General features: G+C 30.1%; 14 protein-coding genes and 1 pseudogene across 27 annotated transcripts in view; 9 read left to right on the top strand and 6 right to left on the bottom strand.

The window, feature by feature from the left end:
• Window positions 1–6,597: 6,597 nt before the first annotated feature.
• On the top strand, window positions 6,598–8,152 carry LOC113873415 (annotated as a pseudogene).
• An 11,403-nt stretch (window positions 8,153–19,555) lies between these two features.
• On the top strand, window positions 19,556–19,957 carry LOC113871715 (zinc finger BED domain-containing protein DAYSLEEPER-like). The gene has a single exon (XM_027508812.1). The coding sequence runs from the start codon at window positions 19,556–19,558 to the stop codon at window positions 19,955–19,957; it is 402 nt and encodes a 133-aa protein (XP_027364613.1).
• An 8,071-nt stretch (window positions 19,958–28,028) lies between these two features.
• On the top strand, window positions 28,029–42,747 carry LOC113871180 (TNF receptor-associated factor homolog 1a-like). The gene is made up of 13 exons (XM_027508084.1): window positions 28,029–28,145; window positions 28,861–29,084; window positions 29,753–29,864; window positions 30,970–31,058; window positions 31,171–31,239; window positions 31,338–31,470; window positions 32,972–33,130; window positions 33,624–33,972; window positions 36,521–36,633; window positions 38,473–38,617; window positions 39,018–39,490; window positions 39,585–39,789; window positions 40,885–42,747. The coding sequence occupies exons 2-13, from the start codon at window positions 28,907–28,909 to the stop codon at window positions 42,298–42,300; spliced, it is 3,441 nt and encodes a 1,146-aa protein (XP_027363885.1). The 5' UTR covers window positions 28,029–28,145; window positions 28,861–28,906; the 3' UTR covers window positions 42,301–42,747.
• Window positions 42,748–52,662: 9,915 nt separating this feature from the next.
• LOC113871716 (protein PIN-LIKES 3-like) lies at window positions 52,663–57,350 on the top strand. The gene is made up of 10 exons (XM_027508813.1): window positions 52,663–52,797; window positions 53,986–54,065; window positions 54,164–54,288; window positions 54,453–54,574; window positions 54,679–54,927; window positions 55,318–55,410; window positions 55,886–55,986; window positions 56,234–56,286; window positions 56,386–56,571; window positions 57,226–57,350. The coding sequence occupies exons 1-10, from the start codon at window positions 52,663–52,665 to the stop codon at window positions 57,348–57,350; spliced, it is 1,269 nt and encodes a 422-aa protein (XP_027364614.1).
• An 881-nt stretch (window positions 57,351–58,231) lies between these two features.
• On the bottom strand, window positions 58,232–61,929 carry LOC113871717 (protein unc-13 homolog). Its single transcript, XM_027508815.1, has 5 exons — window positions 61,378–61,929; window positions 60,149–61,030; window positions 59,611–60,066; window positions 59,307–59,493; window positions 58,232–59,217 (listed from the first exon to the last, which is right to left on the bottom strand). Exons 1-5 carry the CDS (start codon window positions 61,927–61,929, stop codon window positions 58,232–58,234), a joined length of 3,063 nt encoding a protein of 1,020 aa, XP_027364616.1.
• A 4,737-nt stretch (window positions 61,930–66,666) lies between these two features.
• On the top strand, window positions 66,667–70,247 carry LOC113873388 (cellulose synthase-like protein G2). Its single transcript, XM_027511486.1, has 8 exons — window positions 66,667–67,272; window positions 67,368–67,472; window positions 67,753–67,875; window positions 68,429–68,641; window positions 68,743–68,842; window positions 68,948–69,117; window positions 69,212–69,559; window positions 69,677–70,247. The coding sequence occupies exons 1-8, from the start codon at window positions 66,667–66,669 to the stop codon at window positions 70,232–70,234; spliced, it is 2,223 nt and encodes a 740-aa protein (XP_027367287.1). The 3' UTR covers window positions 70,235–70,247.
• An 8,610-nt stretch (window positions 70,248–78,857) lies between these two features.
• On the top strand, window positions 78,858–89,105 carry LOC113870721 (tuberculostearic acid methyltransferase UfaA1-like). Of its 6 annotated transcripts, none has more exons than XM_027507150.1 (24): window positions 78,861–79,224; window positions 81,843–82,060; window positions 82,192–82,297; window positions 82,393–82,494; window positions 82,598–82,657; window positions 82,802–82,852; window positions 83,033–83,199; window positions 83,416–83,539; window positions 83,643–83,823; window positions 84,019–84,047; window positions 84,221–84,369; window positions 85,080–85,182; window positions 85,340–85,435; window positions 85,521–85,573; window positions 85,657–85,780; window positions 86,390–86,452; window positions 86,553–86,612; window positions 86,694–86,855; window positions 87,056–87,129; window positions 87,210–87,303; window positions 87,494–87,630; window positions 87,717–87,797; window positions 87,891–87,996; window positions 88,715–89,079. In XM_027507150.1, exons 1-24 carry the CDS (start codon window positions 79,051–79,053, stop codon window positions 88,769–88,771), a joined length of 2,571 nt encoding a protein of 856 aa, XP_027362951.1. In that variant the 5' UTR covers window positions 78,861–79,050; the 3' UTR covers window positions 88,772–89,079. The 6 variants fall into 6 exon arrangements, 5 of the variants coding, with proteins under 5 accessions (XP_027362951.1, XP_027362950.1, XP_027362953.1 ...); XM_027507149.1 differs by having other exon boundaries at window positions 78,862–79,224; window positions 82,802–82,880; window positions 83,052–83,199; window positions 88,715–89,105; XM_027507152.1 differs by having other exon boundaries at window positions 78,864–79,224; window positions 82,802–82,880; window positions 83,052–83,199; window positions 83,466–83,539; window positions 88,715–89,076.
• Window positions 89,106–91,557: 2,452 nt separating this feature from the next.
• Window positions 91,558–95,508, bottom strand: LOC113872623 (heterogeneous nuclear ribonucleoprotein 1-like). Of its 3 annotated transcripts, none has more exons than XR_003505898.1 (3): window positions 95,078–95,499; window positions 92,608–93,977; window positions 91,558–92,107 (listed from the first exon to the last, which is right to left on the bottom strand). XR_003505898.1 is itself a non-coding variant. In XM_027510320.1 (3 exons), the coding sequence occupies exons 1-3, from the start codon at window positions 95,297–95,299 to the stop codon at window positions 92,760–92,762; spliced, it is 1,341 nt and encodes a 446-aa protein (XP_027366121.1). In that variant the 5' UTR covers window positions 95,300–95,499; the 3' UTR covers window positions 91,769–92,759. The 3 variants fall into 3 exon arrangements, 2 of the variants coding, with proteins under 2 accessions (XP_027366121.1, XP_027366119.1); XM_027510320.1 differs by having other exon boundaries at window positions 91,769–92,839; window positions 92,939–93,977; XM_027510318.1 differs by lacking the exon at window positions 91,558–92,107 and having other exon boundaries at window positions 92,382–93,977; window positions 95,078–95,508.
• Window positions 95,509–100,560: 5,052 nt separating this feature from the next.
• Window positions 100,561–101,678, top strand: LOC113871718. The gene is made up of 3 exons (XM_027508816.1): window positions 100,561–100,644; window positions 100,781–100,845; window positions 100,925–101,678. Exons 1-3 carry the CDS (start codon window positions 100,561–100,563, stop codon window positions 101,676–101,678), a joined length of 903 nt encoding a protein of 300 aa, XP_027364617.1.
• A 520-nt stretch (window positions 101,679–102,198) lies between these two features.
• Window positions 102,199–104,563, bottom strand: LOC113873030. The gene is made up of 2 exons (XM_027510981.1): window positions 103,783–104,563; window positions 102,199–102,684 (listed from the first exon to the last, which is right to left on the bottom strand). Exons 1-2 carry the CDS (start codon window positions 104,019–104,021, stop codon window positions 102,633–102,635), a joined length of 291 nt encoding a protein of 96 aa, XP_027366782.1. The 5' UTR covers window positions 104,022–104,563; the 3' UTR covers window positions 102,199–102,632.
• A 13,392-nt stretch (window positions 104,564–117,955) lies between these two features.
• On the top strand, window positions 117,956–120,593 carry LOC113871719 (peroxygenase-like). The gene is made up of 6 exons (XM_027508817.1): window positions 117,956–118,073; window positions 118,552–118,701; window positions 118,815–118,900; window positions 119,887–119,981; window positions 120,080–120,205; window positions 120,440–120,593. The coding sequence occupies exons 1-6, from the start codon at window positions 117,956–117,958 to the stop codon at window positions 120,591–120,593; spliced, it is 729 nt and encodes a 242-aa protein (XP_027364618.1).
• Window positions 120,594–121,833: 1,240 nt separating this feature from the next.
• On the top strand, window positions 121,834–122,729 carry LOC113873312 (uncharacterized protein At5g64816). The gene is made up of 2 exons (XM_027511375.1): window positions 121,834–121,890; window positions 122,102–122,729. Exon 2 carries the CDS (start codon window positions 122,134–122,136, stop codon window positions 122,509–122,511), a length of 378 nt encoding a protein of 125 aa, XP_027367176.1. The 5' UTR covers window positions 121,834–121,890; window positions 122,102–122,133; the 3' UTR covers window positions 122,512–122,729.
• Window positions 122,730–124,339: 1,610 nt separating this feature from the next.
• On the bottom strand, window positions 124,340–125,443 carry LOC113873529 (acid phosphatase 1-like). Its single transcript, XM_027511684.1, has 3 exons — window positions 125,064–125,443; window positions 124,711–124,920; window positions 124,340–124,517 (listed from the first exon to the last, which is right to left on the bottom strand). The coding sequence occupies exons 1-3, from the start codon at window positions 125,441–125,443 to the stop codon at window positions 124,340–124,342; spliced, it is 768 nt and encodes a 255-aa protein (XP_027367485.1).
• A 2,364-nt stretch (window positions 125,444–127,807) lies between these two features.
• Window positions 127,808–133,107, bottom strand: LOC113872090. 7 transcript variants are annotated; one of them, XM_027509350.1, is made up of 4 exons: window positions 132,380–132,924; window positions 129,968–131,763; window positions 129,259–129,434; window positions 127,808–128,248 (listed from the first exon to the last, which is right to left on the bottom strand). In XM_027509350.1, exons 2-3 carry the CDS (start codon window positions 131,669–131,671, stop codon window positions 129,261–129,263), a joined length of 1,878 nt encoding a protein of 625 aa, XP_027365151.1. In that variant the 5' UTR covers window positions 131,672–131,763; window positions 132,380–132,924; the 3' UTR covers window positions 127,808–128,248; window positions 129,259–129,260. The 7 variants fall into 7 exon arrangements, with proteins under 7 accessions (XP_027365151.1, XP_027365150.1, XP_027365149.1 ...); XM_027509349.1 differs by lacking the exon at window positions 127,808–128,248 and having other exon boundaries at window positions 128,556–129,434; window positions 132,380–132,561; window positions 132,829–132,931; XM_027509348.1 differs by lacking the exon at window positions 127,808–128,248 and having other exon boundaries at window positions 128,556–129,434; window positions 132,380–132,561; window positions 132,766–132,924.
• A 9,698-nt stretch (window positions 133,108–142,805) lies between these two features.
• LOC113871720 (two-component response regulator-like PRR73) overlaps window positions 142,806–144,179 on the bottom strand; it is a 12,863-nt gene continuing 11,489 nt past the window's right edge. Inside the window, exons 4-6 of the mRNA XM_027508818.1 lie at window positions 143,450–143,635; window positions 143,228–143,353; window positions 142,806–142,913 (exon numbers count right to left, since the gene is read on the bottom strand). Coding sequence (XP_027364619.1) covers window positions 142,806–142,913; window positions 143,228–143,353; window positions 143,450–143,635 — 420 coding nt within the window. The remainder of the gene's footprint in view (window positions 142,914–143,227; window positions 143,354–143,449; window positions 143,636–144,179) is intronic.

A 144,179-nucleotide genomic window follows, 5' to 3' on the forward strand; every position in this document is an offset into this window, starting at 1 on the left:
TTAATTCTAATACAAATAAAACTTCAAGCTTCATAGTAATTTTGTTAAACTAAAATTATTGTTTTTACTCAAAGATTCTTATAATTTAAACTTAAAAAGAATGGTCACTTGCATCACGTAACTGCATATTATATAAGTGAAGAGTAATACATTTTGATTTATGGATGGTGCAGCCCTTATAAAGAATCTGGGATGTGTGGTTGTGGGGAGGACAGCGAGAAGAATCCACAATTTCCCATAAACAACATCGCTATAAAGCATAAATATGTTTCTAACAATATACTTAGCTGATAGAATCGTATGACATTCTTCATTTCAATTCCTAAAGTCTAAAGATTCGTCTATATAGTACACTTGAATCGTATTTATCTCACTATTGCCAATCTAATTAACAAGAACAAAAAAAAGACATTTTATTCACGTGCTTAATTGTGTGTGTGGATGCAGATATAGATGGTTTGTAATTTGCATAAAGTATACATGCTTTTGAATTAGTCACTAAACGAAATCAGGCGCTAGTGTTAAAAAAAAAAGTTTAGCACTATAATACAAATAGGTCTATATATATATATATATATATGAATAGATCCATTGACATCAATATAAGTTTAAAAAATTTACACTAAATTTTAATTATATAAATTAATAATTTAATGATTAAAAATTTATTTCTTTCTATGCATTTGTACTTTATTATTTTAATCAAATAACAAATAACTTTTAAACAGTTAAATTCTTGATTTGTATAATTCAATGAATTTTAACCCATATATATATAAAATGAATGGTTTTATTCTATCATCTTCGCTGCACGAAAAGATTATTGTTCAAGATTAATATGTTTTTACTTAAATTTTTAAGTTTATAGTTTAAGTGTTTAACCCTCATAAAATATGCTTTTATATTACATTTTCAAACTAATTAGTTTTAATATTTTAATGTGTGTGAATTTTCTCAACTCTCTAGATCCACCTTAATTACCTCTCGAGTTAAGTTTTTTTATTAAATAATAATAGAAAAAGTTCCCTTGGGTCTGCATGCCCTTTTTCACTAAAATAGTTTCGGATGAGTGGAGCTTTATTATTCATTTTAATCTCACAGTAAACAATATATATAAACACAAATCATACAGGCATTAGTGAAATTTCGATCAACTAAGCCAGTCCCAATATTAATTATTAAGATTAATCTACCATACCCAAGAGCCGGATCTTATTATTACCTCTATTATATTTTATATTAGTTACCTTATTTATATTATATTTATTAGATAAAAAGTACAAAAAAATAAAAATATAATTGCTAGTGTAAAAAAAAAGAACAAAAGGGTAATTGCCAATGAATTTGTTATATTACAATGTAAATTTTAGTAAAAAGATATTTTTAATCAATATCTAAAAACACTGCCTCTAAACTCTACAGATATAAATGTTAAATAATTAAGAAGAACATTATACAGTACAGAGTATGTACATTAAACATAATCAAATACACATACTCAAAGTTAGACACAAATTATAACAATTTAATGAACTTATAATATAATAAAATAAAAAATTATTATTATTTTTTAACAAAGAATTTAGTCACAAAAAAAAAATTCTTTTAAATTAGTACAAAAAATAATAGCTCGCTAGATCAACGAGGGCCAAAAACATATTAATTTTGAAAATTTTATTATTTTAATTGACTATTTGAGATGACGATAATAAATCAACATTGTGGTATGGTGAATCTCAATTGATAATATGAAAGCGGCTCCAACGTATTCACTGTAGAAAATAAAATAATCAATGATTTGAGAAAAATAAAAATAAAAATTGAGAGATGAAAAAATTATGAAAAAGAGAATAAAACCTACCAAATACAGGTAAAAGGACTAAAAAAAATTACCAAAAAAGGAAAAATAAAAAACTTGACAGAGAGCCCTCAAAAAAGGGAGTTCCATAATTCCACTGATTGGAGAGAAGTGACTCTCCGTTAGGATTTAGAGAAAGTGTATCAATCTTGCTATTTTAACTTGGACTATGGGTTTCTCCTATGATAGGTCTTTAATAATTAGGGGTGAACTTTTGAACTGGTCATTTTTCTTTTCCTTTTAATTTTTCAATGTACAAAAAACTTGCTGACAAATTAAAGAAATAAAAAAGATTACATTATTCAATTTTATCTTATAAAAAATTTCCATTTTGCTTAAAAAAATAGAGACCAAACACGTAATTTTAGAGTGTAATTAAATTTATTATTAATGTTCATGTTTATGTAGAAATTTATAGGGAATAATAGAAGTGTGGAATTATGAATGATATGGCTATTTTGAATTAAATAGTTAATAATTTCCTCTTTGCTTTAAGGCAAGGGCTTCTCCAAAGAGAAGACAAAAGATAGAGACATGCTTTAATGAGATTGGATTAAGTCAAAGTAAATATTATAATACAACGCACCTTGCTCTGTAAACTTTTAATCGGTTCATGTATCGGAATAGCTGGTCATTGACCTTTAAAGCCACCTAGGTAAAGTCTATGACAAACACGGATTATTATTCCTTTATGGACCCAAACTCGTTTATGACAACGTTAATTGTGGCATCAGTGCATTGGTCAAATCATGTAAATTGAACCGAGACTCCAGAGCCATTTACTTCCATTGCCATCCATAATTTTAAGATGAGGTTTTTCAAATTTTATTAAAATTTAATCTTAATTATAAATATATTTATTAATTTATCATAAATTTTCTTCAATAAAGGACTACCGTTCTTGCACTAAAGCAAAGGGAAATTTGATAATTTATTACTTTTACGGGGAACATGCTTCCATTCTATACCTTTTAGTCTCCTCATTCCTTGTATTTTTTTTTTCTATTCAAAACAGCGGCTACGTTCGTGAATCCATCAGCGCATGGCAAACGTTTATTTGATTAATCTATTTTTAATGGAATGAAACATAATACTAATACGAAAAAAGTGGGGTCTCGTTGTCTAAGTGAAGAGATATACACTCATCCTTCAAACAAAACAGTAGAAATAAGAATAAATCAATCTCAAAAGTTATTTAATTTTATTAATAGATCCCATATTTTTAAAATATTTAGTTAAATTCTTGTAATTCTAAAATTTTATAATTAAGTTTGTGTTAGCTACTCATTTTCTCAAACTCATGAGTCATGAATGTTTTTGTTTAAAATTTAGTTCATTTACACTTTGTTTGGAAGTTTGGAAAGGGAGAAAAGAAAATAATTTGAAAGGAGAAAGAGGAAAAGGGAAGAAAAGGAAAAGGAAGTTAAACCTCTCCTTTATTTGAATGTTTAATATTAAGAATGGAGAATTTAATTATATAAATAATTTTAGAATTAATATTTTTATTTTTTAAATTATTTTTTAAAAATTATCACTTAAAAAACTAAAATTTAAAAAAAAAGTGAAAATTTTATTTGTAAAATAGTATGAAAGAGTAAGAGACAAAAAATTTCTCAAAATAAGAGAACTAAAAAAATAAGTTTTTGGAGAATTTTAGAGGGTTTAAAAAAATCCTTAAAACCTTCCCTTCTTAATCAAACAATTTTTAAATAAGATTAAACCTCTTTTAATCTCTTTCCTCCCCTGTCCTCTTCTTTTAAACTTAACTCTTAAACATAGCTTTAAGTTCATCAAGGCTGCTTTATTTTTTGAGCTAATTAAATTTTGTAATCTCAAACATAACTTTAAGATATTTCAAGATGCATATTATTGCATAGTATATTATTTTTTAATTTTTAAGATACATATATAATTTTTTTTATAAAATAGTAGGAGAAAGATACAAGATTCCTCTTCAAGGATGATGTTATAATTCAAAGAAAAATTTGTACATCTTATTAAATATCTCCAATGACTTAAAGAAAACAAGTAGTATTAAAAAATTCTTGTGTTTTTAATATAAAAAATGTATTAATTTCAAATAGAGATGCTCTTTATCAAGCTGAGATGCCAACATTTTTTGTACTTTCACTTAAACGAAAGTTTAAAAAAATACATTAATGGCAAAACGTAGTTACAACAGAGGATCCCAATCACCCTTAATATAAGTTAGAAATAGGACAAAATGAAAACCTAACTTAGAGTTATAGACGGAGGGACAAGTAAACAAAACACAGGAAAAATTCATAATATGAATGAATGTTTATTTTGAAAATGGGGTGATTTGGTGCTTGAATCTAGTGGGTGGCGCCAAGCACTGGGTCATAGTCACAGAAGTGTCCTCCATCTGTGTCTCAGAATTACTTTATATAGGTCAAGGATTGAGGGCCCTCATGCTTTTAGTGTTATCTACCAGTCATTACGCAATACATTGTATTGTGTTTTCAATTGCATGTATGCTTTGAATCCTTTCTCACTCTTTCAAACGCCTTGTCATTCATCTTATTCCTTCTTTCTATTCCTCTTTCCAAAGCTCAATATTCTAATCTTTGACTTATTCTGTAAAGAGTGCCCATTCTTTTTCTAAGAGTAACAGTCTCAATCTAGGAAAGATCATTAAAAGTTTTTTTAGAAAAAGTAAATTTGAAGTTGATGCCCATCATGGGTAAAGATGTGATCATAACAAATTACCACAGGATCAAATGAAAATTTGTGGGCTCTCAATATCATTTCATCATCCATATTCCTTGTTACTTAGTTACTTGATCATGATCACTTGATCATGATCAATAGCTGGTCCAAGTCAACTTCGTTCCTAATTACATTTAATTATGCCCAATCATGATATTGGAAATAAGATGGAATTACTGCACATGCTTTTGAATTTTTCTTAAAATAGGCTATTAATTGTCTCCACTATTTGTTTTTTACTACTAAAAAAGGTAAGGAATTGACATCTGTAATTTTTTATTTCGATCAAATCTTATTTTGAACTATTAATCAAAATATGAAGTTACACGTAAAGATGAATATCAATTTTTAAAATGCTATTTTAGGTAACAGAATCTTTTTAATTTTCAATTTTTCTTATTTTGATTATATTCTCTCTCGTGTTTTTGTTAATACTTTTTTTTTATATATTTTTCTTTATTTTGCAAAAATTTAATGCGCTCTTTATTTTAGTATATTTAATTGCAATAATTTTCACCCTAGTTAGTTTCTTTTGAATTTGGGTTTAGAAAGCTCTGAATCATAATTTGAACATAAAACATATCTTATAACTTTTACTTAAACTACTATTCAAGATTTTTAAACCGAAATCGGAACACACTGTTAATTTATTTGAGCATTATAAAATTAAAATAAGTTACCTTGTGTCACTATATTTTATATAGAGTTTAATTTTAATGTACTTTTAATATAATGTTTTTTACTCTATCAACTAATTGAAATACATAACAAATATGATTTTAATTTAATTGTTAAAAAATTAATAATTATTGATGGGACAATCTATAATTAGATGATAATATATTTTTATGCAATTAAATTTAATAATAATAATAATAATAACAACAACAACAATATGTGGGTGAGCCTAATTTAAGGTTTAACGTGGGAAAAACATCTTATTTAACTACCAAAAAGTTCCAAACTAAGGATAAATCAAAAGAAAATTATGTTTTACTTTTTTTTTTTCCCTCTAAAACAGTTTTGAAATTCTCATTCTGCCCCTTTAACTTTTAATTCAATACCAATTTTCTTAATTTAATATTACAGTATAATGCGGCTAAACAACTTGCTCAATATCAAAGAGAAATTGTAATATACCATAATGAGGTAAGATTTAGCTTAGACTTTATTAAATAAATATTTTAAATTAAAAAATCTTATATAACACTATTCCTTAAGGAAATAAAAAAACAACATCCCATGTGAAGGTACTAAGGCATTTCAATTAATAAATAACTAACGCTTCTTGCATGAATATTCCTCAAATCATCTAACATTATGGCACTAAAATTATATAAAAATTTAAATTAAAGTGACAAAATTGTTTTAATTATAATCTCCACAGAGGACAATATAAAATATGAATGCACAGAAAATAAAGTGAATATATATATATATATATATATATATATATAATATGCTGTGTTACCGTTATTTATTTCAAAAGTGACAAAGGAATGATGAGTATGGGAAGTTTTATAAAATGCAAGATGTAAAGGGGACACATCAAACGCAAATGGAGTATGGGGAAAGTCAATATGCGATGGCCGGGCTTTGCCTTTCTTTGTAAAAGTTTACATATGGTATAAATATCAGTAATTGTTACAAAATTAAAATACAAAATCACCATATACAGTAGAAACTCTTTAAATTAATAATGTCAGGACTGAAGAAATTTATTAATTTAGAGAGTTATTAATTTAAAAGTTTTTAAGTAATTATACTGTACATGCCAAATAAAAAGGCAAATTAATCTATATCTCTTAGAATTACGTTGCAGCAAACATTGGGACTTAATGTACAGTAAATTAGTAACTACACTACATATGCATTGGAAATCAATAATGACTTTTGAAGTACAGTAAATGTAAACAAGAGGAACAAATGTGTTCAATGTATTCTTAAGCAAGTTTTGGCATATACAAATTACATGAATGTGTTAGAGTATTCAAACCATATCTCACAAGATGGCTTCTCATCTAAAAGGTGTTGCAAAATCAACTATGTCAGATCAAATACGTAAGGAGTTGTGTGAGTATAAGAGCGATAATCCTGCAAGCACACAAAAAGACTTGCAGAGATGACTTGAGGAAAAATTTCAGTTGAAAGTTAATCAAGGAACAATATCAAATACACTTAAGCGGTCAGATGACTATCTCTCTGCTAAAATAGAAAAGGGAAGAGCAGAGATCAAAAGACACAAACCAGCAAAATATCCTGACATGGAGAAGGTTGTTTATGAGTGGTTTCTCCAGCATCAAGAACGTGTGAATATCACAGGAGAATTAATTTTGCAGAAGGCAAGAGATACAATGAAACTCGTGTACCCTCATGATGATTCATATTTTAACTTCTCTATAGGATGACTTGGGAAATTCAAGCACCGACATGGCATAAAGTCATTTCGTCATTTTGGCGAGAGTGAGTTTGTTGATATACAAGACATGGAGCAGAAATTGGTATTGATTCGGGAGAAAATTGATCAGTTCCCTATGAAAGATGTTTTCAATATGGATGAAACTGGGTTGTTTTATAGGCTACAAGCTGATCATTCACTGGCAACAAAACAACTTGAAGGAAGAAAACAAGATAAAGAAAGGTTGACGGTAGTTATTTGTTGCAATGAAGAAGGCTCTGAAAAAATCCCTCTATGGATTATTGGGAAATATACAAAGCCTTGTTGCTTCAAGAATGTCAACATGAATAGCTTGAATCGTCAGTATCGAGCTAACAAAAAAGCATGGATGACTAGTGTGCTTTTTGATGAATATGTTCGTTCATTTGACCAAATGATGCATGGTAGAAGAGTTCTACTTGTGGCCAGCACATCCAAGAAATATTGAAGGGCTAAGAAACGTTGAGTTGTTCTTCTTGCCACCCAACATGACATCAAAGATTCAACCTTGCGATGCTGGGATAATAAGAGCTTTCAAGATGCATTACCGTAGAAGGTTTTACCGCAAAATATTGGAAGGTTATGAGGTGGGACAATCTGATCCAGGGAAGATAAATGTCCTTGATGCTATCAATTTGGTAATCACAGCTTGGACGATAGATGTTCGAAAAGAAACAATAACGAATTGCTTCCGACCCTGTAAAATTCGTTCAGATAGTGACGTTGCAAGAAATTTGGATGAATCCACTTTTGATGAAGAAACTCAAGACCTCGAGACTATGATCAATCAATGTGGCTATCGTAATAAGATGGATATCGACAATCTAATGAACTACCCAAGTGAAAATGAAGCATGTTCGGAGGTTCAGAGTTTAGAAGATATTGTGGGTACTATCATTGAGAACAATGCAGAGGATGACGACGAAAATGATACAGTATCTTTGGAGCCTGTTAAGCGAAAGGAAGCACTTATGGCATCGAACACTTTTTACAACTTTATGATACAATACAAAAATACAACATCTGAGCTATTGGATGCAATAAGAAAAGTTAGAGATGAACTCCAAATAGACTTGAACTTTAAAGGAAAACAGACAACTATTGAATCATATTTCAATAGAGTGTAATATTTTTTTTCAGTTTCTATGAATTATTAATTTATGATTTTCTTGGGACCGAAAATTATAAAGGGATCTCCCGAAAAATTATTATCTTATTATTTTATTGAGTTTTTCAATTTTTTATATTGGCCCAAGTCAAGACCGGATAAATTTATTATTTTAGAAAATTTATTAATTTATCGAGTATTAATTTAAAAAGTTTCTACTGTATAACCATTAAAAAAATAACAATGACTAATACAGGTAGCTAGATAGCAAACTATCGAATTTGATTTGTCTATAGAACTTAAAGAAGGACTTATAAGAGTCTATATAGAGATTGTTTGGCCTTAATAAAAAATTTAAAAAGGGTTTTAATAAGTTTTGCAGATCAACTTATCAAACAATTAGTTTGTTTATAGTTTCACAATCAAGTTCAAGAAATTTTGACGTAACAATTTTTGTATTATGGAACCACCAAAACTCACTGAACCCACCATTTGGCGAACCCTAAATTGTGAAAAGAATAATGGAAGTTTTGGAACTGTGAATACGAATGTACAAATATAATTGGCAAAGTGTACAAATTGAAATGAGTGGAGGTGGCAAATGTGTTGCCATTGTAGTCACAATCCACGTGCCTTCATCCATTACCACATGCTGAAGAAGCACACCATGTGTAAGTAATGAAGGGTCTTGCATTGCAACCCATCACTTGTGTCTTCTATGTCACACTACTTTTTTCTTCAACCTCTTGTTGCCTTGTTTTCGCTCTGTAGCCCATTCTAAGGTATAGTGACACGAGTGAAATCAATATCTTTATGCGCTTGTACCATTTATTCTTCTCTTTAATGCAAATATCTAGACCTTGCTGGGGAAAGAAATCGTTTACATCAACACTCGTTTAAGCTTTTTCTATTCTTTGTTCCAAATTGACACACTTTTAAATGGGCCATTTTAATGGTTGATGATGGTGTGATGTGAGATTATAGACCACTTGGGCTATTTTATGTCTAACCTAGTCAGAATCTAACCAATTGGTAGATGTCAAATGCTAAGCCAGCAAATCATCGGGTGGGCTGAACCTAACCTAACCCCATTCATTGATGAGAAAATACCCAGAATTTGAGCAACCAACTCATTGTGAATAATGAATATTGCATCGTTTGATTCTATTAAGATATTTTAATTAATCAATTTTTAACAATAAAAATTTTTTTATTAAAAATGTTTTAAAAAATAATTATTTTAAAACGTGCACTAAATTAGCCTCCACTTATTTATTTGATAATAGAAATTATTTCATTGACTTGTAGCATTATTTAAGATGTTCCTTCTTATAGCACTTAGAAAATAAATTTCTTCACCATTTTATTTCCAAGTAATTAAATATATGCTATTTTATTTACTAATTATAAACTTATTAAATCTTATGTTATCTTTCAATTTTCATTTAATTCTACAACTAATTATATCAAATAATTTTTATTTAACCAGCCAATTTATCAATATTTATTTAAAATCTTTCAAATGAGCTCCAGCTTTTAATTAACTCAACTTTAAGTTAATTTATTTACTAATTTGGTCAAATACCTCTAAATATTGTTCATTACTAATGCAGTTTTCAAATGACCTGCATGTGACACAGCAAAAATGATAAAAATTAAATAAATAAATTATTTTTTAAAATTAAGAATGATAGAAAAATATTATTACTTGAAATTTTTAATAATTAAGAATATAAAAAAATTATTTTAAAATTTTTTTAAAACAACACTTTTTTGTATTTTTTTATGTATCATTTAACATGATAAATTATTACTCTATTATTATATTTTAATATCCTTTAATGATAAAATTAAAATAATTAACAATTATTAAATATTAATTTCAAACCTAAAATTTAATGTCTCTGTTTTTATAGTTTTTGGTTACGAATACAACAGCGTCACTGGTTAATTAGCCCAATACAGTTCAAAAGATCGCGGACCCGCTAAGCCCATCATTTTGTTGTTATCGTGTACCCAAGGAATTGCCGCTTTATGAATATGAAAAATATGTAAGAGTTTCATCAAGAAACTAACCATTTTGGGCCTTCTTTGCCAATCAATTAGCCCAGTTTAAAATTATTGCTGTTATACGCACCATAAGAAAATAAAAACAATAGAAGTCCTGTTATACGACTATAATTAGTCTTACTTCGATGACACATTTTTTTTTCCTTTTGGTTATCTTATTCGTATTATCAATTTCAATAATTATAAATATAACCATAAAAGGTTTTAAAAATGTTAAAATAGCTTTAATAAAAACCTTATTAGCGAGCTATATATGTTATTTTTTATACATATTATTTTTTAGTATATAAGAAAGAACAGGTATACATGTTATCCTATAGTAAATAATATGAAAGACGAAGAAAAATTACACATTTATATTGTAACTCATTGCAAAAAAGTGTGGTAATTAAGATTGGAGATATGAATATTATATTGGAGATGATATTTAAAAAAAATATTATTATTTATAATAATAAAAAATTATAAAAAAATTTATGATTATTCACCAAGATTAAAAAAAAGGTACTTAGATTTAAATTTCAAAAGATGAATGTTGGATTTACAATTTGAGATAAAAAGATTTACTAAAAAATTTTTTTTTTTACTTTTTATTTGTATTATTGCCTCAATTTTATTTTTAAAAAATTAAGCTAATTTTATAATTTATATATATATATATATATATATATATATATATATATATATATATAATTCATGTGTCGGGCTTAAATCTCATATTTGATATTACAACCAAAAAGTTGTGAGAATACCATTTAAAAAGTAAGTATTTGGGAGGTCTTAAAGTTTTCTTTCACAAAAGATTATTTAAAATAAACATGAGAGAAAGAATGAATTAGTGGCCAACGACTTTACAACGACAGGGATGCACTTTTGAAAGAAGCTAATAGCAACATGAGTAACAAAGATTAGGAGGTGCCTAATAATGTTGATGATGGTGGTTTATGGTACTGATTTAGAGAGGGAAAAAAAATGATGGGTAAAGAGAGAAAGATTGGATGAAAACAGAAAGGAGTGGGAAGGGACGAAAAAAGTGAGAGTGTCAATCATATGTCGAGGTTATAAATTTAATTTTAACAATAAACATGACTACAAAGATACAAATTTCTAAGTTCGGTGAATGACAAGAGAGAGAAGAATAGGGATATAAAATGAAGGCAATTTTCTTAACTTAGACGAAGAGTGAAAAAGTAGTTGGTATTTATTTTTATTTTTTTGCATTGTATTCAAATAATTAAAAACTACGATAAATGTTTGTAATGAAATTTCTTGGATGTTCTATATTTTATGGTGGATATACGTATATTTGTGATTCAAAGATAAAAAAATAGTATCCGTTGTATTCATAATTCAAAGATAAAAACAATGATATATCATACATAAGGCGTAGCATAAACTATGATATCAAAGTAAATTACTTGGTTATGAGCTTGTTTTTCCAACATTTGAGATATTTTTCTCTTTGATTGTCACTCTGTTTGCTTGAGTTCCTCCTCCTTGCCGCTTTTCCTTCTTTTTTTATTTTTCAAATTTTCTTTCAATCTTCTACATTTAGTCTCTAGCTTTTTTGTCGTTCCCCCTTGTGATTTTTGTATCGTTAAGTTTCAATACTATTCTCTCTTTTTCTATTTTACCATTCCCTCTTCTTCTTTTTTTATCTTTGTCTTCCTTAATCTTTTTTACTTCTTCCTCTTTTTCTGTTTATCCTTTTTCTCTGTTCCTTGTTCCTCTTTATTTTTTGAGAGAACTCCTTACCAATGAAGACCAAGCATGGTACTTTTATCCATGGTCAAAATCCCAATGCAAGAACACTCTCCCTTTATTAGCATTTTTCTTTTCTTTTTAGCATTTTTCTTTTCTGTGTCATGTAAAAAACTCATAGAGAAAGGAAAAGAGAGTGTGTAGTTTTTTTTACCTAGTCAGCAGCTAAGCTCTGCTGCAAACACTTCCACAAATCAAACCTGAATGAAAGGGTGCATGAGACAAACATACAACAACAAGACACCATTTTATCACATACATATTTTTTACTTTTTTTTAACATTATTTAGTTTTTAAATTTAATTTCTAAAATAAATCTCAAATAAAATTTTAGGTATTCATAGTAAGTTTCTATGGCAAGTTAAGTCCAATTTAGGAGTGATGTTAAAAATTGATAACAATACCTTGACCTTAACTAGAGGCAAGTTTGCTAGGGTTTGTATAGAATTAGATCTTAGAAGAAAGCTAATTTTTTTTTAAGGTCCTAGGTCAAGAGTTTAAAGTAAAATATGAAAGTCTTCATCTTGTATGCTTTTTTTGTGGTAGATACAACCATAAATTAAAACATTGTCTAGAAATTCCTAGAACTTATGCAAATGAGTCAAAAACTAAGTATAATTTGTAATAAAAAATCTATTATGATAAAGAGACTAAAGATGATCAAGAAGGAAGTTACAGGAATAATAAGAAAAAGTAAATGACATTAATAAGCTAGACCAACAGGATCAAAATATTTTTGGCCCTTAGACATTGATGAAAAGACAAAAAAAAAAAAAACTTGAACACAGGGCAAGATTCTCCTCAACAAACAAATAAAACTAAGAAAATTACTCTAAGATCTAGATTTTATGTCTTCTATGTGAAAATTTCTAATAAAGATTTACTTTATAAGAATAAGATTGCTCATTTAAAGAGGAAAAAAATAAAAATTTGAAATAGCTGCATAAAAAAGAGAGCACAATTCATATAAATTCTCAATTGGATTTAAAATTAGAAAATAATAAACAACCAATGAATGAAGTAAAGATAAATAGAAATGGGGTTAAATAAAAGAATTCTAATAAGGTTCAAATGTTTGAATGTGAGTTTACTAACAAGGAGAATGTGAAAAATCTTAAACAAAAATAAGAAAAGAGATAAAGAAGCATTGATAGTAATGAAGAATCTAAGTAAAGATATAGAATTTAAATATAAAAGAGAAATAATTAAGAAAATTATAAGTTTGATTATATTTAAGGACAAGGAAGTAAAATTAGAAAAGAAAAAACATAATAAATATATACTCCTAGATTTAGAAAAATGTATAGATATTGATTAGATAAATATTAAAATAATTAAAAATAAGATATAAATGATGAATGATGTAACTCACTTAGATATTAAGCATTTTGAAAGTGTTATTAAACTTCGGAATTGATAAATGAATTATGTTTTGGAGTTGTAAGGAGTAGGTGAAAAAACCTTTTCTATAATTGTAAATAATTTAATTAGTATATAATTTGAATTTTACAACTTTACTTGAACCTAAAATTAGTAATAAGAAAATTAAAAAAATATGTATAAATAAGATTAAGATAAACAATAATGTTTGAGTTGATGTCATTGACTTTTCTGGTAGTATTTGGTGTTATTAGGATAAATTTAAAATGAAGCTGTCAATTATTTTAGAGTCAACAAATTTTGTTCACTTGTACGTAACTTTCAAAAAGTTTCCTTTTTGGATATTGATTGTCATCTATACTAATCCTAGTAATGTTATAAAACTTGAATTGTAGGAACTAATTGATTTTAGTTCAAATATTAATACTTCTTTATGTGTAGTTGGAGATTTTAACTTTTAAATCTAAAAAAGTTAAAGGTGAAACAATAAATAAGAATGTTATTTTAAACTTTGTTGCTTGTTTAGACTGTTGTGATTTATCTTATTTGAATTTTAAGAGAATTCCTTTCACTGGGAGAAGAAGAAATTAAAAAAAAAAAGATTAATAAAATAGTGGTTATTAATGATTTGAGATCTTTATTTTCTATTTATTTTTTTATCCATATTCTTATTATTGAATCATGCAATTTTATGGCTAAAATTAGATGATTTTTAATTTTCACTAAAAAATTAGACCTTTTAAATTATTAACTCATTAATTGGCTAACACTTTTAGATTTAAAGAACTAAGTAAAACAAAATTGGCTTATAAATAATTATTGATTAAACAATGTGGACAAATTTTGGAAGAATATTTATACTAGGAATTATCTTAACTTTGGTAATATTTTTGCAAAAAAAAAAAGGAGGATTTTTAATAGAATATAAGGAATTCATAAGAAACTCAAATATTCTAATAATCTTTTTTTAACTGAACTTCTTTTGAGGTTTTGGAAGGAATATGAACGAAAAATTAGATTAAGAGGAAGCCTATTGATTTCTTCAAGTTACATCAAAATTGATAAAGTTAGGGGATAGAAATAACATATCTTTTCGTCTACTAGTATAATTTGTAGACACAAGAATAATATTTAAGCCTTAAAGAACAATAAAACTCAATGGTGTCATGACCCTTAAAAATTAGGAGTTTAATTTGCAATCACTTTAAATCAATTTTTTTTCAAGAAATTAAACTAAGTCAAATTTGTTTCTCATTTTCTCTTAACAGAATTGATGAGGTGAATTTAGAGTATATTAATAAGGCAGTCTCTATAGAGGTAAATCTGCCCTACTTAGTATAATTTATATATCTCTTAGTTTGAATGGATTACATGCATTGTTTTTGAAATCCAAATTAAACTTACTTAATCCCACATTTTTAAATTCATAAATTAAGTTTTTGTCAATCCTTTAAATATTAGTGTTGTTAATAAGACTATATTAACCCTTATTCCTAAAGGTCATAAATTAGAAAACATTAGTCAATATTCCCTTTACAATGTTATCTATAAAATTGTTACAAATGTTATAGCTAATAGAATATAATTTTTTCTTCTTACTTTAATTATTGAAAATCAACGTAATTTTGTCTCCAGAACATAAATGATAGATAATGTAATTATTGTTTAAGAGTTAATCTACTTTTTTAGAAATCTAAAAAGTGAAACTCAATTTATGATTCTAAAATTAGATTTTAATAAAGCTTATGATATACATAGTGGAAATTTTATTAAAAAGACATTAGATATGGTTGAGTTTGAAAAATGTTACATAGTCTAATTTTTAAATGCATTTTTTCTTTAAATTAATTGTAATGATAATCTTTTTGGTAACTTTTTATCTTTTAGGAATATTCTTCAATGAAATCCTTTATCTTTTTACATTTTTGTCCTTTACTTAGAAATATTAGCTAATTACATTTAATTTATGATCAGTAATGGTGAGTGACATACTTTTCACTTTGAAAGAGAAGATCTTAAAATTTTTCACATTTTTTATTATCAGTAATAATGAGTGATACACATTAAGTTAATATTATTCAATCTATGTTCCAATATATGAGCTAATAGCTTGCTGAGGTTTAATGAGAGATAATCAAAGCTTTTGTACTGGTTTTATTAAACAATTAGGATCTTATTTGGTTATCTTATTTGGAACTTGCATGGCCCACCTAGAGTCAAGCTTTTCCTATAAAAGTTGTGGCATGGTAGTTTGGTCACAAGAATTGAGCTATCTCATATTCTCATAGAGGGTCTATTGTGAGGAGTATCCGAAATGTTGGAATCTTTGTGAGGAGATAAGTAATGTTTTGAGAGATTGCCCATAAGCTAAAAATTACTTGAAACCTATATATATGAAGACTCTTAGATAGATCTTTTAGCCGTATTATATATGATTGATTATGACTCAACCTTCAATAATACTTCAAGCTTAAAGACAATGTTCATTGGCAGGATATGTTCGTAGTATAGGCTTGGAAAATATGGCTAGACCAAAATGATATGATTTTTAATTAAAAGTATAAAACCTTGTAGTTGCTAAAATGGGATGTGACGAACTTTGTTGCATGCATGAAGAAGAATGATATGTTAGGAAATGTCATCACAAATAAAATTTGTACTGTGTAGGATATTAGATAGATAGCTTCGTGTGGTAATATAACTAAGTTGAATGTAGATGGTTCATCAATGCTAAATTTGAGCCAAGTGACGTGCAAGTATATTTTAAGAGACAATTTTGAGAAACTTATCAAATATTTTATCTTCAACTTAGGTTGTTGTTCGGTATTTCATGTAGAGTTATGAGAAATTTTAGTAAGTCAAAAATTTGCTCACACTATGAGTATTTGGGAGCTATAGGTAGAGTGAATTCTTTGATTGCTTCTAATTTTACTTGCAGTGGTTGTTACATTGTTGTTTTCAAATTATAGAATAGATTCAAAAACTCATTAATTTAGATTGGTCAATTTCTATTACTCATATTTATAGAAAAATTAGATATGCAGATTTTTTAGTTGGTTTGGGTCATTCCTTATCCTTAGGTGATAATGTGTTAGAGGACATTTTCACCAAACTCAAACTTTTAATTTATGAAGATGTAATTAATGTGATTTTATCCCGTTTAGTTTTGAGTGATTAGTCTAATTTTGTGTAATATTTTTTATAATATATATATATATATATATATATATATATATATATAATTTGATTGATGAAAAAATTTAATGATAATTATTAAATATTTAAAATAGACAAAATTAAATAATTACTTAGTAATGATTTATTAGCAATTAAAGAAACTATTACCAGTTGTTTAAAAGCTTTATGATAATTTGATAGTTAAATATGTAGAAAAAATATATTAAGAAAAAAGTTAAAAATATCATTATTTTAAAACTTTTATAGCATTACTTAATGCTAGAGAAGTGTTTAATAATATTATTTTGGTCATATTTATAAAAATTAAAATTTTAATTGATTAAGAATAATAAAAAGTAATTATATGTTATAAATTTATATTTTATATTAAAAGTATTTATAATATTAAAGAATCAAAATAATGTATTATATATAAAATAAATGCAAGTATTTATTTTTAAAAGTAAAAGACAAGTATTTCATTAATAAAAATTTATAATAAATAAGAGTATAAAATAATTTTTTTCCACCTGAGGACCCAGTCCTATTTTCCTTCTCTTAGAGACTCTAACATCTAGAGATTCTCTGCTGTCCCTTCCACTGAGTAGGTTAAGACCTCTCTTTTTAGCATAGAGAATTTTAAATCCCCTGTTCCTGACGGACTTCATGCCCTATTTTTTAAAAATTAATAAAATACCTTATATTCTATTATATTTAATTTTGTGCTTGATCTGTTTCAAAATCTTGATAGAATTGCTGTTGTTAATCATACAGTAATAACCTTTATTCTTAAAGTAAAGAGCCCTGAGGTTATTAAAAATTTTAGGCCAATTTTGTTATGTAATGTCAGTTATAAAATTGTTACAAAACTTCTTGCTAATAGGCTTAGGGGTTCCCTTCCTCATTTAATATCAGCCAACCAGTCTAGTTTTATTCCTAGGAAATAGGGCATTGATAATGTCCTTGTCTTGCAGGAATTAGTCCATTCTTTTCAAAATCTTAAACGTGGATCTAACTATATGATTATTAAGCTTGATCTTGAAAAATCCTATGACAAGTTGAGATAGAATTTTGTCTATGAGACCATTCATAATATATGTCTAAATTCAACTATGGTCAATTTGACCTATCACTATTTATCCTTCTTTTTCATGTTTATTAATTGGAATAATAATCTCTTTACTCCTTTTACTCCCTCTAGAAGCATCTGTTAGGGTGATCCTTTATCACCCTATTTATTCGTTCTTTGTATAGAAAGACTTGCCCATCTCATTAGGGATAAAGTTACTAATGAAGAATGGGCTCCCTTCTCCTTTGGGTCTCAAGGGCCTAAACTTTCTTACTTGTTTTTTGCTGATGATCTTATCCTTATTGCTAAAGCTAATTTCCAAAAGTTAATACTGATAAGTCTTCCCTTTTCTTCTCTAAACACAAATATGTCTCCACCATTAAGGATATTAGTGAATCTTTAGCTATTAAACCTGTTGGGTAGCTTGGTACCTATTTAGGGATTTCTATTCTTCACCAGAAACCTGCTAGATTTCATCTATCCTTTATCTTGGACAAAATCAAGAAAAAGTTGGCCCTTTGAAAAATGAACTCCTTCTCTCTTACTAGTAGAGTTACTCTGGCTTAGGGGTGGCAATTAATCCCCAACTGTGGGGTCCCCGCAGGGACTGCCCCGAATAAGGCTCCAAATGCAGGGAATTTCCCTCCGTGGGGACAAGGATGAAAATTTCCCTGCAACTAGTTTGGGGACGGGGACGGGGACCAGTTCACCCGCCCAGTGGGTTCTCCAAATCCCTGAATATATATGAAAATACTTAAATAACCTTATTAAACATTATACTAATAGGGATAATATAGTAACTTACTTATTTAAAATAAAAACACATATAAAAAATCCTAAGTCTCTTAATGAATTTGTTGCTCGACAGCTGCAACCTTTGCCTCCCAATGTCAAGCTCTACATCTTCATATTCAGGCCACCGTTGTTTGCATTCTCACCATTGTCGTTCGTGTTTGCAATTTGTCCCTTCACTCTCTTCTCATTTCATCGATTTAGGTTTGTTTCTTGTTGTTGTTATTCTGCATTTTCTTATTCCAATGGTACTTTCTTAGTCCTTTTGTTTGGTCCTTTTTTATAATAAGAAAAGAGAGGATATTTATTTATTGAAATAGTACACATACCATGAACATAATTCTAGTATCTTCATAATTTTTAAGTTTAATAAAACATTTAGTCCGTATGTGAATTGCTGATTTTTATTTTGTTCTTGTACAAAAAGTTTTTAAATTGGTTCCAGTGTGTAAAATTTATTTCAATTTAGTGTTCTGCATTTGCAAATGTATTAACAGTTTGACATACTTATATTTAGAGTATAATAGAAACTAATTTGATAGGGACTTGTATGATTAAATTTTTGTTCTGATTCGTATACATGACATTCATTTTTTATTTGATTCTTATTTTGAAAAGAGATTGATTTGTGATTGAAGGTGTAGGATAAAGCAAAAATAGTTATAGATTGAGAGAACTTGCAGTTGTTCTTCATACCTAACACCATTTTTTTTAATGAAATTATCAGTCCAACATGAAGTTTTATCTCAAACCTTGTGCAGTATACTTGACACAATTATATATGTTTTTAACAGGTACTTTAACATGAAAATGAATAGTGGTAACTCATCCTCTAGTAGCATTAGTAATGCTCCACTGGACGTACAACCAATTGTTAACGAAACGCAAGGCACTTAAGTGGAAGATGCACAAGACACTCTAGTGGAAGGTGCATAAGAAGTTGAAAATGAGCCAAAAGAAAGTGGAGCACATTTAGAAAATGAAGATGTTATTGAGAGGACAAGTCCTAATAAAAGAGGACTAACTTTTGAATCTTGGGCACACTTCAAAAGGGAGAAAATAAACGAAAAATGGAAGGCAATATGCAAACATTGTGATAGACAACTTGGCAGTGACACTGAGCAAGGCACAAAGCACTTACATGATCACATTTGAATTTACAAGCTTCCTACTATGAGGGGCCCAAGGCAATCCATATTGAAAACTCTTGAACAATCATCAAGTTCAATTGAAAATAGGGGTCAATCTATTCTAATTGAAAATTACACATTTAATCAAGATGTTACTCGTATAGAACTTGCAAAAATAGTGGTGTTGCATGAATATCCTCTTTCCATTGTTGATCATATTGGTTTCAGAAGATTTTGTCATGCTCTTCAACCTTTGTTTAAAGTTATTACTAGCAATACATTGAAGGCTGATATAATGAAGGTATATGATGCTGAGAGGTCCAAAGTTATGAAATCACTTGACAAAACTACAAGTCACGTTGCAATAACTACTGACATGTGGACAACCACTAATCAAAACAAGGGATATATGTCTGTCATAACTCACTTCATTGACAATGACTAGACTTTACATAATTAGCTTTTGAGGTACATATTTATTAACTTGTTATTCTTATCTAACTATTGAATACTTTATGATTTAACTGTGAAGAACTTGGTTGTAATGTAAATGATAAATGAATATTTGTTAGGTTTACTTATGTTCCTACTCCACACACTACTAAAGTGCTTGCTGATGTTTTGTGTGACTGTATTTTTGAGTGAAATTTAGAAACAAAGTTATCTACATTAACGGTTGATAAATGTAGCACTAATGATGTCATGATTGCCTATATTATTGACAAGTTAGATCATAGTTCCTTTATTTTGGGTGAAAGTCTCTTTCATATGCATTATTGTGCTCACATATTAAATTTGATTGTGAAAGATGGAATGTCAACAATACATGGTTCTATTGAGAAGATTAGGGATAGTGCTTCTTTTTGGACTACAACACCAAAAAGGGAAGAGAAATTTATTGATGCTTGTCGACATAGTGGTGTTTGTTATTCAAAGAAACTAGTAAATAATTGTAGAACTAGATAGAATTTCACGTATTTGATGCTTGTTTCTGCATTGTCATACTATGATGTTTTTAAGCGTTTGAAGCCAAGAGAACCTCAATATAAGTCTTTGCTAAGTCTTGATGAGTGGAAAATGGCAACTGAAATTTGTAATGCCTTAGAAATATTCTATCGTATCACTAAGTTATTTTCAGAAACACAGTTTGCAACCTTCAATGTTTATTTTCCAAATGTATGTGAAATTAGGTTAGCTTTTAAACAGTGGGTTTTCTCTTTTAATACTACACTTCAAGCTATGGCCGAAACTATGATTCTCAAGTTTGAGAAGTATTGAGGCTCTATTAATAGTGTAATGGCAATAGGGGCTGTTTTGGACCCTAAATTTAAAATAAAGTTGTTGAATTATTTTTCTCCTCTTATGTATGGAAGTGAAAGCACCAAAAAATTAGAAAAAGTGAGAACATTATTAGAAGATTTGGTTTCTGAGTAACAAAATAAGGAAAGAAGGCTTAATCACGCAGTTAGTGATATTGTTTGCACTTTAGCTTCCACATTGATGAATTCAGAGAGTAGTTCAAGGAAGAGTGATAGTTTGATTGACTTTTTGCAATATATTCAAGACACTTTTTCTAATGAATTTGTGAAGTCTGAGTTAGATTACTACTTAGAGGAGTTAGTGTTGCTTAACCAGTCAAATGTGGATAAGTTTGACATATTGGATTATTGGAAAAATATTGGAATGAAATATCTAACTTTACAAAGAATTGCTAAGGATTTTTTTTGCTATTCCTATCTCAACTGTTGCCTTAGAGTCTGCTTTTAGTATTGGTAGACAGTTTTTGACTCCACATCGTAGTTCATTGAATGAAGACACGGTTGAAGCAATGATGTGTTTTCAAGATTAGATACGTAGTATGATTGAAGGTAATAAATGATACTTTAACTTTCTATTTTTTTATATACATTAAATTTGATCTAACAAGTATATATCACTAGGTTCTTTGAAATTGAAGATAGAGTGTTGCAAAGTAATGGAAGACAAAGATGTTTCAGATATAGTGGTAATAAAATTTGATAATGTTAATTTATAAATTTTATTTTTTATTAACGTTAAAATTTACTTGGTTTTTGTTTTGTAGGAGAGTGCAACTTGATTGTTTAAAAATTTCACATGTTGATTAGTAATGCAAATCATAGAAGTCAAGGATGTGAAATATCGCGTTGTTATATTATTTTCATGATAGTGTTGTATTTTTCCTTAATGTTACAACTTATTTATTGTATTATTATGTTGTATTTGATGATATGAACAATTTACTTTATTTTATTAATTTTTCTATATTGTGTAACCTAATATTTAAGTGGAAAAAAATTACCTTTAGAAAATAGAAAAGATAACATTCTTTTAAAAAAATGATAATAGTGTGAAATTATAGTTTTAATTTTTTTTATTTTTTTAATATATTTTCAGGGAAATCTGCGAGGATCCATGGGGAAGCAGGGAACAGGGATGGGAAAAAATCTCTCCATAATAGGGATCGGGGACAGGGACAAGGACAGGGAAGAACATGAGGTGCGGGGACAGGGAGCGGGGGAGTATCCCCTGGCCCCACGCCGCGTGGGTGCCACCCTTACTTTGGCCCAAGCTTGTTTGATGAGTATACCTGCCTATGTCATGTAATCCCTGGTAATTCCCTCTTCCATTTGTAATGAGATAAATAGCCTATGTAGGAAGTTCATTTGGGGTTCATTAGGAAAGCGAAAATGTCACCTTATTGGCTGACAGTACATTTGCAAGCTTAAAAATAAGGGTGGCCTAGGTTTCAAAGATTTAAATTTGCTCAATAAGGCCTATATGATGAAATTATGCTGGAGGATGGTCACCTCTCCCTCTGATTTATGGGCTCAAGTTCTTCACCACAAATATAATTTTAGTTCTGGTCAGATATTTGGTGTTAAGAAAGTTTTTAGACAGTTATATTTATGGAAAAATCTAATAAGTATTTGCCTTGAATTTTCTCAAGGTCTAGGCTGGTGTGTTAGGGATGGAATGTTCATTAAATTCTGGACTGATAATTGGGTCCCTCATGTTGATAGATTGCTTGACCATGTTGTTATTCCCAACTTTGAGCTTGAGTTAGAATCTCCTGTTGCTTTATTTGCTGCCCAAGGCGGTTGGAATTGGGCTAAAATCTACTCCCTCCTTCTTGCACATATAGGTAATAAGTACATTACCTTCATTAACCCCCTTCTAGACTTGCTGGGCCTGATTTTGCTTTCTGGATTATTTCCAACAACGAGATTTTTTTCCCTTAAGTTTGCTTACTATATGCTGGATAATGTTAATCTCAACCTCGCCAGTAGGACTGACCTGTTCAAAATTATTTGGAGGTGGAAAGGTCCCCTAAAATTGCTTTTCTTCTTTGGAGATTAGCTTATGGTAGATTATTTACTAACGAGGAGAGATTTCTTAGAGGTATATCCGAGTCGTCTACTTGCCCTAGGTGTAAGGATGGGCCTGAAACTATTATACATGTGTTGAGGGATTATTTTTTTGCTAAGAGGGTTGGGATAGTTTTGTTTTCCCAAATTAGTGGGTCTCCTTTTCCAGCTCGGGGATTTTTAACTGATTGCTATCTAATCTCTCTAATTCTCATTGCTCGCACTTCCATAATTAGTCTATCATTTTTTGTTGTGTTATTTGAAATATTTGGAATGCTAGAAATCTTTTTATTTTTCAGAATTGATTTTCTCAGCCTGATAGTGTTGCTAAAAAATCTTTATACGATGCTGAGTATTTTTCTTTTGATGGCAGGTCCGATTCTACCACTTATTCCAACTTAATTTCTGATTATGGGATGGTTAGATGGACTCCTCCACCTACTGATCAATTTAAACTGAATGTGGATGATGTAGTTTCTAATTGTAATAGGGTGGCTGCCTATGGAGGGTTAATTCAAGACTGTCATGGTAGATTTTGTTTTGGGTTTAGTAGTAGTATGACTTTTTGCTCTCCTCTCTTTGCTGAGCTTTGGAGAATTTATTTTGGAATTCAGATGGTTGTTTCTGTCAAAATTCAAGTAATCTGAATTGAGAGTGATTCTAAGGAAGCGATTGAACTTGTGTTGAATGTCCAGCTTCCTTCTCTCCCTCTATTTTCTTTACTTTGTAATATTAGAAATACTTTGAAATCTATTAGATTTGATAGATTTGCTTATATATATGTAGAGAAGCGAATCAATATGCTGACTTTTTAACTAAATTGGGTCTAGATTCTCTAGCTTCTTATTCCCAGTTTAAGGTTTCCCCTTCTCCTTTTTTGTCTTTCTTGTATTTGGACTCTAGTGCTCAGAGTTGTCTTAGACTTTGTGCTTAAATTGTTTTTTGTTTTAGACTTTTGAGCCCTTCTTTCTAGCCAAAAAAAATAATAATATTTTTTTTAGCTATTTAGAAATAGTCTCTTTTCTTATAATTAGAATTACTGTTTAACACGAGCCATGAGCTAATTCATTAACTTAAAGTTTATTGGTTTGAAACTACCAACAACATAATTTCCCTTCTTAACATGTTTTGGTTAAGGGTGAAATTAGGGATGACAATGGGTAAAATACTCAATGGGCACTCACAAAATTTACTCCACAATGGGTAGGGTATTTACCCGCTATATGGGTACGGGTATGGGTGTGGGTAAAAATTTACAAATTTTAATAGGGATGAGTGCGAGTATGTGTATCTAAGTACTCACTCCGCCCCAGCATAATTGTAGAATAAAGTTCAAGCATATATATATATATATATATATATATATATATATATATATATATATATATATATATATATATATATATATATGCTTGAACTTTATTCTACAATTATGCATTGAATTTTTATATTATTATATTACTTATGTAAAGTTTTATAAGATTAATATAAAAATATATTTAATAATAAAGTAAACCAAAAAAATTATTTTGGTTTATATTTTTAATAGAAAAATTTATTTACTATTTTATATCATTTAATTAGGCTAATACAATTTAATTATTATATAGTTAATATGAGATTGAGTTTTTTTAAAATATTATTTATATATGACACACATAAAATATTTTTCACACAAATATTTTTGTTAATAAAATCATATTGATGTTTAAATCATAAAGTGAATGATAAATAATAAATATATTATAAATATTTTATAAATTTTACAATCACCTACTATTACCGTAACTTATTATTTATTAATAATATTTAAATTTATTTTTTATATTTTATTTTAAAATAATATTTTTCTATGTAATAATTATATTACAAGTACAACTATAATATATTGAATCTAAATAATATTATTCTTACTATTTATTCACGTTCAAAGAAGTTTTTGAAAAGATATAAATATAAAAAAATATTATTAATTTTTATTTGTTAATTTTTTCCAAATAAAAAAGTATAATTTTTTTAATATACACGCATATTTCTTTATTATAAAATTTTGTTGTGACCATTTATCTTTTTTTCAAATTCTTTCTTTTAAAATTTATATACATTATAAATATTTAATTCATTAAAATAATTTTTCAAAAATTTATATTTTTGATAAAATACTTTCGTATAGTATATGAGTTAAAAATATTAGTATTAATATATATATATATATATATATATTAATTATATTATATTATTTTAATAAAATCTATTATTTTTCTTACAATTTCAAATTCAAAAGTTAAAAAAAAATATTTTATGTATGCACTTTCTGTTGTTAATATTGAACTTCTCTACTCTAACTCTATTCTCATTTTCAATGTTTATCTCATTAAAATCTAACAACTATGAAACATTACTTATTAAAGTTAATTGTCAATATCGTCACAAGAGGTCGCTAAGTGATCCCACACGAATGAATAACTATTGTGCAGATCTATTTTATTCTCGCTTTAACATTGCCAATCTATCAAATCTCAAACAAGATAGGGTTATCACTGACAAATAACTTGTGTGTTTAGTTTCGCTTATTGTTTCTAAGAATTTTAGTTTAAAAAATTATTATATTAAGATACATTTATCATTTATGATCTTTGAATATTTATTTTTTATTTATATTTGTACCTTGTTCGGTAACTACATGTTAAATTTTTGTATTATTATGCTACTTATGTGAAATTATATAAACATATTTTTCTTTATAAATATTTTTTCTCAAACAAGCGCAGGTAATGAGTACAAGATGGGTATGTGGGTACTCAGAGGGTACGGGGTACGAGGATTAATATTTATACTCACACGAATATGGGACTGGATACGAGTATTTTTTTAAAGCGCCGGTACGGGGATGGATACTATAGTACCTTACCCATTGTCATCCCTAGATGAAATAATTAGATACCCAGCATAATAAACTCACGTTTTTCTTGAATCTCATTCACGTAATAATTATGACATTCTTATACACTTTTATTTAAGGGAAAGCATATTGTCATATATGGTAACAAGTTCAAGAATCATAAATAAACCAAATAAATCAATTCGTTGACTAAATGATAAATAAAGTTTATGATTGCTACGAGCCACACATTGGTAATCAAGCAAATTAAAAGCAAGTTCATCATCAGCCTCTCATATTAATTCTGTAGCAAAATTCTTTAAATCAAATATAACTTACTGTTATATTGAATTCACTAAAAATATACGTATATCAATATTCATCACATTATTATCTCTTATTCAAAAATACTATTTAAACTTTCTTGTTAACTGTATCATCAACATTTTCTGTCAAATTATTTTTTAATAACACATTCAATGTTATTGACAATTAAGTACCAATTACAAGAGTACATTTGGATTGTTATATCACACACGCCAACTAACATAGCTCAAATATGGTAGGTAGAAAAAAAGAAAAGAAAAAGAAGGTAAAACCTTATTTTTATTGCATGTTTCTTTTTTAATTTCGTTAATATTATTTTTAAGAAGTAGTATTAAGCATAAAAAAGTATGAAGATTTTCTATTTTAGGCTATAATTGGGTGAAAAGAATTACATTTTAAAGAAAATTACTTGACAGAACAAAATTCACTTGTTTGACCCATTTGTCTATATATAGAAATAATAGATTTTAAATTGCGGGTCTCATGCTTTTTTTCCCCTCTTTGGTGAAAAAATTACGTGTAAAGTAAGATTGCAAATTAAAATTTCCTATTCTTATTATTTAAAGAATATAATTAACTTTTATCCCATCTATTTTTCTTTTTAATTTTTCCTCTACTTGCGTAAATAAATAAATATTTTTAAAAAATATTTATTATACTTTTATACATTAGATGCGACAAATACATAAATTCTTAGTAAAATATTTTCATGTTTAAATGCTTACTATTAATTTTAAAAGTTAATAATATATTTTAATAAAAATAATCTTACCTTTATTAAGTAATTAATGATAATGATTTTTTAAAAATATTTATTATATTTGTATATCTTCAGTGTAATAATTTTTAATAAAAAAAATATTATTTGTAAATGTTGAGAATCAAAGTTAATAAAACTGATTTTAATATTACAACTTTTCTCTTCACAGTTTTTTTTTTCTGGAATATGGAAGTCTCACGACTTTAACTATATCGAATGTAAAAAAAATTCTTTAGGACAATTTTTTGTACTCCTAAAACTAAAATTCGATACATTAATATGAAAGTATATTTTTTACCATTTCAATCAATGATGTTTATATTTCTCCATACATAAGAATAAAATAAATAAGACTTCTCTAAAGTGTACTTATATATAGAATAAAAAATATTTATTATAATTTCATTTTAAATATATAAAAATATTAATTTATAAAATATTTAAAAGTGAATAACTTTTTACTTTCTCACTTTAGAGAAAAATAAAATAAAATTCTCCAACAAAGATGTATTTATTTTTACTATAATCCCAAAAACACATTTATTTTTAACTTAAAAGGATTAATAAATAAGAAGAATCCTAACAACACATTTTTAACACATTATTTTTAATATATTTTAATTATTAAGTAAAATTTATTAAAAAATATAAAATTTATGTAATTCTTATTTTTTATTTATTTTATAACATAATTTTAATTATTAATTAAATTTATAAAAATTATATAAATTTTACTCTAGATTTAATATATTTTTATAATTTTTAATAATTATAAAGTATTTCAATTGTAACTTTAAGAGTTGTTTAGGAAAGAAAGTTTTGAAAAGAAGAGGAAGAGATAAATTTATATTTTAAATAAATATATTTAAAATTAATATTTTTTAAAGTAAAAATATAAATTAATATATTGATAATAAATTTGTATTTTAAATAATATATAATTTTTAATTTAAAATTAAAAAAGTATGTCTGCTTCTCCTCTCAAAATTTTCTCCCCTTAATAGATTATATTAAATTGTTAGAAGAGAAGCAAGTGTGGCGGTTAGGGTTACTCTGCGGCGATTATGTTCGAATAAAATGGAAAGAAGGAAACTATAAAATTAAAACAAAAAATAAATCAAAATAAAATTTAATTATATTATTATTAATTTTTTTGGTGTCATGCCTCTCTTCTCTGTTGCTGCTCAACCCCTGTCTTTCTCTCACTTCGACTTTCTCTCTCTAAAATCTCCGGGCTCGGATTGTGCCCTTTTCACAAACCTCTGCTCTTTGATTCCAGGTTCGTCTGCTTCTCATCGATCCACGCCATCGTCTTTTGCTATTTTCCGTTACTCCCTCTTCAATCTTTTCTTCTTCGTTGTTTTTCTCATGCGCTATTTCTTCGATTTTGATCAATGGGGTTTTAGTTTACTTGGTTGCTTCTGGGAATTATTGCCCAATTTCTTCTTATTTCTCGGCGTTGATTGTTTCGGGGAATTTTCGAGGTTTGGGTTAATGCCATATGGCGTCATCGAGCTGGTTCTGCAATTTTGTTGTACTTTTTTTTCTAATTCGGGCTCGTTTTGAATCGTTTTTTTTTAAATATCTGTTTTAGGGTTTATTTGTTTAATTAATGGTTTGGGTTTTTTGGGTTGGGTTTGTGTCTGGTTTTCAATAATATTGGAGAGGAATTGGAATTAGGAAGGTCGCGTGTTGTTAGGTTAATTAGTATCGGTTTGGAGGAAGGGGTGGGTTTTTTTTTCTTGGATTCTCAGTTGGTAGATTATCAATTTTGCAATTTTGAATTTATTATGTTGCCTCCAGTTTTCCTAGACAATACGCCTTGCTTTTGATTATGGTTATCTTCTTGTAGACTTTTTAGATGAAGTTGGAACTTGGAAGTGGATACTCTAAATGGGAATGAATTGTTATTATTGTTTTGGAATGATTTACCGTCTTCTAATGCAATGTGAGGTTTAAGAGCTTATTTTGGCTTTGTTTGTGTTCTTGTCCAGTTGGTGCTGTAAGAATAGTGTTGGTGAAATATTTCTGGATTAGGGAATGGCTGGGATTGTGAGTGAGGAGTCTGGAGTGGGAAAGTCTGTGGAGGGAATTTCAAGTGGGCAGCGTTGTCAGTCTGGTGAAGCATTGGCGGAGTGGCGATCTTCTGAACAGGTGGAGAATGGAATCACGTCTACTTCTCCCCCTTACTGGGACACTGATGACGAAGATGATGGCAGTTAATTCTTTTCCTGTTTTTCCTTTTTATGTTTTTTGTAAATTTATTTTGTTATATTGCATATCTGCGTGTTTTCTGAGTGAGCTTTAGGAATGATAATTACGACTTTTAAAATGCTTGGATTAGATGTTATATTGTATGATAATATTTTTTTTTTCACCTTGATTTTTTAATTGGTATCAATGGTTTTGTGAGATTCATTGATTAGTAAGAACAAGTAAAAAAAAAGGTATTTTTAATCTTCGACTACGCAGGTTTTGTCTTAATGTATATGCCCAGTTTATCATTTAGATATACTATTAGCAGCTTCAATTGTTTCTTCACAAGTTTTCTCGAGAGATTGCTAAATCATCAAAATATTTCTTGGATTAGTTTAGTTTGGCCTTGGGAATGGATGTGATTATATTTCATTATTAGTATTGCAAGAAACCACGTCATAAATAGATAGGTTAAACTTCTGTACCATCTGTTACGGAAATACCTTTTGTAGTCAGTGATGGGGGATTTTGGTAGGAATTTGTTTCTTGCGCCTGGACAGTTGGCTACTTGGCTCAACCTAGCTTCTGATGAATATTGAATCTAGCATGATGGATCCATGGTTAATTGTTAAAGAAATTAATATTTGCATAGAAAATTGTTCTATATCTTTTTTGTTTATCTTTTTACAGGACCAAAACCGTCTGAGTTATATGGAAAATATACATGGAAGATAGAAAAGTTTTCTCAAATTACCAAAAGGGAACTTCGCAGTAGTGCATTTGAGGTTGGCGACTACAAATGGTATGAGTCTTTTGATAAACTTATAGGGATACATGGCTTTTGTTGTGTGTTAGAGCTTAACTATCCTTTATGTTTTGCTTAAATTTTGATTTATACCTCTAAAGCTATATGCATGCAGGAGTTTGTTGCTATGCATTTATCATCTTGAGTCTATCTTGACTGGTTTTATCTTGAATCTTGACAAAATATTGATGTATAGTAATAATTGTAGTTTATCTCTAACACATCCAACACATACATACATGCATAAATGGTGATATTGGAGGATAGAGATTCTCCATAGGAAAATAATCAACCCAGGAAAAGAGAAACCATCAGTGGGGCAAAGCTGTCCATCTGCATATTTCCTAAGGAGCCCTTCTAAATCTTATATTCTTTGAGGTTGATCTCCTAATCTTTTCCCATGTCAGCTGTTGAGACAATGATATATCCTTTAAAATACATGCATCATGATAAATCAAATTCACCAATTAGTGGCATGCGTTTCACAATGTATTAAAAATTGGCCTCTTTACTTCTACCAGAATCACTATTACTAGTAACCAAAATTTGGTCGAAGGACTTAGCACACATCTCTATTTCCAAAAAAGGTGGAACAAAAATATTGACATGTCACTGTCAGTTACAAATAACAAGGTAAAAAGCATGGCAGAATGTACATATCAGGGGAAAGAGCTTCATGTGGCCTGTGAAACAGTGCAAAACTGCAAATAAATTACTTTGCCTTATGTTGGGCTTTGGACTTCCTAAGAGGTTTATTAAAATGACAAGTACATCAGTTCAACAAATGAGTTAAAATTGGAAAAAGGACTTGCTCAATAACCCACTAAAAGGGAATCTTTTTTTTTATGATATGTACATGGAATTTGTGAATATATTATATACTGATTTGTCATACAAGAAAAAGGTTCCTTTTTATTCATCTTGAAAAAGGTGTCTCCTATGTAAGAACTATAAAATGTGTTATGGAATTATATGCCCTTAATTTATTGTTGGTATGTGCAGTCTAATGAATGCATCTGGTTTGTTGAGATAGTGTGCATGCATGACTTGATGGATATTAGTGTTGATTTTTTTTACCTAATTATTGTTTGGTCTGTGGCAGGTATATTTTAATATATCCACAAGGTTGTGATGTTTGCAATCATCTCTCGCTGTTTCTGTGCGTAGCTAATCATGACAAACTTCTTCCAGGTTCAATTCATGATCTTTTTTTAAGATTCTATTAACTATTGTTAGTTTTACTTTCTACAGCTGGTTCCACAGTATTTGACTTACTTTCCCAGTTATTTTTGTGGTCATTCAGGATGGAGTCATTTTGCACAATTTACAATTGCTGTGGTCAATAAAGACCCAAAGAAATCAAAATATTCTGGTTTGTTGGCTAATAGTTGGCTTAATTACATTGCATCGTTTTACAATTTTTCTATCAGCATTATTGAGATTCTTGTGCTTGAGTTTACCCTTTTCCAGATACATTGCATCGATTTTGGAAGAAGGAGCATGACTGGGGATGGAAAAAGTTTATGGAGCTGTCTAAAGTGTATGATGGATTTGTTGACACTTCGGACAATCTGATAATAAAAGCTCAAGTTCAAGTCATAAGGTAATATATACTTAATTTATGTAATTTTGAATATTTTAAATATTCAATCACCATCTAGTTAAGGCTATTGTCCATATAATTTTGCACTTCATTTTATTTACATATCTACAAAGAAACATGAATGCTTGTAAATTGAAAGCCACCAAGAAATAATATTCATATGATGCCTAGCTTAAATTTTGGTGAAGTTTGGTCTTCCATGCCATTGTAACATTTATGGTCATTGCTGTTAATCTTTGATTTCATTTCTGTCAGCCTGTATTTTCCATTATTTTTTGAGCCAAAATTTTAACGAATATTCTCTAGGCCTCTTCATTGTTATTCTTATATTTTTTACAATTTTTTAAACTTTAAGTTTATGCAGCAAGCCTCATGACTACACATGCGTATTGGGGTCTCATTCTATATTCTCTGAATTTCTCTGTTTCCTCAAATATTCTGTCTTCAATAACAGAAGCTGTATTCAGATTAGTAAATTATAAATTGTGTGTGGCTTTCCATGATAAATATAAACCCAATAAGATGATGTCAAAAACAACTTATCTGTATGAATGCAACACACTGGTAAGACTGTGGGCTTTTTTGGCCCCTTTTAATTTTACTACTGTGCACCATATTTGATCACATTCTGAGATGTCCATTTTGAATTTGTAAGCAATTTTAGCTTACACAAGATATAAGTGCATAGCATTCATATTCTGGAAACCATTTGGATTTGGATAAGGTAATATATGCTGCAGCTGCACATTATTGTGCTTAAGTCTTTCATACTTTCCCTATTGGATAAGTAGAAACACATTATTATTAGCAAAGGAGTTCAGATTTAAATTGAATATATTTTGAGGATTTGCAAGTTATTAATGGAGAAAGCTATTCTTATAATTAGTAGATATGTAAAGGCTGATATGATTTTTTTTATTTTTTTTTTGGGTTCGAAATTGTTTAGAAATTAATATTTCTTTGTCTATATAAAGATAAATATGTGAAAATAAATCAATTATCAGTTCAAAATTGTAAAGGCCATAACATATGTATGATACTTTAATATTTGTAAGGATAAGTATTCGTGTTTGTTGGGGCATTTGGGTGGTTTTTCTTTTTAAGTAAGTAGAAGTTTGTTTGGCAGAAATAAGTTCTTTGAAAATGTAATCTCAGTTTTCAGTAAAATATCAGAACTTCTTTTGCAAAAATGCTTTTTTCCCTTGTGAAAACTCTTGCTAACAAAAACACATCCAAATGGGCACATGGAGAAAAGTTTCTACATTGTATTTCCTTTCACAATGAACCTATGTACAAAATTCAGCGATGTTTTCTTTGGTTGTCTGCCATGTTGTAAGGTTATTTTGTCTTCTATTTTTTAAACATACCGACTTTTGTTCTTTTTCCCTTATGAAATTTGTGTGGCTGCCAAATGGGGGTAATCTTGTTAATTTGCTTTTGTTGTTCCTTGGAGTTATTAATTCAGATGTATGACCATAATTTTTTTGTTTCTGATGCGTAGGGAGAAATCAGACAGGCCCTTTCGTTGCCTTGATTGTCAGTATAGGAGAGAACTTGTTAGGGTATATTTGACAAATGTAGAACAAATATGTCGGCGTTTTGTGGAGGAGAGAAGAAGCAAGCTTGGGAAGTTAATAGAGGATAAAGCTAGGTGGTCGAGGTACTTTGTGCTCTCCTTTAAAAGTGTCACTCTTAAAACATAGACACAGATATAATCTCTTATGTCACATGATGTCTGCTGTGATTCTTATCTTGCTCCCAAGTATCACCTAATGAAAGTCAGGATCATTAAATTGTTTCTTTTTTATGCTTCCAGATCAATAATAATACTTTAATACTGGAACCAAAAACATTGAGTTTACTTAATTACCCTTCAATCTGGATAAGTGAAAATATGAATGGCTTATCTGGAACAAAAATACTGAAGAGGGATAAATGCTGTAGTCAAATCTAATAGGTGAATTGTTTGATGTATTATACCCAACATCAGGTAGTCTGCCTAGTAAATGTGATTTGACATTGTCATTTTATTGTACTGTATACTGTTTCCCTGTGCAATGTAATATATTATCATTAATTGCCACTTGTGTCAGACCTTTAAGTTGTGGTGTCTGATTTTATTGGCTGATCAAATGATAATTTGTAACGTGCAGTTTCTTTGCCTTCTGGCGGGAAATTGACCAAACTTCTAGGCGCCGCATGTCTAGGGAGAAGACAGATGTAATTTTGAAAGTAGTTGTAAAACAGTTCTTTATAGAGAAAGAGGTCACTTCTACTTTGGTAATGGATTCCTTTTATAGTGGATTGAAGGCTCTTGAAGGCCAGACTAAGTGCAAGAATGGTAGGGTGAAATTGTTGGATGCTGAAGAAATACCAGCACCAATTGTTCGTGTCGAGAAGGATACGTTTGTGCTGGTGGATGATGTTTTACTGCTACTTGAAAGGGCTGCTATAGAACCACTGCCTCCAAAAGATGAGAAGGGTCCTCAAAACCGTACAAAGGTAAGATGTAGAATAAAAGTAGCTAAAAATCATGTGTTGACACCTGATAACTGCTGATATGGTTGAGCATTGAGCTCTTTGAATTGTGATGGTAAGAGATTTTTTAGAGAAAGAAGCTTGGTAAAAGCAATGTTATCAATAGCTGATGGCGGCTCATGGCGGAAACCAAAAAAACTGCCATAAAGTTATGGCGGCCAACATGGCGGGTTATGGCAAATATAATAAAATATATAAAAAAATACTATAGATTACAGAAAATGATAGAAAATAATTAACTCAAAATATATGTAGCATAACCTACAATCCAAAATATAATTCAATACAAAATATGCAATTATCAACTAACTAACTAACTCTCTGATTAACTAGTTATACCTCTATTTATCTAACCAACTAATGTCTACCTATCAAATTCTTCATTTATGGCCCAAATTATCATTGTCAATCCTTCTAATCCTCCTTTTAAAAAGCATTTTCTCACCATAAATTTTTGCAACAATTACACCACCCATAGACCATAGTAAAAGTGAATTAAGATTTTTTTATGTTTCTTGAGAGTCAAACAGATTCATGCTCATAGGTCCTAGTGGTTGATATTATTTGGATTAAAAGTATTGAGAGAGGAAAATGAGAGAATCAAGACTTTGAATAATATTTTCTTGATTTTGTGATGTAAAATATGGTAATCAAAATCGAAATTCTAAGTAGGATCGGAAAGGGGATGTAAAACAGTATAAATATGAAGATGAGAGAAGCTAAATAAAGCCAGATGCCCACTAAAACAGAGCAAAGATGAAGATGAGAGACGGGAAGAAGGAAAAAGAAAAGTTAGATAATATATTTTAATGAGAATACTATTTTACCCTTTTAAAAAAATTTAAAAGTGTCATTTTAAGGGTAAAAAAGAAAATTCAGTTTATTTTTAAAAGATAAAAAGTCTTTTTTCCCTTAAAAAAGACTAAAAGATAAAGCCGTAAGTTTAGCAGCTTAAATTGACAAGCAAAAACAGCCCCAACCACATAAACACCGAAAGAATCTAGAGAGAGAGCAGCAGCGGCGTAGCATCACACAGCAGCAGGACCGAAATGGAGCTGCAGCTGCAGTCGCTGGAAATAGAGACCTAAATGCACCAAAACAAAAACCCAAGGAGTCCAAAACAAAAAGAGATCTCAGCAGAGAGAGATCTCAAAGAAAGCAGAGAGAGATGTCACAGAGAGAGAGAGAGAGTGAAATCTTGATGGAGGGCAGAGAGAAAAGAGATGAGCACAGAGGAGAGTGAGATTGCAGAAAGAGAGAGTGCGATTGCAAAGAGAGGGAGAGTGAGATCGTAAGGAGAAGAGAGGGAAAAAACCTGGATTTATGGTTGGGTTCTGAACTGGGTCGGGTCGGATCTGGCCCAAAAGTGCAGAAAAACCATATTAAAAAAAAAAAAACGTCATTTCTAACGATTTTTGCCATTGCCGGCCGTTACCGCCATGCTCGTAACGGCCGCCATGGCACCGCCACGTCACGCAATCTTTGTAACGGCCTCTGTCATTTCCGCCATGGCGCCGCCATAACCGACATTTAACAACACTAGGTAAAAGTGAGCAAAAAAGAGTTTTTCTGTTGGATGAAGATAGGAAAAAAAAATAGAAGGCTCTCCTACTGTATTCTGACGTAGGTTAAGAATGATTCTCACTCAATTGCTGCTGCATCGGCCAGTCATCTGAACTAATAATCTAAAGATTTTGTCTATTTCTTATTTCTTGTGGCTTTTAATCCTTTATTTCTGAATGATTATTCATGTATTCATGTGTTTGGAATTTCCTTGAAGTTTAATAAATTGAGGAATAACTATTTTGCAATAATTTTTTTGAAAGAATTTGTCTCATCTTTTGTGAATTTTCTTTATGAAATAGTTTTTGTTTGGATTTTGGCATGGGTCACCACTTTGTCAAATTACTTAGATTGGTAATTTAGTATGAAATAACTTTAATTTAAATAGGATATAATAATAATGGCCTGTTTGTTTAAGCTTAAAAATTGATTAGTTGGTAATGGTTCTTTGTTTTTTTGGAGTTGTTTTTTTAGAAGCTAATATTTTTAACACATGAGAAAGCATTAAAACATTTGTTGAGGTTTTTTCTTTTCTTTTTTTTAACCCAAAAAATTCACATTATTATTATCAATTTTTTACAATATATGTTTTAAATAAAAATTACTTTTTCTTAAAAAAATCGCAAACAAATGGGCCTAAATGATAAAAAGATAATTTGTTGATGTTCAAAATTAGTTGGGATATTTGTTGTCCTACACAGGGAGCTAGGCTATTCAGAGTCAACCCCAGGAAATGCTTTTGTATCAGTGCAAACACAATTTCAGCCCAAAAAAAACCCTAAAACTTATTTATATAATTTGATTTTGGCTGCAGAAAGTGATTTTTCATACCTTTAATCTAATGGAGGTCCAAATATTTATATGCTTGATATTGTTTATTTTACCGTTTGCTGCACCATTATAATTTTGGAATCCTTTGCTAAGAAACCTGTTTGACATATATTTGCAGGATGGAAACTCTGGAGAGGATTTCAATAAAGATTCTATTGAACGTGATGAAAGGCGTCTAACAGAACTGGGTCGTAGGACATTAGAAATATTTGTCCTTGCCCATATATTCAGGTAGTAAATGCAATAAGTTTTGTAATTAATTCCATACTCTTTATGTTCTCTTAGCATAATTGCTTGTATTGATAATTTTGCGTTTTGATCTTCATTTGTACTACCTCCTAAATTAAGTTTTGGAGTGTTTTTTTATTTTTTATCAATTTCTTGGAAATAATTTTTATCAGTCGGTTTTTTGATGTTGTTGACTTGTGGTTTTGATGGTATCTTATTTCTAAGAGATTGTGAATACACAGCTTAGCTCCTATGTGATTTCAGACATCATGCTAAGAGGCTCCCTTGACCTTCTTTCAGATTGCTTGATTTTGTTGTTGTTTCTTTTAGAGTTGTATGTGCTTGATTTTTCATGGTCAAGGAGAAATTAGTGATTAAGAACTTTAAACATTCTTGTTCTAGCAGATGACACTACTATCCAAAGTTTGAGCATGTTGCCTTGTTTTCTGTACTAAATGAAATTTGTGACACTTAATTGAATTACCATGTGATATGACGAGATGATATGTAGCTAGTAGTTGCTTGTTGGGCAGTTGTTTTAGATGATTTTGCAATTAGCTAGCACTAGCAGTCCCATAAGGTTTATCCGTGAGAATGCAGTGCAATAGAATATAATTGTTTACACCAAAATAACAAGTTTTTAGATGACCTGATCTTTGTGTTGCTTTCTTTATGAGTTGTTGTAATAATGTATGATGAGTGCTTAGCTTGGTATCCTGATCTGGAAAAGGGATGCTTGTAGACAGTTGAAACGTGAAATACAGATTCCATTTTGTCCAGATCAAGTGTTACTAAGTATTGGATGCAGGGGACTCTTAGGATCAAACCTTGGATGATAATATGTTTGTAGTATTTTGAAGTTACAAGAGAACTGATAATTTGTATTCATCCCCATTTCCCGCTAGTTTCAGCCGTGAAATTGGAACACATGATCTTGCACAATTCCAAGTCTCATAACTGCATAGCTAATTTGTGCTAGATCTACAGTTGTTTTCTTCATGATTCCTGGCACAGACACACATATAAAAGATGCATACAAAGTCAATATTGCATTGCATAAGCCTACTATTTTGGGTCAGTAGTATCTTGGACCAACCACAATTCGACCAATCTTATGATTTGGCTGTGCTGTCTCACTATGATTCCCCATAAATGTTTTGCATAAGTTGGAATTGTAGATGTGTATCTTATGATCTAAAACTCAATTTGGAAAACCATGAGCAGATAATCTGTGCCTCATGTAGCATTACAAAAACCCATCAATCTATTAGTCAACATACTTTATGCTTGCTAATTTATAGTTGGAAAATCCATTATTGTATTTTCAAAGCAAAACGCATTCTAATTAAAATCTATGGCTATTGGCTAAGATTAATTTTGATACACATCCCAATTAAAACCCATTAGCTATGAGAAAAAATGGTCTAGTTTGGCACTGAAATTCCTAATGATGTTTGCTTCATCACTTTCTTGCTAACATGATAGTATGATTGTATTTTATAATATATCTATCAGACCTAGTTTTGAGTTGCTTTGATTGTCTGTTTTGAAATATTACCTCATCCAGAAGTCATACTCCCCTTGTACCACCAAGCTTGAAATTCCTCTGGTTTGTGATATTGCTATCTGCTGAACTAAAGGAAATTATTGGAAATATGGAAAGCTTGAGAAGTTCCTAATGGTGGGGCTTATATATGTAACCTACCTGGAAGTTAAGAGAGGCATAAATTCTTGTTTGACTACATCTGTACAGTTTTTTTTTTTTTTTTTTTGTACTTTTAGCTGTAGGTATTAGATATGCATCAATTTAGATATCCTAATTATTTAATTTCACGGGTGCAGTAATAAAATTGAGGTTGCCTATCAGGAAGCTGTTGCTCTCAAGAGACAAGAAGAGCTCATCCGTGAAGAAGAGGCTGCATGTGAAAGTGATCAGAAAGCAAAGCGTGGGGTCAATGAGAGGGAAAAGAAGTCAAAGAAAAAACAGGTCTGGAACTTGTTGAAACTGCATTGTCAATGTGTGTAGATATCTGAATGTTGTGCTATGCATTGAATGGCTCTGTTGTTGCATTTTGGATTTTTATTTGATTCCCTGTCACAGATTGAAAAGCAATTCTCTGTTGTCGTTAATATTGTGATTTTTCCACTTGTGCTGAGTGCTGACTGCTGAAAAGCCTGCTAACCCATTTTGCACCCTTTGACTATTTGCTTGAGCATTGCTAGGAATTTGTAAACTGCAATGCTCCCAGGATGTTTTCTCTCAACATTCTACTTTCCTATGCCATGACTGCTATTTTTGAGATTAAATGAGGTGCATGGGGTAAGGAATTGGTGTTTGTGGATTTTCCTTATAATTTTTGACAGATATTCCTTTCTTTTCACTATAGGCTAAACAAAAACGGAACAACCGTAAAGGAAAGGATAAAGGAAGGGAGGAGAGGACCACTGTGTCTGCACATGACAAGAACCAAGACAACGCTGTTATTGAGGAAAAGGATTCTAACGTTGATGAAGCTCAAACTCTGTCTGAAAAGCCTGATGCCATGGAAGATGTTTCGGATGTGTCTGATTCTGTGGATGGAGTTGCTGAAATGCTTCAGCCTGATTCAGATGACAGAGATGCTAATCCAGTTAATTGGGATACTGATGCATCAGAAGTTCATCCTCCAGCTGAAGCTAGTAACAATGGCATAGGTGGTGTTTCATCCATGCAAAATGGAATGTCTGAGAGGAGGAGCGGTTCAGTGGTAGATGATAGTTCTTCAACATGTTCTACTGATTCTTTGCCATCAGTAGTCATGAATGATCCCTACAAGGGAAACTCTCTAGCAAATTATAAACTCCAAAAGTCACCTACCAGGTCAGTATATTGCTTTTCTTTGAGTGTGTGTGTGTGGATGGATATCAATGATATTTCACACGTGCTAATTTGATATGGCCCTTCTTATCTGTAGAGGTAAGAACCGAGGTAAAACATCATGTAATGCTGGTAGTTGGGCAAATGAAATAGATGGTCAGCCATCTGGTTCTGCAGCAGGTTCTGGGGATATTAATGGCGAGTCAGGCTGTGGTAAGGTTGGCGAATCTGAATCTGATGTTGCTGTCTTCTCCTTGCAGGATCTTAAGTGGTCCGTGCAGCAATTTGATAGAATCAGAAAGGTTGTCTCATTTCCACCCTGGTTGGAAATACTTGTCAAATTATCATAAAATCTTCTCTAAACCTTATCTATTCATGACTTTCTTTGATTATAAAATGTCTTGCCTTTTTGTGTATTTTATTCCTCTATTGAGTTTTTAAGTGTTGCCTTCTCATTTTAGATCCTCTAATAATTTTTACCTGTTTCTTTTCATCGTTGAGGAGAAGCAAGAGTACTTTGCTCAATGAGAATAGTTTCAAAAGATATATAAAATCTTAAAGTGTTAGAAATGGAAAGATAACTGGACACCTTGTTTTCCCATATTTATTTTTCAACTGCATAGATGAAGATAATTTCAATTCACATATTTTAGATGAAGTTAGTGATGTTTATATCCTATCTTTTTAACAGAATATTCATGGGAAAGAAATTGTGTATCTTTTTCATCTTGTGTCCATCATGTGGCATGGAAGGAGGGTTTTAATGCTAAATTCTTTTGCTCTTCTGTCATTTGAAGTAGCTACATCTACATAGATCCATTGATGCTAAAATGGATCCATAATCATAGTTTTTCCCATTTCCTTCTCTTTTCATTTCTTAGCCTGCCCATCATATCTTAAGTGAAGATTCATCTCCATGATTAATGTGGAAGCCCTTTACAAAGATGTCTATATCCCTCTGTTTCTTTTCTTCTTAGTTGTTTTTGATCTCGGAATTCTTTGTTTTCTTTTTTCTTCTTTTGCTATTTGCAACAAACTTAAAGCTTAGAAAGCTTAAGCTTGAGGGGGGCTGAGTTAGAATATTGAAGTTATTAATCTTATTGTTAGGTGAAGGCTCAAATGTGGTATTATGTCTAGCAATCCTATTTTTAAGCAAAATAATTTGGGTTTTGTTTCTCTTGAAGGTGGTGAGAGATCAGGTTTGGGGTGGCAGTGAACTTTTTTTAATTTGATGTTTGCTTTTAAAGTTTTCCTTTAGCCTATTTTTACTTGCGTGTTACTGCAATAATTTTATATATACCAATGAATTATTTACACACTCAATTTCACATGGAAGCCTCTATGTCTGCCTTTACAATTTGAGCTTGATGTCAGGCGTTTGCTTTTCTAATTGATAGGAGGAGGGGGTTCTTTCACTTGAAAATAAATTGGGCATTAAAGACCTGGTTGAGATAGAGAGATCTGTTGACAATGAAATCCTACAGAAAGAGAAGGCATCAGCTGTGGCATCCTCGCCAATCAGTCCTCCCAGAAACTTATCCTCTTCTGTTCAAATGAAGTTAGAACATAAGACTAGTGCTACTGTAGATCCTGTTCATATCAGGAAAACATCTTCTAGTGGTTCCCAACTGAATGATAAGGACCCATCTTCACCTTTTACTTCTGCATCACAAGCTACAGCTTTGTCCAAAAATGAGATCCAAAAGACTTCAACTGCAAGATTAACTGAAAGATCTGTGGCTCAAGTGCCTCCAATGTCAAGACCTTCTAGTGCTCCTTTAGTTCCTGGTCCCAGGCCCACTGCACCTGTTGTTTCTATGGTTCAAACGGCTCCCCTACTTGCACGTTCAGTGAGTGCAGCTGGCCGGTTGGGTCCTGATCCCACATCTGCTACTCATAGTTATGTTCCTCAATCCTACAGAAACGTGATCTTGGGGAACCCTGTGGCCCCAACTGCTGCTAGTCTAACTAATTCCAGCACCTCCAGTTCAGGAGTAAACCCATCACCAGGCTATTCTCAGCCATCTTCCTTGGTGTCATCACCAATATTTTTATCCCAGAGCTCTGACAGAATGGACACTAGTGCAAGTCAGTCTGGTGTTCCCTTTAGCGCAATTACACGGGATATTTTAAAGAATGGTCCCCAGTGGATTGAGGGTTCTCAAAGGGAGTCAAGCAGAAGCTTGCACTATGATCAACCCTCTGGGCTGAATAATGTTCAAAAACATGACTTGTACAGGCCAGTACACAGTAGATCAATGGGAAATATGTCAACTGAGTTCCCAGCCTGCACATCGGGGCGTCGGAACCAAGGGTTGTTGGTGGATGAGTTCCCACACCTTGATATCATAAATGACCTGCTTGATGATGAACATGGTAATGGGAAGATGGCCGCCAAGGCAAGTTCAGCATTCCAATCGCTGAATAATGGACCACAGCCCCTAAATCGACAGTTCACTTTTCCTGGAGACTTGGGTGCAAATGATGATTTGGGATCCTCAACCAGTTCTTGCAGGTTTGAGCGATCACAAAGTTTCCAGCATGACCATGGATTTCAAGGAGGGTATAGCTCGTCTGGTGGGCATTTTGATTCACTGAGGGACTGTATTTCGCCTATGAGTAACGTGCCTTACGTCAATGGCCAGGTAGATGGGTTGATTCCAAACAACCAATGGCAAGTGGGTGGTTCCGATCTGTTGTATCTAGGCATGAGAAACGCAGATAATGATAATTATGCATACTATCAAGATTACTCAAACATGGCATGTGGTGTCAAAGGTTATACTGTATTCAGGCCATCAAGTGGTCCTTAGAGGGAAACGATAACGAAGCGTGCCCCCGGATGAGGGGTCACGATAAATGTAATAATATATTTGAGGAAATTGTTGGGTCTTTTTAGATTGGAGTGAGGTTGTAATCTCTCTTGATAAGCAAAACATTTTGTAAAGAGTGTTTTGAGTTATTTGCTTCCAGCTTTTTTAACCCCAATTCATGTCTTGGCCTTCTGGGATTATGGATGAATCGTGAGGTTTGAACACTTGTCCTAATAAACTCAAGCTAGCCATGCATCATCCCCTCAATTTTGATGCATGTGGTAGAATTTGTACCCAACGTTGTATAACCCTGTCAGCTATGGATATTAATGGGGCATTTGCAAATGCTCCGTAGTTCTACTAGAAACTATGAAAAATGTTCTTTAATACATTTTAAATTAGGTGGCTTTTTAAGGCCTCTGTTAACAATGCGGAAGAGTTTGGGATAACATTAAGATTGTCTTATTTGATGTATAATATATTTTTTAAAAACTAAATATTGGCTATAAAATATGAATTAATTAAAAGATTTAAAGATCCATTGACATGAGGAGTAAACTTATGTTAAGTTTGACTAATTTAACTGTTGAATAATTTTATATTATTTTATTATTATGTATATTAAATTTTATATAATTTAAATATTTATAAAATTTAAATATTTGTAATTATGTTATTCAAAATTTAATATTTATTTATGTTTTAAAAATATAATTTGTTAAAATAAAGTAATACGATGATATATTTATTAATTTTTTCTTACATAAAATTTTATAAAGTTAATTTAATTATAAGAGTCTTTAAAGTAATGGTTGAATTGATTAATTTTGTATTTTATGAAAAGTTATAAAATGGTATACTGATTTTAATTAAAATGTATTAATAATATAATTATTTATATTATTATTTAATTACAAATTATCGAATAAACAAGAGTTATTGTTTTTTTTTTAATAATAATTTTAAAGCTATACATAGGATGGTTTTTAATAAGTTGATAGTGTATAAATTTTTATGCTAATAATGTATTAAAATTTAACTCAATATTTTTTAGAATGTTTAATAATTTAAAATTTCATATATATGATCATAAAAATATTTATAAACTATGTATTTTCGGAAAAAAGTTTTAATAACAGCGAGTGTTTTAGACTTATTCTTATACTTTAAAATAAAAAGTTGACCGAACATAGTTTTTAAATCACATAAAATTTTGTAGCTTATTGTTGAAGTCAATGCATCCCTTCTTACACGCAAATGCATACGCACATATCAACTCACTTAGCGGAAAGTATCTAATTTGATATAAAAACATAAATTAGTTGAAAATATTTTCTAAATAATGATTTTTGAATAATAAAATTAGACGAGAAATGTTATTTCTTTTGGTTTTAGTTTATATTTTTTATATGCTTGTACAAAAAGGATAAAAACAATTAACATATAATATCACACATAACATTAATCTTTTAACTTCAAAATAAAAAAAATATTACTCTTAATTCTTAGAGTTAGTTTTAAATATCTATAATTAATATTTTTTTAATTAAAAATGTTTATTATATATATCTATATTTTTAAATAATAATACATTATTTTTAATGAAAACTTATTACTTTTAATTACTTAACTTCAAACCTAACATATTTCTTAAAATAATGATATTATTGAAGTACCCAAGACTGCTGCTGCGGGAGCACTGTATCAAAATTAAAGTAGAGCAATAAAACGGGTCTATTGAAGCAAACACAGAGCATATATGGCACTGTAATATAAACTAAGTACCCTTGTGGCTAAAGAATATTCTCTATTGTTTCGTGTTGATTATGCTTAGGCATTCCCTCCAAATCAAATCCACAACCGTACCCACTACATATGTTTTCATGTGCTTGGCGAATCCAACAGTTAATTAAGTACCATCAACATATGCCGTCTTTTCACGGCCGAATTTTATTGATTCCGAGGGCTAGGATTGTTGCTATTTTTACAAGTTCAGCAATATTCTTAGGGTCGCAAAGTTACAATTTTTCTATAAAAAAATCAATTAAAATCGGGTTTCATTTCAAGCATGTTTTATTCTTGCATATCTACAAACATAATGCTATGTTTTTTTCATACGTGTTTGGTAGCATTACATCATCTTTCCGCCTTGTAGAATTTAGAGGAATTTGCACTATCTTCTATCTGAATTAACTTCCAAGATCGAGAGTCTTTTTGGATTCAAAGTCTCCTGCTAAGTGACTTACACATTTGTTCATCTTTATCATTTTTGCTTCACTATGACAATCCAAGCGCACTTGCATGACTCAATGTAGTCAACATTTCAGGTTCCATGCATTTGAGCACATACACTTTGTTGACGTTCACTTTCTGAGTACCTGTAACTTGAAGAGAATGTAGCTACGCTACTATTGTTCCAACAAATTCAAACTTAGTAACTGATTGAAGCTGTAGCCACTAAAAAGTTTTCTATCATAGGAATTTACTAGTTAAGCTCACTGATGAAATGATATCTCTGCTCTCGGCAAAGCATTAAGTGGTGATTGCGTATTTGTTTATTATCAGTTAACGGATAGTGGTCATGTCGAAAATGATTTTTTTTTTCTTTTTGAAACGAGGGTGGAAAATAATGCAAAATTCCAGGACCTGCAGTAGTAGATCATTCAATTAAGTGCACAACACTCACTAACATTCACCATGCCAGCTAATCTCTTACGTGTACAATTCAATTACAGATTAAGAATTTTATTATTTGAGCTACTCAAAATAAAGATGGTATGTGATATCATATGCCTCTTATTAATTTTTTTTGTTGTTGCATGCACACGTCCTAAAAATACACTCAAAATATAAGATAATTTTGACTTTAGTGGTACATCAAATATTTTTCATTTACATAAATATATTCTCAATTTATCAAAACTTTTCTCTATTGATCATGCAGTTTAATAAGCATTTGCGTAACTAAAAGATTAAAATGTGATAGTGATATTTGAGATTAGATTCTCTTTATGCTACCTGCCCCACTCCCCTATCCAGTTACTCGCAGTTGCACCTTAAATGCCAAATGCAGGATCTGACCAACTTCTATTTCCTTATTGTCATGGAAAAGTGAGTTGCTTGGATATATCTCTTGTAAGTCGTGGAAGCTTTGAGGCGGGTGCATGCTTGCGTGTGCGCTTGAATTTGCATGACAAAATCCCTGTGCCTGTTGAGAATGTTCCCACCAAGTAAACTTCGCTTGGATTCGTTATTCATGGATATTTTATATGGTTATTATAACTGCACAAGCACTTGAAAATTTGAAATCATATACATATTTCTATATAAAAAGTTATATTTTTTAAAATAATAAAATAATAACGAAACACATATTCCACTTTACTTTTTCTTTCCCAAACAGGCAAATTACAAAAATAATACAATGCTTTTTATGTATATAAATACTATCATTTATCCCTGTACATATAGTTATATTTACTAACGATAGCACCAGGAAATTTCTCAAATTTGACCATTTGCTTCCTCGCACTCAAAATGCAGACTCTATCAAGGAGAGCAAGTATAGGAAACTAACCAAACTTGTTCTTTAAGTTATATTATCATTAATTCATGATCCAAATCCTTTCTAATAGCACTATTCAATTAGACTACATCAGTTACGTGGATAAGAAAGTGGAAGAAAGAGATAACCATGGATTAAAACATCAAGTCAAAAACTCTCTACATCATGATTCCAGCATATGACCAATTCATATTTGATTCTTAGTTTTTCTCAAACACTAATAATTAATTAATTAATTAAATACTAGCATATAATCAGCAGTCAAAATTAAATAGTGAATAAAACCTCGAGTTACAAATTAAAATTACTAGACTCATAATTCAAACGGGTACCAATATAAATACCCCCACACCAGTGAGATGTTTCATATCACTTCTCTTGCTTCCTCAAGTTTTCAAAATTCAAACACACACCATGAGGGTTCTCAACGTTATCTTGGCCCTGATTTTGCTTCTTGCTGTAGTTCATGTTCAGCCAAACCTAGCTGCTAGGGTATTGAGCACGAAGAAGCAACTGAACTTTATGTCTCTAGACAAGGGTCCTGTTCCTCCCTCAGGGCCTTCTGGCTGCACCTATGTCCCAGGAAGCGGTGGCACACACTGCCCTGTGAGGGAGATGAATGTTGCAGGAAAAGCTCAGCACCGCAATGATGAAACTTATCCTCGTCTTGTTGTTCCATTTGGTTTTGCAACCAATCAACACTGAAATTCTCTTAAAGCATGCAAGCCTATCTGGTTACAAGAGTACGCTTTGGAGAATGGTAATCAAAGACTATATATACATATATTTTATAGTTTTCTAACAAAAGGATCATTGGTTTATTTATCATTATTATTTTTATTTGTACTTAATTATGGAGTTAATCTTCTGCAGTTTATATTATATGCTTTATTAATTAATGTTGGATAGAGACAAATGTAAGACAACTATACTACAGACTCTTGTTATATTTTTATATGTTGTACTGCTGATATATGGCGTATAAATATTATTTAAAGAATAATCTGATGGAAGTGCATGGATATATATATTTACAAATAGTTTTTTTTTTCATTAATATTTTGTACTATTTGTATAATTTTAATTTATTAAACTTCACCAAATAACTAATATATCGTTTTCTTATGTTTGGGTAATAATGAGAGGTAATTTCTCAATTTCGTAAAACTGAATTTATAAGGTTTTAATTCTGATTTGTAAAAGAGAAGAATGCTATAGCATGGCTCTTGTAAAAAATAAGTTATTACGTTTGGATTCTCTTAGACTGCAATTATCGAAATTTATTAATGGTGCTCAATTATTCTTTGTTAAAGTGGATACCAACTCAGAAGGTGAATTTGTATACTGTTTCACACTTGCGTATTAGAATTAAGTTTGGTCAGAAGAAAAGAAAAACGTGAAATAAAACAAAGATAAACAGCTTAGTATGGCCGACATTATATTTTGCGTGAAGGCGTTTCTTTGGCCGCGGGAATTAGTATACTTCATAGATCCACTTTCAGAAAACAAAAACTATGTATCAGTCAAACTTTTGAATCCATCTCTGAAAGAATTGACAAAGGGCATATTAATTTACGAAAATGTAACAATTCTGAACTCTGATTCTTATAAAAAAATCATAGATATCAATCAAAGTAGTAATGAATAGCCACTACATACATTAGTTAATTCGAATAACTAATTTTAAGCATAACCAAAAAAATGTTTTTTTCTTTAAACATATATCATTTAAAATTTTTTGTATTTGTCATAAAAATTTACTAGTTAAAATTCTAAAATATTTTTTACTATCCAGATACATGTAATTTAGAAATTAAAAATTTCCCAACCCAAGCACAGCGTAGAATAAATGTCTTTCCCGTAAAATTCTCAAAAAAGAATTATTATATACTTTGTTAACATATTTATCATACGGTTTACTAATATCATATTTTAGAATTGATGTTAAATATATTAAAAAAAAATTATTGAAGATAAACTGTTTATTGCATTAAAATATATAATTTTTTTTCTTTCAGGATATCCCTTTTGTTTGTTTAATTTTATCAATAATTGATTATCAATGGAGTTTATACTTATTATAATCAAATTAAGTTTGGTTTTTAAAAATAGAGTATTTATCATTAAGAGAGAATTAAGTTAATTTCGTGTAAAATAAAAAGGAAAAATGGTTCACCAATATATATATATATATATATATATATATATATATATATATATATATATATTTCGAAATTGTAAAAAAAAAAATACATGAAGCAGTGGCTAATGACAGATATTTAAATTATATAATCTTTTTTCTAATTACACTTCTCTCATACAAGATATTAATAAGTGATGTTTCATCTTTAAAGCATGTTCCATGAATGATCGTACTTATATAGACTTTGATTCCTACATTAGAGTTGACTAATTAATATGTGAGGAAAAAAAGTAAGTAAGAGTAATGTGTGGTTATTACAAGTCAATGCATGACACTTTATAAATTCATTGATTAAAATAAAGTAAGCAACCAATAGCATCGTGGGCTTATTTATTTTTTTAATGTTTTTTAAAAAATAAATTCTTAAAATAATGTTTTTTAAAAATAAATTTACTGTCTGAGATCTTTTTTGCCACGTCAAGACCTGTTTCGCATATTGTATGGACGAATTTTTTTTTTTTTTTTAAATGCTATTTCGTCTTAAGCAGAGACGAAACTATCAGAATGCGCCACGTGTCAACATCTGGTGAGTTTCGCCTACTGCAGAGACGAAACTCAATGAATGGTGCCATGTGTCATGGATCAATTTACAAAAGTAGTTAAAAAAAAAGAAAAATTTTATATTTTAATATTTAATTAATATTTATTAAAAATAGAAAATTATAAAATTTAAGAATAAAAAAATTATATAATTCTTAATTAACTTAATTAACAACTACAAATATATTAAAAATATATATTAAAATTACACTATGTATAATGTATGACGCAAAAAAAAAATATCTGCTAATAAAATTATAAATTTATAATGGCAGCATTGGAATTTAATGGAAATGTATTGAAAAAATATATAATATTTAATTAAAATATATTAAAATAAAAAAATCATAATATTTAATTGAAGAATAAATTATTGAAATTTAGATAATTTTTAATTAAATTAATTAATAATTATAAATATATTAAAAAATATAGTGTTAAGAATTTGTTAATCTTAGTTTAAATATCTATAAAAATTATAAAAAATACATATTTATTATATAAATTATTAAGATTTTTAAATATCACACCTAACTTACAAACTAGTTTAAATAAAAAAAATTATAAATTTATAATTTTATTAGCGGGTATTCTTTTTTGCGTCATACAGTATATACAGTGTAATTTTAATATACATTTTTAATATATTTATAGTTGTTAATTAAGTTAATTAAAAATTATATAATTTTTTTATTCTTAAATTTTATAATTTTCTATTTTTAATAAATATTAATTAAATATTAAAATATAAATTTTTTCTTTTTTTTAACCATTTTCGTAAATTGATCCAGATCATGACACATGGCACCATTTATTGAGTTTCGTCTCTGAGTAAGCGAAACACACCAGATGTTGACACATGGCGTAATCTGATAGTTTCGTTTCTGCTAAAGACGAAATAACATTTAAAAATATATATATATTTCGTCGTGGCAAAATAGACTCCAGACAGAGAATTTGTTTTTAAAAAATATTATTTTAAGAATTTATTTTTTAAAAAACATTAAAAAAATAAATAAGCCAGCATCGTGCCCACCTTTTAGTCTGTAGTTACCAATTTTTTGACGTAACATCATCGGATTCCGTTGTTAGCTAAGATGTACATAAGAACTAATCTCCTTAATTAACCATTATATTAGATTAATCCTGTCGTTATCTTTATTTAGTATCCATTGGAATTCCACGTTATTCAACGGACTTTTATAAGTCTACTTTGGTATATTTTATCCACATTCGCCTTATGGCTCATCAGGGTTTTCAAAACAGAGTACCAACTCAGCTATTGCCCTACAATTTAATATATTGGAGAATCGGTCCATCGAAGTTTGATGTAATTAAATTCCCTTTTTCTTTTCACACAACTGCAAGAAAACAGTCTTTGACTTAATTTTGAGACACTTCCTGTTTATTGAGCTCCTTGAGTGATGAGTCTCATGTACACATGCACATTTATATGCATGAGCGCTCATATTTTTCTAACAAAGAAATTCGTAATTTACATGATTTCTTTTATCTAATGTGATCCTCTTAAATAATGGTATTCTTGATAATAGTCTTTCCTTTTTTCTCATACTTGTTATTATCATACTTTTTTTTGTAGTTGATGTAACTCTAAATTTTTAATTTTTTGGGTAAACCAAATGAAATAAATTAAGGTTTAAACTATGGAATGACAAGGTTTATAACTTTATGGACTAATTAAAGTTTCATGAAATCTAATTGAAAAAATAAATCAACTAAATTGCAGTTCACGAATGTGATTGTGTGCCATTTTATCATGTAATTTTTCTGTGAATATTACAGAAAATGAAGGTCTTCATGTTTTGTCTTTTTCTTTTTGACTTTAATACATTTAACGTAAGGGGCATTATATATATTAAAATCGTATACGGGATATCATATTTTGACTGTTCCTCCACAAACAGTAAAAGTTATATCCCATTTTACGGGCCTGCAACTGATATTGGAAAAACAACTCCAATAATTGCCAGAATTAATGCCCTTTTTTTTTCCCCTTAAAATTAGTATTTTATTTAAGTGGAGACAGATTTTCAGCAGTAAAATATATTGATGAGATTGACTTTAATTTGCTAATTGAAATGGACAAGAACTTCGTGTACCTCGTTTTTCTTTCGTTCTTGCTTTTGAAACCTGAGTTTATATGAACATAAAATTAAAATTTTCTTCACAAAAAAATTTCAAATATTCTAATTCGGTTTCAAATTAGTACACAGATCAGAACCGCACAAAATATTGCGACGTCAACTTCTGGACTCGTGTTTGTTGCGTTAATTGCAATTTACGTGTAAATCATAGTAGATAGCATAAACATGCAGGATGAATGTAACATGGGATAGTTACTTTCTTTTTTTCTTCAATGCACACATCAAATGAAAATTATTCATTTATTATTATGAAAACAGTAAATCTTGATTATATAATTCACATTTATGCTTTATTTTTTTACCGTGTGATCTAATTATAAAAACTTACTTTTTTTTCCATGTTGTTGGAGTGTTAAAAGAATTTAATATGCCATATACTAATTGGAATGTGTCTATTGTAATTTATTTTTTATGCTTATCTTATATCTAACTGCTACTTCTCATTATTTACGACCGTTTCTAATTATGTTAAAAGTTGTGGGTTCTTTTATAACTGCTATCTCTCACATCTTTCTTTGAACCTTCACTGATGGTAACTACTGATGATCGCTTTGAGTCTTGTAATTCTTTTGATATCACTCTTTTAAACTTATTATGTCTCTTGTGGACTTAAAAGTATTTTTCCTGTGATTTCCTATTTTTCAAGCAATTTTAAGAGAAATCTAGGAGCTCATATAGTTTTGTGAACTTAGAGTAATTTCTCCCTCAATTTTTGCTTTTCAACTAATTCTAAGAGAAATCTACTAGCTCTTTTAGTTATGTAAATTTAGAATAATTTCTCCCTTAATATTTGCTTTTCGACTAATTCTATAAAAAATCTGAGAGCTCATTCTTGTGAACTTTAGAATAATTTTTTTAACGATTCCTGATTTTTGAATAATTCTAGGTGTTAGAGACTTGAAAATTCCTAAAAAAACTTCTCAAAAAGGCCTTCATTTGTGTGAATTTAGAATATTTTTCTTGTCAATCCTATTTTTTAATCAGTTTTGGATCTTTTCGTATTGTCAAAACTGTTCGAAATATAGCTTTCTTGAAGAGACTTCTGCAATTCTCTAAATCTTCTCGAAGGAACATAGTCTATTTTTTACCATGAAAGTTTAGTAAAGAATTTTATAACTAAAAAAAAATTTCTTACCTCAAACAATATTGTAAAGATAAAAAAAATTATAAATCTAATATATATATATATAGGTGCGTGTTAATTTTACATGATTATGAAAGATATTTATATATTGGTATAATGCAATAGGTTTGTATAATAATCTCAAAATACAAGACATCGACAAAAAAATCGTAAGTTCATGAAAAAAATATACCAAGCTTCGAGAATCCGGTTCTCTTTTTATTGCGTGGTTGATAATTTGTAACTGTTAAAGAAAAATAACCAAAATGCAGAAGATGAAACGTGCGCCTAAATTTGATGGATCACTTTGTCCTTTGTGCTCCAATGAACACTATTTTATAGTGACTAAAGAAATATATGCTTTTGATTTTCCCTTTTCTATAGTATATATTCATCTGATGTCATAGTTCAATTTTAAACAAAGAAAAAGGTTGATAAAAGTTACATAAGTGCAAGCCCCTTTTGTGTTAGTGGGGGTTTCTCCACTCTCTGCCCAATTTGTTAACAATAGGTGCCATAATAGCACTTTCTGCTGCCACTTTGTTTAGAATATTTTTTATAGATATTGTTTACAACTGTGATTTTCAAGTACTACGCAAATTCCTCTTTACAAAAGCATGATGTTTCTTTCACAACATCAATAGTTTGATTCATATAGAACTATAATTGGTATAGACGTTATAATAAGCATATATATTATTTTCAGTTTTATCATAGTGTAAAGAACTAAGACCCTAAGTCTTGTTTGTTGTTGTAAAAAGACACAATGCACTTGTGGAAGCTCTTCATCACTGCATTAATGCCAGTTCTTAAAGTGCTACTTATAACTGCTGCTGGCGCATTTCTTGCACTGCATCGCTTCAATATACTGAGGGAGAGTGCTAGGAAACACTTGAATACAGTAGGTTATATAATGGTCCCCTATCTTCTTTTTTTTTTTTTTCCTTTTTTGTTTAGGACAATCTATCTTTTTCCTTTTTCTTCTGCATACTTAATTGTCAATTTATTCCTTGTATTTCATTACAACTATTCGAAATGTTTTATGATTTGTCAAATTTATGCCTAGTTTTCTCTTTACCTTCCCTCATTAACTCAAGGTAGGAAGAGAATCATGCCGGGGCAAATGTCTCCCCAAAATTTCAATATTCTTATGTTTGATTTAAAGGGAAGAAGACACTAAAAGCATAAACAGTGACCTATAAAAGATAGTGGAGAATATATATAATATAATTCCTGATTTCTCCATCTTTTCTTACTGATACAAAGAGATAAATGATATCTTGTCTTCTGCTATTGTTATAGAAGTTGAATTCAATTTGTCATGAATAATTTTGCATAACATGTTACTCAAAATTTGGGGTTTAAAACATATATTCAATCGAGTGGTATCAGTATCACTGATCACTTCAACTGAATTTAATTGTTGTTAGCTGATTGTCAATACTTGTTAAAAGTAAATAGATAATTCAAAATGACATTGAATTAATTATTAATTAATTGAATTAACCACTCTTACTGTGTTAACCACTTATACTCAGTGATGAAAATGGACTGACATCTGAAAATTATTTTGACTAAAGTGCAAGATTAAATAAGAATACAACATTCCATTGCAATTTTATCTTAGAACCGTCCTACTAATAGATTTGAATGCATTAGACGCTTCTTTGAGATTGGAGCTTCTGAAGTTTTGTAAGTGCAATAAATTATTATATCGCTTGTATAACACTTCCTGCAAATTTAAGGACATTGGTTTCAGGTTAAAAGTTAAAACAGACAAATAATTTTTATCTTATTACCAGATTTAATAGATTTCAATCACGTGCTCAAGGTTGTAGGATTTCCTACGAACCTTATTTCATTCTATTACCAAATTTAGGAGAGAAACATCATTCTTGTTTCGAAGTCAATGTGTGTCAAATGGCACTAATTCCTACTTGCAATATATTACCATGAGTATAATGTCATAAAAGGAATACATATGCTTCTCATAGTTCTTGCTCCAAAAGACCAAAGTGTAATGGGACAGAGGGACACTATTTGGTGACTTTAAACTAACTAAATGACTTTTCTTATTCTTTTTGTTCAGATAGTATATTATGTCTTCACACCGGCTCTTGTTTGCAGCATCCTGACGAAAACCATAACATTTAGGAGCTTGGTTATGGTGTATGTTGTTTTCTTACCACTCTGCTGCATTTTCAATTTTCCCTTTCTTTCTTTCTTTCATTAATTGGTTATCTGAGATGATTTTATGAATTATGAAGGTGGTTCATGCCATTGAATATTCTTCTCACTTTTATCGTTGGCACAGCACTAGGATGGTTATTTTTGAAAATAACTAAGGCAGCTCCTGATATGCAAGGCCTTGTGTTGGGGTGCTGTGCTGCAGGTAGGTCCACTTACAAGTTTAAGTAGTTATTGTAATAAATCAGATCAAGCCAAAGTTCAGTAAATTAATTTTTTTTGGAGATATAAAGCAGCACAAGGGATATCACATACAGTTTTGACACATTAAATTTTATTTTCTCACTATTTAATATTTGATGTTAACAGGAAATCTAGGCAATATGCCTCTTATTATAGTTCCAGCAGTTTGTAAAGAAAGCAATAGTCCTTTTGGAGCTGTGGATGTATGTAATAAAAAAGGGTTGGCATATGCTTCTCTGTCCATGGCAGTAAGATAATTTAACCAAGAACATTGTCTTTAACAAGGCTCTTCTTAAAAAAAACTTGATTGTTCTGAATTAAGATTTTCCATTTCTTAATTTTGATTTACCAGATTGGAAACATCTGCATTTGGACTTTTGTGTACACCCTTATCCGCATATATTCATCCGAAAGCCAGAATTCCAATGTGAACAAAGTTGATGATTCCACATTAAGACCTATGTCAGCAACAGAAACAGATCTTGAAAACCATTCAAAATCTTCAGTTGGACCAGTGGTTAGTGCAGAGAACATCTCAGAGACCAATGATCATGTGGCTCAACTTGAAGTTGAATGTACATTGCCTGGTGGAAGAGATAGGGTTAGTACATTATGCGCAGCTGTATGCATGCATAATAGTCTCCTTTGAACACTTCCACCATGAAGTCTCTAACACAACTTTGTGAATATCATTCCTTTGATCACCGATTATATCAACACAAGATGCTTGTCCTTCAATCTTCTTAAATGCTGAGTTCTTTACTTTTGATCTCAACTGATAAATAAGAATGGTCAATAGCTCAGGCAAGTTTTAATCTACAAAATAGTTTATCTAGTTGGATAAAACAACAAAAATTATAGGATTGGCATGCAATTTGACATGCCATATGGTGCTGACATATAATATAATTTCATTTTGGTACCCTTCTTTCCTTAAGATTGTTTTACAATATCAGGTAGAAGTTCTTACATTTTTCCCGTAATTTTGCAGGTGCCAAAAAAAACACAAATTACGAAACCAATAAAAACATTAGTAGAAAATCTCAATTTGAAGGTTCTACTAGCACCTGCAACAATTGGATCGGTATGTCAAATGTTCTCTTAATTTCTTTGGTCTTCTTTTTGTTCTTCATTGTTCCACCTGTTCAATAATAAAAACTATTTAATTTAGAATTGTTATGTTATACTAATGCAAACTAGGAAAGAATCATCAATCATAAGGCATGCTAGGCACCATTCAATACATATCAACATTTATAAACCAGTTAAATGTTCTGAATAACTCATCACACTTCATGCGTCACATCAGCATTAAAATTTGTAACACTGAAGTTTAAGGGAGGCATCTTAAGTTCATATTGATGTACAATTGTTACACCACGACCAAATTTGGTCACAAGCACACTTATAGAAGGGGAGGAGGTGGGTAAGGAAAGGGAAATTCTTTTTCTAAATTTCACTTAAATTTGGCATTTTTTAAACGATAAAAGGCAAATGTCTATCGAAGTCACCTTATTTAATGACAAGGTTACATCCTTTTTATCTTTTTGCATATGTAGATTCTTGGTCTCATAATTGGTGTAGTTCCTCCATTCCAAACTATGTTTGTTGGCGATAATGCTCCTTTACGTGTGGTTGAAGACTCTGTATCCATGCTGGGGTAAGTTGCTTTGCCTTGATAACCATGGCATAATGTAGATATCGGGTACTTATAAGTTGCTTTATTTGATTGATTAACTAACATTCGAATGATAATATACACTATGGAAGTAAAAATATATGCTGACAAGTAACAACTAACTTTATCACGATCAAATTGCATGCGAGTATATAATCAAGATAATTAATGAATGAATATTATTATTAATAAAACCACATTTTATATTAATATTACAATCATTTTGCAGGGACGCATCCATTCCAGCAATCACTCTGTTAGTAGGAGCAAATCTTCTGAATGGTAATATCTAACATGATCTTTTAATGTTCCTTTTGGGCATCTTTGGGTCAGTAATTTTTAAAATGGTCTATTGACAAATAGTGGGTTAACTTTGATCAGGGTTAAAACGATCAGGAATGAAGATTTCACTTGTTGTAGGGATCATTTTAGTGAGATACATTTTCTTACCAATCGTTGGTGTGGCCATTGTTAAAGGTGCAATCCATTTTGGTATCGTCCCCCAGGATCCATTATACCAGTTCATTTTACTACTTCAATATGCCCTTCCACCAGCAATAAGCATAAGTAAGTTTATTAAGATGATTCTGAGAATTCACTTTTTCATTTAGTATATTACTCTTATATACATGAAAAAGTTTAATATTGATACATCTAAACAAGTTTTACATGTGGATCTCTTAATAAATTTGACTATAGTAAATGTCAACATCATTAAATAAATAACAATGTATTTTTTTTATAAATTTTGTTAACATCAACTCCTTAACCCCTTAGAGTTAAAAATAAACAATTAATAATAGTAAAATTTTATCCAAAAAAAAATATTTATTATATTTTTATAACTTCAATACAATAACCGTATACTTTTTTTATAAAATTTTTTTATTTGTGAATGTTTAAATTCTGTTATAAAAGTTGGGATTAACAAATTTTTTTTTTATTAAGTGTACAACTTTTATATATTACATCAAAATTAAATTATTTCGATAAGCAAATAGCATATTGTTTTTTATGATTAATAATGCACATAATAACTGAAATCTCTGCAGTGGTATGCACATTTTGACGTTGATATAACCCTGCAACTGAAAACTACTTTTTTTAAACAGAACAAGTCTTCATTTCTGTGTACTCTAAAATTTTCACGTTTTATTTCCATCGTAGTTTTAACGTTTTATATTCTATACCATAGTTATATTCACTTTTTGACTCTGTCAGGTACAATTACTCAATTATTTGGAGCTGGTGAAACTGAATGCTCAATTGTTATGCTAGCAACTTATGCCGTTGCCTCAGTCTCTCTTACACTATGGACCACATTTTTCATGTGGCTTGTCCTATAAATTTACTTATTTTCTTTACCGCATGTGATGTCTTATCGTCAAAGAACTACATGTTCTGGACTCTACAAATTATTCTAGTCAAAATAGTCTTAGTGGAAGGTAGAAAAAATTTCTGTTGTAGTAGCAAAGTACTTTCAGTCATCTGTAGTATAATAAATATGTTCAAAAAGTGTTTCTCCTTTTTATCCATGTTCAAATAATGTCCCTAAATAGCGGGTATCTAGGACAACTGTAAACTTTGGTAATTGCTTTTGTAAATATTAACATGCTAGAAAAATAAGCATTGCTCAAGAGTAGATAGCAAAAGAAAAATTATATGAAAAAAAAATGTATACAATATTAAATACGGTGTCAATTGTTTTGATGTTCAAATAATGCAACTGCATAGTAAAATAAAGCATTTTGATCAAATTTTATTTTCATATTTTTGGCATGTTATTTTGATCTTGTTTCTGTATTGCTTTTGACTGGAGATACGAGAGTATTGCCTCATGATGTTTAACTTCCACTTTTTATAAACTTGTTGAATAAAAAGATAATTTTAGTGTTGAGTTCTACTAACCACAGTATAAAAGTTTCTTTCCTTCTTTCTTTCTCTTCCAAAAAAATTTAAAGAATTTTTTTGAATAAAAGTAAAATTCATCACACATTCTGCGGTTTGCAATATACAATGCCTAATGATGAAACATAATTACTTTTTCTTGACTCCCTTTTTTTCTCCATTTTAGAACTTATGTCCTTTCCAATACAAATCTGCTTCCTCCCCATAGTACCATAAATTCTTGTTTGTTAGAAGGTAGAAATTATATGCTGAAAATGCACTGTTAATTTGGATGTCTGACCTTCAACTTTACCAAGAGATGCAACATCTATGCTTTTAGTTATGATCTCCTCTTTGCCAATTGGAATGTTTTCTTTAAGAACAAATTGGCAGTTCGGTCATTTCTATGGCACAACACCCTTAATATTGTGTTAGGATCTGTTCTATTCCATTTTCCTGTAGTAGGAGGCATTGGCAACTTCTGTCCATTACCCATGAGACCAATTGTACTTGACTCACAAGTCATAATGCTGAAATCTTCCATCAATTGTTCAGTACTTTGGCCCATCAATGCAATTACTCCTTCCACCACTGCAGCCTCTCCATCCACCACATTTTCTGCTACCAATCCTTCTATGCTGTTGCTAAAAACTTTCTTCAAATTCTCAAAATCCTCTTGGATGGTTTCATGGTCATACCGATTAAACACTCGAGAGCTTCCACCAGCAAGCAAAACCATAAGGAATGCATCAAAGGAAGCTTTCATAACTTCCTTTAATGCCAATGGCTGAGCTCTATCTGTTAGAACTGTAGTCGTTAGTGAGATAATCTGCTTAAGGGTTCTCAATGCAGGTCTAATATGACCTCTTGATACACCACCAATATAGAGGTTGTCATAAAAGGATGAACTTAAATCAAGGAATATAAGACGATATGCTGCAACTTCTGAGACATGTTGGCATGCTGCTAGAATGGACAAATTCACTATTTCAAAGTATGAAGAAATATTACTTTGAGCCTTGCGATTGTTTGCAAAGCGAAGGCGATTAGACGGAACAATTCTTGGGTTCATAGAGAGTGATTTTTCAAGAGAATGTATTTGTGTAAGGAGATAGTGCAAGGTGTTCAGACGAAAGTAGAGGCGCTGTGTGCCACGACTACTTGATGACCGAGAATTATGACCTTCATGTATTCCATTAAGGTGTTGTGAATGATCTTCAAAACCAGCACTGCATGGAGCGGCTTTCTTCCATAACTTGATGAATTTTGAATCTCGGTTGCATCTTGTCAGTGGGGGAAGTAAGGGAACGTAACTTTGTTTTGAACCTAAAAGATGGTAGAATAAGGTCAGAACACACTTTGCTAGTCTATTGTGCAATTTGTGTACTATTAGTTATATGAATTCACGGTCTTACCACATGCTGCAACAAACTTCACGTAGTCCTGGAAGAGATTTTCCAACCCATCAGCAAGATCTTGAACTAAATCTTCTGTAATTGCTATGGGAACTTGGAAGAATTCTTCCACAGTTGTTTCCACCAATGCCATTAGCTCTGCAGCTGATTGTGCATATGGCTCTGATTTAGACTTTGGATTCCACGTCTGCGATTACCAAAAAAGAAATTAAAAAACATGTTCTATGATAAAAAAAACAAAATCTGTGATAATTTTTATGTCCCTTCACTATGAAGGAACAAGGATCATTAAGCCAAAACTTACTTCAGTTTCTTTTGCCCTCTGCACACACTCTTTGCCTTTGTATAATGATTCATCAATCCATTTTCCTAAAAGACTCAATATGACTGAATCAACATCAAAGGGAACCATCTCTCTGAATAATGTTTTTCCACCATCATCACACTCTGTAGAGTCTTCAACTACCATTTGGACGATTACCTTTTCTAGCTTTCCAGCCCTCTGCATTACCTGAACTGACTCAGCTGTTAGTGAGGTCATTTCACTTATGTATTGCCTCAACACTTGCCCATAGCAGGTGTGTAGCATCATTGCTGCAACTGCACCTGATGTTGAGTGCCATTTCCTTAGTATTGGACTAAAATGATGCCTTTCTTTCATCGCTAACACTTCAATTTCCTGAGCTAGTTGAATAAGAACTTCACTTAATTCTTGCCTTCTTTCATATTCAGCAAGCTTGGCATTCACTGCCTCTAATGCCTACACACACAAAAAATATGATTACAATTTACAAGAATTGACTAGTCTAGAATACTAAAGCAAGAGATTACTATGCTCAAACCTTATCAAATGCATTTTTCATGGAAGAACGGATATATTGTTCAACCCGATCACCGGATGAATCCACTATGGTTATGTCTCCTTTCTCTCCTCTTTCCCCATCAATGATTGTAAGATCTTCACCTAAAATCTTTGAGGTTGTCAACACCACAGGAAGAAGGTTTTCAATTTGGCCAGCATTCCCTCTTTGGAAATAATCATGGTAATTGAGCAATCTCTTCTCTGCCCATCCATGCATTGAGTTCAACATTGATGACAGTATCTTAACGTAAAAAGATTCCTTTTCTCTCTTAGCATCGTTTGCCACCTCATTCAACATGGCATGTGTGGCACAAAGAAGGTCAGGTTCAATCTGGCCAGTGGCTATGTACTGCTGAAACAGAACCCAAGTGAAGCATGCGTTGTGAATTGGCAAGGTGATACCAAATGTTGACCATGTTTTCTTCATAAGCTCAAGTAGCTCATCAACCTCATCTAGCACTAATGTTTCATCCCTGACATCAAAAATGGACTGAAGAAGAGAGGTATAAAGGTGAATGTTGAAGGGAAATCCATCAACCCAGTGGCAAACATCAGTGGGAGTACCATTGTGGCTTCTCCATGACAAGGAAACCACTGAGTTGCAAAGGGTTCTCATGGTATCAGAGTTTTTGCCCGTGTCTATAGGTTTGGAGTTTCCACTACTTATGATGTCCCTAAGGCGCGCAGCAAATGTGTTGCTCTTTTCCAAAGGGATTGATGGGTATAGAAGAAGCCCAGCCTCAAGGACTTTGAGTTGCCTCTTTTGCCACATATGATACTCATGGGAATCACTAAATTCTGAAGGCTTTACGTGGCGTAGCAATTCCAATGGAAGAATGATAGTTTCTGCCCGCCTTCCCATCTAAAATTCAAGAAACAATTAAACATATTTACAACAAAGACATGAAATTTTCATGAGCAATATAAAAATATATAGTTACCACATTCCATGCATTAAAATCTCATATATGGCTAGGCCCAATCTTTGGCTTTTTAACACTTGTTTTCTTCATTTCACGTCAAATCAATAATCTTTTGTTGCATGTAGTATATTTCATATTCATAATTCTCATGTTCTTGATATAAGAATTATTGATCTTTTATATTTCTATAAAAGTCTACTATAAAATATGTCATTTAAGCACACACACAAATGGCAGAAGACTAAAAACGAAAGATGAGTTTAATGTAATAAGATAGAAGACAGACTTGGCCAACGAAGGTCCTCATGAGGGTCTTCCTCAACCTATTATCATCATGCTCCGTCACTCTCATCTGCTGCCGCATAATCTCCGCCGCCGTCATGGGCCGCCGGGGTCTGAACGCCGGGACGGTGTTTGCCAAAGGGCTGCCAGATCCACCCACCGGCGAAGAAGGCGTTGAAGAGCCTCCATTATTCCCCATTCTCCTCGACGGAGATCTCTTGAGCATCTTCAACCCCAAGATCCTCTTCACCCTGCTCGTGGGCTTCGTCACCACCTGGTTCGTCTTCCCTCCCTCGCCACCATTCTCATGGTTCGAATAAAATGTCAGCGCGTGACGTCCACCGAACCCCGGCGACGACCGGCACGAGGTGAAGAATATCTCGTACGCCGTCTCCCTCACGGCGTCGGCTTCTAAGCTCGACAGTTTGCCGAAGGGCCATGAGAGGTCGTCGGTGGCAGCGGCGGCGGCATCGAGGCGGCGTTGGGCGTGGAGGTGTAAGTCCAAGCGGGAGGAGGTGGTTGAAGGGTAGGACTCGCGGCGGCTGTGCTGACCCATGTGGTGGTGGGTCAGGACGGCGGTGACGGTGGATTTGGAGGCGCGTCAGAATATGTCTGGGGGAAGAGAGTGAGGGAAGAGGAAGTGCATTTTGATGGTCTTAAAAGGGAGGTGCGTGTGTTGCATGTTGAGATTATGTTAGTTTTTGTTAGTTATGGACACAGCAGTTTCATGTGAATGATTATGAGTTTGCCAACGTCGTCAACAGCGAAGAAAACGAGGGACAATAGATCCTTCCTTTGCCCTTTTTAGTCCTTCTTTCTCGCCCTGTTAATGCATGGTTCTTTTCACTACACAATATATGCCCCCTTCATATTCTTATTATTTCAGCTTTTTATTACAATATTTGAAATTTTATTCATGTAAAATGAACACAATTTAAATTAATGTTACAAATATTGGCAAGATTTTTCTTCAATTAAAATTAGCTTACTAAGCATTATGTTGTAATTTTTTAGTTTCTTTTTCTCAAATTATGTGTTTGTGTTTTAATTTGTTTGTTTTAGTTTAAGTCTAGATAAATAATATGTTTATTTTCACGTTTTTATGTTCATTATTATTTTTTAAATTATTTTTATCTAAAAATATTATTTTTTATAACTATATCACCAATAGACGTATTTTATATATTCTTTTAAAATTAAAGTGACAAGCATTTTGATCAAATGACTCGGTCAACTTATGATTTTGAGTTTAGGAAGGCGATGAAGTTTCTTTGAGCTCTGACAGGTGGCATTGTCATTTGTATATATATGGCCAACTAATATCGTTAATCTTACTTAAAATAAGATTTATTACTATCTTTCATTGTACAGAGTATTGTTAATTAGTTCTTGACTACACATGCCATAGCAAAAATGACTTGTTTAATGTTGATCAATTTTGATTTTTTATACTTCAAACTTTTGTGTTTACGTTATTTGTTTATGATATCACTCATTATATTTATCATTTTTTTTAAAAAAATTAATATATATATATATCCTGAAGGTATAACAAAATATCAAATAGATTTTACAAATGTGATTAAAAGTGAAAATAGGTCAAGTCTAATATTACCTTAAAGAAAAGTAAAACTTATTTTTTAAGCTTAAAAATTTGAATGACTAAAAGAACGACAGAGGTCATAGATGAGGAAGACCATAAAAGTTTGGCACTTCGATTATATTTCAATGTTACATATAGCTTTCACTTTGGCGAGTGCTTATTTATTTAAAGGCAAATTCCATTGACTCTCCTCCATATATGCTTTGCTTAAAGGTTTTTTCTTTAAAAAAAAATCTTTATGGCTTTTGTTTTTGTCAACAATCTCACGATGGATTTCTTTTCTTTGGTCAAAAGATATTGGGTTAAAGTTAATAAGCCGTCAAAAGACACATAATTATTATAATAGGATAATAATGCAATGTTACAAAATAAATCATAACAAATCATACATTGGATGCCAGTTTAAAGATAAATGACTAGAACAAGATTAAAAAAAATTAACAATCTCTAAACTCCATCCAAATAAAGTTGTTTCTAAAATTGTAAGTTCCTAACTCAAAGTGAATATTTCTCTTCTTTTTTTCTTCTTTCATTGGCCTAATTGCCTCTATCAGTACTTTAGCTCCATTAAAGTTTAAATTAGACTAACAAAGATAAATACAATACTGTCCTTACTACAAGGGAGTAGAAATAATGAGAGGGTAAAAAGGAGTACTACCCAACAAAAATAAATGTTTAAATATAGGAGAAGAAGAGGGGGGGAAAAAAAAAAGCGATAGTAGTTATCGGGAGTATGTAGCTATTGGAGAAGAATATTAAAAAAAAGTAAATAAAAGACTAAAGTAAAAAAAAAAAAAAGTAAAGATGAAAGCAAAATAAATTAGATTTAAATATATTTTTAATTTCTATATTTTAATAAAGTTTTTATTTTAATTTTTTAAATAATTTTTTATCATACTTGTTTACGAATTGTTGTATTTAATATTTTTAACTAACATAATCAACAAAAAGTTAATAGTTGACAATATTTTAATAAACCAGATTAATAATAAAAAGTAAAAACAAAAATCTATGAAAAAGTAAAGATTAAAATAGAAAATATTATTTGAATAAACTGAAACAAAAAAATTATTAAAAAAAACTCACTTACCTACACGAATAGAAAGAGGCTTTTTTATTTAAATAATATATTTTTAAAAATAATTTCTTAAAATAGTATTTTTTTTAAAAAAAATAAATTTCCTGTCTAATACTTATTTTTATCAAGTTAGTAGCAATATAACTCATATAAATAATAGTAATTTTTTATTATTATTTTAATAGACTATCATCCTATCATCGTCACATAATATTTGATATTTGTATTTATTATTATTATTTTAATAGATTATCATTACACAGTATTTAATACTTATATTTTTTATTATTATTTTAAAAAATTATCATTAAAAAATCTAATACTTTTACCGTATAGATATTATATAGGTGCATCAACGACATTTTTATTTGTCTTATTTAATAAAATTACATTTTAAGGGTAACAATGCATAAATAAAAGAGGGGTGAAATTAATTTGAATTTGAAAAAAAGAAATGAATGAGGCATTGAATGATGAGTGTGCTTCATCCTCTTGGTGCAAGAAACCGATCCTTATTCAATATTGCAGACGCATTTGCAAGAAGCTGAAACCCCTCAAACCTATTTCCCTACATTGCAAACAAATCTAACCCTATGCCTATCATATTACAAATACATAGGATGCTTCCATTTACAGGGAATTGAACTGAAGATACTTATTACCAAATTTACAATCTCATGGAGCACGTCGAAATTGAATGCTGAAAAATTATTAAATTTCCATAAATCAAAAACATAATAAGATCCAGACAATGCAATAAAATAGACCAATGAAAATGATGCAGAATCGTAGATCTGACAAAGAATGCAACAACCAAAACATGATAACTGAAGGAAAACACTGTCAGAGAGAGACCATACTCATGTTCAATACAAATCATGCGAGGAATAAATCTAACCTAAAAGCATCATTTTTCTGCTTATATAGGATAGTGAGAGTATCAGACATTTTTAGACGATAGTTTTTTAAAACAATAATAAAAATTATGAGTATCCACTACTCTGCGACACAGTAATAAAATAATAACAAAAAATATAAATATAAGGTATTAAAATAATAATAATAATTTATTATCATTTTATTTTGTCTGTATATATTTAGTTATGACACATTTTTAATATCTAGTGTAGTATCAAATATACTAAAATGATAATCTATTAAAATAATAATAATAATAATTTATTATCATTTATGCATAAGCGATACTACAGTTACTTTGGTTAAAAAAGTATCAAACAAAGAACTAGTTTAAAAAAAAATCTTATTTGAAGAAATTATTTTTAAAAATATATTATTTAAGTAAAAAAAAAAAGTCATAGAAAGATCTCTCCTTTGGAAAAAAAAAAAAAAAAAAAAAAAAAAGGAAAAAGTAAAGATCATGTCTCGCGGTGTTCGTAAGACCAGAGTTGTTCATATAAGCAGTGTTGTGAAGTAGCATAGCAGAAGAGAAATCAGCAATAATTCAAAAGTAATACTGTCTTAAGATATGGTATAAAATCAGATATTCTATATAAATCAAAAAATAATTATATTATATTTGTATAAAATGTTTAAGTAAAAATACTAAAATTATGTGTTATTTTTTGGTCAAGTTTGTTTTAATTGTTTTTTTTATTTAATGTTTTTGTCATGTTTTTTCCTTTTGGTAAATGGTTTTGTTAGTTAGTTGCTTTCTTTTTTTTTTTTCACTTTTGGGCCTTTGGCCCCTAATATAGAAGAAGAAAATAAAATAAAATCAACAAATGACATGTTGACTAGAAAACCATGACGTGACTTAAAAGCAAAAGAAGTAACAAATATCTAGTGACATAAAGCTAGCATTTCCAAATTTTCATGTGGGAGTGCTTGCAAACAACACAACACAACACAACACCAGATTATGAAATCCCAGGATGTCGGCTACAAAAACAGTGCGACGCCTGCAGTTGCAAACGGTGTAACTTTTGAAGCTTCATTTATCCATTTACAAATACGACTTTTAGATTTTACATATCATACTATTCTTAAAAAAAAAAACATCCAAACGAGTGATTTTAACAGTAAAATTACATTAAAAAATTAGAACAAAAAGGTCACACATAAGTTACACTCTCTTTGTTAAACATGCTTAAATTATAACAATTATTGATATAATATCTATATACATTATATAATATTGTTATATTAACCAAGATGTGAGAAATGCGATACATATATGAGAAAGTTTATTAAAATGCACATTTCATTTTAACTCTGTGCGCCATATTTCTGTCTTTTGCTTTATTTTTCTCCATTGGGTGAATCAGTACGCCACACACGACAATGGCCTCAATTATTGCACAATCTTTTTTCTTTGTTTCACTTCTTTTACTCAGTGCACACCAAGAAAGACTTTTCTTTATTAATCAGTCTCACGTATAGTTTATGAGCCCGCCAATGGAAACAAACAACGTTTGATTATTTATATTTTGTCGCTCACGTAAGAATGACATAAAGTACTCCACATTTCTCTTATCTTCTTCAAACGAATGGATTTCAATAAAAACAATCTTAGGCTTTGTAAATTGTCACATTTGAACCAACTTTGAAGAGCAAATATAGCAAACCATTAAACCATACAAGGAGAAAGGAAAATGGAGGAGACTCTTCCTTTAAGTCTCAGCCATGTCCACATGCCTTTGGTTTTCATCAATAGACTACACATGCTTCTCCATTCTTCTGCTTTATGTTTCTTGGTTTATTATAGATTGTGTTTCTTCTTTAAAGATTCACAAACCAGGGGAATCCCATTGTTACCTTGGTTTCTTGTTTTTGCATCTGAGATCATTCTCTCCTTCATTTGGATTCTTGATCAAGCCTTCCGTTGGCACCCCGTTTCAAGAACTGTGTTTCCAGAAAGATTACCAGAGGATCACAAGCTCCCTCTTATTGATGTGTTCATATGCACTGCAGACCCTACTAAGGAACCCACTCTAGATGTGATGAACACTGTGTTATCAGCCATGGCACTGGATTACCCTCCAGAGAAACTGCATGTGTATGTTTCTGATGATGGAGGTTCACATGTCACCTTGAATGCTATGAGGGAGGCTTGTAAGTTTGCAAGGTGGTGGCTTCCCTTCTGCATGAGATACAAAATAGAATGTAGGTGCCCCAAGGCTTATTTTTCTGCTTCAGAAAATGATGATGGTGATTTTGCTGGGAGCATGGAGTTTCTTGCAGATAAGAAAATGATCAAGGTGGATTCTTTGTGAGATGAAGTTAATTTTCTGTGAGATTTTGGATTTTAGGAGCAATACTTAGTTGATTTATATGTGATGTCAATTTTCTGCAGGAAAAATATGAGGCTTTCAAAGAAAACATAAAAAGAGTAACAAAAGAACAGGGCAACTCCGGAGTTACTAGGATAATGGATCAAAATCATCCCCCTATTATAGAGGTATTATGTTATCCATAATATTCTTCTTTGGTCGTAGAACTGATTTGAAGTTCAATGAGCTCATTTAAAGTAAGCTAAAATAACCTTGGGGTAGGCTTGATTTGCTCAATTACCTCTAATTCAAAATTGTATGTAGGGCTTGGTTAGTGCTTGAATCAAACTCTGGCTTGAATTTAACCTTGTAATATTTGTTTTAAATCATAAATATGTCAACTCAACTGGCAATTGATTTGTTGTGATGAGAAACTTCCAATTAACACAACTTATCTGATTGTGGCAGGTGATACAAGAGAATAGCAGCTGTGAAATTGAGCAAGTGAATTTTCCTTCCCTTGTCTATGTTTCCCGTGAGAAAAAACCTTCTCATCCCCACCATTTCAAAGCTGGAGCCCTCAATACTCTCGTATGATTCTCTCTTTCTCTCTATAGTGTTATTTAAGATTTTGGATCATCTCAAGTTGATAAGTAACTTATTATGGTCATATTAGAGAGAGAGAGAGAATTAACAAGGACCCACCTTGAATGGTTGCAGGTCCTACTAATTACATTGATAAAAATTGTCTTTTTACTCTTTTTAAAATGACTTTCATATTACTAGGATCCAAATCTGTTATTAAAGGCTTATTCTATGTGGAAAAATTATGAGATTTTTTGGTCCAATTTAGATAAACTTCTAGATAAGGAGAAAAAAATTAGTATAAAAACCTAGTAAAACTTTTCTCACATGTGAGAAATAACTTATGCTCTTCTATTTTTATAGAAGTTTACTAACGAGGACCCTAACCTGTTGGATCAAAGTGAATGCATTTTCGTAAGTATCAACTAATGGCATTCTCACTCTACATTTAGCAATAGCTGACAAACAAATGTGACACAAATAACTGGAACCATTCTCAATCTGCTTTACAGATTTGCAATCGGCTATTTGATTAGTTAAAAAATTTATATTCTTGCAGTACCGCGTCTCTGCTGTGATAACCAATGCTCCATTTATTCTAGTGCTGGATTGTGACATGTTCTGCAATGACTCAGCTTCAGCACGACAAGCATTGTGTTTCCACCTTGATCCCAAGATATCACCTTCACTTGCTTTTGTTCAATTTCCTCAGAGATATCACAATATAAGCAAGAACGACATATATGACAGTCAGCACAGATCAGCATATAAAGTAAAGGATACCATACAAGATTTCATATTTTGATATAATTGTATAAACCTATATCTCCAAAATGACATTGTATTTAACTATGTTTTTGCCCACAACTTTAGGTTCTATGGCAAGGTATGGATGGGCTTAAGGGACCAGTATTGTCTGGCACAGGCTTCTATATAAGAAGAGAATCGCTATATGGGAAATACAAAATTGAAGGTGTACAGCATCAAGATTTATTTCTTGAACTTCTATACTTTTATGAACATACACTTATAAAGGTACATACTATATACTCATATAGTGTTATGTTTTGAATGTTAGACACTGACCTTGAACTCCAACAATATGTGGGCACTTCCAATGAGTTCATCAAATCCTTGGAACAAAACTGCATTCCAGATTCAGTCACTGTTGGAGATATATTGCCTAAAGAAGAGATTTTGCATTTGGCTTCTTGTAATTATGAAATTGGCACCAAATGGGGTAAAGAGGTATGCAGATTTTATGATCCAAACGATCATTTAAATTAATCTATCAATCATAGACAATGATTTTTTTTTTTCTTTTTGGGGATTATTCTCCCAGGTTGGCTTCCTGTACGGTACTGTATGTGAAGATGTTCAAACTGGATTCATGTTGAATTGCAATGGTTGGAATTCAGTTTTATGTGATCCACCAAAGCCACAGTTTCTAGGAAATAGTACCACTAATTTGAATGATTTACTAATTCAAGGCACCAGATGGTACTCTGGACTGCTTGATATTGGTCTAAGCAGGTTTTGTCCCCTTATATATGGGCCTTTAAGGATGTCTCTACTTCAGAGTCTTTGTTATGCAGAACTCACATATTTCCCTCTCTATTGCCTACCTCTTTGGTGTTTTGCTGTTGTCCCTCAACTTTGTCTAGTAGATGGAATTCCCTTGTACCCCAAGGTAACAACTAAGATTTTGCAACATTGCAACCCCTTGTCTTCATTTTTTCCTTGAACTGATTATATTTGCTTCAAATATCGTAACATAATTCCTTTGTTTTTTCCTTTTGGGTCTCAGGTCTCAGACCCATTTTTCTTCATTTTTCTGTTCATCTTTCTATCTGCTGTCACCAAACACTTAGTTGAAGTCCTCTCAACTGGAGGAACATTCAGAAAATGGATAATTGAGCAAAGGATATGGATGATGACATCAATCACATCCCATCTATATGGATGTATGGATGCTGTAATGAAGAAATTTGGTTTAAAAAAGGCTAGTTTTGTGCCAACCAATAAAGTGGAGGATGATGAACAAACTAAGCTCTACCAAATGGACAAATATGACTTCAGAACATCAAACATGTTTCTTGTGCCAATGGTTGCACTCCTCATTATCAACATATCTTGCTTCATAGGGGGCATCTATAGAGTGTTATCTGTGGGAGATTGGGATAAGATGTTCATACAGCTTTTCCTTCCAGCTTATATCATTGTTGTCAACTATCCAATCATTGAAGGGGTGGTGATAAGGAAAGACATAGGACGCATTTATCCTTCAGCAGCTCTTCTTGTATCATCTAATATCTTGGCCACAATTATCACTGCTACACTTTATTCTCTACTAAGGAAGGTATAAAGGCCCCTTCTACCTGCCCAAAAACACATCCAGTTTTGCTTTTAGTATAGAACAACGTAACAAGCTTTAACAGTATAAACTATTTTAGATGGAAAAAAGGGACTGAGGTGTTTTTTTAACAGTAATAATACTGTTTATCAAAATAATATCATTTAAAAACTAATTACTAAAACAGATAAATTCAAATAAATATTACCGAGCAAAAAGAATAGAAGTCCTGCACCAGAATGTGTCACATGTCATAAGTATGTTACTCTTCTTTATTCTGCTTCTTATATTAAAAATTGATGCATAAAAGATTTTAGTTCTACCTTTTAGTGTTGGAATTTAAAATTTGAATCTTAATTTTTTCTCTCATTTTAAAAAAATTTAAAGATTTAAATTTTAGTTTCCTTTCATATTAATTTAAGTTTAAATTTGAGTTTAAGTTTCCTTCGCACATTAATTAAATTAAAATTTAAAAATTTAGTTTTTTCTCACTTTAACTAAAATCGGAATTCAAAATTTAAATTTTTTTAATCTTTAACTTTGGTCAAAGTGAAAGAGAAACAAAAAAATTAATTTTAAATTCAAAATTCAATCAATGTGAGAAGAAAATTAAAATTCAAAATTTATTTTTAATTTAGTTAAAATAAAAGAAAAAATTAATTTTAAATTAAAATTTGAATCTGTAAAATTAAAATTAAAATTTGAATTTAAATTTTAAAATTTGGTCAAAATGAGAAATAAATAAATATTTTAATTTTAAATCTAAATCTCAACATTAAGAGATAGCACCCAAAATATGACATGTGTTAAGTTTTAAGGTGTCACATCCTGTGTCTATTTCCTTTGAATTCACCTATTTCGATTATTAGTTTTTAAATTATATACTTTAATAAGTAATTTGTAAAAAAATATTACTATGATTAAAAGGGTTACAATACTCCCCTTTCAAAAATCAACAAAGGTATTACGTTATCATATAAAAATTTATAATATGGTCTATTTTTATGTTATAAGTTTAAATCCTTGTTTTTTAACATGAAAACATCTTCTGTTGTTTCTGTTTAGACAAATGACATCGCACACTTTCAAATTTTATTTTATTTTTATTAAAACTCATAAATAATTAATTTCTTTTTCTCTTAGTTGCTTTTAACCTTTTCAACCTTATTACTATCCAATTTTGTCTTTTATAGTAAAAATAGTTTTCTTTCGCTAAACTTAAGTACTATGTTTCATATTTATTTAAATTAATTACACATGCTTTCTCATAATTTTAAATTTTTCTTTTAATTTATAATTTTGATTTTTAAATGTTAAAATATTCGTACAATGTATATAAGATACTTACTATAAAGTTTATTTATTTTCAACAATTACCTTCCATGTTTGTAAGATCTATTTCTGTCTTTAGTTTGAGAGCTGTTTGAATTATTTTATTTAAAAAAACAGATTCAGACATGTATCTACAATGTATAAGAGAATTTTTCTGTGTAAAGACCTAATGTTAATGTCTCGTTGTTTTTTAAGTAAAGATCGAAGCTTAAGAAAGCAAAACAAAAATCCAAGGAACAGGTCCCAACTGTGTGATCCCACAGTGTGTATTTTAATTTTATAGAATTAATTTGGATTAAAATTTAATTTTAAGTATAATGGAGTTAGGAATAAATTTTTTAGCGATTATGAAATAATTTTCTATTTCTTAATGTCTACAATAAAAAAAATTGTAAGTATGTGATGATTTGAAATTATATGATGAATTAAAATCCTTTAATCATTACTTGAAGATCTTCTCATTGGTGAGTGGTATAAAATGCATCCTTTAAGTATATTTTCATTGTGGTGAGTGATGAAATAAATAATTGGTTCAAAAAATAAAGATATATTAAAGGATAGAAAGTGTAAAGAGTAAAAGATAATCGAGTATAATGCAAATAACTATTAATTTTTAAATGAGCAAATTTTATTCGAAATATTTTCAAATTAGAGTTTTTTTTCCTTAATGTCAATAAATTTTTCTTTTACATATACATTTATTTTTATTCGGTATTACTTTAAATTTTTGTATAATTTATTTTAAATTTAATATAGTATAATATTTATTATTGATAATTATGATATTAAATAATTTTAAAAATAATTTAATTTTATTTATAGTAATACTCGTGCAGTATTAAAAATTACCAGTTAAACTAAAATAAATACAGCTATATTACAGGAAAATATTGTATTTAAAATTATTATATAATTTTATTTTATTATTATAATTCTATATTATATTATACATTCAACATTATATTTTTAAATTAATTTTAGAACATTGAGTTTTCAATTGAACAGTATTACAGCTTCTTGAATTAACTTTTCAATTGAAATCAATTTATTGGCAGGGGTATTCACAAGGAATGATTTAGGTTTTATTTGAAAGTTTATTTTAAAGAAGAAAAAATAGTTCAATTTTTTTTAAAAAAATTTAAAATTAAAAGGAAGATTTTAAGAAATTTTTTAAACTTTGTAAAATTATTAAATACTTTATTTATATTTTTGGTTCCTTGGAACCAGGGATTTTTTGAAAAAAAAAAAAGTTTCACTTATAAAATGTATATATCTTATTATATTAAACCCTAATTCTCTCTATCTTTTTTATGCTTTTTTTTTTCTATTATAGTTTCTCTTCTCTTCTCTATCTCTCCATAATTTGAAGCTTGGCCCTCACTCTTCTTAATTTTGTAACTCTTGATTTTTCACGTCATTTCATCTTACGATATTTGTGGTTAAGTATGTTTCTCATTTTTTTTTCTTTACAATTTTGAATATGACTTCACTTTTTGTATTTTGCAATGCCAATGATTTTATTATTATTATTATGCAAAATTTGCATTTAAATATGTTTCTCTTTTTTTTTCTCTATGACATAAATTTGCTGATATGATTGAAATCTCATGATGATGCTATCATCTCTCAAAATTTGCTAATATGTTTTTCTCTATGAAAATTTGAAGCTTGCCCCCCATTTTTTTCAGCTTTCTTGATTCATCTATGGTGATTTCATCTTACAAAATTTGCGTTTAGGTATGTTTCTCATCTTAATTACTTTCTTTCTCTTTATAATTTTGAATTCAAGTTCTCTCTTTCTTAATTTCTAACTCCAATATTTTTTTGTGATTTCATTATATTTAAATATATTTCTCTCTTCTTCTTTTTTTACGATTAAGTTCCCTGATATCATTGAAATCTCACGATCGAGCATTATCCGTTAAATATCTTATGCTTTTGTTCTATACTATTATGGGTGGGATTTTGGTACAGCTGATTATAACTTATAAATACAACAATAAACTAAATTTTATGAAAAAAATTTATATACAAACAAATTAATACTATTTCTAAAAATATTTATTTATATAAATAAATATTTGATATATATTTTTTTAGTTTTTCATCCGACTTAATCCCAATTCAACCTAGATCACGTACCTAAATGTAGTGGATAAGTCTACTACTGAAGATTACTCGAATCTAAGATCTTACTTAAATGATATCGAATCGCTTATCTTTCAGACCAACCTCTATTAACCTCTATTAATTATTTGATAATTTTTTATATTTTATTAATCATTATATTATATTTATAAAATTATTGTAAGAGTAACAAAATATTTGTGAAATTATTTCTTTATTTTATTTTATATAATTTTTTTATAAACTTTAATTTTGTTGTTATAATGTCATAATACTTTTAAATTGTTTTTATTTTTTAGTAATTAATATTATGAGAGTTAATGAAATTATTATTCATTCCTTAATCTCTCACATTGTTAGTTTCTTTATAATATATCCCTCTCTTACTGTGTAGAATAAATCGATGTTTTATCATATTTAAAATATAACCTTATTACTTTACATTTTTTTATAAAATTTTAATTCATGTTTTAATATCTTTTTATTAATTTAACTGAAAATATTTATCCAAAACTGAATATAATCAGCATTGACAGATATTCGTTCTATAATATCATGTAGTCCCAAACAATTTCACCAAAATCGATAATAATATTCTGGTGGAATGACTTTGAAAAGTGTATAAAAAGATGACAAAGGATGTTATTAATTAATTTTATAGAGAAAAAAAAATATGAGTGATAAGAAATATAATAGAAAACCAATCAATATTTGTTATGAAAATGAGAGAATTGATTATATTTATTACTTATTGTGCAAAAATCTTAAATGACAAATAAAATGAGACTTCGGGAGTATTAAACTAATAAAGTCACGAAATTAATTATCTATTAATGGTGATAAATTTACAATACGAAAATAAATCAATATGATATAAAATTCAACAAGCATGACAACTGTCTTTATCATTTTTGTTAAAGAATTAAAAATAAAAATCATTAAATGGACAATAATTCTTTAAATTCTTATCACATTGAATGAAATATTATACATGTAATTAAATAATTTCTATTTGCAATCATGTATCTGATATTGAGATGATCGTTGACAAGACTCAAAACGCAAGTCCACGTCAATGGTTATAATTTGTAAGGTTTGAATTTAATTTGAAATAAAACTTATGATTCAACTAATATACGAAAATTAATTTGCTTGAGTTATATATATATATATATATATATATATATATATATATATATATATATCCTGTGACACAATAACCCAGCAAGGTGCTGGTACTGGAATGCGTGTAAAAGCAAGGGTTTTGGATGCAATTTGCCATTGAAACTACAAAAATTGCTCAAAGAAGCTGGGTGGTTCGAGGTAATTGGCAATGCATTTCAGGTATATTGTTCATCACTTATAAAATTTCACATATTATTTATACTTATTTGGGAATCAAGTGGTTCAAAATCATGCCTATTATCGACCTTAAGGAAATTAGGTATATTAGGGTTTTTTGTTTTGTTTTTAAACTCTCTGAGATTGTAATTCTGATAGAGACATGGTACAGAAGAGGGGAAAAAAATAAGATATAAATAAATAAATAAAAAGATAAGATATTGAAAAGAACTTATTATTAAAAAAATAATAATGACAAGTTTGGTTTCTTAGTTTTGATAGCTTGATATTAGGGATGATAATGGGTAATGTACTCGATAGGCACTCGCAAAATTTATTCACAATGGGTAAGGTATTTACCCGCTATGCGGGTACGGGTATAGATATGGGTAAAAACCCGCAAATTTTAATGAGGATGGGTGCGGGTATGGGTATCTAAGTACTCACCCCGCCCCATATATATATATATATGCTTGAATTTTATTATATAATTATGTATTAAATTTTTCTATTATGATATTACTTATGTGAAGTTATATAAGATTAATATTAAAATATATTTAACAATAAAGTAAACCAAAAAATTTATTTACTATTTTATATCATTTAATTAGGCTAATACAATTTAATTATTACATAGTTAATATGAGATTGACTTTTTTAAAAATATTATTTATATATGACACACATAAAATATTTTCTATACAAATATTTTTGTTAATAAAATCATATTGATGTTAAATCATAAATTGAATGATAAATAATAAATATATTGTAAATATTTTATAAATTTTACAATCACCTACTATTACCGTAAATTTATTATTTATTAATAATATTTAAATTTTATTTTTATATTTTAATTTAAAATAATATTTTTTATGCAACATATGTATTACAAGCACAACTATAATCTATTGAATCTAAATAATATTATTCTTACTATTTATTCACGTTCAAAGAAGTTTTTGAAAAGATATAAATATAAAAAATTATTGTTAATTTTTTCAGATAAAAAAGTATATATTTTTTAATATACACGTATATTTCTTTATTATAAAATTTTATTGTAACTATTTATCTTTTATTTAAATTCTTTCTTTTAAAATTTATATACATTATAAATATTTAATTCATTAAAATAATTTTTCAAAAATTTGTATTTTTCATAAAATACTTTCGTATAGTATATGAGTTAAAAATATTAGTATTAATATATATATATATATATATATATATTATTTTAATTAAATCTATTATTTTTCTTACAATTTTAAATTCAAAAGTTAAAAAAAATATTTTATGTATCCACTTTCTGTTGTTAGTATTTAACTTCTCTACTCTAACTCTATTCTCATTCTCAATGTTTGTCTCATTAAAACTTAACAATTATGAAACGTTATTTATTAGAGTTAGTTGTCAATGTCGTCACAAAAGGTCACTAAGTGATCCCACACAAAGGGACAATCATTGTACATATTTATTTCGTTATCACTCTAACATTACCAATCAATCAAATTTCACACAAGATAGGGTTATCACTAACAAATAACTTATGTATTTAGTTTCGCTTATTGTTTCTAAGAATTTTAGTTTAGAAAATTATTATATTAAGATACATTTAACATTTATGATCTTTGAATATTTATTTTTTATCTATATTTATACTTTGTTCGACAACTACATATTAAATTTTTGTATTATTATGCTATTTATGTGAAGTTATATAAACATATTTTTCTTTATAAATATTTTTTCTCAAACAAGTGCGGGTAATAGGTACAAGATGAGTATGCGGGTATCCAAAGGATACAGGTACGAGGATTAATATTCATATTTACGCGGATATGGGACCAGGTACGAGTATTTTTTTAAAACGCGAGTATGAGAATGTGTACTATAGTACCCTACCTATTGTCATCCTTACTTGATATTAAACTCATAATCTTTTATTGTGCAATCTTTATTTTTTAATCTAGTACTTGTTCAGTTTCAAATTTCAATCCCTAATTTGTAATTGCTCAATTTAGATTCTTCTATTTTCTCATTTATTCTAATTTTTTTTCTAACTTTTAAATGTATAATTTTAGTTTTTTTATTTTATTTTTATCATGTTATTCAAATTTTAACAAAATGGTGAATTGATTGTTAGTTATATTGAAGTGTCCATATTCATTTTGTTATTAAATGTGTTGAATTGTTTAGGTTAATTATGTTGTTGAATTTATGTGTTTAAATTTAAAGATTTTTTTTTTTGAGATAAATTTATTAGAAAGACTAAAAAAAAAAAAGAGAGAGAGAACATTTGAACGTGAAAATAAAAACACAAAATACTGACCCTATATGATACACATTATCATGACAAGATATTTTTAATAAGATCAATCAAATAAATGGAGACATATTAACATAATTAATATGTATTTCATTACTTTATTAAAATTTGGATAATAAGTTAATAGGTGCAACTTTTTTAAATAAGAGAATCAAAATTGCGTATTTGAAAAATATGTAAATATCAAACTAGTAAGACAAAAATCAAACAAGTTCTAAATTAAATGACTAAAATTGCATGACAAAAATTAAAAAATACAATAAAAATAAAATAACTAAAATTATAATTAATCCTAAAAATTTACTATAAAATTATTGTCCCCCTACTCTTTTGCAGCCGGATAGCGATGCAAGCAACGTGTCTAAGAAAATTAGTCAACTTAATTTAATTTTTCTTAAAAGAAAGTTATTAAATAGTTTTTTAAAATTATAAAAGTAGTTCGTTTTAAATTTTTTATCCATTAAATATAAAAAATAATAAAGTATTTAATCATCATAATTTTTAGAAATTATAATAATTACTTATTTTGAAAAAAATTAAGTGTCTCTCGCATTTATTTTTTATAGAGAAATTTGGATATTCACTCGGTACTAACACGTGTACTCTGGCAAATAGCACTTTCCAGCTATACAATGTGAAATGATAATCGATCACTTCGTTAGTAGACAATGAGACCAACTAGAATCGGAAAATGAAAATGACCGCTATACACTTTGCTGGCGTAACACTAATAAGTGATGTAATAAGATTAAAAAAAAAACATGTGAGAGATAAAAATATTATACACATACACATGAATATCATTATTAAAACTAAATATGTTCCAATATAACACTTATCATTATTAAAACTAAAGGATTATATATATTTTTCTCATATTTTAGTTTTTTTAAGTAATTTTCAAGTCTTTAATTTGTGATAAATTTTGTATTTTTAGTCTATCTGATCCATTAAAAAACTGTTATGGGTAAAATTTTTGTTTGATCACGTCTGCATTAGAAATTTAAAATAAAAATTTATTAAAAGATAAAATTAAAATAAAAGCTTCACAATCTAAAAAGCATATTTAAGAATATACGAAACATTACCCAATTCAGCAAATTATGCAACAGGTCTTTTTTTTTCTAGAACACTTTACACCACAGTTTAAGAATACTATTGCATATTTTTGCGTTTTGAAATATGTGCACAAGGTTACATCGGATACTTGTATTTTTTGTTCCCCTTTTTGCAATTTTGTCGGAGACGCAGAAGAAGATAAGAGATGAATGACAATGGATGATGCTGAGCTTTCTATCTGAATTGACAATTATTAATTTATCTTTTCAAGTCTTTTCCAAATTCCAACCCCACATCTGCATTACTATTATTATTTACCGCGTTTTATGTTTGACAGTATTGAAGAATTAGGAAGATGTTGGCTTTTGAAGGATAATGGCAGTTGCTAACTATAGAATAATGTGGACGATTAAGTTAAAAAGGAATATTAAAATTGCATGTAGCTTCAACTTGCCAACATCTCCTCCTTTTGTTTCACTCACTTGTGTGTGGACAGTTGAGTTCCACGTATGTCATTTGAGTAGCCCACATTCTTAAATTGTTTTACATTTTCAGATTGCTACACTTGGATTAAAAAGGCACAATCTTTTTGGTTCCTGTTATATAGTAATTAACTGAATTGTAGAGAGCAAAGATGAGAGTTGCAGTGGTTGGTGCTGGGATTAGTGGGTTGGTTTCTGCTTATGTTTTGGCCAAAGGTGGAGTGAATGTGGTGCTCTATGAGAAGGAGGACTGGTTGGGAGGGCATGCCAAGACTGTGAATGTTGATGGTGTTGATGTGGACCTTGGTTTCATGGTCTTCAACCGAGTAAGCACACCTTTTTCTCTCATTCTTCAGGACTTTGCTTTATTTTTTATGTCAAAACTGAACTTTGCTAGCCTCAAAATCAATGACACATTATCCAAAACAGTAAAGGGCAAGCAAGCTTTTTGGCTGTTCTCAATTTTCATGTAAACTTAGATACTCTCTAGGTTATCCTCCATAGATTGTGTGTGTTATAATAATGCTTTTCAGATTCTCGCCAGTGTTGAGGAGAGAATTATATTCAGATTTTCAAGGATGAACCTAAAAGGGTAACATAAAAATATATATATTTTCGAGAATTTGAAAATAAATCTACCAGGGAGAAATAGTAAAATGACAATTTTATTCATAATTCTATTGACGAATATACATTGCTTTATTTGTACTTATTTTAGTTTCTTCTCTGATCGAGTACTCTAATTTATTTACATGACAAGAAGTCATTGTTCTTCTAATTTCTTACAACTTCATCCATTTAGAAAATTAAATAAAAAGACAACTGTGCTGTCATTGACAATAAATTCACATTGCTTCATAGATAACATATAGCTGGCTGAATAATTTACTTGTTCGTATTTCATTAGTGGTAATATTTGTAGAATAAAAATAAACTTGCATTAGCATAAGCATTAGGGTTGGGTGATGTTTAGCTACACTTGTCACTTATTCCTTCCATTCCATTTGTCCATACAATGTTTACACTGAATTTCAATTTTTTAAAGCTTTTATAATAATGCCTTCCCAAATAACTAATTACTTTTTTGTAATTTAAATTAATAAATGTATCACCTTTTTTGAAGAACTAAATGTTAATTAATTAGAAAGAAGATAAATTTGTATTTTTATCAATAATTATAAAAATATTATCATATTTTTATTTAATTTTGTTTTAAAAATTTTATATGAAATTAAGAAAATCAATATTTAATTATTTTTCTATTTCATATATTTTTATTTAAAATAATAATAAATTAATATGCTTACAATTATTTATAAAAACATTTTTAAAACGTCTATTAAAACTGAATCTCACTATACTATATAGGATAATATTATTCATACAAACTTTGTAAGATAAATTTTACAATTTAAGAGAAAGATAAAATGAGAAAAATAAATATCGAATAAAATAAGTAAAGGAAAAGAATGACAAAAAATAATTATAAAAAATATTCTTCTGTAAAATTGTAAATGTTTTTCAGCTTCAAGAAAGATATGTATAGTCTTATCTTAAAACCTATAAAGAAGCGGGAAAGTGTATCAAAATATATACGCTTTAGTGGGCCCCACCTGTGGTCCTGATGAGTGATTTTTACCTTTTTTTTTTTTTTTTTTTTTGGTTCTGAGACGTTTATTTGTTTAGGTCCCATCAAAGCTCAGCCTCTGAGCCTCTTTGGACTACTTCTGATGACTGTTCCGTAACTGAAAATTGTCTTACAAGGACACCATTTTAAAAAAAGTGGTCAAAGTGCGCCATATATTTATATATAACCCAGATTGGAAAGTTGATTAGAAAGGTGTAAAAATAGTAGGGGGATTTTTAGCTATGGCAATGTTGTACATTGTACAATGTAGAATTCCTCTGGATGAAATTTTTTGGTTGAGAAGGTGATGCTCACAATTTTTAGATTCACAATATATATATTTGGTGATGTTCAAACTTTGTCAAATAAATAAACTGCTTAAACATAATGTAGTCTGGTGTAGGACTATGGGGAGTTGTAAGTTTAAATTCATACATAGTAGCATTGGTCATTGTCATCATAAAGGTAACAACGGTCCACATTAAAGGAAACAGACACACACAAAGCATCAGTATTGATTATGCCCAACGCAATCTCATTGTTATACTTTGAAAATATGATATTGTTAGTCAAATCATGAATTATCAATCACTATATTCAGAGATATTCCACATTCCCGTTTACCTGTATCCTGGTCACAAGGGATGTCTTGTACAGTTGTGAAAATGCTAACTGATTAACTGTCTTCATAAAGATATGCATAATTTAATGTACTATCAATAAAGCATAAAAATTCCGTGTTAGTATATAGCCGATAATTCCACATAGGATCATCAATCTACTGTGCTGTGTGTGCATGGATTATATAAACCAAGAAACTGGTCCATGGAAATTTTACAATATGCTGTACATACTATGTTATGCAGATGTTGAGATGGGTACATACATGACAAGTACATTACATATATAAAAAGACAATATCATCTCATATTATAGAACAGAAATCATCAAAATCATCGTAAATAAAGGATAATAGTTGGATCATTTGTAATTTTGTTAGTTTATATTTTCAGCATTAATTTTTGTAGAAACAATAGAAAGGGTATCAGGTTAATGATATCCCACCAGAATTGGCTAAAAAAATATTCAAAAACAAATAGGATGCAAGCATGTAGTCTGAAAAATATCCAATACAGTATGCAAAATGGCAAGCATTTCACAGTTTCCTTTATTTTTACTGTTATCAGTTAAAATGTTAGGTATTGAATTCATTCATGTATTTGGATATTGATTGATTTTGTATGATGAAATAGTTACAGCAATGTCATTTTGGGGTTTTATATATATATTGACAATGTAATATGAATAATTAAACAGGTCACATATCCCAATATGATGGAATTTTTTGAGAGTCTTGGAGTTGTTATGGAATCATCAGACATGTCATTTTCTGTTAGCCTAGACAATGGCCGGGGCTGCGAATGGGGAAGCAGAAATGGTTTGTCCAGCTTGTTTGCACAGAAAAGGAATGCACTGAATCCTTACTTCTGGCAAATGATTAGGGAAATTATCAAGTTCAAAGATGATGTTAATAGGCCAGTTGTTACCTACTTTTATTGTTAAATGCTTCAAACTGCAAAGTACATAATAGTTTTCTTCCTATTGTCCTGAATAACTGAACCCTGATCAATTAGTTTGCTTTTTCTTTTCCAATTTTGCAATGCAGCTATCTTGATATGCTTGAGAATAACCCAGATATTGACCGCAATGAGCCACTTGGGGAATTCATCAAATCAAGGGGTTACTCAGAATTATTTCAAAAAGCATATCTTGTTAGTTCAATCACATCTTAGACTAGTGTTTTCTGTATTTTCTATATATACCATTTCTATTCTTAGTGTATATTTATAATATTAAATACATGTAGATTCCAATTTGTGGTTCTATCTGGTCCTGCTCTTCTGAAGGAGTTATGAGCTTTTCTGCTTTCTCGGTTCTTTCATTCTGTCGCAATCATCATCTACTTCAGGTACGAGGACAATTGACTCTGAAAGATTTGTATAGGGTATAATCTAGTTCTATTATCTAAATAACTAAAGATTACTTATTGATTCACATGGTCCTGTCTACAGCTCTTTGGCAGACCACAGTGGCTAACTGTAAGATGGCGCTCACAAAATTATGTTAAGAAGGTGCTATTTATTGATTATCATACAAGTCTTAAATATATATCTATGTCACCTGGAGAGTAGTTTCCAGTGTCACTTATACAAAAGATCTTTCAACTTAAGCTATAGGACAAAATTTGACATTAACTACTTTGTTATAAAAATCAGGTCAAAGAAGAGCTAGAGAGTAAAGGTAGTCAAATAATAGCTAATTGTGAGGTTCACTTGGTTTCAACATCTGAAAAAGGTGATTAAGTAATCCAACCGTTGTTACTCTTTCAATTCCTTCCCCTTTAGATAGGGAAGGTGAACTCAATCTGGTTGATTGGCATGGGCATTGCCTTTTTTTCTTAAATATTAATTATAGTTGGATTTAAGTAATGAAATTCTAGTAACAAGACTAGAAAAATTATTGCAGGATGTGTTGTGTACTGCAAAGATGGTTCTCAAGAAATGTATGATGGATGTATAATGGCAATACATGCACCTGATGCCTTGAGACTATTAAGAGATGAAGCAACATATGATGAGCGAAGAATTCTTGGTGCTTTTCAATATGCATACAGGTAAAATCCATTCTAATATTTCTAATTGTTGGATGTGGTTATATTTACATTTGAAGCATTGATCAAATTCATGCATTCCTGGAAGCCACAAGATACATTCATGTCATCACGTATGTTAATGAGTAAAAAATGTTAAGCTGATAAAATCAAGAATCTTTTGTTGTCTATATTCAAATATGTCCAAATGCACAATTATTCTTTGATCTGTATTGGCAGTGATATTTTTCTTCATCGTGACAAAAATTTAATGCCCAAAAACCCAGCAGCATGGAGTGCATGGAATTTTCTTGGAAGTAACAACAACAAAGTTTGTGTGACATACTGGCTCAATATTCTTCAGGTTGGTAAATTTTCATACGCATGCATTGATCATAACTGAACTCTATTATTATAACTAAAGCGAGCAATGGACTAACTTGGTTAATATTTATTCTAATTTGTAGAATATTGAAGCAACAAGTTCACCCTTTCTTATAACTCTCAATCCAGATCGTATACCAGAAAATACCTTGCTGAAGTGGTCAACTGGCCATCCAATCCCATCAGTTGCTGCATTCAAAGCTTCGTTAGAGCTAGACCATATTCAAGGGAAAAGAAGAATCTGGTTTTCAGGGGCCTATCAAGGTACATTCCTGCTTATTGAATTGACAAACAAAATATTAACAACGAAGTCACTACTAGCTTCCACGAACCTGTTTATGCCCACTAAATTATGTATATCTAATCTCCATTATTTTTAGAAACAACCTCTGTTAAGTTGAGGAATTTATATGTGCTTCAAATATACCAGTGATCTAAACATATATTTGTGCTTTTCAGGTTATGGATTTCATGAAGATGGATTAAAGGTAGTTAATGCCAAGTCTATAAATAAAGAGGGAATGTAATTTTCACTGAAAAATAATATTTCTTTTAAGGGTTTCCTTAAACGGAAATATATTTAGGCAATTAATTTTCTTGCAAAATGTTACCAAGTTGTTGAAATGAAGCAAAAAATTTAACTCTAAGCTTGAACTTTCAGGCTGGCATGATTGCAGCTCATGGCATTCTTGGAAGATGCTGTGCCCTTCAAACCAACCCAAAACACATGGTACCTTCTTGGAAGGAACTGGGAGCACGCATTTTTGTGACTAGATTCCTGAGTTGTTTTATCACTACTGGTTGTTTAACGTGAGTTGACTTCTGACAGTTTGTACACTTCCAATAATGGTTCTCCAAACAGAAAAAAGTATCATAAAGCTTAATTTTAGTATTACAAGATATATAATGATGGTATATGTTTAGTGATGAAGAGCTTTGGGATTATATGAGCCTAAATTACTCTTTCAAGTTGGTAATATGATATCCATGCAATAAGTATGCATGTAGAATTGGATTTAAAAAATGAAAATAAATAAATAATTAGAATTCATTTAAATAAAAGATATTTACTTGTAATTTAGAAAATTGGGTAAAGCTTAACTTTTCTTTGCATACTTGATTACAAATTGAACTAGGGTACCAAAGAGTGTTTGTTTCGTTGGTGCATGCCTAATTCTCCTTAAGTTAGGTATTTAAGGAAATAAATTCCTACAGGGAGAGTTAGCTCCATTATACTGTTGATGTTTTGAACTCAAACATAATTGCCTAGAAGATACAAGTGGTCTAGGCCAAAAGTAGGGTGATTCCAAAAGCAATAGATCTACTAGGGTTACCAGTTTTGAAAACAATAATAATCATTTCCTTTGATATCATGCTCTAGATTGATTTTAGTATTTTTATTTTTTTTTCACGGCTTGACAATGACAAGATTAAAAATACATCATATATGTCATCTTCTATGGATTAGACATTAAAAATTTATTTAAATTACTGATACATTTTACCTTGAGGAATTACAGTTTATTGGAAGAAGGAGGAACGATGTTTACCTTTGAGGGAACTGGGAAAAACTACTCTCTGAAGAGTGTTATAAGAGTCCACAATCCCCAATTTTATTGGAAGGTATATATATAGTTTTAAATTTTGCATGAAGTAGGATTATTGATAGATGTCATTCTAGGTGTGGAAGTGACAGAATATGCTTATCTATGTCGATGCAACTCTAGGCTTAAGTGGTTGGCTAGGAACTGAAACCTAATCACTTCTACGTGTTTGGCAGGTGATGACACAGGCTGATTTAGGCCTTGCAGATGCATATATCAACGGGGACTTTTCATTTGTTGATAAAAATGAAGGTCTCTTGAATCTTATTTTGGTAAGGATGCTCATCTTAATCTTATAGAGTTGTCTCTTTGGGTCTTAACACTTTACTTCCATGTACTTCGGTTTTTTTACTGCAGATTCTCATAGCTAATAGAGATTCAAATGCATCCAACTCAAAATTGAAGAATAGGTAAGTTAATATGATGAGTTGAAGCCTATAATTACTATTAATTGTATTTGCATATTAAAATTTTATTTTATTTTTTTCCTTAGAGGTTGGTGGACACCAGTTTTCCTTACAGCTGGTTTGGCATCTGCAAAGTTCTTCATGGAGCATGTTTCAAGGCGAAATACTCTCACACAGGCTCGCAGGAACATCTCTAGGCATTACGACCTGGTATGAAGATCATTAACTACGAAGTTTCCTAGATTCAGTGACTTTCAAGGAACCTGTTGCAGCAAGTACATATTATCCATCAAGATATAGTTGTGTGAGCATATAACTAGTTATGCACAATCACAAAATGTCAAATCAAATATTCTTTAGCAAAAAAGATAGCTAAAAAATTGAATTTTGAATCTGGAGTTTACTCTCAAAATGTGTGTATCTATTGAAGGAATAATGAAGAGACTCAGAATAGGAAATATCTTCCAAGAAATATGTTACATACTGTGGTCATACAAGTTCAGGGTATATCTTCCTATGGTTTTGATCTTTCTTCTGCCTTGATATAACTCGAATAGAGACAAACTCAATGCTTCAGTTACAGTTTATAGACTGTGAATAACGTTTACAGTTTGGTTTACCACAATATGGCAGCCAGAATTATATATTGCTTGACAAAGAATTGTTTTTGGGTTTCATAATTGCTCTCCCTTTTGTGCTAACATTTATTCTTCATGGGACATTTTCTAGTGATCTTCGGTACCTTTTGTTTCCATGATTTTTTTGAGTGCTGACACTAAATGAACAGAAGTTTACAATTTTTCTTTGGTCTGTTTCTAGAGCAATGAACTCTTTGCTATTCTCTTGGATGAAACAATGACATATTCATGTGCAGTGTTCAAGGCAAGATATTCCTGTACATGTAAAAGATATTACTCCTTCAATTTCAGCAGCAGCACTGGTTAACATTCTTCCTTTGTTTATTTGTGAAATAATCTTACAGAATGAAGACGAAGACTTGAAAGATGCACAAAAGAGAAAAATATCTCTTTTGATTGAAAAAGTGAGTGCACCGGATTGTTATTTTATTACTATTTTAACTATCATCTTGCAAAAGGTCTAACATGATTTTTCCTTAATCAAGGCTAGAATAGATAAGAAACATGAAATTCTAGAGATTGGATGTGGATGGGGAAGTTTAGCTATTGAAGTTGTCAAACAAACTGGTTGCAAATACACTGGTGTTACTTTGTCCAAGGAGCAATTGAAACTCGCAGAAGAAAGAGTTAAAGATGCTGGGCTTCAGGTATTAACAAGCTCATTTTTTTAAGATTCGTGAATTTCTTAATATACAATCTGATGGATTTTTTATAAAATTAATAAAAGCTAAATGAAATATATTCACCTTAGAAACTAAACTTGTGTTCTTATAATATGCTTGTACTTCTCATTCTGCATCTGAACCTAAAATATCTTGACTAAATTCATGTTAATTCACTATTCCAGGACCACATCAACTTTCTTCTGTGTGACTATCGCCAATTGCCAAAGACATACAAATACGATAGGATTATATCTTGGTGAGATATCTATCATCTAATTTTTTGGACTCCTGGCAATATTTCCAACATATTTCATAACTGGTTTAAGCATACTTCAGTGAAATGATAGAAGCTGTTGGCCATGAATATATGGAAGAGTTCTTTGGTTGTTGTGAATCAGTTTTGGCAGATGATGGCCTTCTTGTTCTCCAGGTATTTCACAGATTACTAAACTTTTATTTTACCTTAGTTCTATCAAATATCAATATGATTTTTGTGTAATGTTTAGATAATAAAACTATCTAGAGGGCATGCCAGTGTGCAAATGAAATGGTAACTACACAATACATTACTTTTGGTATTTAAATTGTTGCTAACTATTGAAGATGATTATCTTCTATAGTTCATATCAATCCCGGATGAGCGTTACGATGAGTACAGGCGCAGTTCTGATTTTATAAAGGAATATATTTTTCCAGGAGGTTGCCTCCCCTCTCTAAGTAGAATAACATCAGCCATGGCAGCCAAATCCAGACTATGGTACAAGTTATATGTAAATGCTGAGTTTTATCATTGTGCATTCCCATCATTCTTCTCTCTTACTCAAAGGAATATCTTAAATGCAGTGTGGAGCACGTTGAAAACATAGGAATTCATTACTACCAAACGCTCAGATGCTGGAGAAAAAACTTCATGGAAAGGCAGAGGTATGTTATTAACTTGATGGAAACTTCTCTATACTAAATTCTAGTAACTACTTGCACTAACTAGTTGTTGAAATTTTATTTTTGTGCTGGCAGCGAAGTTTTGGCTCTTGGATTTAATGAAAAATTTATAAGGACATGGGAATACTATTTTGATTACTGTGGTGCAGGTTTTAAGTCACGCACACTTGGGAATTATCAGGTATATTACATAGTTACTATTACAATCTTGAAGTACTTTTTATCCTCTAAACTGACTAGTCATACTCATTGGCATAGCCATATGTGTCAATCTTGTGTCCCACGAGAGTATCAACCCAAATTTAAGATGTGTCTAAACCTGTAGTTATCTTAATGTATTTAGTTTTAGCAATTTAATCTTTTCTCACTTACATGATTTACACGACATCATTGTGTCCTACCAAAAACTTTTATGTTGTGTTTGAAAAGAGGTAAATTATTATATTACATATATTTCGATAGTAAAGAAAGTATTTTTAGAAAAATTCAGAAAATTTTTATGTCAAGTATAAAGAATTTTAAATGATGTCTTTAAAGAGAATTTAGAAAGTCCTCTGATATCATATGTTTATTTTTTAGTAATTATTATTCATAATTCTTCTCATACTTGATTCACATTTTAAACATCCCTCATTATTGATGTTAAATTCTCAAAAATTCTATAATTCTCCATCCAAATACAACCTTAATTTAATCTTAATCTACCAGTAAAATATCATTTTCTAGAAAGCAGCCCAAAATTTATGTTACAAACTTGATATTAATTTTGCTGAAATTTAAGCTACTCCTAAGTACTAATTAGCAAAATATTTCATTCAACAGTGACACTTATCAAAATGTAATATGTTGCTTGAAGTTGCAATTTGTTAGTTATAACAAAGTATATTTGTACGATGTAGGTGGTTTTCTCACGCCCTGGTAATGTTACTGCATTCAGCAATCCATACAAAAGCTGACCCTAAGCCTGTTGATTTGTTTCTAAGGAGATAACAAGCCTCACACATTCTATCAAAGTACATTGCATGATGGTGCCATTTTGCTGCTTTCATGATAGTCTAATCATTCCTTCTGTCAATTTATCTCTTGTGCATTGTTGAATTAGAGGAGCTTAAATGTGCTGCTTCGCAGTGGCAAACAGCTAGATTGATGAGATATTTTTTCTCATAAAAAATGATGATTTTTTGAATGGAGTTAGCTTATATGTAATTCTTATTAACAAAGTATTTCAGATTAATGATGAGATTTCAATAAACTATTAAAGCTTGAATGCGTATTATTAGTTTATTCAGTTCATGCGTTGTGTTTCCTTAAGACCTCTCCACATTTTCCCAATGCTTTATCAATAAAAGCTCCAAAACCTTTAATATCGAGTGTACTTTTTTGTCTTTTCATGACTTTTGGTCAAAGATTTGTAACAGATCAAGGTAGTTCAAGCATTGCATTGAGCCCGAGAATTTCCATGAATAAATGTTGTAGATGTCATAACACAAAAGAAAAATTCACAGTGAACAGATTCGGAGACTATTTAACATTGCACACGATAAGAAATTATCTGTAATAATTTTTTATTAAAAATTATAAAATTAAAAGTTACATTTTTAATAAAAATTGATTATGTATATTTCTTATCAACGTTACAGAACAGGTTTAAAAAAATTATATAATTATATTTATTCAAGCACTCAGAATGATCTAGGGTGTATATGAATTGGATTTTCAGAAAATCAATTTAAATTTATTTAAAATCTAATTATATGAATTGAATTATAAATCAATTTATTTTAATTTTTTTTAAAAATTAGTTTAAATTTTATTTTAAAATTTGGATTTAGTTTTTAAATCTGATAAAAATATACTATAAATATTTTTTATAATATTATTAAATTATTATGTTAAAAAACATTTAAATTTTATAATAATTAATATGACATTATATAATAATTATCATATATATATATATATATATATATATATATATATATATATATGAATACAAATAATACTTTAATCCATTATATCTCTGAAAGAAATTATCAATACATGTAAAAAGAATATTTACATATATTTTAATTTATTAATAATATATCTTTTATACTTTTATATTTTATTAAACTAATAAATATTTAGATATATTCTACTTTTTATTATCTATCCATCACACAAACTTATTACATGAATTAAATTTTAAATTATTTTATTTTTTATTAATTTAAAAGTAATTTTAAAATTTAAATTTAGTTTAAAATTAACTTTAAATTTAATTTTTGCTGAAACTAGTTTTAAATTTAATTTTATGTTAACCTAGTTTTAAATTTAATTTTAATGTAAACTAATTTTTAATATATTTATGAATTTTATTTTTAAAGTAAAACTAATTTATTGTACGTAATATTATAACAAAATTTTAACAAAATTTATTTATTATATTATATTTTATAAAAATTTATAAAATATTTTCTATTATTTTTAACGTATTTTTAATAAACAGAATTAATAATGAAAGTTTAAATTAACACCTATAAAAATAAAAATTAATAATATAAATAATAATAAAATTATTATGTTATAATATTTTAAAAATTAAAAAATAAACATAAATATAAAAATAATAGTAGTAATAAATTTAAAAATGTTTATTATATTTTAATATTTTTAATATAATAATTATATTTTAAAAATATTATTTTAAATATTTAATTTTAATTATAAAAAATAAAATTAATAAAAAATATTAATAATAAAATGTAATTACAATACAATTTTATAAACTGATATAATGCAAAAATTTAATAAATAAAAATATAAAATATTACGTTCATACATATGAATTGAGATAATTAAAAAAATTAAATTTAAACATTAAATCAGTTATACAAATATAATTAATTAAAAAATAAATTTTAATTTTTAAAACCAATTTAATATTAACTTATAAAACTGAATTTTTTTCTCCAGGCCTGAACACCGAAATACCTAAAGACCCATTTGTTTTGGGGCAGAACGGAGCAAGATAGGACCTTGCACATAACGTCACAAGTTTTAAATTTACTTAATATAAGCTAATTTAACATTTATAAAATTTTAACAACTAGAAAGTATATTTCATAACAAGTAAATTTAAAACTGTTTTAAATTTTTTTTCATGAAAAACGTTTTTTAATAATCACTTTTAGATTTCAAATTATTTAGTTAAGGTTGTGAAAACATTTGAAACTGAAAAACAAAAAACAAATTTATTTTAAACAATTTCTAGGAACAAATTTAAATTATAATCATCCACTAAGGAAATGTGTCTAATAATTATAACAAAATAAGCTAGTTTTCATAAATTTTAAAAAAATAAATGATTTATATATATTCTTAAAATTACTTTTTTCAAAAGCTTGCGTAGGTAGTGCAGACACATTTCACCATTAAAAGTAACTGAACGCTAAAAAAAACATAAGAAATTGAAAGTGCTTTTACATGGTACAACAGAAAGATGAAAAATATATTATCAAGAAAATTGGCGCAAAAAGTTATAAATAAAAAAAATTAAAAATTCTAAAAAATATTGTAAATGCCACCGTCCCCAAATATGCTACATGGGACAAACAAACTATTAGTAAGGCCTCATGACGGAAAAAAAAAAGAAAAAAAGAGGGGGACTAGACACACCAAAACCAATAAAAGTCGAATGAACAATTTTTTTTTCTAACTCAAGCACCAACAAATAAGGGTATACCCCTTATATACCAAGAAAACTTAATATGAGAACATGACTGCCTGAGAATGACTACAACAACAATACATCAAGTGATGAAAGAACAGAAAGCACTAGCCACAGAGAGGAAATGACAATTTAACATTCCAGAAGTGCAAAAAAAAAACTAAAATGAGAGACAGCAATAAGTGCTAGGAAGGAAGACGTAACAAGGTACATCTACTTAAAAATATTGCCCTGAACAGACAAAATGTTGTAGACATGGAATTATCTGGAGCATGAAAATTCAAACACAAGCCAGAATCAAAGGTATCAATCAACTGGACACCTAAAACTGGGATAAAAATTCTAACAAGTCACGGCCAACTGATATGGTCAATGTGCCGCAAACCATCCCCTCAAGCCCTCACAATTTCTGTCAGCCACCACACACCAGATTGAAAGTTATGAGATTTTATCCATGAAAAGCCAGAAATCTCCAAATTTGGCGATGCGTTGGACCAGAAAAACACAATATGACTGACCAAAGTTCATGCCTTAGCCATGAGTGGACACTTGGCTCCACTTCAATACTCGTGCACCTCTCCTCCTGTACAACACAAGTGCAAATACAGGGGGAAAATGATTATGCCATCCTCAAAGTTTTTACTATCACTACCATTATACGCTACCCATTACGAAGTGATCAACCCAAGTGTCCACTGCTATCAGTAAATACCTTGACTATATCTTCATATTTCTACTTGTCATGACAATTAAAGTATGATATGTCTACACAATAAGATTTCCTACAGCCAAACTGTAATAAGAAATGTACAGACAGAGTACAGAAATTTCAAACACCAATAAATTGACAACACAGATAATTAACTGCATCAAACCATCATATAAGGTGAAATATGATACTATAGCTGAAATGCTACAAGAACTGACAATTCCAGATCAACTAAAATCATAAGCACGCAATTAAAGCTACACGCAGAAACAAATACTAAATAGAAAGTAACATCTAGTATCTCTTCAACCATACTACTTATTATAAACTAGGAAAGCAGATACTGCAAACTACTGGGATTCAAGCAACCCAACCAGTCCCATTGTGTATCACTGTATTGACATCGAACTTTGAGTCACTCCTTCGCTGCTGGAAGAATTCATTGTAAGCTCATAATTTAAGATTAAAAACGCCAGGGATCCTCAAGTTGAAGTACAAGATCCAGCAAGAGATTCAACTATCAAAATTACTGCTGTTGGGCTTGTCGAGACTGAGCACCACCATAGCCACCACCATAACCAACTTGTCCACCATGGGCACCATTTCCTTGAGGAGTCCCATAATTTCCAGATGCATGAGTTTGTTCAGATCTCCAAGCTGCATTTCCATAACCAGAATTGCCATTTGCATCCCCATAGCCACCACCCATATAGTTGCCACTGCCACCACTACTTGTTAGTTCATTTCCACCAGGACCACTGGCATTGCTGTTTGGAGCACTCCCAGTACGCCCTCCAACAGTACCATATACATTTGAATTCCCATAAGAACTATCACTTCCACCATATGCGCCATACCCACCATATCCATAACCTTGATTTCCATATCCAGCAGCTCCACCAGGGGACTGACCCGCAGTTGCTGAACCAGGACCACCACTACCAGATCCAGCACCACCACTGGGTGCACCCCAAGGAGCGGTGTTCCCATAGCCCATAGACCCATAACCAGAAGGAGCCTGTGCAGGCCATGAACTCCTTGGGCCACCTGGTGGACCACCAGCATAAGCAGCATTAGGGACATTTGGATTCCCATATGTTGCACCAGCAGGCCCACCATATCCAGCAGTGGCACCACCATAACTTCCATATGCACTATAACCAATGCCATTATTAGCCGGACCATACCCATAGCCAGGAGCACTATAGGCAGAAGAACCATAAGGTGGGAATCCACCTGCAGCACTTTGAGGTTGCATATACCTACTAGAATCCATACGACCATCATATGCATTTTGGTTGCCACCAGATGCCCCATAGCCTTGATAGCCACCAATTCCAGCACCACCACCTCCAGCACCACCCATCATGCGGCCACTTGCACCAGGATTTGCGTCCTTGGGAAGTGCACGCTTTACCTCTACTTGTTTACCATTCAAATCATGAAATGACTTGTGCAAAACCCTATCAACAGCCTCCTCAGTATCGAATGAAATAAACCCAAAGCCCCGTGGTCGTCCAGTATTCTGATCATACATGACTACTACATCAGTTACATGTCCATAAGATTCAAAGTACTGACGGAATTTTTCTTCAGTTAGGGTGGGCGGCAATCCTCCAACAAATATCTTTTTGGTTCTGATATTTCCACCGTTTCCAGAATTCATCCCAGAATTGGGATTTCCAGCTCTAGAAGTGACAGAAATTTGTTGATCCTCTCTTGAGAAGGCCCTCTTGGCATCAACCTGAATAATGAAATTATATAATAAATTGCTAGTTAGATCTGTAATTGATAATAAGAAATGAAAACAAAAGACTACAATTTATCAATATTCCACACTTATCAACATTGTTAAAACTAATCTGAGGCAGAGGCATTAAGTTATGTTTTCAGATATTTGTCCATTTTCAAAACCATAAAACACAAAAACATGATAATAAATATCAATGGATCACACAAGAATCATTTCTCACCCTGCCCTCAAACAGGGTAATGCACGTCCACAAAAACAAATAATCCAATCCAATTTCCTAAATACAAGCATATATCAACAGTCATGCTTACACATATTGTTGAAAGAAATTAATCGCATAGTTGCAACTTCAAAAGATTTCTAGTTCTTTACATTTCATGATTCAATATCTGAAAAAAAATCAAAGAGGTATAAGTAAACACCATATATTAGACACAACAATTCCAGCTTCTAGGTAATGGCATGCCAGCAGAAACACAGCCAAACAAAACAAGTTCCCAATATATTAAAATCTTCTGACTTTTCACTCAATGCTTTCTTTCTTTCAAGTAATTAAGAGGATGTTGAAAGGATATAGCATTGTACAATCAAAATTAAACTCCGTTTCCAATTGGTAGATGATATGTCTACAACCAAAGGAATAACATGTAATATTTTCCTAGAGTAATATAGCAGAGTATACGAAGATGCATCTATTCAGTTCCACTACACATTTATCCATTAACAATGGTTCACTAGAGCTAGTAGCATAACTGTGACCATTTGACCATGATTTTGGCAAAGCATATCATAAATTAAGACGAGTAAAGTAGTTAAAACAACCAATCCACAGACGATATTAACAACTCGAAAATTTTTCAAAAACAAAAATCCACCAAGCAAATAAAATAAGCACATGCCCTAATTCTAAGGGCAAACCACGAAAACAATCAAAACCCTAAACAAAAGCCAGTAATCATTCAACCAAAAAAAGAAGAAGAGAGAAACACTCACTAAAAACAAAACAAAAAAGAAAGAAAGAAAGAAAGAAACTAAAGCAACTGGTCAAATGAAGTTAAAAAAAAAAGAAGAAGAAATGATAGAGGCATGACCGTTCTTCCGTCGATAACGTGCTTATCTTCAAGAACCCTGTCGAGAATAGAAGGATCTGCGAAGACAACAAAGCCGAAACCTCGGGGCTTTCCGGTGTTCTTCTCGCGCATAACGGAAGTGCTCAAAACGTTACCGTAGTTGCTGAAATGGTCCTTAAGCTTATCCTCTGTAGTATCCCACGAAATCCCACCGATGAAGAGCTTTCCCTGATCCGAATCCATTTCCCTCTCTTTCTTTGTATGAATGAATACAAGATTCTGGGTTGATTTGAGTGAAAAGGTTGAAAGGTGGGGAATTTAGGTTAGGAAATGGGGGAAGAGAAGAGAGGGAAGAGGAAGAGGGTTTGTAGTGGTGTGGGCTGCGTGCCAAGCCAAGACACAAAATGAAATGAAATGAAATCAAAATGAAATCAATCAAATTCTCTCTCCCCATTTTGTTTCCTCTCACTTGGTCGTTGCATTTAACGGCTCAGATTTCTTTTATTCATTGCATTTTCGTTCTATTTATTTTATAAATTAACTTTTTAAGTGTCTTTACTGTGCCGTCATTTAAATTTAAATATTTAATTATTCATATTATTCATTCATCTCACACTTATGTTGGGTGAAAATTTATTAAAATATATATTAAATGAATACATATTTAAGGTACTTTATATTTTAGGAAAATTATAAAACATTTTTTAATAAGTAATTATATATTTCAAAAAAATAACTATTATAGATAAATATGAAACTAAATTTTTTTAAGGTATAATATTGTTGTCATAAATTCAAAATTAAATGTTTTTAACAACTTTTGTCTAACATATAAAATAATTTATACATCACAAAAACAATAAAATTATTACATGTTTACACATTACCTGATTATATGTGCAAAATCTGGCAATTAAATATCTACATATATTACTGATTTCTTCTGCCAGAAATGTTGTATCCCATTTTTTTTTATTGAAAATATCACAGGACATTTTTTCTAATTTTTTAAATATCTTAAATTGTTACTTCATTTATTTCGTCTTTAATTTTTTTACTTTTTATATTTTAAATATTCTCCTTTTTCTCTTATTATTAGATATTTTGTATTTTTTTAACAAATAAATTGCATAAAATAATTTTTTAGATACTAAATAAATATGTTAATATTTATTCAAGGAAAATTTTATTAAATACATGTTTAACATAAATAAGACATATATAATATTATTAATAATTTTTGAAAACCTATACGATATTGTACAATATATATATATATATATATTAAACATTATAACATCTAATAATATTAATATGTTTAACTATATTAATTTCTATTTAAAAATTACTATATATAATTTGATATTGTGTAATGTTACATAAATTAAAAAAAATTATTAATAATACAAAATGATTCATAATTTAAAATAATCTCTTATCTCTATCTTTATATATAAATTAAATCCTTCACTAAAAGTGACACATAGCATTATTTTTTACATTTAAAACACTTTTAATTTATTATTTTATTAATTTGTAATAAAATATTTTTTCAAATGATTAAATTAATATAAAGTGTTTTTTTACACTAAAAATGGTATTTCTTCCTTTACGTGATTTTTATTATATTTTATTAATATATAATAAACATACATATAAATATTTAATATTATTAACAGTATAATACAACTAATCATTAATATAAAACAAAATAGTTAGATATATTATTAAAAATAATTAAAATATCCCAACAGTGTCAAATATTTAAATTATTATTGTCGTCTTAATTCAATTATTAGGTCTTGCAATAATTAACTTAAAAGCTATATTTATCTTATATTTTTATTAATTAATAAGAAAGATGTTTATATTAAGAATATAAAATTAGATTTTATTATCAAGCCGTAAACCGCATGAGATAACAGTCTCGTTGTTATATAAAACAAGATTTTGTAAGTCATGCAACATTCGTTAATTCGTATACATATCTACCTTTGTTCAAATTTAGTTTACTTTCTTATTTCTTATAAAAAAAATTGAAAAATCATCACTATTAATGAACAAAGAAAGAATAATAATTTTACAAAACTAACAACTGTAATTGAGTGAAAGTCAGAAACTAGAAAAATCACAATCTGTGGGTACAAATTAATGTATCATAGTTATGTGTTTATTGGGTAATTAAAAAGTATATTTTAATTTATTTGAGGGTACAAATTAATGTTTAAATTTATTAAATAAAATTACATCAATTTAATTCCTTATGTGCTATTAATGTTTTGTTTAAATATTAACCACAAATAATAGAAGAAAAAGAAAAGAATGAGAAGAAAGTGAATAAGATCCATTGACACTAAGTATAAGTTTAAAAAAACTTACATCAAATTCTAACCATACAAATTAAATAATCTAACAATTGAAAAGTTACTATATAAAAATAATAATAATAATAATAAAAAGAGATAATTTTTCAAATGTTAGATAATTTTATTTGTGCGGGTGAAATTTAGTGTCTGATGTCAATGAACCATATCTCATATATATCAATTTTAACTCCAATCATTTGATTAGAGAAAAAAAATTTATCGCAATTATTGATAAGAGTTGTTCTCCCTCATTTTCCTTGTAAGAATAAATAGTTTTATGTAAGTTCTATATATTTTATTTTATTTTTTTTCTTTTACCATCAAAATTATAAAAAGCTTATTCTCTTGTTTGATTATGATATACATATCAAAAACACATTATAAATAATATATTAAAGTGAATAAAAGAATTAAAAATTAACCCATTATATATTTTTACATTGTAGGACTGCCTATTAAGGATAAATAATTTAATTGACTCTTATATATTCTCTTCACTTTAATGATAGACTTTTTTTTAGGGTATATATATTTTAGTTTTTTCATACTGTAAAAGAATATTTTTTTGTTTATTTTATAATATAGTTTTTATATGAGTAAACATTCACTTTAGTTTCTGAAATATGCAGGGTCAATCACATTAATTTTTTACATTTAAAATTTTAGTCTATGAAATTAACAATCATTAATCACATTAGTCTTTACTGTCAACAGACGTTAAAATTAAGTAGCAGAGTGATGATTTGTCACATTAAATAATACATGACAGGCTATTTTTTATACAAAACGACTTTGTTTTAAAGTTTATAAAAAATAATTTATTTTTATCTCTAAATTTTAACATTTTTGAGCAATAAGATTTTTTCTCGTCACCTTCTTCCATAGCGTCTTCTTTATTCCTCCAAACATTCATTATAACGCCATTAACATTGTAAAAGTTCTTCGTCTTAAGTTTTTTTAGTTACATCATTAAATTTAAGTCTCAAATATATGAGTAGATAACTAATTGTGATCGATTCAATGAATGAGCCTTATATATAGAACAATGAGTACATTGATTATATAAGTTTTTAGGGTTCTTTAATTATTGGTCACGCTACTAATTAGGTTCCTTTTGGGGTTGTAGATGGAAAAATCATTTATTTACAATGGTCATGTTAATTCTTTTCTTGTTAAGACTAGTAGTAGAGTTGTTATTATGGTCATGCTTGTCTTATCATTCATACACTTAGTAATCCATTACGATGATTGTCATAGGAAAGAAGAAAATGTAGTGGAAAGAAGTGAAATAGAAGATAAGGATAGACCTTATTACTTGAAAATATTAAAAGTTAGAGACAAAAATAAACTATTTTTAAAAATTTTTAAAATGATGATGTTTTATGTCTATAATAAATTGTCACATGTCATTTGACAAGACAAATTATCAACTTTATTATTTAATTTTAATGTCTCTCAATGACAGTGAGTAATGTGATTGATGAATATTAATTTGAAGGACTAGAATTTTAAAATTTAAATTTTAAAGATTAACTTTTGTCAATTTATATATTTCAAGGAATAAGGTGAATATTTACCCATTTTTATATAGATAAATTTGAACATAGACAAATTTATATATTTAAATCATGATCGATTAAAATTTTCATTCTTCGAAATACTTGAAAAAAAAAAGTTTAGAATCCATTACAAGGAATTTAGAAATAGCACAAAATATACGAAAAAAAAAAATATAATTTAAATAAAGATTCTTCAATAATTTGTATGTTTAATTAACGAAAGCTTAATTAATGGAAATAATTCTATTTATATTATTTTGAGTGTTATATTAATTTAGTATCAAATTATAAATATCAGAAAGAAAATATAAAAATATACAAAAATCAGTTCAGTCTTTAAATTAAGTAATGTGATTTTAATTTTTATAAATGTATTTTCAAATATCAAAATAACTTATTTTGTAATCCCAAGAATTAAGATGATGATTATTTAATATTTTTTAGAAACAAATTAGTAGATATATATAAGGTTAAGAATTAAATCCATGTACTACTATTTTTTTTTTTGTCAACTTGTAATAAATATTTAGTTAAATAATTTTCTTTTTGTTGGTCAACTTGTACTAATTAGTTAGGATTCACCCATTAAAACAAACAAGAAACAACCGAGGCCCATCAAAGGCCCACCATGCAGCAGCATCGGGTTGGGGCTGTCGGGTCGACATCTAATATTGATATTCGCCGTTAACAGGCCGGACCATAGTTCTGACTTGTTCATACCAAAAATAAATTAGTTTCTGGTAAGGTTTTTTATTTTTTTATTTTTTTAATTTGGTAAATAATTTATTGTTCTTTGTTTTAAATAAAATAAGTAACTCCACAAAGGGGGGGGGGGGGGGGGGGAATCAAGTGTTCGATTCAAAGTGAATGCCTAAATTCTTATCTTGTGAGCTTTTGTAGATCAAAAGCAAAATATTCGTAGTTCCATTTGAATCTCAAAAGTAGCTCAAATAGACACTGCGCAATTCGTTTCCACCTTATGTTATTTCCCTCAACCAAAATACATAGCATGGCATAAAATTGTTTTAAAAAAATTGTAATCTAGCTCAACATTCTTTAGATATGCCTACAAAGAAAGATTCATTTTCTTTTTGTTACAAAAGACCCACTTTAATTTGAAGTTTGATTTTAAAAGAACTGTACAAATTCATTTGTTCGCAAATTTTGACTATTCAATATGATTTTAAGAGCATTAAATATTGGGCATTTTCTTGCTATGTAGCGGTGGTGCTAATCTCCTGGAGAAATAAAATAAAATACATCATTAAAATAAGAACATATAGAGCAAATGGTAAAAAATATAGGAGAGCATTTTGCAATTTTGAGATCTGAGACAAAGCAACTAATGCTGTCCCTACCTTTCATTCTTAATATTGAAAAAAAACTAGTGTGCCCACAATCATCATTAAAAGCCTAACGTTACTATTTTCGAAATTGTTTGGAGCCAAACGGCTTTTAAACTTAGTCACATGTTCCTTCTTGTCTCTCTGGGTGGCATGCATGTCAGCTTCTGATTCATTATATGCCACCTTATCAACAACACTCCTAACCCTCTTCCTTCTCTTCCCCATAGAGAGACATGGGTTGTTTTATGGCATGTTTTGGTTTATCCAACAAAAGAAAGCGTAGAAAGACTCTCTACAAAGTCCTAGCTGGACACCAAGTAAGCACAGTCATGGATCTTCCATTCTTTTTTGTTCTTAATATGTACTGTTTAAGGGGTTATAAAAACATGTTCATGTGTCAGTTGGATTATACTCATCAGTTAAAATTTTAAAAAGAGTTGTAATATCTTGCAGAAATATGGAAATTATGAAATTCTTGCCATAACAGAAAAGTCCATTATCCCCTATTCTGATTTCAGGTTTGTATTTATTACCCTTTGTTTTCCTTAATGTTTCAAGCGCGTGTATGATAGGTAATTTGTTTATTTTAATTGTTAGAGGCAGAGATGAACCTAAGGAGCAGAATGGTGTCAAAAGCAAGAAGAAGAAGAAGGTTACTTTTAATTTGAATGTAGAGGTATATGAGCCAAACCCCACTGCTTATCAAGTATTGAAATATGAGGAAGAAGAAAATATGGACAACACTGCAGACGCAGAAGGATCTGCAGCCTTGACAATGAGATACCCTTTAAATCACAGATACTATAACTGCAAAGATGGCTATGATGAGGAGGATGAAATAGCATATGAGGAATCTGACATGGATGGCTATGATGATGACAATGAATTTGATGATGGGTATGATTGGGATAGTGATGAAAGTTTAGAGAATGATGAGGATAAGGTATATGATGAAAACACTAAACAGAGAGTGTTGACAGAATCATGCTTTCCTTCTGTGGCAGAAGATAGGATAAAGAATCAGAAGCCACTTGCTCCAAATGATGCTGAGGTGAAATCCAATTTAAGTGGACGAGACAGAGGCTTAGACATGCATTCTGTTCTGAGCCCTGTAGAGAACCTCACACAGTGGAAAGCAATCAAAGCAAAAGTTATATCAAACAAGCACAGGAGGAAGGAGAATGTTCCATCAGAGCAAAATACAAGCATGCATTTCTCACCTTGCAGCTTAGAATCAAATGCCCTTCAGTCCAAGCCCCTATTGCCAGAAATGGCAGTTGACGCTAGTCTTTCAAACTGGTTGGTTTCTCCAAGTTATAGTGTCTCCACGACCACAATTCATTGTCAATGAAGTGGCCACGTCGTTGAAGAAAAAGAAAAACAAGCATTTTTAATTGGTGATGAATTACACAGGAAAGGACAATATAATACTAATTTTCAAGGAGCAGACATCAAATTTTGATTCTTCTGTTGATTATTGATTTAGCAAATCAGTATATGCCAGTTGGGTTGATTTCATTGTATTTGTGTGTCTAATTCTTATCATGTTTTGTGTATTGTTTTGTGAATGGTGGTTATGTTGTGATCAATGGAGAGAGAGTGTATTTGTCTCTTTTATCTTTTCATGTTGCAGCAGCTATACAATTTGAGGTGTTCTCAATTTTCATGCTCACAATATGGTACCTTGTCTTTTTAAAGACATTAAGTAAAGTAATATTTGAATTAAGAGAGGTTATCATGTGGACGGTCTATGCAACATAGGTTGATATATAAAGCGTGGAACTGAATACAAACTGCATGCATACATACCAATTCTGCAGCAATGCCACAAACAGAATGAAAGAACCCTTTCAGCAAATCACTTTGGAATAACTACTTCAATCACAAAAATTTATTCCACATAATGAGTAATTGGGAAAATAAAGAAAAAAAGGCAGATGTATCCCCTTTAATTCAAAACATCATTAAAGCAATTGAGTGCATAATTCTTAGAGAAACAGTACACGTGACTAAGCATGATGCTTATTTAGTTAACATACATGGAAGCTGTGCTGCTATCAGCAATGTGTATATTTTGATCTGAATAGAGAGAATTCACAAAAGTACATCTAAGAAATCATGACAAAAAATCCAGCAAGATGAACTGGATCTGAACATCTGGCAAACACAAGGAGCTGCTTATCTTGGTTATTGGAGGGTTGGTCCCCAATCATCATATCTACTTCAAATTCAGGTTTCACAGGCCCCAAGGATGCTCCCTGGGATAGTCCAGCAAGAAGTTTGAGACAACATAACAAGATGGTATCTACATTATTGAACAGATACAAGAATCCTCATCCTCTGAGTCGCTAACATCACTGCACAGTTGGGAGACCAAATGTGAGATAACTATGGATGTATAACATATCTAGGATTGATTATTGTATTTAATTTTGTTTTGCTACATAGAAATTATTCGGCAGAAGTTGAACTTATATCTATATCTCAAGTAGGAAAACTTTGCTTATTTTTTTCTTCCTTTCTTTATTTTTCGCTAACAGCACACTTGGGAACTGCCCCTATCAATTTTATCCCTGAATTAACTACACATCTACTTACAGATTTACGTAAATGAAGAAAAAAGAACAGAGGAATGAGTGCAATTCAATCTCAAAAGTTGTTCACTGGTCAATGAGTCAGATGGCTTCTATGACATATTTTCCCATGCCATTTCATGATTAGTCCAGGAATGTGAAAGTGATACAACACAGGGAAAGAAAATGTAAATGATGAATCCATGAAGGAGAGTATTATAGTCAGAGAATTGGACGAAATATTAGCAGGGGACTTACAAGGACAGTAGGAAGCCTAACATACAATAAATCTGAAAAAGGATTCATTAAGAGCATGCTACCCAATTAGCCATGTTAATGCATGCACAAATGATGTCACCCCGTTATAATAATAGAGGACATGGAGATGGAAGCACGAATTCTTGAGTTGGCCAATGAGTCTTCATCAATGTCATATAATATATGTACTTAACCAAGAACTTAGAACAAGTTTACAAATCTTCTTTGGTAATATCCAACTTATGGAGGCAAAAGTCCTTTCTGTTATTTTACAAGCCTTCATAAAGTCTTAACCACACTTAAATTTTAATCTTCAGAAACATTTTGGTACTTAGAAATGACAGATGATCATTAGAAAGCACATATGCGCACTTTAACCAGAACTAAACTCTCTTGCCTGAGAATCTTACTTCGGACTTGAGAGATAACACGAATATGACAGACAAGAAAATTTCTGCAGACTTCATCAACTTATTGCAAAAGTGTAGCTTATTTATCAAAGATTCCATACGCAGAATTATATTATCTCATGAAACAAGTTTAACAAAAGATCCTTTAAAATTTTGTAAATATAATTACGTAACTGTAATGTAGCTGAGCAAAAGTGAGTACTAGACAAGTTACCTTGGCTCGTATTCCAACACCTCAACAAGCTTGTTTCCAATCTTATCGTTCCACTGCACCTTCCTACATATCTTATCAGTCTTCCGTGACATTGCTCCTCTTTGGGGTGGCAACAAAGAGTTGGAATCACTATCATCATCTCTATTGGCAAGATCTTCCACCTTTCTACCATCTAAAGAAGCCACAGCCACAGGTTTGTTAATGCAGCCATTAGCATCTTTGGTTGACTTAATATCCATCAACAACAACCCTCTTTCAAATACTCTCCGTGGTCCGTTTGGTGAAACAGACCCAAGAAGAAAAACAAATAATAAAATCAATCGAAAATTCAAGAAAATATAGAAATTTGAAAGAAACCCATTTGACCCATTTGCCTCAAAATCACACCCAACTCGTGAATCCCAACAAAAATGGAAACTTCGTAGCAGCCTTAGCAAGAGTTCAACAAAGAGAAAAACAGAACGAAAATGGAACAAAAGTTTAACGTTGACCCGACCAACATAATGGAAGAGCAGGGAGAGAATCTGAGTGTCAAGAAACAAGAAAACGACATAAATTTGTATGGTTGCAAAGTGAAAACAATCCACAACCAGAATCGGAATTGATGCATGTGCGCTCTCGCACGCTTCAGAAAACACGTTTCTGCTTAGAAAAACAAAGATAATAAAATCGAACGCATAATTAAGATTCAAACAAAGATTTGCCTGCAAACAATACAGGAACTGAAGAACCGCGTTTACTTTTTTATGTTTTTGTTTTTGGTCATTTCCACTTTCAAGTGGCTCCCATCATTTATGCTACCATTGGCGGCTAATATATGGTTTCATAAAAGTCGTTGATAAGTTAAATATTAATAAAAAAAATATAATATTTTTAATGATAGTTAAAAATAATAAATTATTTTATTAAATTTAAAATATTTGACCCACTTGTTTATAATTTTTTCACTTTATAAATAAATACATGTTTTGAAATAAAGTTAATTTTGAATTTTATTAGTTTTAAATAGTAAATGTTTTATTTAAAACTAAAAATAAATAAAATAAACAGTGAAATAATTCAAAATGTAAAATGATATTAAAAGTGACAGAAAATAACAAATTTATCAAAATATTTTTTTATAAATGATAAAAATTGAAATTTATAATAATTAATTAAGAATTAAAAAAACTTTTCCATTGACGGTGCATCAAACTTAATTCTAAAGAGATGTATTTAATTTTAGAATTCGTAAGAGGCTATACTAGTGTGTTTGATCATTTTATTCCGGAATTAGCAAATTTATTTAAAAATGAGCATATGTGATATTACTAAATTAATTTTATGGTAATTATTGAAAAATGCTTTACTTATTTAATTAATTTGATATCTTTATATATGTTGACTAATAATAATATAAACCAGTATATTAATGCATATTGATATATGCACATACACAATGTATTTATTATAAGATAGTGATTATCTTTAACAAAGCACTTTATCCCTTTTATTCATTTTCTTATTCTCCCTCCCTTTTCTCTTGCAATACTTACTATTTAAATTTTGTCAAATTGAAAAAGGTTTTGTAAATAATGCATTACTATTATATGTTTGATCTTTTACTAAGTTAAAATATTCAATAAATTTGTGATATAAATTATATAATAAATCCATACTATATACGTATAAAAAAAAACCTTTGTATAAAATATCAATGCTGATCATATGTGAAATAATGATTTTCTATAAAAATACAATTTAAACAATTCTATAGTTATAAAAAATATAAAATGATTATAAAAGTAAAATACTAAGGTTTTTATTAGTTTAGTATTAAATTTGATACAATATCAATGCAAAATTAAAATACTAAATTTATTATTAATCAATGTATATATTATAAATAAAAACACATGAGTTGCCGTCTCCAAAAAAGAGAAACTCTCTTTTCTTATTCCTAATAAAGGTGTATCCTAGCTATCTGCTAGGGTTTCTTTAACCTCGAGCTACGAAGGCTTTTTGCTCCTAATGAGGGCTTGGTGACCATTAGGGGCCTTATTAGCGGGTTTCCTCCTCGAAACCCCTTTCAATGGAGGAATTGAAAGCGAAGAAGCGTTCCCTAGGGGAAGTAGATTTGATCATCCATAGCAAGAAAAAGGTAAAACTGGACATCTCCTCTCATTAAGACAAACCAGAAGTGCACATGCACAAAGATGATGGCGTTGAAATATCGACTAATTAGGTGTCATTAAACCTTGATCCTAATGTTTCTCTCTCGTATAAGGATAAAGTTCTATCTTGTAAAGATTTAGATATGATTCTTGATGATAGTGAAATTGTGAAGTCTGTTTTGGATGATTCGGATATGCTTTTTGATAATGATGAATCTGATGATCTGATTGAAAATAACCCTAATCTTTGTCCCGAAATCAAAATCCCTTTAGAGGACTATGAGATCTGGTGCTCGCTCTGGAAATGTACTCTTATTGTAAAACTCTTAGGGAAATCTATTAGATTTGTATTCCTAAGTCAAAAATTGAATAACATTTGGGGTAAAAATGATTCCTTACTAATTTTAGACCTTAACCAATATAGATCCCTAGGTACCCCTAAAACTTATGATAAGAACCAAGTACATCAATCTGGATCTAGGTTTGATATTATGGGGAGTTCTAATTTTGAACAAGATCAAGATAGCTCCTTTGAAAACTTTACTGAGTCCAATCAACATGAACATGTAGTTATTGATAAATGAGGCAGTATGCTCCCATCAAGCTTAAGCCTTCCAATAGGACCAATGGGGAGCCTAAATTGGAAGCTACCCCAAGGAAATCTCATAAGACTAGAATTAAACCCAAAAATGATAAACCAGCTGGGGAGAAGGAGTCTTACTCCCAGGATGAGGGATCAAATGTTTTTAATCATATAATTGATTTAAATACGGAAGATACTTTTTTCTTAATGAGAAAATTTTAACACGACATTAACCAAAATGCCTCTAAAGGGATTTCCATTTGGAATCTACTAGGCCTAAACTATGGGAAAGATTGGCTTCACCCAAATAACAAGGAATGTGACACTTCAGATAGACTCCTTGACTTAGGTCCTCATATGAAATTTGATAAGAGTAGTCGCCCTCAATTACACACTAGTGTCATTCCTAATGGACCCCAACAGCTAAAATCTAGCCTAGTCCGGTATAAGCATCCTATAAATGCAATCTAAATCATCCTTGGTTTAAATAAACTGTCTTTTTTGAAATTGTAGGGGGCAGATAGTAAATCCTTTCCTAGGATGATTAATGATCTTATTGCTATATATAATTTAGAGTTTATTGCCTTATTTGAACCTCGAGTAAGCTTAGGTAAAGCTGATAGGATCAAGAAAAGAATTAATTTTGATGGCTTTGTTAAAGTGGATGCCACTGGATATTCCAGGAGAATATTGTGCTTCTGGAATACTAATAGCGTTAAGATTTCCCTCCTCTCTACATCTAAGTATATTGTTCATTTAAGAGTTTCTAATTTTGGTCAGAAGGATTGGATCCTCTCTTCCATATATACTAGCCCTTAAGAAAATTTGCGTTCAAAGTGCTGGAATGAGCTCATCGAGTTTAGTTTCTCTATAACTAAGCCATGGATTGTGACTGTGGATTTTAATTCAACATTGTATGCCTCTAAAAAGGTGGGGGGTAGACCTTCCAACCTCCCTCTTTCTAGGAAATTTGCAGATTGTCTAAATAAACATGGTTTGTATGACTTAGGTTTCAAAGGTAATCCCTACACTTTGGAGTAAAGGAAATTTAAAAGAGAGAATTGATAGAGTTGTTGCTAATAAGTCCTGGAATTCAATCTTTCATCATAGTTCTGTAATCCATATTCCTATCCCTAAATTTGATCATGTAGGTATTTGTCTCAAGATTAGAAGTAAGGATATCCTCCCAAAAAATAACAAGTCTTTCAATTTTCTTGCTCCCTCGCTCTCTCACTTTGATTTCTATAATCAAGTTAGGAACTCCTGGACCTTGGATGGAAAACATTAATTGATTTAAGATTAATATCTCATCCTGGAATCAGGAAACCTTTGGTCATATTTTTAATAAGAAAAAGCGCTTATTTAGGAGAATTGAATGAATTCATAACAAGTTAGCTCAAGGTCAAAATCATTTTCTCAGTAATATACTTAAAACCCTTTGGAATGAGTACCAACTTATCCTTGAATAGGAAGAAGTCTTCTGGCTCCACCATTATAGAAGTACTTGGGCTCAGTTAGGTGATAGGAACACCAGCTTCTTCCAGAAAGCTGCTACCAAACATAGGCATAGGAAGTTAATTAAAACTTTGAGGGATGATCAGGGTAATTGGGTCTATGACCCTGCCAAACTTAAGTCCATGATTCTTAGTTATTTTAAAAACATTTATCATGACCCTGACCCTAATAATTGTGCTCTGACCTGCCAAGTATCCTTTCCCCCTCTACGGGATACTAATAGGGATGCCCTTGAAGCTAATATTCTTCTAAATGAAGTCAAAACTTCTCTCTCTAGTATCGCCAATCGTAAATTCTCTGGCTCTAATGGGCTCTATGCCATCTTTTTAAAAAATTAGTGGCTCTTTTTGGCTCCTTTTATTCTGAATTTTGTTCTTGATATTTTTAATAATCCTTCTAGAATTGCTGCTGTGAATGAAATAGAGATTACCCTAATCCTTAAATCTGACCATCCTGAGCATATAAAGCACTTTAGACTTATATCCCTTTGTAATATTAGTTACAAAATTATTACTACGATAATTGCTAACAAAATTAGAGGCATTTTGAATCATGTCATCTCCCCTAATCAATCTAGTTTCATTCCTGGAAGGGAGGGAGTGGATAACTCCCTCATTTTACAAGAGCTAGTTCATTCAATGCATAGGCTAAAAACAAAAAAAGAGTTATTAAATTGGATTTAGAAAAAGCCTATAATAAGCTGAGATGAAAATTTATTATTGATACTTTTTAAACTTGGTATTAATGATAAGTTGGTGTCCCTTATTCATCACTGCATTTCTTCCCCTTCTATGTTTTTACACTGGAACATGATGAGGACATCAAGTCCCAAGCCTGGAAAGCCCAACACATTTGCATTGCATAAACAATTAAAGGAAAAGAGCCTAATTGTCAATCTAAATTTTTGAAGACTTAGTTACAATTTTAAGTTATTAGGAATATATTTTTTATTATATTTTTGTATTTTATTTTGAGATCAAAATAAAAAGTGATGCTAGCTGGTTTTGAACTCAAGCACACAAGGTTAAGTTTGCTCCTTAACCACTAAGACAACTTAGTTTTGCTTGTACTAAAGGATTTGTATTTTTCTTTTATTTGATTCCAAATGAGACAAACTCAAATTAAATTTGTATTAAACTTTGGAGATCATAATGAGAAGATAGACACGTATTTTTTCAGAAAGAGCATTGTGCTTGTGTGAGAGTTTTCTCTCTTAGATTCTTGATTGAACCATTTTCAATCTTATCAAGAATTTGTGATTCTTATGATGATTATTATTGCCTTAGCAATCTTTGATTGTGGCGCTTACCCTATCTCAAATTTCCTTTTCCATTTTTCACTTTTCAATTTTTGTTTCCCTAAATTGTGATTGAATCAAATCTTACTTTTGAAAAAACAAAACCCCAAATTTTGTGCAGAATAACTCCTGATCATATCTCATGTTATACGAAAGCTTTTTCAGTGATTTTTGAGCCCAAATTACGATTTAAAATGTGAGTTTTCTCCTCATTTTGGTCTCATTCAATTTGAAATTATATTGCTTGAGTTATAGCTTCGTGATAACAAAACGTGTTTTTTTTTGCATTTTTGCGCGTTTCTAACTCTAGATAGATCCGTTCCTGAATTCTAGCTGGGGAATTTCACATAAGAATAGTAGTGTGAGTGAATCTTTTAGTCCTTCTAAAGGCATCCGCCAAGGGGATCCTCTATCTCCTTATCTCTTCGTCTTTTGCATTGAGAGGGTGGCTTATTTGATTAACGAAAAGGTTCTGAATAAGACTTGGACTCCTTTTTCTTTCTGTAATCATGGTCCTAGCATATCTCATTTATTTTTTTGCCAATTACATAATTCTTGTTGCTGAAGCCAATTTACAACAAGTAGTAACTATTAAAAATACCCATGAGTCCTTTTGTGTAGTTTCAGGGCTGAAAGTTAATTCCAACAAATCTTCTTTGATCTTCTCTAGAAATACTAATTCTGGTATTATTCAAGGGATTAGTGAAATTTTAGGTATAAGTCCTTCTGATCATCTGGGCATATATCTAGGTATTCTTATTACCCATCACAAACTTGCTAAAAATCAATTCACTTTTCTTATAGATAGGATTAAGAAGAAACTGAATTTATGGAAAATGAACTCCCTTTCTTTAGCTAGGCAAGTCTTCTGGCCCAATCCAACTTATTAAGCATTCCCCCTTTGATGAATTCACATTTTATTGGATTTTTACTTGTCTTTTTAGTGTCCCTTGATAGAAAAAGTAGACTTAGGAAGTTTAAATAACATAAAAATATCATTTTGGTCAAATATCATAGGTTTCTTAATTTTTGGCTAATTTACATTAATTTACATATATATAATTTGTAATTTTGATCATTTGAATAATTATGCAGGAATTTCTAAGCTTGTTTTATGGAGTTTTAGCCTTTGAGAAAATTTGAGTTGAAAGTGACCACTTTGAATTCCATTGTGGACACTATACTAAACTAGATCTAGAGGACAGACCAAAATGATCACTTTGGTTTCATAGTAAACACTACAGAGACCCCAGTCTGATGAGGTATTACGCGTAGTCACTTTGAGTTCATAGTGGTCACTCCAGAGAAGGCTAAAAATGATGCAGACTTACGCATAGCTACTCTCATTTCATAGTAGCTATGCGCGTTGCGCGTAACCACTTTGGTTTCATAGTGGACACTTCAAAGAGGGCTAACAGGATGGGATGCTGCGCATAGCTACTATGACTTTCATAGTAGCTACTATTGGTGACGACCACTTCACTATAAATAGATTCTTGGAAATTAGGGTTGGAGAGTTTTTTACACTTTTATATTTTTACCATTTTTAGGACACTTGGAGAGCCTAGGTTGGCCTTGGGTGACAGCCAAGGGTCCAACCTAGGTTTGAATTCTATTTCTTCTTCACTTTTCTTTGATCTTTACATTGATGTTATTGATTTCTCTTTACTTTGGTAATTGTGAGATTCATCCTCATGAAGGGTTAAACTTTCTTGTAATTCTTAGTGATTTTATATGGATTCTTGAATTCCTTGGCTTTTGAATGTTAATATAATCTCTTTTCTTTCATGAATATCTTCTTCCTAATCTCTTGAATTGAATTAATGGTTGAATGAGAAGAACATTGCTTATTACCATTCCTTGGGGTGCTGATTACCATTGTAGTTGCTTGAAGACAAGCAATATCTTAAGTTTGGGGTGGTGAGCATCATACATGTCAATATTACATGTAAAAAAAAAATGCTTGAATTTGAAGAAGAGAATAATTGTCAAAGTCTATAGAAAAATGATGATGAACAAAAAAAAAAGAAGGAAACATACAACAAGTTATTTTTTATAGAAAAAGAATTTTCACATAAGGCAAAATAATGAAAAATATGGTGAAAGAATGCTTGAATCTCATTTGTTGCATCATTTAATACATTCCACTCTAAGTTGTTGTATTCACTCACTCAAAAGAATTCCCTTTTCTTGAAATACCCACTTGAGTTTTTGTCCCTCCTTGATTAAAATTGAATCTAACCTAACCCCATTTGTGACCAACAAAGTTCTTATGATAGGTCGTTCATTGTATCTAGGCAAAGGAGATTGAGAATATGGGCAAGCATATGGTAGGGTGAGGTAAAATGCATGAATTGAGGGAAAACACTTAGCCTGAAACACTAATGAGTGAAGAGTGAAACACCATCATGTGAGTTAGATAATTTTCTTGCATTGTGTGGATAGTATGAAACCTTGCTAGATTCTTGTTTCAGTTTAGTGGGACTTTGCATGAGAATATCTGATATGAGTGTGATTTCTTTATTGAATGAATTCATGACTCTGAAAATATTAGAAGTGTCAATTAGAGTCCAATTTTGGAATGAAATTTTTGAGAATTTTTTTTTTTGGGATAAATCCAACCCTTTACATGCAATTTTCATGAGTGTTGATTTGTTTGAGGACAAGCAAAAGTTTAAGTTTGGGGTTGTGATGAATCCACATTTATTGGATTTTTACTTGTCTTTTTAGTGTCCCTTGATAGAAAAAGTAGACTTAAGAAGTGTAAATAACATAAAAACATCATTTTGGTCAAATATCATAGGTTTCTTAATTTTTGACTAATTTACATTGATTTACATAGATATAATTTGCAATTTTAATCATTTGAATAATTGTGCAGGAATTTTTAGGATTGTTTCATGAATTTCTAGCCTTTGAGAAAATTTGAGTTGAAAGTGAACACTTTGGATTCCATAGTGGATACTACAGTAAACTAGATCTAGAGGACAAACCAAAGTGATCACTTTGGTTTCATAGTAAACATTGCAGAGACCCAGTCTGATGAGGCGCTGCACGTAGCCACTTTGAGTACACAGTGAACACTCCAGAGAAGGCTAAAAATGACGCAGAGTTACGCGTAGCTACTCCCATTTTATAGTAACTATGCGTGCTGTGTGTAACCACTTTAGTTTCATAGTGGACACTCTAGAGAGGGTTGACAGCCAATGGTCCAACATAGGGTTTGAATTCCATTTCTTCTTCACTTTTCTTTTATTTTTACATTGATATTCTTGATTTCTCTTTACTTTCATTTGGTAATTGTGAGACCTATCCTCATGGAGGACTAAACTTTCTTGTAATTCTTAGTGAGTTCATATGAATTTTTGAATTTCTTGGCTTTTGAATGTTAATATAATATCTTTTCTTTTATGAATATCTTCTTCCTAATCTCTTGAATTGAATTAATGGTTGAATGAGAGAGACATTGCTCAATTAACCCTAATTCATTTTAATGAGATTCTAAACTTGAAGTGCTTAATTCAGGGTTTATTTCTAAGGTTGCGTAATCTTGGGATGAGAGATTAGAGTCCATTGAATTACTTAATTCGTATGGAAACATAAGGTTAATTTTTATTTGTTAAATTAACCTAATTCTAGGAAGAGAGAAAAAGTATTAAATCTTGAGAGGAATAGGAATATAATCTACATAAATGAACTAGGGGTTACTATATTTTATTGATTGAACTTTATAATTTAATTTTCTGCTTAAGTAGATTGAACTTGAAATCACAAAACCTCCATTTTTACTTGCTTTATGAATACAATGCACACTATATGTTTGATATTTGATTACTCATCCAATGATTCATGGGAGACGATCTAAGTTAGTACCCTAGTATTATATTAATTTATATTTATATTTTGATGAGGATTCACAACAAATCTTTCGTTTATTACCCTTATGTGATGCAAACTATGAGTATTCCTAGTTCAGCCTGTAATGAATTAAATAGCATTTGCAAACAATTTATTTGAGGTGTCTTAGGTGGTAAAAAGTGTCACTTAATAGGTGGCAGAAAATTTGCATGCCTAAATTTGAGGGTGGTCTAGGTTTTAGGCATCTCAAGTTGCTGAATAAAGCCTATCTTATAAAATTGTGGTGGAGATTAATTACTTCTTCCAGTTCCTTATAGGGACAAGTCCTTTGTAGCAAATATAAATTTAGGGTTGGCAAAGATCCTAGCCATAGTAAAAGTTACCAGTTTTCTCATGTTTGGAAGGATTTAGTTTTTGTTTGGCCTATCTTTAATCAGGGTTTAAGTTGGAACTTGGGGATGGACTGACTGTTAAATTCTGGACAGACAATTGAGTTTCTCAATTTTTCAAGTTATCTGATTTTTCTAGTGTTCCTGTTTCTAAAACTGATTTGGATATGCCAGGACTCAGCCTTTTGGAATAAGACTAGTAATGGCAATTTCACTGTTAAGTCTGCTTATTTTTTGCTTTACAAACTTGATCCTACTCCTACTTATATTCAAGAGATTTTTAAAATGATCTGGAGTTGGGATAACCTCTTACGATATCTTTATTTCTCTGGAGGCCGAAACATGAGAAAATTTTAGCCAATGTAGAAAGGTGTAAGAGAAACATGACTAGTTCCCTTTTTTGCCCTAGATGCGGGCAAGGCACCCAAAACTATCATGCATGTCCTTAGGGACTGTTATTATGTGAAAACTGTTTGGAAACACTTTATTTTTCCTCAGCAATGGGTGCCTTTCTTTAGTAAAGGCACTTAAATTGGTTGGCCTTTAACTTATCCAGAAATAATTATAGCTTGATCTCTGAGTGGCATACTGTGTTTGGGATTATTGTTTGGTATCTTTGGAAAAATAGGAATAATTTTGTGTTTCAAAACATGTCTATCCAACCTACCTACCTTATTCAAAAAATGTTATATGAAATTAATCATATATCTTCCTGCTACAGGGCAAATTTGAGACAATTACAGCAATTGGTCTATGATCATAATTGTGTTAAATGGATATCTCCTCCTCTTGGACAAGTGAAGCTTAATGTGGATGGAGTTGTGTCTAAATTAAATGGTGAAGCTGCTTGTGGAAGCTTAGTTCGTGATAGCAAAGGGCAGTTTTTATCTGGTTTTAGTAAGAAAATCATCCCTTGCTCTCTTATAGAAGTTGAGCTATGAAGCATCTATTATGGAGTTCAGTTGGTCCTAAACAGACATTATCAATTAGTTTGGATCAAAAGTGATTGTAAACAGGCTGCTGGGCTCATCCAAAGTGTTCAATCTCATTCCCACCTTTTGAATGAGGTGATTCAAGAAATTAGGAGTTTGATTAGTGGTATTAAGTCTATTAGATTAAGCCATATTAGTAGGGAGGCTAACCATTGTGCGGATAGCCTAACCAAACTATGTAACACCCCAGATTTTGTAACTATATATATATATATATATATATATATATATTGGTTTATTAATATAAATATATATGGATTGCTATATGTTGTTACATTTGATTTATATGATGATGATGTGAATATGTGTGTAGAATTATATATGGATAAGTCTGTGAGTATAAGTGTATATGTTGGTTTGTGGTTGAATTGAAATTCTTGAGTATGATTGGAATTGGATTGAAAATAGGATAAGTTTAGCGAGAAGGCAACAGAGAGGGGTGCATTTTTGGGTTGCAATCTCGCTGTAGCGAGAAGGTCTCGTTGTAGCAAGATTCTGCAGAAACCAAAGTGCAGTTTCTTCTGAGATTTTTACTATAGCAAGAGGAGGTGTTGCTGCAGTGAGGTTTCCTCGCTGTAGCGAGAGTGTCGTGACCAGAAGGGTATTTAAGGGGTAAGGAACTGCATTTCCTACCCTTTCTTTCATTTCTCTTTCGATCCTCTCGATTCTCAACCCTATTTCCCCGATTAAATTGCCTACAAAGTCGTTTGTGAGTAAGATTGAAGGTTGGGGTGGTGTTTGGGATGTTTGTAGGGACGAAGCATCATGTAGGGAACGTTTCCTGCTATTAACTCATGTTGGGTCTTCATTTTAAGGTATAGGGGGACTCTACCCTATCTCATTGTACTTTGAATCCGTTTATTTGACTATGTGTTGTGATATGATTAGGATAAAATGTAGAAAGATGTGTGTTTTGATGTATATTTCGTGTTGAACATGATTTATGAGGAAATGTTATGGAAATTATGTGGTTGGCTACAATGTGGTGATGTTGAATAATGCGTGTGTTGAGAATGGTTTGATTGTAATCAGAATTATGTTGGAAATGTTGTGTGTTTGAAAGTGATGTGATTGAGAATATGATTGAACTGTTCAGACATGCTGTTGATTGATATTGGATATTATGAAATGAGTGAAATATATGTGAATGACATGCTGAGTGTGATTGTGGTTGAAAAACTATGAATGGTTCAGTGATACACTAAGAGTGCGAAAAATGGGAGCGTTAGAAATACTTTGGGAAAGAGAGTGTGGTGGTGACATCAACAGTGAGCGTAGGTGCACCACAGACCACACACTCTCCTCTTGACTCAGCTTCTGACTAACACCTTTGCTTAGGGGACTCAGTACCGCATATGTTGTATCCATGGGGTGGGAGCTATCCGACGATCATCTATAGTGTGAATTGAGTAAGTCCCTGAGGTTGAGGGCATCAGAAAAACTGTGATCACAGTACCATAGTGAGCGTGACTAACATACTGTGAGCGCACGTATTTGGGTGAAATGATTGATGGTGCAGTAAGCACACCTATGTGTGTGTGTGAATTGATGCTTATTTAATGTAATTTCATCGTATTGTGAAATGTGTACTGCAAGGTGAGATTCTATGCTTGTATATGTGTGTGTGATAGTGTAGAGTACTCACCCTTACATTTATTTTTCTAGTTACCAAGACGATCAGCACCGGACTTAGTGAACGGGAGGAATGAAATTGCTATAAGAGTTAGAAATTATTTGTGAAAATTTAATGTATTTAATTTGGTCATGTAGCACTTATTTGATGCAAACTTGTAACCCTCCCTTATTTTAAAAATACTTTATTGAACCATGAACTGGAAACCCTTTTAATGAAAATTTTTATTATTCCCGTCTTGGTGAAATTCATTTATTTATTTATTTTAAAAATTAAATTAAAGTGTTACAAATTAGGCATAGAAGAATCTTTGCATTCCTCTTATTTTGATGTGGCTCCTACCACCTTGCTTCTTTTTTTGTGCCTTGATGTTCTAGGCATAGGATCTTTTAAGAGCTCTGTGTAGTTTCTTTTAAGCTTTTTAGCCCCTTTTATTAGTAAAAAATAAAATAAAAAATATATATTATAAATGAAAATACTCTAAAATATTTAATAAAACTATTTTTTTTTATATATTTAGTCATGTATATTCATTATAATTAAAATTTACTGAAAATAATATATAGAATATATTCTTTTTTACTTAATTTTTATCTATTTTTTAAAATTTTAAAATTATATATAAATTATCATTAATTTATTTTTTTATTATCCTATATAAATTATTAGATTTTTATGAACACTTATGTTTATATTTATAAAAAAAAATCATTATATGGTTATAAAATTATATTAAAATAATTTTTAAATTTTTTTAGAAAAGTATTTTTTAAAATAATTTTATTATATATATACATATGATTATTTATAAAACAATATTCTTAAATTATTAAAATATATTTATTTATTTTAAAATAAAATACTTATATGTTACGCATGTTACTAACTAGTTTATTATGAATTATTTACAGCTAATATCTGAATTGGATTTGAATTAATCAAATACGTGAGAAATAAATAAATGTCACTTAAATCCTTATCCAGTAGTGATATAATTTAAATTCCATTAGTGATATGATTATTTACAGATAATATATATGTTAAATTAAATGATTTAATGAAAATGTCACTAATAAATTAGCTAAGATCTAAGTGTAGCTATCACTAATGGAAATCTCATTATTTCAAAAACTATTTCAAACCTCTTTTAATACACTCATTCCTGTTTAAAGAAGACAGGGTTATTATAATTTTTTTAATGTTTAACATAATTATATATTTAAAACTTGAATTGAAGGTCTTTGTTTAAGTTAAAACAATAACATTGGTAATGATATTGGTAATCTTAATTACTTTAAACAATATATCCAGCCATCCAATATATTTTTTTTTTATGTATGTGATTGCATTGAATTCATTATTTTTTCAACACTTTTATCGTCCGACAATCATTGGCATGGAGAGTGGAACTAGGCATTTATTTTTGGGATGGTATATTGATATGTTAGAGAGTGATGACAAGGAACCGACGAAGCAATTACATGCCAACATGCATCATATCCTAACTTGGCACAATATGCACAGTAAATTGGTGCATGTTTGCCACGTAAACTTGGTGGAACTTTGCTGGCTCTCTCTGCTGTGTCCATCTATTTCTCTCTCTCTCTCTCTCACAGCCTCTTATTCACATCCACGAAGTTATATTTGCTCTTTGTTATGTTTAATGCTATTCCTCTACAAAAGGAGAAGTGAGAAGTTGAAAAGAAAACTCGAAAAGATATATATATTAGAGTGAGAATTGAAAGAGAGAAACATGTCAAATATGACTGTAGAGAAGGAGAGGGAGGCTTTGATAACTGAGGCTCATAATCCACCCGTTACTGCTCAGAGAAGGGTCAGAAATGACTTGGAAAAATTTATTCCCAAGCCCTGTAAGTTTCAATCCTTGAATTCCATTGACTTAAAGCTAAGTGAAACTTTCTAGTTTAACCCCGAGAGAGAGAGAAATGATCATACTAATTTTTTGCAGATTCTAGTAATATTCCGTCATTATTTTTCTGCATTAGTTTGTTATTCTATAGTTCTTTGTGCCCCTGTAGTAATAGTACTACCTATGCACATGTCAATATGCCATGAACACTTTTTTGAATTTTTTTCATATTAGATTATCTATTACTTTGCTTTCCTCTATACTTACAAAGTCAGTATTGATTTGTTTTAAATTATTGGAATATGCAATTGTCTCCTCGATATCTAATCAGATATTAAGGAAACTACTGCATTTTGAATGATCCAAAACACACAAAGCAGAAGAAGTACCTTCCACTAAATGGGTTGTTTACAAAATTTTAGATTTGAATTTCGTATTATTCTGTAACAAAACCATTTTTTTTCATGTGACGTGCTCAGACATGCCTAGAGCATTGGAAGCTCCTGATACAATCCACCCCCATGGAACACCAGGTCACAGGCACTGCAACTTGTCTGTTCTTCAGCAGCATTGTGCTTTTTTTGATCAAGATGACAATGGAATTGTTTACCCATGGGAAACTTATATGGGTAAGAGTTTTGATTTCCAAAAGGGTTCTCATTCTTTATTATCTTATCTAAATTTCTTTAATCTTTATAGTGAGGCTTCCAAGGATATGACCCTGACCTTGAGAAATTTTCAGGGCTGCGTGCTATTGGATTTAATGTTATTGCATCTGTTATTATGGCCATTGGTATCAATGTTGCATTGAGTTATCCCACTCAGCCTGTGAGTCATTCTTGATTTTTATTTTTGCCTTAGCGACAAAAATGCAACTATGTCGTATACATTGCCTTGGGGTTCAGCCCTTGACCATATTTTGCATTATGAAGGTTTAGGTATTATGATATATGAACTGAATTTACAACAGAATAATAAAGGAAATACCCCCAGAACAGTACTTACAAGGCTAATTAATATGTAAAAAGTATAGAAAATGATAATGCAAACAAACAAAGGAATCCTTCTCTTCTCTTCTCTTCTCTTCCCTATGACAAAAGCCATCTAAATTGTTGCCTACCTTCTCCTTCATCTCTCTCCTTTTTATCCTTCTTTTAACCTTTTTCTTCTCCCTCTTATCCTCCTTCCCACTTAAGCAAGGTTGTTAAGGAAAATTTTTCAATATTCCTGTTGTACATATTTCTACTCTTCAAATAACAACAATCACTTTATATGATTATTTTTTCTTAATTTAATTTTTTTAAAAATTTAAATAAGAAAAAAGTTACTAAATAAAGAAAGGTATCTGCAAAGGATTAGCCACTACAGTAGCACTGACAGTTTACTCAATTGTTAGAACCAAATTCCCTCTTCTAGGGCTCATATTTCCCACATGGACTAGCTTATGAATGCCTAACAATACATTAGCTATGAACATAGTAAGAACATGTGCACTTGCTTGTTGATTTATAAATTTTGAATCAACTATGCAAGCAACAGTTACTCTTTAAAGTAATTGCACTAGCACCTTGAAAAAGCAAAATTCATTCCCATCCTCCTTGAGGCATTTGATGCCAAAACCAAACTGGGAATAGGGGATTAGTAAAATTGGCAGATAGCATGTGTCATTGTTGTCTTTTTACAATTGGATTTTTCAGGGCGAGTTATCTTAAGAGTTTTTCCTTGTCATTAGATCACACTAAAAAAAAAATACATGATAAAATATTATATAATATATCCAAGATAATCCTTAACTTAGAATTTTAATTTTACAGAATTGGTTCCCTTCTTTCCTTTTTCCTATCTACATAAACAACGTACACAAAATAAAGCATGGAAGTGACTCTGGAGTTTATGACACAGAAGGACGGTAAGTGATGCTAATGAATAATTAATTAATAATGCATCACAACAATCTATGGTATAACTATAATGACAATGACCCTCCTTAATGAAATGAAATCACAGTTATGTGCCATCAAATCTTGAGAACATTTTTAGCAAGTATGCTCGTACAGTCCCTGACAAACTCACACTTGGAGAGCTGTGGGACATGACTGAGGGAAACCGAAATGCATTTGATCCATTTGGCTGGTGAGTAGATGCTACTTTATTGTTAATTGATTTATTTGGACAATTATGTTGTAAATGAAATGGTGACATACATATATAATAGTTTAGTACGCATTCAACGGCAATAAAAATATCTGTATCAATAAGCAAAATTTAATACTATCAAGCTTTAAAAACTTATATGATAAAACAAAGGTCCCACGTTCCACTTACAACGTTACATGATAGTAAAACCTATGTAATATGTGTTTGCAGGGTCGCAGGTAAACTTGAATGGGGGGTTCTGTACATTCTGGCTAGGGATGAGGAAGGTTTCTTATCTAAAGAAGCTGTTAGAAGATGCTATGATGGGAGCTTATTTGAATACTGTGCTAAAATGCATGCTAGTAGTGATGCCAAGATGGGTTGATGTGGTTATGTGGGAAACATGTTAGTGGGTTTTTAATGTAACAAAATAAAAAGAAAAAAAGTTATTAGAACCTTGAGGTTTGGGATTGACCCGTGTAGTAAAAAAATGTTCCATGTCCAATATTCATGTTCATGTAATGTAGTCCTTTTCCTCCTGTGTGAAATGCTACTAATGTGTTTTATTCATTTAGATTACTCGTTTTTTAATCTTTTTTCATTGTGATTGTGGTTATACAATAGAAATTAATAACTTCTTTTTTGTATATTTTTTATGAAATTAAAAATATTAATTGTATTGAGATTGGATACTGTTATTAGAGGGTCCAGTTTTCTTAATCCAGAGGCTATGCAGATTTGCATTGTGATAGATTGGGCCTTCAAATAGAACCAATACTAATAATCAATCAATTTGTTAGTTAAAAGAACACATGTATGCGGCCTGATTTTCCAAAATAGCACAAGCATCTCTTACCTTCAAGGTTATCTTCTACTACAATTCAGATTTTAAAAATATAAATAAAAATTAACTATATTCATCATTTTTATTTTTTGATACTTTTAATCTCATCTTTATTAATACAGATGTACTAAAATTTCAAATTTTCAAGTAAAATACAATTTATTACCTTACTTTTCTAGGAAAAAAAAGACAAGCTAAGGAATATTTTTTCCCTTTTTTTCAAAAGAATTTAAATACTTGTTTGGTTATAACGATTTTTTTATTTAAATAATGTTTTTAAAAAATGAATTAGTAAATTATAATTTTTTTAAAATTATTTTTTTTGTTTAGAATGATTTTAGCATATGTAATAAGTTTTGTCGTGAGCGTTGGTAAAATTTTTATTTTAAATTTTAAAAATAAATATTACTACTAAAAATGTAAAGTATATAATTTTTTTATTTTTTAAATTAAGTTTCAACACAAAAAATACGAAATTTATAAAAATTATAATCAAAATATTATAAATTTTGTAATTATGATAAAATTATTTATTTAAAAAAATGAAAAAAAAAAAGTTTCGCCAAATAAATGGTGAAACTGTCCATTACAAAAATAAGAAAAAAATTGGTGTGGACTGCCAAAGGAGCCAAGAAAAATATTTAATGTTTTATAATGTTACTTAGTATTAGTAATATATTTAAATATTTTATAATTATTAGTTTTAAAAAATTATAATTTAGTAATTTATGTTTTAAAAAACATTATTTAAATAAAAAAAGCTGGCTGTTAGTCGTTGGCGAGGGTTTTATGCTGTAGAGCTACCTTCGCAGAACTGCAGCTACGAACTACGCCGCGGGTAACACTTCAATTCCTCTCTTATTCGCTTTGAAGAATTTGAGACACAAATTCGTGCCTGCATTGCATGCTTTTTTCCATTTATTTATTTGTTATTTTTTGGAATGTGTGTGCGTATAGGGTGCTAGGGTTTACCCATTATGTGTACAGTCTTGATTAAAATTCAAACTAGAAATTTCGTAATTGGTCTTTGGTTCCATTAAATTGTGCAGCATATGAACTAGAAGAAAATTGTGTTTCAGAAATGGGGGAGATTTGGTGGTCCCTTTTGGGGGCTGCGATCCCTGTTGTTGTTGCAGGACAAGCTTTTAGGGTTAAGAAAAGGCGTGCGGAAGAGCAGAGGTTGAAGAGCGCAAGAGGTAGGGAAAGGAGTTCCGACGAAATCTTTGTGTGTGAAAGGGTTTGCACATCCAAGAGAATGCTCAAAAAGGTTGGTTCTTTCTCCAAAGATCCAATTCCTGATACCTGTGTCACTGTGTGTGGTGTTTCTGATCTTGATGCGTGTGCTGATGCGTGTGCACGCACTGTTTGTGTTAACCAACACCAAGTTCCTAATTGGAATGACATATGCCTTAGGAGGTGTCAGAGTGAATGCCTCAAACTCTCTTCACAATCCTCGTAGCAGTTGGATTTGTTCACGTGTGTGTATACTGAATTTTGGATTGATGGTTAAGTGCTTTTTGTTTCGTCATTTTAACGAATTTTACAGAAAATTCTATGGAAATGCAGTTGGGTTTTTTATTCAATTAGGTTCTAGTTCATTTATTTAAATAGAATTTAAATGCTTCTTTCTTTTCCTGCCTTATTGGGGCATGACATTTGGAAGCTTTGTGGAGGATGGTGGAATATGAAAAGGGTGAATTTCAAAATCACTCTAAAACATTACATATGAACCTCTTCTTGGTTTACAAGCGTACACTTTGTCTCCTTATTAACCACTTGGAAATTCAGAAGCACTATGCTTATTAATAATTTAGTCAAAACTGAATATAGAGAAATAATTTCATGCTTATATTTTGCCATCTTTTCCCCACCAATAATTGGACAAAAGAATGCACAATTTCTTCAATTGCCCTGTTATTTCTACTATTTAGGGCTAGAATCAATAGGTTTTGAAAGAAAGGTCTCATTTTAAAATTGTTGGTTTGGGCAAAAAAATTATTACTCTTGCTGCTTCCGTAAAGTCTAGAGGCATAGTGTATTCAAATTAATTAAACTTGATTGATGTGAATTTTCAATTTTGAAATTGTATTAAATTGATCAATACCATCAGTTGGTGAATCTTGGCTAATATACATCACGTTAAATATCCTTCTGTAATTACAATGCATATTCACGAATACTTGGTAGAACTAAATCGAGGAGTTGGATCTGCTCTCCAGTTTTAGATGACAGTTCGTATATATATATATATATATATATATTACATACATCAATAAGCATCATGCTGAAGCTTACGAAAGTGCTCAACTCTCCAGTGTTTGACATAAGGTCTCGCATAAAAGTTCTTATTGACTATTTTATTAGATTGTTTGCTCACTGTCAACGTAAAGCAACTATAGCAAGCTAAACACACTGACATCTCTCTGAGTAAATTTGCTCTGAAAATCTATCCCACAAGTGTTCATTATAGAGAGTTGCATTTTGTTTTGAGAAAGTGATAAAGTACTGGAATCAGGTACCGTTTTATTATATTCACTACTGAAATCCCGCATTTCTTGCTGATGTTGATAATACCCGTTACAAGTTTAGGTCTGTATACGGATTGTTCTCTCTCACTCGATCATAAACTAGTACCAAACTAATGTTATGCTTCTGTGCAAATATGATCTTCAACTCCTCTCAGCAGCCTCTTTTATTCCCCTTCAAGAAAAGTGCACATGAAATTTAACTGTGGCTGTTAATAGATGATACATTTACACACCAAGCATGATTCTTACAACACTTCTCAAATAATAAAATAGAAAATGAAGTGTTTAAAATATAATCTCTACAGAATATAATATCTACAACGTTGTTCCAAACCAATTGCGATATGGTTCTAATCCAACACAGTAAAAACGAATCGGAAACTTGAAAATAAACGAAAAAAATTGTGCATCTTGCAAAGAAAGATGGACATAAGCCTGAACGTGAAACTGAAAAAGACGTATACTTCACTTGCCGTCCCTTGTTAATCGAAGTTGACAGTTTTTTCAGACTGATATTTGGTACTTCAACAGCGAAATAATTTACCAGTGATTTCAAATTTTTGTGTAGGAAAAAAAAATCATTGAGCATGAGACCCTTCCAAAATCAAAGGCATAGTATTGCGATTTGCAACTAATCTGATATCAGATTTGCAAAGTTCAGCCGGCTGACTTCTGCTTAATGGAGAATTTATTCCATAAACAATAGTGCAATTTTTTAAAGTTTAAAATGGGAAATTGGTGCAGGTGCAAGAGAGGATTTTAGGCAACGTAGTACATTGGATTCGGAAGTTTAAATGCTCTTCTGCCGCTAGGGGTTCCCTTAATGCTGCTGTGTTGGTCACATAAAATTCCCCAAATGCGATAACCGTTATTGATTAACTGTTTTCTCACATCAGACTTGTACTGTTCCACTGATTTTATTTCATCAGCAGGTCCCCTGCATAGAGGTAAAAACGATTCAGTCAGATAATGAGGAACAAAGGGGAAACAATAGTAAGAGATCACTAGCGAAAGAGGAGTATGGATCCTCTGCAGTAGGAGAATTATATATATGTATACCATTGAACGATGAATGCAGGACTTTTGAATGCAGAGGATCCGAGTCGGAGAAAAAGTTGAATCGAACTAACCTCAAGACAAGACTAGTCCACCCATGATAACCAACCTTGACAAGGTTGTCAGTTGTAGCTGATCTAAGATGCTTCCTCCTTGCAGAAATCAAAATGATCTGAATTCCTCTGGATTTAAGGTCATTGAAGAGTCTCAGTGAGTAGTCAAGAGCAGGAGCATTACCCTTGCTCATCCATTCCTCCAAAGCTGTCACATTGATATTCTTTCCCCTATTATCAATAAAAAGGCACACTAGTCAGAATATTAACTTCAAGAGAAGAAAACAAAGTGGAGGGAAAGATAAGAGTGATCAGTGATTTTGGGGTTGAGCAACATGCATAAAAGGATTTTATATGATGATATATTGAGATACCCGTATAGATTATCCTTGTAGAAAGGAAATGTAGAAAGCAAAGTATCATCAATGTCAAATATCCAAGCATCTTTGCCATCTTTCTTCAGATTGCAGCTGGTGCTAAGATAAACCAAGCATTCTTCAGTTGCCCTTTCTGAGTCCACTTTGTATTGAGTCGACCTGAGATATTTTCCAATGTATTCAGTGCATTCTTCTGGCACAACTTTGAAGTCTCTAATGTTATGCAGCTCAACATTCATTCTCCAACTTTCACAGTAGTTGTTCAAGCTGATCTTCAATCCATTACGTGTCTTCTGATTTAGTATGTTCCAGTCTGCAACTGTCAAAGGAACCAAAAAGCATAAGAAACCCAAACAGCAACCAAGTACTCTTCCCATTTCTTTCTTGACAAAAAAGAGCTTGAAAGTAGATATGGAGAATGGATTGTGGGAAATAGATGGACCCAAATATTTCTTTTATGCTTGCAGTAGATCCAGATTGAGACCAGGTCACATGGGTCTGAGGCTACGTAGTTGAAACAAGCCTTCATGTGCAACACCATGACCATCACTGCTGTCATGATTGGCAAAAACCAAAAACCAAAAACCTTAAATTAAAGGAAATGTCTATTATGAGGAGAGACGTGCCTATAAGATGCGTCTGAAAACCACAAATTTGTATATAAGATGACAAAAATAACATGCTTGCATTCCCTCTCACATATGGGTTTATCTGTTGAATCACGTATTTTATTATATAATATATTTTTTTAACACGACTATTAGTTAAATTTATTAAAAATTACACAAATTACATGAAAGATTCATCCTTTCTTTTTCTTAAATTAACTCTTTTCTTTTATACTTTTATAATTTTAATTAATAGTTAGTGTATTAAAAAGTATGAGAAGGCGTATTTGTAGTAGAGTCATAAGATAATAATTTAACATTTTTAACTTTATTTAAATATTAAAAAGTTACGTGCCAAAAATAAGTTTAGTGGTTATATTTTAAATCTTAATTTAGTCTTAGTATTATAATTATCGTGAAACTATATTCTTAAATTATTAATTGGGTATAGAAAGGTGTTTGTAAGCGAAAAGCTTTGCTGTATTCAGGGAATCAGTCTCACTCAACTTAACTAATCAAGACTTAAAATAACTCGTGAGGACTGAGTCCAGTGATGAGGACGATGATGATAGAGTTGCCAACAAGTTTTTATTGCAATTCACATTGCATAATATGTAGATGTTAGTTTTTTTTTTCGTTTATAATAGATTCATGCCACATGCTATATTTTAGAATTAATATATATTTTATAAGTACATCATATTAACCCTGTATTTATAAAAAACTACAAATTAAAATTTTAACTAAAATTATTTAGTAGTAATCTTTTAATAATTTAGGCACCATAATATTAATATTAAAATTATAAATATATTATGTTAATATTTTCAAGACATTAAATTAATCGATCAAAGTGATATTATTTTTATGGGTTTTGTTGATTTCAATCTTTAGAGCTAAGTTTAAGTATTTATAAATAAAAAAAAATTTATAAAAAAAAACACAGTTATTGTATTAAAATTATAAAAATATAATAAATATTTTTTTAATTAAATTTTAATATTATTAACTGTTTATTCTCAGCTCCTAAAGCTGAGATTAACAAAATTTTATTTTTATTTAATCTTTAAAATAAAAACTAATTATTATCAAACGATTATTTGGAACAATTGATTATTGGAGGAAGGACCAAAGGATGCATATTACCACTTTAATCCTGACACGGGTTTTGGTATTTCAAGTTACATGACCACATAGCAATCAAACACCTCAGTTGCAGGTTTAATTGAAGGCATCATCATCATCTCATCTAAGCACCAACTAAGAACTTCTAACAAAGTCTTAGTTAAGTTTCTTAAATATCATTTAAATCCTACAGGTAAACACAACAAAATCATGATTGGCAATAACGTGGTTTCAAATGCTGGTTTGTAGGGTTGCTCCTCATGTGTTGACCTTCGATATTAAAAATTTGTCAATAATTTGCGTGTATAATGACAAAATTGTTAATTTTAAATAATAAGGGAAGTATAAATAAAACTTTACAACATATTCCTATTACTTGATAAATTTTGTAATTTCATCTTGCATAACTGTCAAGTTCAAATACCTTTTCTTCTTTCCCTTCCTGCTTTGACTTCATATTCAAACATGAAAATACTTATTGAATACAAAATTGATAAACTTACAAATAGTTGAAAAAGATCTTTGAAAGGAGTAGCTAAGAATTTACATTGTCTTGCTTTTATTTATTAAACTCTTACCGTATAATAAAATTAACGATAAAACTTATAACAATAATTTTTTTTTTAAAAAAAGAGCTTAATAGAGCCTAAAATTACTTTTATACACTCTAATAAGCCTTATAAAAGTTTTTTTTTTATTCAAATGCTCCCTAAATATTATAGATTTATTAATTGGCTTCTTATGATAACATTTGATTCTTAAAAGCTCCAAAGGGGGGAACCACAAGAGTACTAGAATGCAAACATGGTGACACGAAATCAATGACAACAGGCATTTGATCACAGCAGCACGACCGCTGGCAAAATCAATCTTATTATCATATTCTCATGCTAAAATATAAAGTAAATCATATTACTGTACACAAAAAAAAAATTATTTTGAATGTGTGTAATGTAGAGTCTAGTAAAGAATAAGAATTATAAAAAAAACACTTTCAGGGGAGGGGGGATTCATTCCACCGAATTATTTAATTCTGCATTTGCACATTTTAAACAAAGTGGACAGAAGAGTATGCTAGAAAGTAACGATTAAAATGAAGAGAATGCAAGAAGATAGTTGTTCGCAAAGTGAAAACGTAACACACGGAAACAAAGAAACAACCACGGTCACAACAAAATAAGATCAACCTTTTTACTTGACATAATAATTTATCAGTCATCAGATCACGCATCACATCTTTTTGTACCCTTTCTTTTTAATATACATGGTGACTAAGCAGGATCTTTTTTATTAATACTTTTTGTCACCACCCACTAGAAAGTAGAAATTAGATAATCATGGTAATATTAATCAAATTCTACAGAAGATGTCAAGCTTTTACCTTGTAGAGATGGCCTGATGTGAACTCTCCATGCTTGGTCAGATCAAAAATAAGTTTATGGAAAAGAACTGTTAGATATAGATAAAATGTGCATGGAGTCATTCATGTGACACTGAACATTCAGTTGTCTTAAATTTGAACTTTATGTCTAACTCAATCTTAAAAGTTACCTTGTAAAGTGAGAATTATTTGTACTAAAAAATTCTGTGATGGCATGATCTTTTTTTCTATATAAAGAATGGTCCAATATCAAATCTACGATAGACTCTAATACAATCTTAAACTCTAATACAATCTTAAATTTAAGCTTAAACCTAAGTCAACCCTAAAAATTAGCTCATAAAGCAAGGATTACTTTAACTTTTATAAGCTTTTATGTGACCATATCTGTAGTCAATGTGAACTTCAAACAAATTGAAAGGGAAGCATGTCAGCATTTTAGCTCAAAATTTAAGTTGGAATATAGTAAATAAAAATTATCCACATACAAGTGGCCATTGAGAGAGAACACTTTCAGTTGTCTATCAGATGCTACATGCAACATGTGCTGTTGTCATAGGAGTAGCAATTGGATCATGCTGCAACTTGCGGTGAAATGATGCAGAGTTTCCAATCAGAAAAATGGGAACTACCATAATTCATTTGCCAAGAGAAATTCAAAGAAGCAAGATCTCCAATATTCTTCATACCAAATTGTAAAGAGAATGATCCATTATTCAAAAGCAATTTTCAAATAGCTATTTTTCAGATTGAATGCTAAATTTACTTCCTTCTCATTAACAATTGTAACAAATCCAATCTCAATGCTACAATTTTCCAAATTTCCTTCAGAAAACCCTTCTACATTCTATCCTCTTCAACAAAAAAAATGAGGAAAAAGATGATTACAAACTATGAATTGTGAAAAAGGACAAAGAGAGCTAGTTCTCCTAAATAAGATAACATCTGGCAGTATGAAAAATAACAACCCTAAACATAGAATGAAAACCCAATTCACGTATAAAAACCTAAATCTTCTTTTCATTTGCTTTTATAATACAGTAATAGAATTATACTGCTAAATAACCTCAATTTTTACTTTTAACATGACAGCTCCTGTGCACTGTTGGGCCGAAGAGCAGGACTTTGCGCATGAATTATTGCCACGGCAATGGAGAAAGACTGTAGGGCAGACAGAGGTGGATGAAAATGTATATAATATAGACCATCATGAACATTTACCATCCTCAAGGTGGGGCTGAAATCCCTTGAACCCTGAAATTTGAGGGGTACAGTCATCTCATTGCATACTTACATAAATAACTGTCAATTGCTTAGTAAACACACAAAGTGATGCAATATTATAGATGCATGGATGTCTTATAACAGTAAAACTGGCTTAAACTTGAGAGGAAGATTGATGTTGAATATATTTCAGAGTCACAAAAAGATTATGGAATTATTATATTTAAGCCTTGGAGACCATCAAACCTAGCAATGAACAAAATCATTTCCCTATCATCAAATGGTAGAGGAAAACTGTATGGTGGAAAAAAACTAATAATGTGGTTTCCAATAAGCCCAACGTTGTTCAATATCCATATGGTCAACCCTATCCAGAGAGATCAAATGTGAAGACACTCAAAGTAAAAGAATTTGATAATTTGAGGAATATGCATTTAGCAAAAATCAATATTTACGGTTCACATACTCTTTGCTCCACATTATTTAAAGGGTATATGAGATCACAAACATTGTTTAAAGATAGTAGAGAAAGAAGAGTAATAGAATATGGGATATAAACAGACCTGAGTGACTAGTTCAACTGACTTGCAATGGCCTTGTGTATCTACTTGAGACATAACCTCTGCTTTGTTAAATCTTCTCTGAAGTACTGTCAGAGGGCATCCCTCATCCCAACCACCACAGTCACAGTGGCCCCCAGATCTCCATCTTTCTATCAGACTCGACGGGCCACCATTTCTGGTTCTTGGCCCACCATGAAGGCCCGCTGGAATTAGAATGCTCGTGCTTGTTGAGCAGTCACCATTATTTTGATTACAACTTTCAGAAGGCAATGCGATTTGATTTACTCCAGATTTGTTAAGAAATTTTAAACCCCAGCCTCCAACTTTCTCAGGTTTTTTACAAGGAAGATGGTCTTTCACAACAATTGCAGCCATCTCAAAATTTGGAGGAACATCAGTCTCTAATAAATTGACCCCACCAAGACCATGTGGCTCCCACAGACAACTCTCCGTCACAGCACTTGATCCGCTAAACTTCGAGTGTGTTCTGCGTTTTGATGATGGGCTAGTTCTGAAAACTTGTGACACCTTCTTTGACAATCCCTTGTTCTTCCTGTGAGAGTGTTCTGACGTGCACATTTCTTTGTCATAAATTTCAATGTTTTGGAATAATGTAAACTCTGTCTCCATTATCCTACAATTGTTTTTGCAAAGGGTGAAACTTGTCGATACATGCATCTTCCCAACAAGCTGCAAATCACTCTTGGGAATCTCATGACTTTTTGGACCACCCTTGTTCAAGTGAAACTGGTACGCATAGTCCAAAGCCTTATCATCCTCTGAATCTACCTTCCTCAGTTCTGCTACATAGACCTCCTTCTGATCATCTGCAGAAAAAACAAAATGAGGAATACCTTGCTTCCATGTACATTGGATCATTCCCTGAGATAGAGTAGAATAAGCCGAAGACAACCAATCAGAACAAGTAGAGGTGGTGCTAGAAGTGGAAACAAGCCTTTTATGGACAGAAACGGATCCATACATATGATCTTGCCCTGAATGTTTTCCCTTTTCGAGTTTATAGGATGAAGAGATATTTAAACTACTTGGAGAGTCCACAAAATCATAACATATCAATCCTTTAGCATCAGAGAAGTTCATCCTGTTCAAATTGTCACTTCTATCTGAAGCACCAAACTGCTGAAGCAGAGCACTATTCAATATATTTATCATACTCTTGCTCCCCATTATTGTACCCAAACTCCACTGTTCTCCACCATTAGCACTTATCACTACACTCCCAGTTTCAGAGTCTACAGGACATTCAAAGACAAAATGTCCTGAACCACATGCATTTCCACCAAAAAACTTAGCGGTATTCAAGCTTTCTGATAAAGTTTCCATGTTTGTTGCTCTTAAGCTCACAGGTATGTTGCATTGAGCTGCTTTTAATGCAGTGTTATGCACAAATTCTAGGCAGCGACGCATATATTTCTCATCCACACTCACCACATGCTTTGGAATCCTATTGTCTAGTCCATGGACACGACGAAAGAATAAATCCTTGAAGAAAACCTTACTGATTTGTGATTGAATAGCATTTACAACTATTGCTCGATGAGAGTTTGACCTTTTAGTCATCAATTTCTTTAACTGTGATTTTGAATAGTCTTCATCTGCTGTTTCCCTATCATTCAACAAGCCATGCAATGAATCGTTTTTTCTGTGGCCCTCTTTCTGAATCCATAAGCCTGTATTTTCCATCTTCTACCTCTACTATTCAGGATTAATTGTCAGAACTTTCTCTCCCAGTCATCTTCCTTTGACGAAAACCTACGAATCATATGATCAATAAACTGAAAAAACACAAAACAAAGGTAACGAACCAAAAATAAAATTATTCGCAAAATATTGAATCTGAAGGTAGCAGTTTTGCCTAAAGGGTCACTTATCTAATCCCAATGAAAACCAAAATTTATACAAGTCTTCTAGATATCACGACATGCAACTGTTGAACATTTCAATTAAACACAAAGGACAAAAAGAGATATGCAAACGAAGGAACCTGCAATCCATAATATACATACAGATTGCAGACTGACATGTTCATGGAATCTTAATAAAGAACAATAATTTGGAGAACAAATTGCTCACATATTAATTATTTAAGTAAAATTCCTTGCATATTGAAACTCAGATAACGAACAATTCCATGATTTAATTTAATCAATAGTTCACTTGGTTATAATAAACCAAATACACTTCACTAATATTTGATACTAAACCACAAAAAAGGCCTTAAAATAAGTGAAGATGAAGAAAAGAGCAACGCCTTATAACAGAAATAAACTGAAACCAAATCCATACAAACGGAAAAGAGTTCCAGTTACAAATAAACAAATTCAATACAGAAAGGGCCAAAAAACAAACACAAGGAAAATAATAATGATAATAATAATCCTTTTTTATTACCAGATAAACCTGGATCCGGGAAGAGCCAAGAACACCTCAAAGAAATGAGCACAAACCCAGTAGCAGGCTGAAAGGAAGTAGCTGATTTTTCACTCACCAACACTCTTCCAATCCTCAAAATTTGAGCTTTTTAACCCCCCAAAAAACAAAGGAAAGAACAGGCAATGAACCCAAGTGGAGAACTAGTAAATATTCAGAAACAACAAAGAAAGGTGAAGAAAACGAAGTCAGCACACGGGAAGCCGAGATCAGCACACAACAAGCACCACAAGTAATGATAACACAAGGTTCCAAAAAATCTGTTTTATAATCTTTCAAGAAAAGGGTGCAACTGTATTGTATTTGACAACATTCTAGAGAGAGAGAGAAACCAAAACAAAACTAACTAAACAAAGCCAAAACAACAGTGACACAGTGGAAGCACGAACACGGGGTTGAAAATCTAGTACATGGAGGAGAGAAGGAGTTTATGTTTTCTTAATTTCTTCACTTCACACCTAAAAATCAGGATGCTCCCGTGGGACCCACTTGCTTATTTCTGCATTTTCTGGGCCAAGAGTGTACCCAAACCATTCCAACATGGATAGAGAAAAATAGAGGGAAGATAGACATAAGACTCATGAGCTGGTGCGCATGATAGCTATGTGACTCCACTAAAGCCAAAGGTGGTGCCACTTGCAGATATGTTCAGCTATTACCATTTTATTTTTCACTTTTCCTTTTTTCTCAATTTCAGATTCTGATACACAAGAATTCATTGAATTTTATATTTTCTCAGACATGTGATGGAGAGAGATTATGAGGTTAACGTGGCATTTGGTCAAGTACATATATGCTATGCCTATTGACCCCAACAATTGACCATTTGAAGGGTACATAGTATGTAGCATAGATGCTGGGATGCACTGTTACACACATGACATGACAGTGTGACACATTCTTATTCTTTCTTCCTTTTTGCGGTTAGTTTATTTATTGCTTCCATTTATTAATTGTACTCATATTCATCCCTCTTCTTAATTAATTTCTTGGGCGGCGTTGCAACTGATTTTTTTTTTTTATTGGGTACTTTGTTTCTTTATTCATTTTGGTTTGAAGCAATCATGGATCACCTTCATAAAATTGGGCTTTTAGAAGCCGAAATTGTAGAACGTGTAATTTTAATTTTCACTTTTATCTTCTGCCCTATAACCAAAGATGGAACCCTTTTGCTTCCTAGTGGAATATATAACTATGAAAATATTTGATGAAAAACCGGCATGAAGTTTCTCACTTTCTCTGTTATGTTACTTTTTCTTTTCTCTGACTTTTTTTTTCTGTTTTTGTTTATGAATTTTTCTTTAACCAGCATTGAAATCAACTCAACAGATGTCACAGATTTGTTGGATTATATGATTATTTTTGGATTTAAGCTTAATCGATTTTTATTATAGTCTTTACTTATTGAATTTTTAAATATAAAATCTTCTAGTGACTTTAAATTAACATTACCAAACCAAAGATAAACCTGAAAAGATTGATCGGTTCTACATTTTTGCTAAACAAATGAAAATAAAACATAAAGGAAGTTTAAAATCTATAAAATTTGCAATGTAAAAAATTGATTTAAGGCAACGTGGCTTAAAACTTATTTAATGCAATTAATTGAACTCTAAATTGTTGTTACTGGCTACTGTAGAGCCAGCCGTGAATGGGCCCAGTGAGGAACCTCAATTGAAATTGTCAGGGGTTGGGTGAGCCTTTGACAACGCATTATTAATTAAAGTTTTGTACGACTAAAATTTATACTTTGCCACGAAAAACTAAATCCTGGAGATATAAAAAAAGTGCACGATTGATCCAAATTGACTTCCATTAAGGTTTTTTTTTTTTTCAATTTTATGAGAGAAATATAACTTTGCAGGATTTGACAAGTTTGTTGATAAATTATAGTTTTAATCATTTTTAAATATATTAAAGGTGTAGTTTATAACAAAAAAAAAATTACAGTACAACTTATTAATATATTTAAATGAATAAATATATGTTACAACCTATAATGTTAATATGCACCAAATATTTTTAAAAGAAATACATTAATAATTTACAATTTTAATTTTTTAGAATACATCTAAAAGTATTGTTTGCTAGCATATTGTTATAAAAAAAAAAAAAGTAGATGTATCTTATAACTTCTGATTTTATACTGTGTTTCTGTTATTAGTCTATTAATTACTACTAAAATGTTTAGGAATGGGGAATGTATAGAATATGATTGCCCCTCCCCCTCTATGGTTGACGCAAAGCAGACCTATGAAAATGTTGTCTCACTTAATTTAAGGAAGAGGTATAGGAAAAATGAATTATTACTAATTGAAACTGGAAAAAGAATAGACACCATATTGCCTTGATAGATTTTGAATTTTCACGTTACAAGAGAAGAAAAGTCAATACCCATTCTTCTTAAATAATGTGAAATGAGAAAATCTGTAATTATCTAGAATAATAACCTTAAAGTAGGGTAATATTTTGGGTGCGTTCTGAAAATTTTTTCTGCAATCAAAGATTATTAGTTTCGATTGGTTATTCACACAACAATATCTATATTAATGCACTATATTCTTATTTCATGATCAGCTTTTATTTTCTTAAATTATACAAAGACATTGAGAGTATTTGGTTTGGAGAGACATGGTGAAAATAGAAGAAAAAGCAATAAAACAAAGTTATAGACCTATGAAATTAAGGGGATTGAATATAAGAATTTTAGAAATCATGTAACAAAAAACAAATGTATCTCATTCAAGACTAATATTCATGGACCTCTAATCATATGGGGTGATCAAGTTTCTAATATTCACAGTTAAGTATGTGTATATAAAGGTAAATCAATAATGCATATTGTATTGCTTGGCTAGTATTAGTCTAAGTCAGAACCGTGGCATCAAAGTCTGAAAGTTTCATCCAACTAAAGTTTAGTGTTGCATGATTGTATAAGGATGCATTCCCTGTGTTGTAGGCTACTAGATTTTCTTTTTCCCCAGAAAAAGGTATTGTCCATTGTCACTTCCTAAGTGCCCTCTTCATCATGCACCCCAAGACCAAAGCCATTCCATCAAATATACTTGTGTACATTGAAATCTGTGTGGACCCTAAATGCAAGTGCTATAAAATTATAATTTTACTATTAAAAGGGTATATCATGTGTGCAGTATTGTTAAACCCTGATTACACAATCAATTGAACAAACATTGTGTATACGTTTTTTCAAAAACCATTAAGTTGAATCTCTAATCACAACAACATTTGCTTGCATTTAGAATGATTGCATAAACTTACCCCCTTCCTCACGGGGCTTGTAATTAATAGAGCTTTGGTTTAGAATGATTGCATCTCGTTTTGTAGCTTACTTTACTAGAAGTTTCGAATTTTGTCACTTAATTCTTAATTTTGCAAAAACATTAATTTGGTACGCATAACACTGAACCAAAACAATGGATTTTCGTGTAACTATCTTGAATCTTGGGAAAGTTTGAGATTGTCAAGGACATTTAGATCCATTAGAAACACTCATAACATTTACCGATAAATTTTGCTTTGACAATAAATAAAATATTAAATATTTGTTTTTTGAAATTGACTCATCTCCTGATCTATATTCACATGAATTATAATTTCAATATCTATCTTCATACTTTTTGAATATTTATATGCTTAGATTTTAATCCATTAAATGCATTTTTGTTAAAAAATGTATTTTTAAAATTGTAATGAACTAATAAAACAAAAATACTATTTTAATATTATATTTACAATAAAAATCAATAAAATAAAATAAAATTAAAAATGCACCCAAATCAAATAAAAATATTATACATACTAATTCAAAACATAATGGGTGATTGAACAAACAATTAAAATTATATATGCGAGCATGGGTTGAATGGGTATAAAGTATACACCTAAATTAATTTACGTACATTTCTGTAAAATTTTGTAGCTAAACATCGATACCTAAATTTATACTCATTTAATGGATACATTTTCTTCCTGTCGAGGATATGCTTCTGTGCATGTTCATTAAGTTTATTCAATTATTATAATAGTCTTGTTGTATCATGTTTACCAACCTCAAGTGACATGCATAAGACAATGTAGCTCCGTGTTAAATACAAAATTTAATTTTACAGTTTCACAATTTACAGAGGTTTGTAAATAAGAAAACGGGTAAAACTTACCTATATATGCAATAATATGGTATATTTTACTCGATAAATAAATTGCCTTTGAGTCCATAGTTGATAGAATTTAGTGATAATCGTGGGTTTAGCAGACTCGAACAACCCAATTCAATATAAATTAAATAAAAATTAGCATGTTAATTTAGATAATTGATTTTAAGGTTAATCATATAAAGTTGGATATTAAGGAAAAAAGTGAATTTAATTTGTTGTGTTTAAGTGGATTTGGATAATTATTTTTTTATGAAACCCCGTGATGAGCTTCAATAGCTAGAAAAGAAAATAGCGATATCCGAAAGGCCAGAACCTTTATAGCTTAAGTCAAAGATGTTTGTTTCTTTCTTTGTATAAAAGTTGAAGAAGTTCTTATTATAGAATGGAGTGCGATGATCTTATCCCTTTCATTGGTCTTTTGTTGTGTGTATTTTTCCTTTCCTCATAGGCTGTTGGGAGGTGCAAATCCATATTATAAATTCTCTTCATCCATAAAAGTAAAAAGTAAAGAACTGTTTCAGAAAATGACATAAAACAAATGAAAAAAAAATGACTTAAAGATATATTTTCTGATATATTCTTTTTCTGGAAGCACATACAATTAACATATGTTAACTTTAAAAAGCTATGTCAAATTGAAATTTTATGTAGATTTTTTAATGCCACATCCACCTGCTTGGAAGGGAAAATTTATGGCAGAAAAAAAGTTATTTTGTTCACAAATGCGATTGATACATAATCTTATTATTTGTATTTAATGATAACAATATTATAGATAGAAATTTAATGATAATCATAGTAAATTAATATATATATATATATATATAAATATATTAAATAAACACAAAATTGATTATATTTTAATTTATCATATTTAAATTTTCTTTATATTAAAAATATTGTTAATAGATTTAGGAATATAATAATTAAATAAAGAATTATTAATACTTAAATTTAAAATTAATAATGGTAAAAAAGGAAGTTTTAAAATATAAGTGAATATGAATTACAAAATATTTTAATTTTAATTAATTCACTGGTATTTGACTTAAATAGGGTGTATACGTGTATTTACATTAAAATAATTTAGAATTCGTCTTATTATTTGTATATTTTGATAATTTTTATTTGTATTTAATGATAATAATGTTGTAAATAGAAAATTAATGATAATTATAATAAATTAATATGGATAAATAAATTAAATAAACATAAAATTTATTATATGTGTAATTTATTATGTTTAAATTTTATTTGTATTAAAATATTGTTAATAGATTTAGGAATATTATAATTAAATTAAGAGTTAGTAATACTTAAATTTATAATTAATAATGGTAAACAAAGAATGTATTAAATTATAAGTAAATATGAATTAAAAGATATATTAATTTTAGTTAATTTATTGGTACATAATGCTTAATTAAATACAGTACATATGCGTATTTCCATTAAAATAAATTTAGAATTTTTCTTATTATTTATATTTTAATGATAATAATGTTGTAGATAGAAATTAATGATAATTGTAATAAATTAATATAGATGAATAAATTAAATAAACATAACATTGATTATATATGTAATTTATCGTATTTAAATTTTGTTTATATTATAATATTGCTAATAATTTTAGGAATATAATAATTAAATTAAGAAATAGTAATACGTAAATTTAAAATTTAAAATAGTAAAAAAGGAATGTATTAAATTATAAATAAATATAAATTACAAAATATATTTATTTTAGATAAATCATTGGTAAATAATGTTAAATGAAATAGAGTGTATGATATTGAAAATAAAATTAACACTTTATGTATTAGTGCTATATTATTTTCATTATATCATTAAATAATAGTACGATTATAATGTTTAATAGATTATGAAAGATAATTATGATTATAATTATAATTATCATTTTATGTTTATGTGATATTTTAATTTATTTTATATTTGTGGATTTAATTGATTATATTGTATTTTAATGTTATATAAAAGTTATACAAATGAATGGATTATTTTAGTAATCATGTTGTAAAAATAAAATATAATTAAAAAATAAATATAATAGAGTCTTATAATTTTTTAATAATACTTTATTATTAATACATATTAATTATACAATTAAATATCTAATTTAGTGTATTATCTATTATTTGAATTAACAAAAAAAAATATAAAATTAATAAAAATATAACATAATTATGATTGAGATTTAAATTTTTATAAATTTTTCTTTTTAAAATTAAAAAGTTTATCTTTTTTATTATTTTTTTTTCAAATGTCATATTTTTATTTTCTTTAAATATTTTTTTATTCTAATATACAATGATAATAATATCTCTCATCCTGTATTTATAAAGAAGAAAATTTTAAAAAATAATATTCATTATTTTCAATTTATTTAGTTAATATGATATAAATTAAATATGATAATTTAGCTAATACAAATAAATTATATTCATTTTTTAAAAAATTATTTTAAAGATAAATTAATTTAACAATAAGTAACAATATAATAATATTTCAATTTATATTTTCATCTTTTCAATTTATTAAAATTGAACTAAATTTTGATATATAAATTTACTTAACATATTATTTTTCAAAATATTCTATATTAGCTAATTAAATTAAAATATTTATTATTTTAACATGCATATAATAATTAAACTTATTCAAATAAAATAAACTAACTAAATTAATTTTAAACACAATATTAAAATTAATGCTAACTTGATAACTTCTCTCAATTTTTTACAAATTCATTCCTTGCAGATCAATTTGACTATTTATACATAATTTGTTTGGATAATAGAGTTTAGCTACATCACTTAAACTAGAGGGTAAATACAAATATCAAAGTTGGTAGAATCATGTTGCTTGTCAAAATTGCAGAAGTTTCGTTCTTACTAAAGACAAAACTTGTAGGAATACATTGCAAAATATTGTCCTTATAACAGATTAAACATGCTCTCATTCTGACAAGTCTTACTAGAGTTTTATTTTCTGCTAAAATAAAATAATAAATTTTGTACTTGGAAGATACCGTAAAAAAATTGTCTCAAATAAAAAAAAAGTTAAATTTTGATTTATTTTGATACTTAATTATTAAAAACATTAAAAAAATAATAAGTCATCTGTTAGTAGGAGATGTCATGAAATCCAATTCTTCTTATACTAGGAAGCATCAGGTTGATTAGAAATTCAATAATATGTAATTATAGTATTATTATATAAACTTTACTTAAATCACATCCTAACATACTTTTAATATGGTTCCGAGATAAAAAATTTTTAGTTAACTTAAAATTTGACCCATATTACTTTGGTTGTATTTAATAATAAAATAGGTTAAATTGTTTGACAAAAATAAGTGACTTAATTTTTTTAAAATAAATAAAATTTTAAATTAAAAATATTAATTTTTTTATAATGTTAGAGAGTACTTTTACTACGTACCGTTTGAAAAAAGGAATATTATTCACTAAAATTTTTTATATTTTATTTGATCTATCTTATACGTATGCATTTGTATTTGTTATATGTTTAGTAATTTACTTATTTAAATTAAACATGTAGTTTAAAAGTAATAAATTTAAAATATGTAATTTTACTATAAATATTTAAAATTTTGAATATATTTTTATGACTTGTTTATATATAAATCTTAAATCTTTTATAGGAACATATTTATTTAAATAATTTAATAACTTATTTATAAATAATTACCTATCAAAAGTTTTAATATAAAATAAGTTATTAAAAGACCTTTTTAAAAAGTCATGTTAAATTTAATAAAAAAGTTTATAATAGATAAATCAGTCTTATACTTTAAAATTATTAAATAAGTTAGATTTATTTATATAAAATTTAGTTTAACTTAATTTATTTCTATCCATAATTATATTAAAAATATTGGATTAATCATTATTAAAGCTCAATAAAATATACATTAAAGAGAAGATTAATTTAGTTTTAAATTAGATAAATCTAACTTAGCTATGACGTGTGATTTAATTGACAATTTAAATCAACATGGAGCGGGCTTTAGAAGCACTTGCAACTAAGGTCACCTTGTTCAATGGGCAGGGGGGGTTGAAGTATTATTATATTAATACATGAAATGTTCTATTTTCTTTTCTTGTATAAACTATAAAGTCCTCAATTATTGCTTTTAGATCATGATCGACAAGAAATTCATATTTCAGGGTCCCAAGCCGTCTTACCAACAACCATTTTGAAATTTGAAACTATGAAGCATAGTTAGCAAATAACACCTAACTTATTGGCTTACTTTATTCAATTCTTATAATTTCTTTTGTCCATATCACTAGAGCTTATGGCCATAGTCCAAGTCTTATAAATATAATAATATTCATATATGGAGGGGGCTAATTTCAAACCAAAGACAATGACACTTTCATTAGTGTGTAAGCCATTTCCTATGTCTTGTTCTTTTCCTTCCTTCAAATGCATTCTAGTCATTACAAATTTATTTTGAAAATCTCAATCAAACACAGTATATATGATTGTACGCTATTTGAAGCAACCTTTCTTCTCAAAATCATTGTACATTAATTATGTAAATTTAACAGGCATAATTTGAATATGAATATTATTAAAGTTATAAAAGTAATTTTCATGAATATTGTACAAATAAAATACTAATTTTTCATTAAATTACATTTATTGTATTAAATTTATGACAGTATGATAAATATTTTTTGTTAAAATTTTATTATTATTATTCAGCTCTAAAATATTAACATTTTTCTTTATTCATATACGGAAGGATCATTGGGATATGTCTCACGATTGTATACCAGAGTCATCCACTATTTCTCTTCGCGTGAAGTGTTGGTCATAATCTCCTTGATTGAAGCATGGGGTAAGCCACTGATTAAGAGGGTTTAGTAGCATTATTGTGAATATTTTTATGTTCAAAACTTGCATGTGAGCATCATAGAGATTTTTGTTTGGTCTGAATTTGCATGTAATGTAATTTCAAAGTTGGGCTTCAGTATTTGGTCAAATAGTTTTTGGGCTGACAAGTTCTACACCGTCCTCCTTAGAATAACTACATTTGGGCCATTAGGATTGCTTTCCTACCCAATTCCACAAGTTTAATATTACAAAGACCAACTTGTATCAGCATGAAGTATTTTCAAAGTGATTCTTCATCTAAAAATTTTTGGGACAAGGTTAATAAAGAATTTCATATGTTACAAAGATGAATAGAGATATGAGATTGATTCAGCTAACTCTTGTGGGGTCAAATTGTTTCTTTCTTTCTTTTTTCTTCCTCGTCAAGATTCTTTTCACATTAATTTTTTTTTGTTGGTCTTTTCTTTATTAGTTTCTGGAACCTGGTAAAAGTGGACTTTTTCCTAGGAAGAAAACAGCATTTTTCATGGGTACCTCATTTTTCACCCATTTCAATGTAAAAGTAATCTTTCAAACAATATAGTTAAGATTTTTTTAAAGTGGCTTAAACGTTTATCCTTTCTACAAAACTACTTAACTCCTTGTTAGTGTCACTAAATTAATCTTTGTTGCATGAGTAGTCTTTATCCCCCCCCCCCCCTCCCCTCCCCCTGGTTGAATTTCATGTTATTTTATTTTCCTAACTGTTTAATGTTGTCCAATGTTTATCTATTCAAAAGGGTAGATACCAAATTAGCCAATTTGAACTAGTTTAGCATGCTGTAAGGTTTATTATTTGTATACTTATTAAAAAAATCTACCATAGATAATCAAATCAGGGGTTACTAGGATACTTTTTCTTTCCATCAACCATCTCAGAGTCAAGAAAAACTTTCCAAGTCAGTAAAAATATTTAAAAGCTTGGGCTTAAGCCCTTTAATGTAACCAAACTTAGTTCCTAATCCTAATTACTGTAAAAGAAATATAAGTACACAAATGAGCTCCACTAGTGTATGAAAGCAAATGAATATTTTTTATGGTTAATACAAACTTGTGTTTCTTAGTACATACAAGTAATAAGATAGGTAGTGTCCGCAAAAAAAAAAGTAGACTGTCACTTTCTATATGTTCTTCATTCACTTATTGGTATAGTATAAGGACCCCAATTATTGTGTTTCCTCGTCCATCAAAACCAGATAGGAGAAATCTGGGGTGGAATAGGGCCTGCAAAAATCTACAGAAGCTAAATGTAGGTATACTGAATTACTGATCAAATTATATATTCAAATCCAGGACTGGATGGAATAGTTGCATTTGAAGGAGTTCACCCCACTGATATGAGCAAAGATATCTGAGGAATCAACCATATCATCTTCATCTTTCACAACTACCTGCTACCAAGGGATACAATATTAGAACCTATACCAATAAATAATTAAGAAAATGGTAGCAACACACTCGATATGCTTTATTTTTTAATAAAAAAGTTGAAGTCCTTACCTCATAAATTGATTATCTTTTGAAAATTGCTTTGACCTTTTTAAAAATTGACCAATCAGAAGAAATGCGTTTAAGAGTGTGTTTGGAAGATTATGTTGCTAACATTCCTCAATGATTAAAGAGGTAAAAGTGATACTGTGATAGGGAACTTTTTCACTTAGGCAAGTTGCATAAAAAGTGTCCTTTTATGGCTTAATAATCTTACTTCTTCTTCATCATCTTCTTCATGATTGCTACTAGTAGTTCTATTGGTATCTCCAAAGTCATCATTCTTTGCAAACCTTCCTCTAACCCGAGGTCTGCTATCTGCCAGAGTTTTGCGGCAGGCATACTGCATATTTGGTTGCATCATTAGTTGAAGTTGAAAATATAACATGATTTCAATTTTGTTAGATGATTTGAGGTGGGAGGGGAGTTTTGAGGGTACCTTAATTTTCTTGCTGAAGTTTCTTTCATTTCTTTTCTTCATGTATCTATTGATTTTTTCTTTCCTTTGTTCAACAGAGAGTTTTCCAACCTTGAATGAAGAGTCCTCCAAGTTTGAGATTTCTGGTGTCAAAGAAGCAGAACTGCCAGTCCCGGCTACAAGTTGCTGACTCTCAGTACTAAGTGTCTGGGAAAGAAAACAATAAATTACAAATAAAATCACAGTTACTTTCTTGTTCAACGCATAGGAAAAACAGATCAGCACAAACTATCATTAACTTAGTTAGAGGTTCTGGAAAGCGATGTACCAAAAGAACCACTGGCAAAGTGGGTCTTTTGTGATAATGAGCTATTTTTTATCACATTCTGTGGAAAGTTGTGATTCCTTCCTGCAACTAGCTAGCCTAGATTTTATGCTTCTTTTTACAGGTGAGAATAAGATTAAAAAGGGGTTGATATGCTAGCAACTGTTTTGATGGATATGAGCATATATTCTATGGGGCATATCAGCTTCTTAGAAATTTGTGGGCCATGATCTTTTGCAAAACTTTCACCTCTGATAAAGCCCCTCTTTATTGTTAAGAACCTTACTGCTGCAACCTTTCAGACTTAAAACCTCACAGTGCTAGCTTCCAACAAATTAGCAGCATATTATGTTATATTATATTATATATAAATAAACTTGGATTTATAACTTTTTATAAAAATAACATTGACTAATTTCGCTGCTG

The sequence above is a fragment of the Abrus precatorius genome, unplaced genomic scaffold (genome assembly GCF_003935025.1).
Source record: "Abrus precatorius isolate BTA unplaced genomic scaffold, Abrus_2018 Scaffold7, whole genome shotgun sequence".
Lineage (NCBI taxonomy): Eukaryota > Viridiplantae > Streptophyta > Magnoliopsida > Fabales > Fabaceae > Abrus > Abrus precatorius.

Excerpts from the sequence above, each read along its gene's own strand:
- LOC113871717 (XM_027508815.1), bottom strand. The coding sequence starts at position 61,929 with ATGGGTCAGCACAGCCGCCGCGAGTCCTACCCTTCAACCACCTCCTCC. Across the intron at positions 61,031-61,377 it reads TGAGGACCTTCGTTGGCCAA|ATGGGAAGGCGGGCAGAAAC; the intron begins GTCTGTCTTCTA and ends CTTGAATTTTAG. Across the intron at positions 59,494-59,610 it reads AGAGGGCAAAAGAAACTGAA|ACGTGGAATCCAAAGTCTAA; the intron begins GTAAGTTTTGGC and ends TGGTAATCGCAG.
- LOC113873388 (XM_027511486.1), top strand. The coding sequence starts at position 66,667 with ATGGAGGAGACTCTTCCTTTAAGTCTCAGCCATGTCCACATGCCTTTG. Across the intron at positions 68,642-68,742 it reads AGCACAGATCAGCATATAAA|GTTCTATGGCAAGGTATGGA; the intron begins GTAAAGGATACC and ends CCACAACTTTAG. Across the intron at positions 69,560-69,676 it reads GAATTCCCTTGTACCCCAAG|GTCTCAGACCCATTTTTCTT; the intron begins GTAACAACTAAG and ends TTTGGGTCTCAG.
- LOC113871719 (XM_027508817.1), top strand. The coding sequence starts at position 117,956 with ATGTCAAATATGACTGTAGAGAAGGAGAGGGAGGCTTTGATAACTGAG. Across the intron at positions 118,702-118,814 it reads CCCATGGGAAACTTATATGG|GGCTGCGTGCTATTGGATTT; the intron begins GTAAGAGTTTTG and ends AGAAATTTTCAG. Across the intron at positions 119,982-120,079 it reads GTTTATGACACAGAAGGACG|TTATGTGCCATCAAATCTTG; the intron begins GTAAGTGATGCT and ends ATGAAATCACAG.
- LOC113871180 (XM_027508084.1), top strand. The coding sequence starts at position 28,907 with ATGGCTGGGATTGTGAGTGAGGAGTCTGGAGTGGGAAAGTCTGTGGAG. Across the intron at positions 31,059-31,170 it reads TCATGACAAACTTCTTCCAG|GATGGAGTCATTTTGCACAA; the intron begins GTTCAATTCATG and ends GTGGTCATTCAG. Across the intron at positions 38,618-39,017 it reads AGAAGTCAAAGAAAAAACAG|GCTAAACAAAAACGGAACAA; the intron begins GTCTGGAACTTG and ends TTTTCACTATAG.
- LOC113873529 (XM_027511684.1), bottom strand. The coding sequence starts at position 125,443 with ATGGGAAGAGTACTTGGTTGCTGTTTGGGTTTCTTATGCTTTTTGGTT. Across the intron at positions 124,921-125,063 it reads TACAAGGATAATCTATACGG|GGGAAAGAATATCAATGTGA; the intron begins GTATCTCAATAT and ends TATTGATAATAG. Across the intron at positions 124,518-124,710 it reads TGGACTAGTCTTGTCTTGAG|GGGACCTGCTGATGAAATAA; the intron begins GTTAGTTCGATT and ends ACCTCTATGCAG.
- LOC113871718 (XM_027508816.1), top strand. The coding sequence starts at position 100,561 with ATGGGTTGTTTTATGGCATGTTTTGGTTTATCCAACAAAAGAAAGCGT. Across the intron at positions 100,645-100,780 it reads AAGTCCTAGCTGGACACCAA|AAATATGGAAATTATGAAAT; the intron begins GTAAGCACAGTC and ends AATATCTTGCAG. Across the intron at positions 100,846-100,924 it reads ATCCCCTATTCTGATTTCAG|AGGCAGAGATGAACCTAAGG; the intron begins GTTTGTATTTAT and ends TTTAATTGTTAG.
- LOC113872623 (XM_027510318.1), bottom strand. The coding sequence starts at position 95,299 with ATGGATTCGGATCAGGGAAAGCTCTTCATCGGTGGGATTTCGTGGGAT. Across the intron at positions 93,978-95,077 it reads ACGTTATCGACGGAAGAACG|GTTGATGCCAAGAGGGCCTT; the intron begins GTCATGCCTCTA and ends TTCATTATTCAG.
- LOC113873030 (XM_027510981.1), bottom strand. The coding sequence starts at position 104,021 with ATGGATATTAAGTCAACCAAAGATGCTAATGGCTGCATTAACAAACCT. Across the intron at positions 102,685-103,782 it reads GTGTTGGAATACGAGCCAAG|TGATGTTAGCGACTCAGAGG; the intron begins GTAACTTGTCTA and ends CCAACTGTGCAG.
- LOC113873312 (XM_027511375.1), top strand. The coding sequence starts at position 122,134 with ATGGGGGAGATTTGGTGGTCCCTTTTGGGGGCTGCGATCCCTGTTGTT.
- LOC113870721 (XM_027507149.1), top strand. The coding sequence starts at position 79,051 with ATGAGAGTTGCAGTGGTTGGTGCTGGGATTAGTGGGTTGGTTTCTGCT. Across the intron at positions 82,298-82,392 it reads TATTTCAAAAAGCATATCTT|ATTCCAATTTGTGGTTCTAT; the intron begins GTTAGTTCAATC and ends AAATACATGTAG. Across the intron at positions 87,631-87,716 it reads GCAGCCAAATCCAGACTATG|TGTGGAGCACGTTGAAAACA; the intron begins GTACAAGTTATA and ends TCTTAAATGCAG.
- LOC113871716 (XM_027508813.1), top strand. The coding sequence starts at position 52,663 with ATGCACTTGTGGAAGCTCTTCATCACTGCATTAATGCCAGTTCTTAAA. Across the intron at positions 54,289-54,452 it reads GTTGGGGTGCTGTGCTGCAG|GAAATCTAGGCAATATGCCT; the intron begins GTAGGTCCACTT and ends TGATGTTAACAG. Across the intron at positions 55,411-55,885 it reads CACCTGCAACAATTGGATCG|ATTCTTGGTCTCATAATTGG; the intron begins GTATGTCAAATG and ends TTGCATATGTAG.
- LOC113871715 (XM_027508812.1), top strand. The coding sequence starts at position 19,556 with ATGAGGGGCCCAAGGCAATCCATATTGAAAACTCTTGAACAATCATCA.
- LOC113872090 (XM_027509350.1), bottom strand. The coding sequence starts at position 131,671 with ATGGAAAATACAGGCTTATGGATTCAGAAAGAGGGCCACAGAAAAAAC. Across the intron at positions 129,435-129,967 it reads CAGTTGAACTAGTCACTCAG|GGTTCAAGGGATTTCAGCCC; the intron begins GTCTGTTTATAT and ends CTCAAATTTCAG.